The sequence below is a fragment of the Lontra canadensis genome, unplaced genomic scaffold (assembly GCF_010015895.1).
Source record: "Lontra canadensis isolate GAN:19392208 unplaced genomic scaffold, GSC_riverotter_1.0 scaffold79, whole genome shotgun sequence".
Taxonomy (NCBI): domain Eukaryota; kingdom Metazoa; phylum Chordata; class Mammalia; order Carnivora; family Mustelidae; genus Lontra; species Lontra canadensis.
The window spans coordinates 902,287-1,025,505 of record NW_022631073.1 but is presented as its reverse complement, the minus strand read 5'-3'; the positions used below and the strand labels follow the sequence as shown (position 1 = coordinate 1,025,505).

At 61.7% G+C, this 123,219-nt stretch overlaps 2 protein-coding genes, 1 non-coding gene and 2 pseudogenes across 3 annotated transcripts; 4 read left to right on the top strand and 1 right to left on the bottom strand.

Moving 5' to 3' along the window:
- Positions 1-1,886: 1,886 nt before the first annotated feature.
- LRRC27 (leucine rich repeat containing 27) lies at positions 1,887-33,618 on the top strand. The gene is given in 15 exon segments (XM_032882194.1): positions 1,887-1,937; positions 1,940-2,092; positions 4,825-4,955; positions 9,233-9,291; positions 15,072-15,224; positions 16,970-17,321; positions 18,240-18,437; positions 20,785-20,881; positions 26,468-26,586; positions 27,939-27,981; positions 27,983-28,063; positions 28,065-28,213; positions 28,215-28,296; positions 33,303-33,337; positions 33,339-33,618. Coding segments are annotated over 15 exon segments (1,983 nt in total).
- Positions 33,619-39,060: 5,442 nt separating this feature from the next.
- Positions 39,061-62,229, top strand: PWWP2B (PWWP domain containing 2B). The gene is given in 4 exon segments (XM_032882054.1): positions 39,061-39,219; positions 47,932-48,340; positions 48,342-49,539; positions 62,066-62,229. Coding segments are annotated over 3 exon segments (1,719 nt in total). The 5' UTR covers positions 39,061-39,094; the 3' UTR covers positions 49,527-49,539; positions 62,066-62,229.
- Positions 62,230-87,667: 25,438 nt separating this feature from the next.
- On the top strand, positions 87,668-88,843 carry LOC116882001 (annotated as a pseudogene).
- Positions 88,844-96,001: 7,158 nt separating this feature from the next.
- Positions 96,002-96,073, bottom strand: TRNAD-GUC. Its single transcript has one exon. It is a non-coding gene; the product is annotated as a tRNA-Asp (tRNA).
- Positions 96,074-101,926: 5,853 nt separating this feature from the next.
- Positions 101,927-102,861, top strand: LOC116881992 (annotated as a pseudogene).
- The last annotated feature ends 20,358 nt before the right edge of the window (positions 102,862-123,219 follow it).

Genomic DNA, 123,219 nt, shown 5'->3' with positions numbered 1-123,219 from the left:
CCTCCCCCCCCGCGGCTGTTAGCTTCTCCAGCTCCCCGCAGGGTGCACGCGGCTCTCCGACGACCGCTACCGACTTCTGCTGCAGGAGGGCCACCGGCCCAGTCCGTGCTTGCGGGTTCCTACCTGCCTTCACTCCCCGTTGCCCCTGCGGCTTCCTTCCCGGCAGCCGCGGCTCGGGCCCTGGAAGAACGTTGGTCAGAAGCTGTCTGGCGGCCCCTCCTTCCCCGCACCAGCTCCTGAAGGACGTCCTCCCCAGAGGTTCCACCTCTGCCTGGGGTCCACCTTTGGCCACCTGGGCGCTTGGCCAAGGGGCCGGCGCAGAGGGAATCCTGCTTGGCCTGGGCCCGCTGCGTGGCTGTCGTTTCCCCGCTGGTGACTGGAAGCTCTGGCCAAGGAGAGCCCAGAGGGGGCCTGGCGGGCTCCTGGGGAGGACGCTGCCTCGGGCGAGGGGCGGGCCCCCTGCTCTCCGGGGGTGGGTGGGGGTGGACGGGTGTCCGTGGGATGGCAGCGATCCCGGGGCCCCTCCGAGCCCGCAGGCCCGCTGGCCCCCAAGGCCGGGGTCACCCAGAACCTGCTAGCTCGGGCGGCCCGAAAGCGCCCTCCTCGTGCGTGCGCGTCTCCGGACTAAGGCGCACGTGTCCGCTCTGAGGGTCACGCACTGGTTCGCCCAGGCGGCCACAGGCGACGCCAAAGCTGGTGGAGAACGGAGTCCCCGGCCGGCCCAGTGGCCGCGTACGCATGCGCACCACTCGCTGTCCGCGGCTGCGCGCGCACCGCGGGGCTTGGCGCCTGCGGGACTCCGTACGGGCGTCTCCATGGCGACCGCGTGGGCCGGCAGCCGGCATTGTCGGGTTGTTGGGCTGCGGCTCTCCAGGGCCGGCTGTGCCGGGAGCCGCGGGCCGGCGCCGCAGGTGAGGCGGGGGTGCGGGCGGGTGAGGCGGGGGGTCGGGCGGGGGTGCGGGCGGGTGAGGCGGGGGCGGGCGGGGGCGCCGCGGGCCGAAGGAAGGCCGCGCCCCTCGGGGTCCCCGCCGCGTCCCGCTGCCCTGGCGAAGGCGTCTCAGTCCGGAACTTAGGCCCGGGGTCCGAGCCGCCGGGCGCGGGGGGATGGGGACCCTGGCGCGGCCCCCCTCGAGGAGCCGGCTCCGCCCTGCTTCAGCGGCTGCGGTTCCCACGGGGTCTCGGGACCCGCCCCGCCGCGGGGAGGCTGCCGGGGGTCGCCGCACCCTCGCGCCGTCCGCGGCCGCCGGTCCCCGGGGGAGCCCCGCCGGGAAGGTACCGCGCGTGTGCCGCGGTCGCACCTAGGGGCCGGGCCTGGCTGGGGTCCGTCCGGGGTCCGTCCGGAGTTCAGGATTCCATCTGGACAGGCTGTCCCAGCGCCCGGCCTTGTGTCCCCCTGACCCCGTGGCGACCCCGGACCGAGTGGCGGAGCGGCTGCGGCTCCGGGACCCGGGGAGCCTGACTCCGTGCGGAGAGCGCGGCGCCCTCCACGCCCGGGTCGCGGGAGGAGCATCCCGGCTGGCCGAGTGGGAAGCCTTCCGGCTCGTTTGCTCCCCTGAAGTAGCCTTTCTTGTTTTGCGTCAGTGTTTTCCAGGAGCTGGAAGCTCAGTCTCGGGGCTCCGTGGCGCGTGGTAGAGGGAGAAGCATAAGGTTCCACCAGAACCTTCTTGACCTCCCGCTCCCTTCCTTCCTGCAAACTTAAATGTCAGATTTATGCTACAGCTTATTAAGGTGATGGTTTTGTAAGCAAGGGAAACCGTCGTGCATCTGCTCCCCTGTGCCCCCCGGGAGGACGCATCGGGTCCCCTCCATGTTGCTGTGTCTCCCCTCCCCGTCTCCAGGTGCCTGCAGACCGAGGAGCATGAGCAGAGGAGCCGACCCCCCGAGAGATGGAAGGAAGCAGCTCCTGCGAGGTCCCCTGGGGCCGGCTGGTCCGGAGAGCGGCGCTGCTCCAGCTAGGGGCACCCCTGCTCCCCCCTCCAGAGAGGTTCACGAGGGAGCTCAGGGGCTCATCTTTTCTTCCTCGTCGGTTTTAGACTTGAGTCAAAGTGGTCTTCACCACTTAGGAGAGATCTTTAAAATTCCCAGCCTCGAAGTAAGTGGGCGTTTCATAGGGTGTTTGTGCTTCTGCCAAGTGGACGTGAGGGGCTTTTACTTAGAGTCCTCTGCTTAAGAGAGTGTTTCTAGGATGAGGGTTAGAAGAGGGTTGACTCGGGGTCTCATGTGGTGAGCACATCACAAAAGAGAAATTCCGGCACGGGGACCCACCAGTGGAAACACCTCGTGGAGTCACACTGTGATACCTAGCCTCTCTTCTTGGGAAAGTCGTAAGCACCAAAAGCCCGTGGTAGAAAGCACTGCGGAAAGCACCCTTGATCTCCTGTTGAAACCCCCCCCCCACCAAGAGCTCCCATGTGGCATTAAGACAGGTAAACACCATTTCTCACCCCTGCCTTGCAGGCTTCACATGCTGACTTTCCCCTGTGCCTGGTGCCTCGCCAGGCCCCCGCCAGCTGCTAACCTAGCGGGTACCGTCTCATCCTCTAGGGTTTCTAGAATAAGGTTCCATCGGAGCACAGTGTGGACGTGAATGGGGCAGGAGTGCAGGGCTTGGGCTCCTGCTGCCTCGGACTCACGTAATTTCCTTAAACCTGGTTTGTCTTCATCTGGAACACGAGAAGGAGACCATTCTTGTGGGTCATTATGAGAATTAGGCTGTAAGGCTCGTGAAGTGCAGCGCCCACAGGGCCCGTGGTCACATCGCGCCCGTAAGGTGTCAGCTGCCGTTTGGAGCACTTGCACAGAGCTGTCTGCGAGGGTGTCAGGTGCCCCGCTGTCGCGTGTCACATGCCATGCGTTTGCGGTCACAGCCGGCCCTGCCCCGCTCTCTCTTCCCCGAGCACCGACCTCTTGCAGTGAATTAATTCCTGGGTCGTCAGGGCCGCAGTGTCTGAGCACAAACACTCCCGACCGTGAACAAGGGCTCCAGCAGAGGAAATTCTGAAATTCCCTTCCAGAAGAGGAGATTCTGAACTGTTCTTTAGGCTAGATAAAGAAACATCATAACTGTTCATGCCTCTCAGAAAACAGAGATGGTTACTATGGCAACCAATCACGAGGGAGGCGGCCGCTCTGCTCTGTGGGTTCCCGGTCCGTGTGCGGGCGAAGCAGTGCTCTCTGAGGTCACCAGTCACGCGTCCAGAGATGTGCGCACACACGGAGCACAAGGAGGCCGTCTTTGCGGGTCCCACGCAAAGGGTAGGCTTCTGTGGCACTGTCACCTCGCTGGTGGCTGGAACAGCCCTTTGCAAAGAACAGCACCATCTCTTCCTGCCTCTTCTGGCCTTTGGGAGGACGTGTGGGTTCAGAGCTGAGCCCTAGAGCCAGCTCGGCCTGAGAGAGAGCGGGTCTGAGAGGCTTGGAGGCCACACTGCCGCTGAGGCCCGAGCGGGCTCACGTCGAGGGACACACATGCTGTGCGGCGTGACGGCCTGACCGTGTCCCAGAGACTGGCTGTGGCCAGCATGGTGTCTGGCCATGCCTCGGTAGGCTGGAGAGTTCCTACTGCATGTGCTGGTAAAGCCCCTGCCCTACCTGTGAAGACACGCGGTGCTCGGCGTTGGAGGCAGAGCTGGGCTTCGTGATGCTATGGCCGAAGGGGGTGGCTGGTCGCACAGGCTGCACTTAGGGCTCCTCAGTTGTGGTGGCCGCTGCTTCCTGGCCCCCCTCTGTGCCAGTCGCTGCTCACCCAGTGGACCCAGGCAGGTGGGTCATGTGACCCCTGCACAGGGGCAACACCAGAGCGCAGAGAGGTTTGGGAGCCCGCTGAGTCACGCAGCTAGTAAGGTTCCGAATCCAGATTTGAACCCAGAGAGTCTGGCTTCTGGGCCCGCGTTCTCAACAATCGTGCCCCACCGGCTCGGCGGTAGAGGAGTTCGAGATCCTCATGGGACGTGCAGAGCAGTGAGGGGCGCACCACATGCCACAGCGGCACCATTGCTGGGGGCACCTAGGCGCTCCGCCACTGAGCTTCTGGTTCCTGATCTCTGCTCAGGTCTTGACCTGACGGTGGTGGATTCAGGCCCCGCATTGGACTCCACGCTCGGCATGGAGCCTACTTAAAAATTCCCCATCACCATGCCACGCTGCTGCTGCAGACTCTCATGTGTGCCGTTTACACGGCTGCAGTGAGTGCCGCGGGTGCCGACCTGGCCCTGCCCGCCCTCTCACGTCCTGCGTCAGTGGCCGGCTTCTGTGGGGCTGCTGGGGGTAACCGGACACGGCGGCCCTGCAGCCCAGGCAGGCAGCTTTGCGCACGGTTCCTTTAGCTTCCTGTGAATCTTGGCTTGGGTCGAGTCCCTGGGACCGGACTCCGCTCGTGCCATTTGTCCACTGACCACAGTGACCGCGGGCTGCCTGTGACAGGCACTCGGGAAGGGGCAGGGACAGCAGAGCCCAGGAGGCGTCCCGTGTGGGGCCTAGAGAGGAGGAGAGGGACTGAAGCACTTGGAGAGCCGGTCCGGTGTTCAGGGCTATTTGCAGAGAATGAGTGGTGTGCGCAGCGGCAGTGGCTGAGCCGTCAGCCGTGAGGGAGCCACGGGGCCAGCCCGGGAGTCACTCTGCACACCCACCACCTGGGCAGGGGACCCCGGTGCTTTCCTTCTGACTCTCGTCTGCTGTTTATAGTGTCTGAGAGTAAGATCTGGGCTTTCTGTTCACTTGATGTGTGTGAGTGCAAGAGCCTGGGGTTCTTCTGGAAATGCTCTGGGATGCATCATGTTTTAAAATGCAGTTAGGCAAGACGTTCCCGTTTCTTCTCCCCGGAAGCAACTGCATCTTCAAAGAAACGCCCTCCGCGAGCTCCCCACAGATTTCTTCCAGTTGCTGCCGAACCTCACTTGGCTGGACCTCCGCTGCAACAGAATTAAGGCACTTCCTTCTGGGATTGGGTCTCACAAGTAAGTTGTATGTTTGTTTTTCCAGATTTTGAGACCATCGTGTGTTAAAACGTCTGAGTGCCAGCCCTCGTGCTGCTTAGCTCCTGCCCCTGATTGAATTTTGATTTCAATGCAGAAGCATTTAGCGCTGTTTTTAAAGCCGGCTAAGAGATGCCGCGGCTGAATGAACAAACGCACGGAACTGGGTCATAGTGCAGGACGCTTAATAGCACGGAGAATGCTGGAGGCCACTGTGCCTTTGCTGGGCCAGCAGTGAGGTGCTTGCGCCATCTGGTTCCAGCTCTGACTGTCCTCATGCGAAGCTGCCAGAAGGGTCAGGAGCTGGGCTGATGAACTGCACCAGCCTCTCAGCTCCCAAGGCCTGCGGGTACCCACTAGTTTCTGATAAATAACAAGAAATGCTTTCCATTTTGGGGAGCTGGAAACCCCGACGTAAGCAAGGCCTGTCATCCTGCCATGTTCCTGCCGCTCTGATCCTGGGGACTTCCTAGCACCCCCACGCCTGGAACAGACGCCGCGCTTCCCTCATCCTCACGTAGCCCTGGCCAGCAGCCCTGGGTCCCCTCGTCCTGGGTCAGCCGCCTCAGACCCCCAGGAGCGGGGCTCACAGTGCGCTCCGCCTCCTGTCCTGACCTCAGCGCCTCCAGCTCCTGCTTCCCTCCCTGTCTGTGTTTCCTGACCTTGTGAGAACCTTCCAGTAAACACTGTAGATCCTACAGTGATCTCCTTTAATGTGAGTGCCTCCTGGGCAGAGGAGAGCACACGCATAGGCCGTGGGTGTGTGTGCACGGGGCGACGTAGGGGACGGCCAGGCGGCCCATGTGCCGGGACACAGGAGGGAGAGGGGCCACCCTTGCAGGTGGGCTCGCCATGTTGGGTTTCATTCTGACCTGAATGGTGGAGTCACGGAGGATTTGAGTGGAGAAGGTGGGACTCGACTTGGCCTTGAGGTCACTCTCTAAGGAGGGGTGGTGGGCGGCTGGTGCGGAAGCAGTGGCCCGAGTCAGGCTGACTACACAGACCTGCAGGCCACTTGAGAAGCCAGTGGGGTTCGGGATGGCCATAGGTGTTGGAGGAAGACAGGTATGCCGGGGCGACCCCCCTTCCTATGTGAGTGACCGTGTCCGCAGAGAGCCATGCGGCCGCTGCGACTCAGCAGACCGGAAGTCTGTACAAGGCCCTTCGCGGGCCTGAGCTGTAGCTCACTGTTGTTCAGAGTGATTTTTAGGAAGTGAGTATTTTGTCACACGTCACAGTGAGAGAAAATCCCTGTGAATCATTTGTGCCTTCGCCGGCTCTGCAAGGAAGCAGCTGATTTCTGATGCTGAGCTGGGGTCTCTGGCCGGGGGAGTCAGAGCCGGGAGCCGCCTTCCTGGAGCTCCTGGACTAGTCAGGGTCTGCAGATCGCCTGCCGTGAGTTGTGCCACTGGACACACAGAACCATGGCCTTGGCCCCCAGCAGGTGGCTGAGACTTCCCGGGGCCTGCTCCCACCGTGTCCCCTCCACCTGGTGGCCTCGCACGTCCTCCCAGCTTGTGTTCGCAGGTGGACCGGGAAGGCATTGTTCTTCCCAAGGTCCTGATCTTTGGTGCTGAGGGTAATTCAGTGCTTTCTGTCCAGCAGCTGGTGCCTGCACAGCGAGGAGACGGATTGCTACTCAGAGGGCAAATAAGCAAAAATCCGTTCCCTAAGCACTGTTCTTTCCCAGAAAGCAAGCCCGCAGTCCCCCAGCTTCGGAGTTCTTTGATTTTGCCAGTCAAAGCCAGCTGCTTAGTATTGTTTAAGATACAGTTTTGCATGTGATTTATAGCCCGTTATGTCATTAAAATTAGATCAGCTGCCCAAATGCTGAAACATACTCATCAGAAATGTTAATTATGGGCTTATTAAAAGCCTTAAACTTTCCGAAAAGCCTAATTAAAGCAGTGCCAGTGTTAATGCTCTCCCCTCTCGTTGCCTTGGACGTGTGAGCTTGTGTGCAGAGAGCGAGCCAGGCTGTACACGTCGGTATGTGCGCCCCTCGGGCAGGCAGCTCCGGCTCCGTGTGTGAACGTGTGCTCCAGGGGAGGTCGCCGGCATCACGGGGGCGCGGGGGGCACTGCTGATAGTGTACGGGGTCAGCAGCGTGTCAGTTCATTGCTCGAGGTGCACGAGAATATCCACACAGATCATTGCCCGGACACACTTTCTGGGGGATGGTGGGTCCCCATGGCCTCCGCCCACCACTGCCGACCCCCAGGCCTGCAGGCCAGTGCTCAGGGGCGCCCTGACACACAGGACCTGCTGCTGGGGAGCCCAGGGCGCCCGCCCACCTGCCGCCCCTGGTCTGCAGGTCTGTCCGTCCTGTGCAGAGCCAGCACCCGCCCATCCTCCGCCTGCTTTCTGTGTTCCACAGCTAAAAGGGGCTGAACCCAAAACAAGTAGTTGAAGGGACACTGAAATAATGCACCTCTGTGTAATCAAGAAAAGTTCAATGGATAAAGTCTGTTCCTTTAAAACTTCAAATAAGAGGGGAAAGCCAAGAGAGCAAATGGAAAGAAAATTGCCTAATCTTCAAGAAATCTGATTTTCCTTTGGGGTTGCCGATCCAAAAATTAAGCTTAATTTAACTGGAATGCTAGAGCTCTGCATTGTCCGTCTGTAAAATGGCTTTTCCCTTCAAATCCTGTGGACTCTGGTCTGTTGTGATGTTGGAGTTTAGTTTGTTTCACCTTCGAGGTGAAATGAGGCTGAGAAGGCTCCTCCCACTCACGGTGCGGGTTCGTTGATGGGATTTGTACGTGTGACCAGCTGCTCCTCTGTACCCCAACCCTAACAGAAACCGGGGGACGCAGCTTGGACCCCCTCCAGTCACTTGACCCACCTGGTGGCTTCCTGGGGCCGCTGAGGTCAGCAATAGAGGAGAAGGCGGCTAGGGGCTTTTCTCCAGGGGCTCGTGAGGTCTCTTCCACTGGGGCAGGCAGCCGGCCCCACACGGTCGGTGTCCCTGCGCGCCTGGAACACAGACAAGCCACTCTGCGCTGTGGGGCGGCTAGTGTGCTGGCTGGCAGGCCGACCCTGGAGATGGGGTAGTACAGCGGGTTCAACAATCCCCCCAGAGCCCTGGGAGGCCCAGGGTGACGTGCATACAGGGTGGCTAGGGCTGGGGGTCCTGCCCTCTGCCTGGACGCACCCGCCCCCCACCCCGCCCCGGCTGGAGACATGAGCCTCAGGGTATTGTGGTCTTTTTATGTCAGATTTCAGCTGAGGGTCCCTAAAAAGGGAAGGAGAAAAAGAAACTAATCCTTAGTGTATGATGCAGTCTTGAGAATTAAACATGCAAACAGGGCACCTGGGGGCCGGGGGGCTCAGTGGGTTAAGCCTCTGCCTTCAGCTCAGGTCATGGTCTCTGGGCCCTGGGATCGAGCCCCACATTGGGCTCTCTGCTCAGTGGGGAGCCTGCTTCTCCCTCTCTCTCTGCCTCCCTCTCTGCCTGCTTGTGATCTCTGTCTGTCAAATAAATAAATAAATAAGCCTTTAAAAAAAGAATTAAATGTGAAAAACAAAAGCAGCATAGTAGGGTAAAAGGGGCAAGACTGAGTTTAACATGAGGTATTCGTGTTTCCCCATCGCTGAGTAACTTTTCAGTGGGCACCTTGTATCCTGTCTCTCCAGGGTACATTTTGTGCAAGATTTTCTAGGAGATGTTACTAGGTACTAGGGAAGGGATCTGGAGTCAAAGGCCTAGAGAAACGCCCCTCATCCCGCCTTGCTCGGAGACTGCCCTGGGCCCTTCACTGCGAGTGACCCCGCAGGCGGTGTGCAGTGTGGCAGAAGGCTCCCAGGTATTTCGACTGGGAAAAGTGCTCACGGAGCATCTCTGAGGGCTGGGGTCCCTGCAGCACACCTCAGGGAACGCCGAGATTGGCAGTCTGAGCACCGACAATGCCCAGAGATTTCCTGGTCGTCACGGCGTCGGGAGGGAGTCCCCCTGGACTGGTGGGTAGAGAGCAGGATGCTGCCGGACGTCCCACAGGGGCAGGGCAGCCCCCCAGCAGACAGTCGCCTGGCCTGGAGTGTCCGTGTGCTGAGGCGGAGAACCTGGCCCGTTGCTGAGACCAGGAGCCACGTGGGCAGGCAGCCATGGGCCATGCGTGTGGCACGCAGCAAGCGTGTGCGCCTGCAGTGACATTGTCTCCTTAAAGAGGTGGCGAAGGAAGAAATTTGATGGTGTATTTTGGGGATGGTCATTTCATTTTCTGCTTTTTAAATTATATATTTTTTATTTTGTTTTAAAGGCATTTGAAAACTTTGCTTTTGGAAAGAAATCCTATCAAAATGTTGCCTGTGGAGCTGGGTAAGTGTTCAAACAATGAAATAAAAGCTGGCTTTAACCTGCTGCCTTTTCAAGCTCAGGCAGCCTGTAAGTCCCAGGGGGCGAGCTGGCTCCTGCTTTAATCATCCCTTCCCCTTCCGTCCTTCCTGGGCTCTCGGACAGCACAGTGCTCGAGAGCTGTCGTGTTGGAACGTAGATTCACACGGAAGGTACGACACAGAGGGGAGAAGTAATTACTGCGGAGGGCTGCGTAGCCAGAGCACACCTTCAGGAAAGCCGGCTCCAGCGCTGCCCTGCGCAGTGGTGCTCCCCCTCGGTCCCTCCCGCCGGGAGCCCGCGGGTCCTACAGCCTCTCCTTGCTTCCCTGGGCGAGCTTGGCCACTGGCGTCTCCCTGACCGTGCACGTGTAAAGGGCCTCCTCTTGGACTTTCCGTAAGTTGACTCAGACCGGTACGGGGTGCTGGGCATGCGTGGTTCGGGCTCAGCGCCAAGCTGCTGGGGTTTATGCGTGGAGAACGTGTGTAAGTGTGGTGCTTTCATTTTTATTCCTTTTCCCGGCTGAAAATAGTGAGGAGGACGCAGAAGATGATGTTCTCTGGTCTGCGTCTGTCTGTCGCCCATTCTTCTGCTCTCTGCTCCGTTTTGTTGGGTTTGATGTGCTGTTCTTTTCCTAACCAATTGAGTTGGAGGCTTAGATCACTTTTTTTTTTTAAAGATTTTATTTGAGAGGGGGTGGGGAGGGAGCACAGGTGGGAGAAGAGGCAGAGGGAGAGGGAGAAGCAGGCTCCCCGCTGAGCAGGGAGCCCCATGCGGGGCTCGATCCCAGGACCCCGGGATCATGACCTGAGCCGAAGGCAGCCGCTTCACCCACTGAGCCAAATCACCGATTTTAAACCTTTCTGTCCTAATCCATGCAGTCACAGCTGGTGATTTCCCCCCAGCGCTGCCTTAGCTGCCCCCACAAGCCCCCACATTGCGCACCTCCGCTGTCATTCAGCACAAGATATTCTCGGACAGACTGTGACCCATGGGCTCTTCCTGTTTTGCTTCATTTACACACAATGGGAGACTTTCTAATTCTCTTCCTTTGGTTGAATTCTAATTTAATGCCACACACGCTGTGTAATTTTGGCTATGCGAAACTTGTTCAGGTGTGCTTTCCGGCCCAGGCTGCGTTCTGTGTGGCCGGCATCGCCTGGTGCACGAGAGAAGCGTGTGTGTGCTCACGCGGCCACGTGATGCGATGTCCCATCTATTGGGTTAGGTCAAGTTGCTTGATCCCAGCGTTCAGGCTATCTACATCCCTTTGTGTCTGTTTATTTTGTCAGTGCCTGCAGGACCCTGTTGAATCGTGAACTATGATTGTGCATTTGTCTGCCTTTCATTTTAGGTCTGTCCGCTTTTACTTTATATATTTTGATACTATGTTATTGGTTGAATAGAAATCTGGGATGTCTCTATTGTTAGTTTTGTTACTCTGGTGCGTGTAGTGTTACTGTGTTGTGGTTTTCATATGCGGTTCTCTGATGGCCGGTGACATGGAAACTGTCCTATGCTTATTGGCCATTCGGTATGTATTAGTGATGAAGTTTTAGATACAGGTGAGGTTCAGTGGGGTGGAGTCTGGAGCCGATGACCAAGAACAAATTCTTGAGACGTCTTTGGTACAGAATGGTGGTTTATTGAGGCACGGGACCAGGACCGGTGGGCAGGAAGCGCTGCTGCCCTGTGACCCAGAGGACTGGCTGGTTATGTGAGGACAAAGGGGTTCAGAAGGACTGACGTATGGTAAAGAAGACTGTCAGGATGCTGGAGGCCTGGTTATTGTCAAGCCAAGCTAAGTTTTGTTTCATTTTTCTAATGAGGTACCAACATGAAGACAGTTGGAGTCTTCTGGAAGTTAGGTTGTTGTCAGTCACAAGGACACTGGTAAACTGAGGGAGACTCCTGTCCTGCAGGACTGTGGTCTCTACTCCTTAACCATCTGCTCTCAATGTAGGGCAGCCAGCAGTCCCCGAGGAATGTCACAGATGTCACAAGGGGGGGCTGGTGTAGGCCGCCAGCTTCTGTCTTGTCCTTAGCTAGCCTTTCGCTCCCCCATCGTCAGTGTGGGTCCTCCAACCTTCTGCTTACTGTCTGTATGGTGCATGGTTTTCATTCTTTTGCTTCCAGCCTGTCTGTATTTACAATACATTGCTCGTGTTGTAGGATATGGTTGGGTTCACTCTTTTATCCAGTCAATCTCTGCCTTTTTAATTTTCGTGTTTTTTTTTTAAAGATTTGTTTATTTATTAAGAGACAGAGAAAAAGCACGCACGTGTGTATGAGCAAACGGGGAGGGGCAGAGGGAGAGGATGACCAGCAGACTCTCTACTGAGCAGGGAGCCTGCAGCTATGACCACAGCTGAAACGAGAGTCGGCTGCCCAACCAACTGAGCCGCCCCCGTGCCCCTATTTTGCCTTCCTTTTTTTTTAAAAAAGATTTTATTTATTTATTTGACAGAGACAGAGATCACAAGTAGGCAGAGAGGCAGACAGAGAGAGAGGAGGAAGCAGGCTTCCCTGCTGAGCAGAGAGCCCGATGTGGGGCTCGATCCCAGGACCCTGAGATCATGACCTGAGCCGAAGGCAGAGGCTTTAACCCACTGAGCCCCCCAGGTGCCCCCCTATTTTGCCTTAATTCTTAAAGGACATTGTTGATCTAGAAATACGGTTGGATTCTTTTAATTGAGGACTTCAAAGAAGTTGCACTGACTCCAGGCCTCAGAGGTCCTTCATTCTTGGTTCTCCTTTATCAACTGTGATGATTGGTTTTGGTTACTTTCAAGGTTTTCTGTATCTTCGCTTTTCAGCAGTTTGATGATGAGGTACCTAGCTGTGGTTTTCTTTGTATTTAGCCTCCTCGGAGTTTGTTGAATTTATTCAATTTTTAAATTCACGTCTCTTGCCAAATTTGGGAGATATTTTGGTCATTAAGCCTTCAAATATTTTTCTGCTCTTGGTCTCTCTTTTTACCTATTTGTTGGAATTTTTGTTATTGTTCCACAGTTCACTGACCTTTTGTACATTTTAAAGTCCACATTTTTATGCTCTTCAGAGAAGATAACATCTTCAAGTTTATGAGCCTTTCCTGTCATCTCCAACTAGCTGTGAACATTGCCTAGTAATTTTTTTTCAGATACTGTATTGTCAATCTTAGAATTTTCATATTTTATTAGTTACTATTTTCTACTGAGAGTTCGTACTTTTTCATTTGATATGAACATATTTCCCTTTAACAATTACTTGGATTATATCTTGGATATCGTGATAGACACATTGCAGAGAGTCTGGATTCTGTTATATTCCTCTTTAGAGTGTTGGTTTTTTTAAAATAGGTAGTTACATTCCGAGGACTGAGACAGACTGCGAACTCTGTCTGTCTGGCAGAGGGCAGTAGCTGTGGCCGTGCTGTCCTACACGTGGGAAGTTCAGGACTGTGACGACCATGTACACGGAGACAAAAGGCTCCGCTCGGCTGTCCCCTCTCTGGAGTCCAGGCCTTCACTCTTTAGCTGCTGTGGTAGCTCTACAGGCCGTCCTCTGACACTGCAGGTCGATATGACCTTAAGGGTTTCTGTCTGCTGCAGCTGCCCTGTGTGGTGCAGAAAGCTGTACAGATACTACACTCTTTCGTGTCTTTCTCTTCTTGGAGCTGTTGTTCCCCCTCTCGTTTCTGCCTGCTTTTCATTTCTGTCTTGCCCAGTTTCCACAAACAATCTCCTGCAGAGTTGATCTGATTGGAGCTGCTCCAGCACTGCTGGAAGTAGGATCCCCTCAATGTACCACGTGCAGCGTTGCCGAGTGGTTCTCTAGGAGCCACGTGCACGTCCTTGACCGACGAGCGTCTGCAGAAACGAGTGCTCTTCCCATTGCCTCCTCCCTCCTCTGTTCTGTCGTTTTCATAGATTTTGCTTTTGTCTTGCTGTAAATCCGGCAGCTACATCTTCAACTGTCCATATTTATTTATATTTTCTTACATGTTTACCCTTCATTTCTCAAAGTTCCCTGCTTCCACCTGGGATGACCAACTTAGCCTGAAGATCTCTCTTTGCTATTGTCAGTTAGTCCTTTGGTAATGAATTATTCAAGTTTGATTTTCTAAAAAGGCATCTTGATTTTCCCATCATTTTTGAAGAATATTTGACAGAGTATAAGAACCCAGATTTCATTTTAAAGTGTCTTTATTGTCTTCTGGCTTCTAATGGCTGTTGAGAAGTCAGCTGTCAGTCTCACTGCTTTTCTTTTAAAAGGGACGTATCGCTCTGGTCTGGCTGCTGAGAATGCTTCTCTTCCTGTTTAATCTTCAGCAGTTCACCTGTGAGCTGCCTGGGTGTGGCTTTCTTTGTATTTACTTTATCTGGGGCTCCCTAGCTTCTGGAATCTGTTTATTGATGTCTTTAATCAGATTTGGAAAATCCCTGGCAGTCAACATAATTTCTGTCGATCTGGCTTCTTTCTCGTTCTCCTCTCCTCCTAGGCCTCCAATCACATGGATGTCGGGCTTTTGATTCTGTCCCACATGCCTCAGATACACTCTTCTTTTCCCTTCCCCTTTTCTCTTTGTTCCAGTTTGCCCAGATTCTGTCTTCTGCCGTTAAGCTCATTTGTATGGTGCAGTGGTGGTGAGCTGGCCGAGAGATTGTGTGCACGACAGGGGAGTTCTGAAGTTGCGAGTTGACTTTAGTAATTGCTGCAGGCCGGCCCCGGTGAGCCGCTCTTCCCGCAGCAGGACGGTTTTGGTGAATTTGGGTCCCTTGATTACAGGATTTTCCAGCGCTCCGAATATGTTGTTCCCTGTCGTCTGGCCTCCACTCTCTTCAGCTGGAAATTACTTTCGCTGTCCCCTTGTATGTATGTTTCTCTTGCTCTGTTTTCAAGATCGTTTACTTTTCTTTGCATTTCAGTGGTTTTGATGTTTCTAAGTGTGATTGCCTTTGGCTCATCTTACTTGATCGTTGAATCTCCTGGAAGTTACACTGTCTGTCACCCAAGCCTTTGCCCAGTGTCCTCATGTGGTGCTCTGCTCGCCCCCCTCGTCCTCTGGAGCATGCCACGCTCCCACCAGTCAGCACACGCACTGCTGCTCCACTGACCTCCACGCACCCCTGGTTTCACCGTTCTTCTCTCTGATCGTCAGCACGGATGCTTTTTATCTCGAGTTCGCTTGTTTCCTCTGTCATCCGTGTCTGCTGTTGGTCCCTCTGGTGTACTTTTCTTCCTGGGCTCCGTATTTGCAACTCTAGGACTGCTGTTTGGTTCTTTCTTAGAATTTCTGTTTTTGTTGACATTCGAGACTTGTTGAGTCATTAATTATTTAAACGTGGTTTTCTGCATTCCTTTGAACATATTTGTGGCTCCTTCGAAGTTGTCTGCTTCCTCCGATATCCGAACTGACATGAGGACAGTTTCTAGTGACTGCTTGTTTCCTGAGTGTGGGTCACAGGTGCCTTTCCTTTATATCCCCTTGAGGGGCTTTTGTTATTGCGCGCAGGCACTTCACGTGACGCGGTGACTTTGCGCCCCCACTTTGGCCGGTTTTCCTGCGTCCCCTTGTTTGCTCACTCACTCTTGTGGCCTGAGCTTCATCTGTGCGGTCTGCCTTCCCTGCAGCTTTTTTCAGAGTAAATTGCAGACATCTGTCCATCTGCCCCAAATCCTCAATAAGTCTTTATTTTTTTCTTGAATATGCAAACAATTTCCTCTGCCTGTCGATTCCACGGAAGAGAGTATGAAGTTCTGGGCTTTCCTCTTGCGTGCAGGGAATGTGACCTCGCTGAAAGCACTGAACCTGAGACACTGCCCGCTGGAGTTCCCCACTCCGCTCGTGGTGCAGAAGGGACTGCGTGCGATCCTGGCCTATCTGCAGATCTACGCTGCGCAGCACTCTGCCCCCCAAGATTTAACTTCTCAAGGTTTGTGGGACAAGTACTGCAACAGACAGCAATAACACTGAAGTTAGTGCTTTTTAAAGCCAGGACCGGGAGGCTGTCTCGTCCCTAATGATGTCACAAGGAGCACACAGGGGCCTCACGTGTCCTCTGTGGGACTCACACTGTGTTCAGGTGTCTGCGCTGACCTGCCAGAGCAGTGTCTTTTCTTGGTTCTGTGTTCCTAGGTTTGCGTTCTCAGTGCCCATGATAGAGCCTGCTGGGGGATGAGGGAGCCCTGCAGTCACACTTAGATGAGGTAGAGATCGGGGAGAGTTGTAACTGAATGCTTACGAAAAAGTAAGTATTCCAAACGTTTACTCCGGAATATCTAAACATTTACTACTTAAAACATGACGTCTAGAATGAAGAAAGTGCGTACATTTGGAACAGCCACGGTAGTTATATATGTGATCTAGTCACACCATGTAAATAACGAGTCCACCTCGGTAATGTAAGGAACGCCCGAAGCGAGGAGACAGTGCTGTCGTGCTCAAATCATCTTCATCCAAAATCCAAACAAACGGCCCCCGCGTGCCTACTTTTAAAACACTGATTGTATTTGCAAAGTGTCTTGGTTTGAGTCCCCCAGAAGCTGCTCCCGAGTCAGGAGTCAAGGGCCAGTAACTGACTGGGGAGGAGATCCCAGAGGGCAGCGTGGAGGCTGAGGCAGGGGAGATGGGGAGGGGAGGAAGCCAGCATGGCAGAGAGTGGGGCAGATATGGCCTGAACCAGTCCTGCTGGCTGCCACTTGGAGCAGAAGCCCCACTGGGCCTCCACGGTCACACGTAGCCTCTTGGGTGCCGCCCACATTGACCAGGTCAGGACTGGTGATCTACGAGGTGACACTTGCCAAGGGCCACTGCTGAACTCAGGTCCAGGAGTTCCTCCCAGCAGAGCGAGGGAGTAGGGCACATGTGCCGTGGGACCAGCACACGTGGTTGAGTCGAGGGCTTCCCCTGGGGGCGGGCGCCCAGGTCTCCAGCCCAGCAGGAAGTGAGGCCGGCAGGCTCTGGAATGGTGAAGGCCACGGGCATGTGGTGGCACCAGCAGTCAGCTCATGCATCTGTTTTGTCTGCTGCCAACCTGTTACTAGGAATCATGAATCTCCTTGTTTCCCAGAGAGTACACCAGCCTGACCTCTTAATTGCGGATCAGAATCCACTGCCATCACTCAGAAACCCAAAGCCAAGAAGGAGTCTATGTCAGCATGACCTGTGCTGATTCTCTCCGGTGAGGGTGGGGGGAGCTGCCGTGGGAGGCTGGGGTTACTCGTCCGGAGCTGCCCAGAGCTGGTCCGTTCATGAGGGGACCTTTGAGCCTAGTCCTAAAGGCAGGAGTATTCCTGGCGCATTTTCTTACAGGTAATTTATCAAGAGATGAAAGTGTTTAAAGTCACCAAAAGTATTCCAAAGAGAAACAGTAGGCATATGGGCTAAAAATTGGTAAGAAATAAAGATATTAAAAGATCTAGGGTGGTAGGGAAATAAGTCTGTTTATTTGCAAAGATTTATACGGAGTGTGATGGCCACGGGGCAGGGGGAGCTTCCCCGCCCCTCCCAGGCCTTCCCTGCAGAGAGAGCCTACCCCCAACCCCCCCACCCAGACCTTCTCTGTAGATGGAGCCTGCACGCCCCCTTCTCTGCAGAGGGGGCTGGGCACTGGGTCTGTGTGGTTCTGGGGAGCTGGTGTCCAAGTCCAGTCTGCTACAAGAATGTTGGTCCTCTTAGTGATTTCGCCAGTTACAACCATGAGCCGAAGTGAGCTGCCGCAGCCCTCGTTGTATTTGTCTGAGGAGGAAACTGCGCCCGACGAGGACGCCATTCGTTCCCGGGAGGCGTCCTTTTTCCCGCCTGTCGAGAAGCTAGACCCGAGTGAGCTGAGGAGGTCCGCCGACTCCTCGGAAGACTGGCCGGGCGAGGAGGAGATCAAGCGCTTCTGGAAGCTGAGGCAGGAGATCGTCGAGCAGGAGCGAGCGGAACTGCTTGAAAACCAGCTCCTACCGCTGGAGCTGCCCCCAAACCTCAGGGCAGCCCTAAACACGAAGGAGAAAGAGCATTCCAGCCCGAGACACGTGTCGAGGTAAAATTCAGAAGCTGTGGCGTGTGTTTGGATCTTTCCAGAGTTGTAATGTGATTTTGCAGTTAACTTCTCGGATGCCAGGCTTGCCTGGCCCGCATTCACTGTGCAGTGCACGCCAAGCCTGGCTTGGGATCGTGGTTACCCAGAGCGTGGACCCCAGTGAGGATTACACAAGAGAAGACCCCGTGTGTGTGTGTGTGTGTGTGTGTGTGTCCGTGCGCACGCAAGTGTGAACATAAATGTAAAGGGAGTATTTACCCGTGAATGTAGACCACGTGTTCCCGGGGCGGGCGGGGGGGAGCCTCTCCGCCGGGACAGGGATTGGGGGCGGGGGCGGGGGCCGCAGAACCCTCGTGCTTGCTCTGGCTCACGGCGCTGCACAGCTGAGCTCTGTGGACACAAGGACGCGTGTCCAGCGTGTCTGAGGGTCCAGCTTTGTGGACGGGCTGTTTGGACGGGAGAGCGTGCGCGGTCAGGGCCGAGCCGCGCAGAGAAGCAGACAGAAACCTCGCGTTTACTGCGCGGGGGGTGTTCGGGGTTTATCACGCTGTTCTTTCCCCGGTTCTGGGGCTTGAAAACTCTGTGAGGTCTGATTAACGGGTGACCATCTCGGAAGCAGTGGAAGCATGTAAGGTGGGTGCCCGGCTATGACACGGCCTTGACAGTCCCACGCCTGCCGCGTAGAAACCTCTCCCTCCCCGTCCTCCCCCGGTCACGGATCTGCTTCTGAACAAGGCCGGGAGCTCGTCCTGCTGAGTCCCGGCTGCCCGGCCCAAGCGCTCCGGGATTCTGCGGGTGTTTCGGACTCAGAGCCGGCCCGCAGCCCCTGGCGCCCGGCTGTGGGGCCCGGGGAGGGCAGCCGCGTCACGCCATCTGTCCCCCCGGCCCTGCTTGTACACGGTGCATGTTGTGTTCTAGCACGGGCCCTCCGAGGGCGAGTGTGCCTCGCCGGGGCTGGGACTGTAGGAAGAAGCTGCCCTCCGTCAGGAGTGTCCCGCCAGCCCTGGCGCCATCGCTGCAGCGCGCTGGGCTTCCCACCGGGAGGCCCCAGGAGACCAGGACTGCGGCCATCCGTGAGCACCGGGAGAAGCAGGCGGAGACAGGGCAGCGGAGACGGTGAGTGCTTGTCCGCACGGCTGTGGCCCTGCTCCCACAGGGTTCTGGGGCCAGGCCTGCTGGTGGCGACTCCTCTGGAGAAGGGCTGGCTTCTACTCTTCATCTGGCTTGGTCTCGGGCCGCCGTGGACACAGGCCTCGGGCCGTCACTGCCCCGTGTCCTCTCCAGCCCGCCTGCCGTCTTTTTCTCTGGCTGCTTATCTCTCCGCCCCTCTTCCCCTCCTGCCAGTCACCTGGCTCACAGCTCTGTTCTAAGGAAAGGTCCACACTACAGACGCGCGCTCAGAGACAGCCCACTCTTGTCCCGCCTCACGGGCCGTGTCGCTGGCTGCGGCGATCTGGTCTGCCCCGTAGGAGCCCAGCTGGGGCCTGTCCTCACGGCCGCCTCTGTCCTCCAGCTCCACCGACCACCCATCTCCCCTGAGCTCTGGGCCCCGGGAGGCCACCCAGTGTGGACTGTGTCCGTAGGACCCCAGTGCCCCTCTCCTGGCTGGGTTTGGCCAGTGGGGGCCCCAACAGGAGACTGGAGAGGAGGGAGAGAAGGAGGTCAGGGTCTTTCTCCCCCAGCACCTCCCTGTGAGTCTACCTGAGTCCCTCCTCCTGGGGCTTGGGGTGGCTGCAGCCCCTATTCCAGCCCCGGGCTCCTGCTCTGGCCCTGGGGGCCACCCACCGCTGCCCTTGAGAACAGACTTTCCTCAGCCCTTAAAATCATCCCGCATGAGCATATTTTCTCTCAGCACCCTGATGGGGACAGACTTGCTGGCAAACTCAGTGTGTCAGCGGTGCACCTGCCCGGTCCCCACCCCAGAAGGCACCCTGTCCTGGGGATCCAGTCCCTCTATGGCAGGAGGGAGCACTCGGGCGCTCAGAGCTGCAGGGCTCACAGGGCTCCCAGCCCTGGGCTGGGGTGACCCTCAGGGGTGTGTCGGTGCTGCACTGGGAGTCCTTGCCATCCCGGCAGGGTCACGCCTGCCCACAGGTGCCGGGCCGCCACCCAGCCTGAGCTCAGGCCATCCCCCCGAGAACCCTCAAAGAGGCCCTTGGCAGGAGTCCGGGCTCCAGGGCAGGCAGGGCAGGTCTGCAGAGCTGGCACACCCGTGTCTGGGCTCACGACGGAGCCCTCCCAGAGCAAATGCACGGACTTGACCCTGACCGCCAGGGTGCCAGCCCTCCCCTCACTGCTCCCTTTCCATGCTGCAGGTGCGTCCCCCTCCTCCCTCACTGTGCCCCATTTCTTAATGGCATTTTGTGACAGTGGCCGCCCCAGCACCTGCCTGTGTGGCATCTCTGCCCTTCCCAGACCAGCCTGTGGTCCGGACGGTATACGGGACAGTGTGCAGGGCGCTGGCGCTTGGGGAAACGCTGGCCACGGTGGGATGCAGGGGGCAGGGAGTCCGCTTGCCCAACAGCATGGCGGGCTCAGGCGCTGCCCGCAGTGCCGCACTCCTCTGTGGAAAGAAGCTCTTGAATTCAAGGGGCGGGGAACGCTCTCTTCTTGGTTTCCCTGCCATCGGCCTGAGATGATGTTCCGTGGCCTCCTTGGTGGCCGCGGGCAGAGTGCTGTCCTGTGGCTCTGTTCGACTCAGCACGGCCTGCGGGCCACCGTCACACCACCTAAGAACCTCACCTCGGGACCTCGGAAAGGCTGGGTCCCTTCCGTCTTATTTCTCCAAGACGCTCAGATGGAGGCCTCGTGTCCAGGGGCACAGCAAGGGGTGCGGCCGTGGATGTGGAGCAGCGGAGAGCTCGGCTTGGCTGAGGCAGGGGCTCAGGAATCCCTGGGAGGGCACAGCAGCGTGCTTGCAGGAGAGGAAGGCAGGGGACGCCCGAGTGTGCTGTGGGTGAAGCCCGGGACCAGCGAGGACTTACTGGGACCCCGTCCTGTCCCCAGAGCAGCCTCCACAGCCGAGCCAGGGCTTGGCTTTTACGTTCAGTTCAGAAATGTCGCAAACGTCTGCTGCTCAGCCTCACCTCTGTGCTGCGGGCAGTAAGGCAGGGGTGCTGTTGCCGGGAGGGCCCGGTGCGGGGGCAGGGGGGTGACGGTGCGGGGGGCGTCGCCGTGCAGGGGGGCAGGGGGGTGATGGTGCAGGGGCAGGGAGGGGACCATGAAGGCCTTTGACACCGAGCTGGTAGCCAGAACCCGGCCTGTTCTCTGGGAGCAGGGTCCTGATACTGCTGCTGGCAGGGGCTGGGGTTCCTGCTTGTCCCCTTGCACAAAGCCTCAGGACAGGAGCAGACGAGCTCCTCCCATGTGTCTGGGTGGAGGGACAGGAACGGGTTTGGGGCAGAGCTCTGCTGGGGCTGTTTCGGGCTATGCTGCTAAGGTGCCGCGTATCCCCCTGCCCCAGAGACGAGCGAGTGCTGCGGGAGTTGCGGGAGCACGCCCAGACCAGGAGGACGGCGGAGGAGGCGCCGAGCGAGCCCCTGCCTCTGTGGCGGAGTCTGGTACGGGGGGCTGGGGGGGAGGGGTCCTATCCAGCCCTGGGGCATGGTGGTCCCTGCTATGCAGACGGAGCCCGAGGCCAGAGAACAAGCAGACCCCCTGCAGCCCGGCCACCTCCTGCCGGCCCTCTGACCGGACTGTGTCCTTCCCGTGTGAGGAGTCGGGTCTCTGGCCAGTGGAGGGGAGGGGACAAGTACCCCCACCCTAAGGCTGAGGCACACCACAGTGTCCTTTTGGGGGTCCTAGGCTGGGGCAGCCTGGGGGTCAGGGTGGGGGGCTGCACGGCCGTCCCCTCTGTGCCTGCACGCCAGCTCCCAGGTCGTAGGGGGCACACTCCCCTGAGTGCGCGTGTCCCCCCGTGTCTGCCCAGACCCCCACGGGTCTGAACGCAGGCAGCTGGGGCACCCAGCTAGCTCCCTCCCCCGTGAGTCCCCAGGGTGGCTTCAACCCTGTCCTGTAGGAGGCGGCACCTGCTCGCGACTGCCCCATGTCTGTGCTGTCGTCCTCTGGGTGGAGGTCGCTGTGGCGGACGGCAAAGTGTTGTCCACGTAGCCACCCCCGCCCCAGCTCTCACTCCCACACAGACCGCCGTCCATGGGAGGGCCGCCGGGTTTGCTGGGACAGCCTGCCCTGGCCCCGTGTCCGCCCGCCTTGCCCTTCCGGGCACATAGACCAGCTGTGTCGTCGGGTGATTTCTACAACTGGGCGGAGGCATCGTGTCTCACCGAGAATACCACAGAGGGGCCGTCCTTTCTCTCTGGGATGCACTGGGGCTCATGGTGTCCATCCACCTGTTTCCCGTTTGCGGGTCTGCGTCCCCTTAGCGGCTGCCCATTGTTGGGGGACACTGGGCGGTGTGCAGAGGCATCCCCGCGCCCTTCCTCCCACTGTCCTCCAGGCGGGCTCTGGTCTGCCGCAGGCGCCCCAGCTCGCACCTTCCTGCCAGGAATGTCTGTGCTGAGTGACGCCGCCTCGCCTTGCCCGTGGCCTTTGTCAGTTTAAGCAAAGCAATGGTTTGGCCCGCAAGCAGGGTAACGGGAGGACACGCACGTTTCCGAAGCCGGTGTGGTCGGGGTCCTGGATCCTGCCTGCGTAGCCTGGGTCCCAGGTCCTCAGAGTGCCAGGCGGGGCTGGGACTGCGGCCTTTCCCACAGAATCCGCGTGCGCTCCATTACCTGCACTCGTGCGCGGGAGACCTCTCCCGGGAGACAGCAGAGCCTTTGGTTCTCAGACTCGTCCTGGACCCAAACCCGTCGTCTCCGGAAACTGTTAGAGCGACGGCAAAGCCAAAGCAACTTCGAAGGAGGCCACACTTCCCATCCTTCACCTCGTCCCCGCGCTGGGGCGGGCTGCCCTCTGCTCCTGCCCGGCGCACACGCCTGCTGCTGTCGCGGGGTCTTTGGGGTCCGCGTCCTGTCCCCTCCGTCCCATAAACATTCAGAACTTGTGTTTCATCATCTTCAGAACAGACTTGCACAGGCAGACACTCTAAAGAACATCTTCAGAGCTTCGTTTTTACAAAAAGTTGGACACTTGGGAAAGCGGGGGGGTGGCCCTAAGCACCCCAGTTACGGGTTACCCCTACGGCTGCCGGGAAGGACGAGTTGGCCTGGTACCTACCGACTGGCGTTTCTCCGAGTTCCTACCAGTTAAAACAGCCCAGGTGGAGACAGCGGAAACTCACGCTGGTCTGTGAGAGCGTATGCTGTGGCCTGACGAGGACACGTGTGTTCCTTGTCCCCACAAGGCTGTGACACCCCGTGGCACCAGGGCTGCTGGCATGTCTTCTTATTCATAATGAGACCCGGGGAGCACAGCTGAGTCTCTGCACGCGGGGGTCTCAGGGTGGGGCCCTAGTGGCCTGGCCCCGCGACTGGTCACCGGAGTGGGGCTGCGCCTCCACGCCTGTCCCAGGGCCTCGCTCTGTGTGGCGCTTCCGGAAGCTGTTCCTCAGGGCCTCTGGGACGGGCAGTGCGCATGAGCAGGTGTGTCCAAGTTCCACGAGCCACTCTGGCGAGTTCTTCACTCTGTGCGGTGGTGGGAGCCCTGCTTGGCCGGTGGTCAGCCGGCAGCACGGGGGGCAGCCCGGCTTGAGGGACCGAGCCCTGCTCCTGGGGGGCCTGTGCCACCCTCCGGGGCCGGTGTCAGGATGGAGCTGGGCTGTGGGCTGCTGGCTGGAGATGTTACCCCGCGAGCTGGAAGCCAGCCTACGGTGGGCATGGAGGTAAGGGTTCCGGGAGCTGTGGGCACCGAGCCCGGAGAAAGCGCCCAGCCGCTGGCCTCAGCACAGGTCATGCTCTCGTCCGAGCTGACCGCACCTGCCCAAGGGGCCGCCGCCCCGCCGCGTCCTTGCTCGCACGGGAGGCCCTCGCCTTGCCAAGGCTACAACACACTTGACCGCCTTGATGGGAATTTCCAAGCACGTGGGACAGAGGAGGGTGACGCAAGGGCCAGGTGCCTCGTGGGGTTCTGCAGACCCTCTCCCTGTACGCCGCAGCTGAGAGAGACCCACGCGTCCTGTCGTTGCCCCTGCAGACGCTTAGTGTGTGTCCTTCAGGGACCAGGACTCAGCACGACCACAACACAGGACCACTGCCAAGAGCCACTAGGAGATAAATGCTTTCAGACCACCAGCCGGTCCGTGCCCAGTGCTGCCAAGTGCCGCTGGACCAGTCTTAGCTCCTGCCCTGCCCTCCCTGAGCCCCAAGACCGCTGGCTCCGCTCCCAGCCCAGTGCCCGCACCCCATTGTCACCCAGGTCCTGCCTGGAAATAGGACTCTGCACGTGCCCAGCTGTCCCTTCTCAGCCCTGCCCAGCGCTCCCCAGCTCTGCTGGCGGTGGGGGCCCTGCTAGCTGTGGGTTGGGAGCATTCTGGCCTCCCCCTCGCCCTCTCACGCACCCCTTCTTACCCCGACCTTGCCAAGCCCGACTGCTCCTCTGGACTTTACCATTCACTTAGCAGGTGACCTTGAGAAGAGAGAGGCCACCAGAAGGGCCGGTACCGCCCACACTTGCCCTGGTTGTGTCCTCCACCAGCGGAACAGGGACTTCTGCCTGCTGCCCCCTCTGTGGGCCCACGTCTGCTGCTCCTAGCCTCCCAGGCACTTTGCTGTGGCACACAGACCCCTTCCTTCCACCAGCTTCCCCTGAGACCCAAGGCCGGGGTCCAGGCCGGGCAGCATTCTGCAGGGCACCTCACTGCCCAGGCCCTCCCTTGGTGCCCCCAGCTCCTGGAGGGAGACGTGCTCTCTGCCCCCACTAGCCCCTCTCCTGGACTCTCCCCCGACCACCTCGTTGTTGGGCCCAGCGAGAAGCAGCTGTTTTTGTTCTGCTCAGGTTGGGCGTCCCCAAGGTGCCAGCCTGTCCCTCCTCTCAAGGCTGCGGGACACTCGACACCCCATCCTTTCATTCTGGGCGCTCGGGTCCCTGCCCCCTATGGCTGCTGTGAATACGGGGGTGCAGACACCTGTTGGAGTCCCTGCGCTCAGCCCTTGGGGGTGTGTGCCCACAGGGGGCATCACTGGAGCTAACTTCTTGCAGGTTAACTCGTTGGAGATATGACTCCCGTGATGCTCTGCGAGATGGTCACCCCGTGCTGCAGACCTGGGAGCCACGTGGAGATACTGAACACAATCACTGTTGCTTTTTCTAGCCTGGAAACTGAGGAGTGTTTGTACGACCTGGAACGACATGAAGTTTTTGTAAATCAGAAATACAGAAGTTCTGGGACTGACGATGGAAAATTTTAGGTTCATTAAAATGATACTTCTAGATGGACTGAAATACCATAAAGTCAAAAGATAGAGGAGCATATTTGTAACATGCGTTGAGACAAAAGTTATCTATGAAGAGTGACCACAAATAGACTTTTAAATTAAAGAATCTGGTAGAAAAGTGGGCAAGGGGCAGTCCCCAGAAGGGGAAAGCTGATGGTGGCAAGCAGGACGGAGGCTCGGCCGGCTCAGGCATCCGCGCACAGAGACACACGCCTGTGGATTGCACTGTCCTCTACCAGGTGATCGCCTCCCAGTGAGAGCCAGCCCTGCGAGTCCTCCCCAAGACATGGCTATGGCTACATCAGGCTCTGTGCCGTCCTCGTGTGTCGTCGTCCTCCCACCCCACAGAAGGGCTGAGGGCCTGCAGGGAAGGGGACGGACAGGGCACCACCCAGCCACCTTGTTTCCCACCCGGCCCCTAGTCCTTGCTCTCGGCAGAGGGCTGGGGATCTGGAAAGTCTTTTTCCAGGCTTTACAGAGAGTAAAACATGGCTGGGGCTTCTTTCCGAGTAATGTACTTTTATGCTAAACAAAATGAAGTTGTGTGTCAGACTTCGAAAAGCACTTAGTGAATTTACGTTTGTTCTTTTCTTCCTGTTGGAGTAACATTTTGGAAAGTCCTCATTATGTGAAAGTGGGTCAGCTCCGGCTCTCCTCTCACTCTGCCCCCCCGCCCCAGGGGGGTTAAGCATCTTCTAAGGGTCAGGCATGTGACGACCAGACAGACCAGGTGCCCGTAATCCACTTAGAGGTGCCGCGCTCGTGAGACTGCTGCGGGCACGGTCTGGGTAAGCGCTACACTGATCCCACTTAGATGCCTACTGGAGGCGGCCCCAGTAAGGCCAGAGCTCACCCTGCCCTTCTCCACACCCCTGCACTTGCCCTGCCCTTCCCCTGCCCAACTTTCTGACAGCCAAAGGGGCATGCCTCCTCAGAGGCAGGCACACAGACAGAAGCACAAACACGCAGGTGCACACGCAGGTACACGCGCACACACAGATCCCCAGGCACAGGTGTGCACACAGCTGCACTCAGGTGCATGCGCACATGGATCCCTGGGCACAGGTGAGCACACAGGCACAGTCAGGTACGCACAGAGCTACGCAGGCAGGGGTGCGCGCACAGGAGCGCACACGGGTACGTGCACACACAGGTATACACACAGGTGCATGCATGCGGGCGCACACACACACACACACACACACACACACAGGTCTATGCCCCTGTGCTGGGGAGAGATCAGTCTTGCTCTCAGACTTCACCCCCCGGGAGTGGGGGAGTCTTCGAGATCTCTCCCTCCTCTCCACCTGTGTCCCGTGGACGCTGCAGTTCTCACTTGGAATCATCGTGCGCTGTGTCCCAAAAAGCCAACACTGAAGCACTGCTCTTGGGTCTTCAACATTTATTTGTGTGGGTGCATGATGTCATTGATCTAAGAGCCGCGAACTCATGACACGGGCTCTGCAAGGACGCGACTTCCCTTCTGTCCACCTCTCAGCAGTGGGCGAGCGCTTGCACTCACTTGAAACTCAGCAGCCGAGAACAGAGCTGCGTCCGCGGGGGAGACTTGGGGCCTTCATGCACGTGACTGAACTTCGGGCAGGGATTCACTTCCTGGCCCTCCTGGCATCCCCGCGCCTGCCACCTTGCTCTCCCACGGCCCGCGTCTGGCCAACCTGGGGCAGGAGTGGGTGGCGCGTGGCTTCCTCGAGACCGCGGCCAGTGGAGGAAGGATGGGCACGGCCGGGCGCCTGGCTCTGTGTGGACGGCAGTGCTCCCGCAGATTCCTGAAGACGTCTGATGTTTTCCCAGGTGGGCTCAAAGATTCCCTTTGCCGTGGATTTGATAGATAATGAGAAAATGCCAGCAAATGCATCTGGAAAAATGAGGTCAAGCAAAGAGAAGTCGTCAAAAGCAAGTAAAGACAAGAGGTTGGTACCCAGGGTCCAAGTTACGCAGACGCCCCCGCCCCCCCTCCCCGTGCAGTGCTCATGGGCAGCTCCCGAGGGCCCGGCCCCCTGCCTGCTCCGGGGAGTGGGGGCGGTCCCTACGCTCCCCCACAGGGACAGCTGCTGGGGGGCCTGCATCTCTGTCGTCACCTGTGTTCACGCTTCGGCGGCGTGCTCGCTCAGCCCCGATGCCGACCTAGTGTCTGGCCCCCGGGAATGCCCGCTGAGCCCCTCACCCGTCTCCAGCTGCTGCGAGGCGCTGTTGGCATGGTGACCTACCCGAGCCAAATCTGTGTGCGCGTGTGCATTTGGCCAAGGAACCGCTCGCTTCTTGCCTCTGCACACGAGGCACTGAGCTGTGATTCCACCGCTCTGCACCCAGCACCACCCCCCAGGCCCGCTGGGGAGCCACGGGCAGCCGGGGACACTGCTGGGAGACCCTGGGGCTTCCGCACTATCTCCTGGGCCCCTCGTGCTTCTCCAGCTGCTCCCGTCTGTCCTGCACCAGCCCCACTCTGGGCGCCAAAAGCCCAAGTGGAAGTGAGCTGTGGGTGTGGGGGGGCCTGCCAGGGGACCGGCCTGACCGCCTGGCCTGCATGTGCTGTCACCGCCCACCGCTGTGTGTTCCAGGGCGCTGCAGACTAGGTGTGATGCGAGAGGCCTGTGACACGTGAACTGCGAAGGGCTGTCCTTACTGGGGAGTTATGCCTCCTTCGTGCCTAGAACACTTGGGGACAGTCTTGCCGGTCGGCACATGGGATGAACCTCCAGCCATGTGGAATGATTTAGAGGAACACGGACAGCACATGTCCCCTCAGAGCTCATGAGTGTCGCTGTCAGAAGGCCCCCGCCTCCGACCACCCTGTAGTCAGGGTCAGCGGCGTGGACACGTGGGGCAGGGTTGGGGGGCTGCTGGGAGGAGCTTGCCAAGCCAGCACAGACCCTGCTGCAGGGGTGGGGCCGGACCTTCAGGGAGGGACCCGGCCAGGGGGAGCTGGTTGCATTCCCAGCAGACTCAGTGCGGGCTCCACAGCGAGGGTGCACGCCGGGCACCGCCACCCCTCCCACACGCCCTTCCGGAATGCTCTGCCCTCTCAGCGTCCTTGTATTTAAAGACAAGAATACGTGTTATCCAAATCCCCGATGTTGGCAGAGCAAGTGTGTCTAAAATCCTGGTCTAATACGTCCTGTTTAAGGATCTGCTACAACTCTGTGTTTCCTATGAAAACGGAGACCTTCCCCTGCGTGTGGCTTTCTGTCCTGAATGTGTCATTTCTTACCTAGACTTGAAGTTGACAACATAGTGTGTGTTCTCGCCACTTCTAAACACCTAGGCCTGTCCGAGCCGCTGCCTGGAGGGGGAGCAGGTAGCCTCTCGTGGCCTCTCGTGGCCTCTCGTGGCCGCACCGTCACTGCGTCGTCACGCGTCGTGACCGCTCCTGAGCCCCGGGACCACAGTGTGGCCTGGAGGGAAAAGCAACATGTTCTCCCCCGTGTTGGCAGAGGAGTTGCTGAGACTTGACGCGACGTGTAAAGTTCTCTCCCTCACCCTTCGTGTCCCCAGCGCCCTCCAAGAGGAGTGTCCGGAAGAAAACCCAAAACAGCAGACTCAAAGCACACGAGGGCAGAGGATGGTTTCAGGGGATGGAGCCCCTCGAGGAAATCGGGCCGGCCACACGGGATTGGGAGGTTGTGAGTATTTGTCGCCTGTGTGTAAAAGTAAACTCTTCTGGGAAGAATCTGGGAACGTGTCACACCTTTTCAGAGCACGTGTTCTCTCCGAGCATGGGACCGTTTACCGCGTGCCCGGGATCCCGGTTAGAGGACAGGGGAGTGTTTCCGTAGTAACTGAGCCCACAGATGCGTTGTGCCACCACGTGATCAGTGGGGACGATAGGGACGCGCCTGTGGGGTCCTCACTGACGCCTCTTGCCCAGCAGAGCCTGGCAGGGCCGTGAGAGGCTGCATCCAGGCCGCGGCCTCGCCAGTGTTGGTGTGGTGTGGAGGCTGGCCTCTTCTCACGCAGCCGCTGGCCATGTGCATCCGTCCGCAGGTCCTGGTAGGTGCCTGCTGTGTGTGCAGGAGCGGTCGGGGTCATGAGAGTGATGGCAGCTTCCTGCCCTGAACGATGCAGTTACCTACCCAGATGCTCCCTCGCTAGAGTGACCGACTCAGAGAGTCTGTGTGGGCTGACCCAGATGCGTCCATGCCCTTGCTGCACTCTGGCCTGTGAGTCTCACCGCGGATGCAGCGGCTCCGCACCGAAGCTGCCCGCAGAGCCCATCGGAGGGCTCCATTGTCCTCTGTCTCCGTGGGCCTGGGGTGGGACAGGGGAAGAGGGAGAGCAGGCAGAGGGCCTGGGCCATGCCATGGGGATCCCCCATCAGACTCTCCCCTCCTCTCAGAATCTTTTCCTGCCCAGCCCAGAGAACTGTTCCTGCCCTCGGGTCAGCTTTATTCTCTCCAGATCCATTGTCTACAGCTGTAACCTCCTCCTTAAATACCCCGAACCCAACCTACGGCTTCTAAACGTCTGTGTCTCAAGCTTCACATTGTGGAGCGAAAGTCTGTTTGGTGGTAGGAACAGCTCTGTGCTCACAAGCCTGATAACTTAACATGAAATGGACCAGTTCCCGGAAAGACACCACCTGCCAGAGCCCACACAAGAAGGAAGAGATGATCTGAACGGATGGCTAGCCATTAAAGAAATTGAATCAGTAATAATTTTCCACTGGGATCACTGGTGAATTCTATCAAACATTTAAGGAAGAAATTATACCTGCTCTCTATAATCTCTTCCAGAAAATACAGACAGAAGGAAAAAAGTCATAATTCATTCCATGAAGCCAGCATTTCCCTGATAACAGAACAAAGGTGTCACATAAGAGGAGAACTACAGTTCTCTCCTGAATGTTGATGCAAAAATCCTCAAAAAAATTAGCAAATGAAACTTAACAACATATAACAAGAATTAGACACCATGACCAAGTGCAGTTTATCCCAGGTGTGCAAGGGTGATTCAGCGTTTGAAGGTGAATTTATGTAACGTTAAAGAAGAAAAATAACATGATCATGTCAGTGGATGCAGAAAGAAACATTTGACAAAACCAACACCTATCTGTGATAACAGCTTTTAGCAAACTAGGAAACGAGTGGAACTTCCTCGATTTAATAAGGAACGTACAGCTACAGTGAACGTCATCCTTCGTGGTGAGAAACTAGAAACCACCCTTTCCCCTGAAGGTCAGAAACAAGGCAGGGACGTCGCTTCTGAACATCTCTCCCCAGTATCATATGGGAAGTCCTAGCTTTGCAACAAGACAAGAAAGGTAAACGATACACACATTAAGAAGCAAGAGCTAAAACTGTTTTTGTTTTCAAATTACATCATTGTCTATGTAGAAAACCCAAAAGAATTGACAAAAAATTCCTGCAACTGAGAAGTGGTCATGGCAACATTGCGGGGTCCAAGGTTAATCTATAATAACCAATTGTTTACCAGTACATCCGCAACTGAGTGGGATTTAAATTTAAGAACATTTACATTAGCACCTGGTGCTAGATACAAATCTAACAAAATATGTCAGGATCCATCTGAGAAAACAAAACTCTGATGCCAAAATCAAAGAACCAAGTGAGTGGAGAGGAATCCCATGTTCATGGATGGGGAGACCAGAGATTCAAACCGTCCCAATCAAGATCCCAGCAAGCTGTGCTGCGGCTATCGACAACCCGATGCTGACGTGTGGATGGAGAGGACACTCGGGCTCAGAATCACACGGACGCTGAAGGGGAAGCACAAGTTCGGAGACTGGCGTTACCCGGCCTCAAGGCTCCCTGCGAAGTGCGGTAGTCAGGACGGTGTGGCGTTGGTGAAAAAGTAGACAGACGGGCCAGTGCATCAGAGAAACAGACCCAGTGAGTGCAGAGACTGACGTTGGACAGAGGAGCGAAGGCGGCACAGTGGAGAGAAGACGGCGTCTTCAGCAGATGGTGCTGGGACACGTGCGAGATGAGGAGTCGAGAGCCAGACCGCGCACCTTCACGGAAGCTGACCCAAAGTGCATCACAGACCGAAATGTAAGACGTGAAACGGCAACACTGGGAAATACAACAGGAGAAAGGGCAGGTGACCTCGGGTTGGCAGGGAGTTTTTACATAGAACAACACCAAAGGTTTTGCACAAAAAATTGATAACTTGACTTCTTTTAAAATATAAAATGTTTTCTCTATGAAAGATGTTGTGAAAAGAATAAGACAAGCCAGAAACTTGGAGAAAATACTTGCAAAACACACCACCAGATAAAGGGCTGCTACCCAGACTGTAGAAAGAAAACAAACAACAGAGTTCAAGCATCCGGTCTGAGTAGACGCCTCCCCAAAAAAGATGCAGAGGCGTGAAGCACTGGAAAAGATGCCGCTAGTGTACGTGATTAGGGGACTGCATGTTAAAATGAAGAGATAGCACTGGCAGGCATGCGGACGGCTCTAACCCTAGTCACTGACCCGCCAGAGGCCGGTGAGGGTATGAGCTGCAGGAGCTCTCGGTCACCGCTGGTGGGGATGCGGGACGGTGCCAGCACTTGGGACAACAGTTTGGTAATTTGTTACAGAATCAAATGTACTCTTACCTTGAGACTCAGTTGTGCTCCTTGGCAGTTACCTGGAAGAGCTGAAAACTTCGGTCCCCGCTAAAGCTGCTCACGGATGTCTGCAGTGGCTTCACTCTGTCACCAGGAACAGTCGAGACACTCTGTCTACGGGTCCCACGGAGTATCATCTGGTGTTAAAAAGGAATGAGCTACCATGCCATAGAAAGACCTGAGGGAACTGCAAATGCACGTTACCAGGTGAGAGAGCCAAGCTGAGAAGGTGACAGCTGTATGACGTTCTGGAAAAGGCACAACTCTGCAGACGGAGGAGGACCGGCGGTTGCCGGGAGGGAGGAGCAGGGCGCTCAGGGCAGCGGAGCCACTGCGACCGCGCAGTGACGGACACCTGTCACTGTACAACACAAGAGTGAGCCCTGGCGGGCACTGCAGACCCCAGAGGATGACACACCCTGTCAGTTCCTGGATCGTGACCGATGTCCCAGCTGGTGGGCCGTGAAGACGGCTCTGCAGGAATGAAGCCTCTTTTCTGAGCAGTCTGATTTGGAACTGAGACCTGAGATTGCTGGGAGGGAGTAGGGCGCAGGGAAGGGCCGGGAGAGAGGAACAGGAGTGGACTCCTCCCCCTGGGGACGGGGGAGTGCTGTGCTCCAGGTACCAGGCCAGGGGCCCGCAGAGGACGGGGCATTCGCGGGCGGGGTCGCAGACACAGCACTTTCCACGCAGCTTTCCTTGGGAAGCCGCCGCAGGCCGCGTTTCTCCAAACAAGGCAGCAGAGCGGGAAAGAGGAGATGCTCCAGAACAAAAGCCGCTGACCAGGAGAGCGCCCGGGAGCCCCGAGGCGGCCCACCGTGCAGGTCACCAGGCCGGAGTGTGGCGAGGAGCCTGCAGGACATCTCCTGGGCAGGCAGAGGAGGCTGAGCACCCGGCCAAGGGCAGAGGACATTGAGGACCCCGGGACAAGTGTGTCGAAGACAAGGGAAGCCTTTCGAAGGAGCAGTTCTTAACCCACAGAGAACACAGATTTCTACGGGGAAAAAGCTGTCTGCAGTGGACACTTGCTGGCTGGGCAGCAACTACAGTCGCCCAGGGGGCAACCCCAGTGCACCCTCACCGGGGCATGTCATCTCTGGGACGGCGCAGCAAGGGTCATCTTTCCTGGGAGAACCCACACGGCACACACAGCACGTACTCGTGGACCGTGGCTCTGGCCAGTAGTGGGCTCTTCGTGAAGTTTGGGGGAATGAAGAGTTACCCGCGGATTTGGGGCCGTGCAGGGCTGGCGCCCCGAATCCCACGTGCCACAGTGGGCAGGTGGAGAGCTCTCCTAGTCTTTGTGACATTACCTGAATGTTCCCGTCACCTCCCGTTGTGACGGCTCTATACGCAGGGACCTCCGGTGCCTGGGCTGCAGGCGGGGTCCAGGTCACACCCCAGGGAGGCCAAACAGAGGAACACGGGGGAACACGGAGGACAGGCCCCTCCTTGGGGGATGGGACAGGCACAGTGCCGCCAACACAGGTTCCCACTGGCCAGCGTCTCTCAGGGCAGAGGCAGGAAAGACCTGCTCCTTGATGCTGGCCACTCCGTCCCCCCCCAAGGGCCCAGCAGACTGGCGAGGAACGTGGGATCTCCCTCCGCGGTCAGGGACCCCTGGTCCTGTGGCTGTTTCTGTGGGACGAGGGGGCAGTTGCAGCCCTGCCCTCCCGGGTCAGGCGTGAGTCTCGGGAGGGGGATCGTGGGCAGGGACGGGCCGACCCTGGCCGTGCGAGCAGGAGCACCCCTATCCCTCCCTCGCCGGGCGTTTACTCCGACAGCTGCCAGGCAGGGCCCTGATGGGAACCCCGGGAGGAGCAGCTCACGGCTGACAGAAGAGGAGACCGCTGTCCGCCGAGGGACAGAGGGCCTGCTCAGCTGGCCCCACTGCTCAGCAGCCCAGGACGAGTAGGGCCCGCGGGGAAGGCGGGCTCCGGCCCCGGGGCCAGAGTGCTGCTGGCCTGTGCGCTGGTCCGTGCGTCTGGACCGCAGCCCCGCCTTCGCGCAGGCCCCGCAGCCCGCCCGCTCTCACTCCTCCCTTTCTCCCAAAAGGCTAGAGAGCTGCCGGACGACGCGAGGCGCGTGAGCTGGGCCGACTTGGACGCGAAGCCCGGGGCTGGGCGCTCTCGCCGGACACCGGCCACTCCGGCCGCCCGCCTCCCGGCCTTGCGGTACGTGGTGTGACCTGAAGTGGTCTGAGTCCGAGGACACCGACAGACACTGCGGAGCGCGGACGCTTGTGCCGGAACCTTCAGTCCCGAGAAGCTGGTTGAGCCGCCCCAGAGCCCTCCGGGGCCCCTTCCACGTGTGTCCGGGGGGTCCGACGCCACCGGGGCTGCCTCTCACGGCCTCGTCTGCGGCTCTTTGAAGGCCGTGCAGGGTTTAAGCTGGATTAAAGGAGAGAGTCTGGGAAGCGGCCATGCGGTCTTCCCTCCCGGGCCCCTGTCTCTGCCGATCGGGCGGTGGCGTGTTTGCGTGTCAGCCCCTGTTCCCCGCACCCCTGCCACCCCGGTCACCCATGTGACCTTGTGTCCGCTGACTCCTGCGTTTCGGTGGGGGGGGCGGTTGGAAGTCCGAGAGCGCCCTGCCTGCCCCCCACCCCCCGCCCCTGCACTGCTCCTCTCCCATGGACTCCCCTTCCTGCTGGCGCATCTCTGCCCCGCCCTCGCAGCCCTCCTCACCCAGGCCTGGCAGGCCCAGCCTGGCTTCCTCTCTGCAGGGCCGGCTGGTTGGGCGTTAAATAAATTCCAGGCCTTAACCTTGAAAATGTCCTTCATTTGACTTCTCAGCTTCTTGCCCTCTGGGTGGGAGGGAGGTGGTTAGACCAGGCCTTGGGTCCAGTGACCCCCACCAGACCCTGGTGTGCTGTTCCCGTGCCGCTGCCCTTGAGGGGACCAGCACCAGCTGGTCTCTTACCCGGGGACCCCACACAGCCTCCAGAGCTTGCCCCACCCCCAAGCTCCAGGGGAGGCCGGTGGATGGGCCTAGAGGGGAGGGAGCCTGGGGCAGAGGCTGCCTTCGCGGGGACACTCCTCACCCCTCATTCTTAGCCTCCCCTGGCTTAGCCAGCGGTTTCCTTCTCCCTCCTCCTAAGAACGGGCTGTTGGGATGACGTCTGCCCTCGCGGCCAGCAGGCAGAGATGACCGACCATGCCTTGCGACGCTGCAGGAACTTGGGCCGGTACGGGTCACACTAGAGACCCGTCCTAGCTTGGCCCTGCTCCTGGCAGGGGCCTTGTAGACTTGGCCTGGGGCAGGGGAGCCCTTCCTGGCCCCTGACCGACATCCTCGTGCCCCCCCTGCTGCGTGTTCGTGTCTCCCCTTCCCTAGTTCCTGTGCCTGACGGCCTGGACGGTGTGTCCTAGGACCCCTCCTCTGCCCAGCAGCCCTGGGAGCGGCGAGGAAGGAAGAGCTGAAGGAAGGGCCAGGAGGCCCCGGGCAGGGAGCAGAGATTGTGCCGGGAGGTGGGATGATGGGGGCCGTGGCCAGTTGTCCCCACCCCGGGCCTGCTCCCGGAGCAGAGCCACGGCCCGCACACATACCCCGCAGGCCTCGGGGCCGTGGCCCCAGTTCTCCTGCAGGTGGCGCCTCGGGTTAGTTCTGGGGCTCAGCGGGCAGAACAGAGGCTGGGCTCTCCCGGGGCACACACCAAGGAGGGCAACTGCCTGTCCCCAGGGCCGGGGCAGGGCCACCCCACAGGCTGACGTCGGGGGCGTCTGCCCGCCCACCTTGACCAGGCACCTGCATCGTGACGTCCTAGGCTTCCTCAGAGGCCGGGGCCTCGGGAGGGTCATGCCTGGCCCACGGCTGTGGCCCCCTCTCTTCCCACCAGCCACCCATGCTGTCGGGAGCAGGCGCCCTTCGCTATCCCCCACGTGGCCACCCGCCAGCCCAGGAGAAATGCTCCTGCCCCCGCATCCGCGTCTCAGAAGCCCACAGTGTGACAGTCTGGCCAAGACGTGGCCCCAGGCCTCGTGGGCAGAGGTACTTTCAGGTAACCACAGGTGGTCATCAGGGTGGGGGGACGGCTGGCCTGCTGAGAGGAGCAGGACCAGACCTAGGCTCTCTGTGGTGTGCGGGTCAGGGTGGGGCCCCCACGCCGGGTCTAACGGAGGTCGTGCCATGTCAGCAGGGGCTGGCGGTGCTGCTGGACTGGGTCGGGGCGTCCGTGGGGTGCACGGGCCACTGTGGCTCCTGGTGTCTGTCCTCTCGGGTGTCCAGACCGAGGCTGGCTCTTTGCACCATTCCCGCAGGGCAGAACGCCGGGACGGTCTCAGGGCTTGGGGCTGCATGTTTCCCAGTACACAGAAAGGCACGTTATGGGGCTGAGAACAGCTGGCCATGTCCCTGGGGAGCCAGAGGATCATGGGAAGCAGAACTCACTGGGAAAACAGCCCCTACCTCCCAGCATGAGACCGTAACCTCCACTTCTCCCTGATGTGGAACGCTGGAGGTGGAGGCCTGCCATGCCCATCTCCGTGCTCCCGGTGGGGCCCATCCTATCCTCCCCGTGGGGCCCGAATCCCCGTGCTCCCAGCGGGGCCCCATCCTCGTCCTCCCAGTGGGACGGCATCGCTGGTTGCTCTATGGAGTGCAGTGCAGACTTGGGGGTGGGCATGCTGGGACGGGACCTCCAGGGCTGGCCAGAGGTTTTCCGCAGTCACCGCAGGAAGGTTGGGTGTGTGCCCGGGAATGCTGTCCCCTGGACTTGGCTCCAAAGGACCAGCACAGGCCTCTCCCTGCGATACTGCGTACCCCACTGACCTTCTGGGCGTGGGCGAGGGGGTACCTGTCCTGGAGGGGACCTCGGGAGGCCTGGGGGCTGAGAGCAGGAGGCATGATGGAGCCTTCAGCGAGGTGGGCTGTGAGGACACCTCTGAGCTCTGAGAGCTGTAACTCGGAGGTGACTGACAACGAGTTCCGTGGGGAAGAGCAGATGTTCTAGCCGACAGACGCCCCACTTTCTGGTGGGGGGCCTGCCGAGGACCACAGCACAGAACGTGTCTGAGGAGGGTAACGGGTGTCAGGAGAATGAGGCCCCAGGAAGCCTCCTGGGGCCTCAGGCAAGCTGAATTTCTGTGGGCCTCTCACTGCGGGTCATGTGGTGGTCATTGGTGAGAAGACGTGGCAAGGGGGGGCGCCCCGGCCGTCAGGATTCTGCTGGGGCTCTGGGCAGGCCAGGCCAAGGGCTTGGCACTGGGCAGGCCTGGGGGAGGCCCCAGTGCGTGGGGCAGAAAGCAGAGGCTTTAGGAACAAAGTCCAGGGACTGAGGGAGGTGGCCGCAGCCCTGTTTTCCCTTAGCCGGGGGTCACTCTATAGCTCTCCCATGGCCCTGCTAGACAGCTCACAGTGGGCCAGCCGCCCTCAGTCCCTGCTGCCTGGGGCCGGTCTGCCTAGAACCTGCGTCTTTGAAGGGACACTTAGAGGGGAGAGACCTGGGTCAGGAAGGAATCAGCACATGGGGTCGGCACGCAGGCCCACAGAGCTGATTCACCCCCTTCTAAGGATATCTGTCTTCATCAGAGGCTCTGTGGTCGGGAGCAGGTGAGTTGGCTGGGCTGGGAGGGATGGTCTGCAGGGCGCGGGACCCCCAAACTGTCACCCTTTAAATTCCAAATCAAAGTCCTGCCTGCAGAGCCCTTTGTTCTGCCTTGTGCAGAATGGGTTTCTGAAAGTGGCTTCCAACTCCGCTTAGAAAGTACAGAGCACACAGCCCAGGGGGGCGAGGCTGGGAGAAGACTCCTGTGCTCCCTGACTCAGCTGTGCAGCGTGGGTCCGCACGCCCTCCACGCCCTCTCTGGGCCCCTCCCTGCCCCCGCATACACGCACTGTCCCAGCAGGCTCCAGCCCAGACTGCTCCTCCTGCCACTGCCTGGGAGTGACCCCAGAAGAACCCACCTCCCCACAATACGGTGCCCTTCTGTGCAGGCCAGCGCCCGGCACCTCTCCCCAGGCTGCCCCGCGGGGCCCCTTCTCCCCTGGTGGCTGCCTGCTCACCCAGGCATCCCCTCAGGGCACCTCTTCCAGAGGCCTCCCTCCTGTCCACACGGAGCCCCCTGGGCCCACGGGGACATGCTCACACCTGGAATGTCCCCAGCAGTCCTGGAGCTGACTCAAACTCCAACAAGCTGGTCCCCGGTGGCGTCCCCAGGGCCCAGAAGGCATTTGGGGCATGCTTGGCACCTGTGTGGAGCAGGTAGGCAGCCTCTGGCTAGTCCCCCTCCTGGTGCCAGCACGGGTGGCCTGGCATTTCTGCCCCCAAGTCAGCCTTGCCCAGCTCTGGAATGGGGAGGCTGCCCAGGTCTGTGGGTGCAGAGGCTCCCTGTGGGGGCCCCCACAGTGACGGGGATTGGGGGGGGTTGCTGACCCTGAGCGGGTGGTCATGTTGAGATCCCAGAAGCCTCCCCGTGAAGCCTCTCACCCAGCCGTACAGGGAACAGGTGCTCCCTGGACCCTAGGTCTCCCCTAGGGCTCCCTGGGCCTGGATCCTTAGCCCGGTCCAAGCGGGGGCGGTGAGGCGCGGCGAGCTCCCGGCGGCTGCCTGACTCCGCCCGGGCTCCCCTCTGCCTGCTCCCCGCGCCGGGAGGCCGCCGCTGGAGGGCGAGGAGAAGCGGCGCCACCGCCGCCCCGACAGTCCCCCGCGGCGCCAGGGGTGGCGGCCAAGGCGCAGGTCCGAGCGGGGCGGGGCGGTGCGCGGGCTCCGGGAGGGAGGGGGGAGGTGGGGGGCGGGGCCTGGCGGCGTCCGGGTCGTCAGGACAACCCAACCACCCGCCCATCTCCTGCGCCCAGCCAGGCGCCACGAGCCCGGCGCAGGGGACCTGCTGGTCCTGCCGGGTGGGGTTGGGCCCGGGCGGGGTCACCGCAACAGGCCCGCCCTGGGGGCTCTGCCAGTTATGGGGTCCCGAGCCAGGTGCGGGATGCGCAAAGGCTCGGCACGGTCGAGTTCTGCCCGGCTGGAGGCGCGCGGGAGCACAGGGCCGCGGGGAGGGGTCCCGGGTGGGGCCCACGTCCGCTGGGCCCCTGCACCTCCCATTCCCCCAGCCGGCCAGCTTCGCGCGTGGGGAGCCGCGCTCTCGCTCGGGAAAGACGGTCCTTTCCGCTGGGAACGCCCCGTGGGGCCCCTGCCTCTCTGGGTGCGGCGGGGTCGCAGAGAACCCGCTGTTTCCCCAGCGACCCCGGGGCGCGCGACGGAGACCTGCGGACGGATCCCCCTCCCCAACGCCGTCGCGGGTCGCCGTCAGGCGCACAGGCAGCCCTGAGCCAGGCACGCGCCCTCTGGGCACCAGGGGCGGCGCCGAGCACGCGAGGGTCGCCAGGTGCCCCCTCCGCAGGGCGCCCGCCCGTGTCCCCTCGGCGCCAGCGTCTCCTCGGCCCGGCCCGACCGGCTTCCTGCTGGCGTTGCCGGGACTTCCTCCCCGCCGTGCCGGGTGGCCACCCGGCGCCTGACCCGAGGCGGGGGGCGCGGGGCCGCGGGGGGCGGAGGGCCGGGCAGGGCCGGGAGTGGGGGGTGGGGGCTGGCCCCGGAGCGGGGGTCCTGAGCTCCGGCCCGCACGTCCTCTGGGAGGGCGCTCGCGACCGCGGGGCCCCGGGGAGGGCGCAGTCCGGCCCCGTCCCGGGGGTCCGCAGTGCGCTTCCGCGCCGCCTCCGAGGCGCCCGGCTGCGGCCCGCGTCCGCGGGCGGGGGTGCCCCGCGCGCCCCTCCCGCCGCCCCGGCCCGCTCGCGGTGGCCGCCCCGAGCGGAGCTTTGTGACGTCAGGCGGCCGGCGGGCGGCGTCACGCGCGGGCTGACCCGGCGGCGGCGGCGGGGCGGGGGCGGGGGCGCGCGGGCCGGGACGCGGCGGGAGCATGGAGCCGCGGGCCGGCTGCCGGCTGCCGGTGCGGGTGGAGCAGGTCGTCAACGGCGCGCTGCTGGTCACCGTGAGCTGCGGCGGGCGCAGCTTCGCCGGGATCCTGCTGGACTGCACGAAAAAGTGAGCGGGGGCGGGGGCGCGGGCCCCGGGGCGCCCCGAGTCTCCCGGGACGCCGCCGCCCCCGCCCCGCCGGCGGGGCCCAGGGCCCGGACCGGCTCCAGGGCGGGGGCGGCGCGGCGCCGGCGCCCGCTTTCGGTTTCCCGAGCGCGGGGCCCCGGGGCGCGCGAGCGCGGCCGCCACTCGGGGGGCCAAAGTGGCTCTCAAAGTCGCCGCGACTCGCGGGCGGGAGCGGCGTGGGCGCCGAGGGGCCCGGCGCGGGGCGCGTAGCCCGTGTCCCCGCACCGCCGCCGTGTGCCGCCGGCCGCCGAACTCCGCACGTCTGCCATAATTAACGCACTTTTCTTTGTTCAGACGCACTGTTGAATCCGGCTGTTTTCAGAATTGTCATCGGCTGGGGGGCGGCGGGGCAGTGGGCGCAGATGCGCGCGCGACCTGCCCTGCCGGCCCCTCGCGAGCAGGGGTGCCCTGCCCAGTGCCCCGCCCCTCCCCCCCGGGGCTCCTGGGAGGCACTCGGGGCTCTGGGTTGCTGGCGAGCAGTTGTGTCCAGCGGTGCGATTTGAAAACAGTGTTGGGGGGGAGCCCCTGGCTGTGGAGGAGTGAAAACACGCAGGCGGGGTTGCTGGGCAGGGGGCGGCGGCGGGAGCCCTGCTTTCTGAGGCCGGAGGGGGTCCCCCGCAGGCCTGGGGCACGCCACCCCGGTTCGCACCTGTGCGCCCGCTGCAGGGACTCAGCCGCAGGAAGAGTCTCCTGGATACGGTGTCACATGGTAGTGAGCTGTCGCACAGATAAATGATGAGGCATTAATCAGACACTAATGTCTTGGCGCTCCTGCTGGGCCCTATCTCCAGGCTGTGGAGGATAAATGGGTCCCCTTGCAGAGGCCCAACTTTTTCCCTCCGTGGGGCCCAGATTTTGTTGCAGTTGCGCGGCAGTGGCAGGAAGACCATCACTCTTCACCAGTTACCCTGCTGGCATTATCTCTTCGTTAGATGTGCCAGAAGCCATTTGTGCCAAAGTCATGTGATTTAACATATGGCCTCCCTGGGTGACTGTGGCCCCGCTCGGCCCGGGCTGCCACCGAGAGTGCTTGGGGGCCCGAGGGGTGGGAGTGGGGGGCTGCAGCAGAGCCACCTGAAAGCTGCCCAGCCTGTGCCCTGTGATAGCCAAGGTCTGCTGCCCCTGACGGCCACCTCTTCCCCCCTCAGGCAGGACGGCCAGCCTGGGCCTGTTCCCACAACTGGGTCTGTGCGGGACTGTGCCTGGCTGGGCCTTTCCTTCTCCTCGGAGAGGGGCAGCTGTGCCAGAGGACCCCCTCCATTTTCTGGGCTCCCCAACTCAGGAAAGGAAGGCTGTGGGCCCCTCTGACTTGTGGGGGGCACTGTGTGTAGAGGAAGCAGCCTGGCCTCCCTTTCCATCTGCCTCTGGCTGCCATCCCCTGCCCAGGCTGGGGCCAACCTGGCTGGGAGACCAGTGTTCCCCTGGTGGAAGGAAGGCCACCAGGCTGGGATCCCCAGCCTGGGAATGGGCAGCCATAGACTCCTGGGTGTCAGCCCTGCCACGGCCACGCTCAGCCGTACCGGGAGCCACCCAGAGAACCCGAGCCTTGCCGGGTGCCATTCTGCTCCCTGCTGCCTCCCGCTGTGGCCCTGGCACCCCCAGCCCACTGCGGCTCGGTCCCCACACTGCCCCTGGCTGCGCTCGTCTCCCCTTTACTCAGCACCCTGGCTTCCCCCTGGCTTCTGTTCTCGGCCCACAGCGTTAGAGCTCGAGGCTTCTGTTTCCAGCGCGTTCATCCCGCGGGGTCTTTCAGCAGCTGCGGCCTGGCCTGGCTGTGCGGGAAGGTGGGGGCCTCGAGCTACAGGGTCCTCGCCCTCCCAAGGCCAGTTTCTACTCGGTCCCTCCCCCCCCATCTGTGACAGCAGCAGGCCAGTCCCTCGGTGGGGGCCCCATCCCAGGTGTGGGCGCTGCGCAGCTGGGCCAGGCGGCTGGGGGCTGAGGCTGGGAGCCTGAGGGTCCCGGTGCAGTGGGGTTGGGCCGAGCGTGTTCAGGGTGGCCCGGCCGCAGCTGTCGGTGTCCCCACGGTGCGCGGCCAGGCACGTGCCAGTAACTCGTTTATCAGCGGCCTCCAGAGCTGGTGTGCAGACCTGGGGAACAGGGAGCCCCACAGGGCGGTAAATCATTGCCAGCGTCCCCGGCAGGGACGGAGCAGTCCCAAGGGAGGGGCCCTTCGAGCAGGTCCCGTTCTCTCTCCTGGAGCAGGGCCCAGCAAGCAGGGTGACTCATGGGCCTTTGGGACGTGGCTTCCCCTCCCTTGGCACCCTGGGAGGTGGGTTCTCCTCCCCAAGTGTTCACAGAGGAGAGGAGCTCCCAGAGGCCCCTGAGGTGTCGGCAAGTGTGTGGAGCTGTCGTGCCAGGGCCAGCCTCCTCCCACCCGAGGCTCCATCCTGCGGCCAAGCTGCTTTGTGATCTGAAGGAAGACCCCCCACGGACCCTCATGCATCCCCCCTGCCCCCGCGCTCAATGCCTCCCCACCGTGCACCCGCTAAGCACAGCAAGGTCCCTCCAGGCTCCCCACAGGCCATGATTCATTCTGGGGCAGTAAGGGTACAGGTGACCCAGGCCTGCCTGGACCCCACAGGCTCCGACTTCCAGGCGGGGGCAGGGTGGGCATGGGCATCATTCTGTGGGTGGTTTGGGGGAGCACCTCCGGTGGAGTACCCTCCCCAGAGGAGGTGGCCGTGGCCGAGGCAGAGGCCCAGAGTGGTGAGGGAAGGTCGCCAGGACAGCAGGAGTGAGGACGAGCCGCCCATCAGGCCTGGCCAGCCCCGAGGCCCCAGCCTTCATGTGGGGGCCGGTGTTAGTCAGAAGCGCCTAGCTGTGAGTGACCTAGGGCGCTATTAGCATGCAGGGCTCCTGGGCCTCTGTGACCCACACCCCACCCCGCGTGGCTGGGACTCCAGTGTCTGTGGGCAGCCAGTCAGGAGTCCCAGCAGGCCCATCCCTGGGCAGCACAGCACCCTCATTCCATCCTGGGCACACTCTCACTGGTGGCCGGTCCTGGGATGGGTCACTGGACAGATGTAGACGGACATTGGGCATAACTTCCCTGTCCTCAGGGAGCCATGGGGACGGAGAGCAAGGTGCCCGGGATGGTAGAGGGTGGCCCGATCTGCAGCAGGCAGGCAGCCGCCACACAGGGGACCGGGCCAGTATGAAGGTGATGAGGGAGTGTGGACCGGTGGAGCCACCTGAGGGCAGATAAGGGACGAAGGCAGTTGCTGGTGGTGGCTAACCTTTTTGAGTCCAGGACACAGGTCAGGGGGAGGGGGCAGATGTGCTAGCCTGGCCCCCTAGCTTGCCCCAGAGATGCTGGCTCTACCTAGACGAGGGGCCATGCTGGTGTCCAGGCCATGACTTCCCCAGCTAACCCGTTTTCCCCAACTCCCTGAGCAGAGGGGGACCCGGAGGCCCCGCAAGGCTGCCCTTCCTTTCCCACCGAGCCCGCTGCTGCCGTCCGTCAGGGCTGCAAGTGGGAGAGAGACCGTGGTGTATTTTCTAAACCAACATGTGGAACACAGGGAGCCTGGCCTCAGAGTGGGTCTCGCCGTCCGGACTCTGGCCTGCCCGAGGCCGCAGGCTCCTGGCTCCAGCTGCCCCTGCAGGCACCTGGGACGGCCCCCTGGGGTGTTTCTGGTCCTGAAGCCACGTTTCTTCACCCCTTTACTGGGCACCAGGGTAGCCTCTCCCCATGGGAGGATGAGGAAGGGAGGTCCAGGGTAAACGTGGTGCCGTCTGGGGTTAGAGGCGGCTGTCAGGCTCCACAGCCACTTGGGTCCCAAGTCTGCAGAGCAGGGAGGCCGCGGGGGAGGCTGGGAGCTCTGGCGGGCGGCCGGGCCGGCTCCTCCTGGCCACGGGCCAGCTCAGGCCTGGGCTGCTCCGGGGCTTTGCTGAGCTGGTTGCATGGGTGAGACCTCAGCGGGGGCGGGGGAGCTGAGGCAGGCCGCGGGTCTCCTGCCAAGGACTGCGGGCCTGACTGCTTCTCTGCCCCGTGTCCCTGCGAATGGCCATGCTTTAGTCTCAGCCAAGTGCGGGCCCTCCGGGGAAGAACCACTCTGCTTTTGCATCTGACCCCTGTTCGTTAGCGTCTGCTGAGCTCTGGGTGTCTCCAGGCTTTCCTAGGAGCTGAGGCTGTCTGCCCCTCCTCCAGCTCCCAAGGACGCCCTGTTGAGCTTTGTTTCAGGGTCCCCCAGTTTCCTGCACAGAGACCTTGGCCAGCCTGGCCCCCCAGCCCCTGGGGCCCCTCCCCCACACCTCTCTGTCCTTGGGCAGGGAGCCAGTGGGGGCTGGGGGGGCCCTCAGCATGGTGGAGGGCAGGACCATGGGGGGGCCTGGCAGTCTGTCTCTCCGGCCTGCTCCGGCCAAGGCCCTATGGTGTCACCTGTGGGCCGCTGCCAGGCTGACTGGGCCTCCTTCCCCTGGCACCAGCCCATGTCCACACAGCCTGGCCTCACTGAGGAGTTGGGCCCTGCGGGCGAGCCACTGGGTGGTGCCACGCCTGGTGCTCCGGAATCCAGGGGAGGTCACCGCACGGGGCTGGGTGCTGAGACTCCCCCAGGAAGGGTGGCTCGTGCTGTCTGTGTGCCTGGACGTGAGCTCAGATCCCGATGGTCTCAGGGCCCACGGGGTGCCCTGGCTTCCCTCTGACCCCTGTCCGTCCGTAAATAGGGAATGGCCATGCCGTGTGTGTGTGTGTGTGTGTGTGTGTGCGTGCGCGCGCGTGTGTCTGTCTCTGGGCGCTGTGTAGGGTTCCACGGGCAGCGTGGGGGCAGAGCTATTCCTGGGCTGCTGTTTACACACCAGGGCTGTGGGCGTGGCCTGGGCCAGGCCTCTCTGGGAAGGAAGTGTGGCTTTGTGCAGTGCTGGAGTCACGGGGCCTGCCCCTTGGTCCTCAGCAGAGGTGCCGTGTAGCTGACCTCTGGAAGCCCTCCCCTGCCCCCCCAGCACCCTGCCCAAGACAGGAGCCCCCCATAGGCTGAGGGGCCCTGCATACAAGGGCAGGGACTCGCCTGCTCTCCAGTACTCTGTGAAGCCAAACCTGGTACCCAGTTTGACCTGCTAGGGCAGGGAGGGGCCACTGACTGACCTGGCCTGTGCCCAGGGGCCAGGCCTTAGCTCTCTGGCTCAGGTCGGGGCCTGGATCTCTGTCCTAAACATTCAGGGACTCCGTGAGGGGTGTGTGTGTGTGTGTGTGTGTGTGTGTGTGCGCCATAAACGGGGAGCAAAAACCTCCCTGGACCCCAGCTTTGGGACCTTCAGGGATAAGGTGACTTTCCACCCCCTGCCCCCCTGCCCCCACTGCCTCCCTCCTGCCCCAGCCTACCTGTAGGGGGAGAGGACGGCAGAGCCCCAGGGTGGGCTAGCTCCTACAGAGGAGGGTCCTGGGGGGACGATAGGCTGGTTTGGGTGGGGGGTGATGGGACAGGGGCTGCCCAGGGGTTTTGCTCCTGGGGTGCCCTGGACCCCAGCCTGGCAGGAGGGGTCTGCGCCCGCACAGGCTTGGGCTGGGGGCAGGGGAGTCTCACGAGCGGGTCTGGGCTGGTTCTGAGCAGGGTGACAGCAAAGAAGCCTGGGGGTCCGTGCGGACGCAGACGAAGGGACGGGTGTGAGTGAATGTCCCACTCACGGTCTGAGCACCTGCAGAGATGGCGGGAAGTGGGCTTCGGGGGCCCTAGGAACAGCCGTCCAGGTCTGAGCAGTGTGGATCCTGCCGGGCACGTGGACCCCTCCTCATCTGTGGGACCCCCTTGGTCTAGGGACCTGCTGACAGGGTGTCTTCTTGGAGGTCCTGCAGCCTTCCCTGCAGCCCTTCTCTCACGCCCACAGGGTGGAGTTGGGGTGCTCCGTTCTCAGCCTCAGCTGGGGTACCCGCTGAGTGTAGGGCCCAGTGCGCCAGCCGGGCGCTCCCCGCGGGGCCGACACTATCCCGTGAGGGGCTCCTGTGGGGCCTCCTGCACTGAGTCCTCTCAATGTCATCGTCTGGCAGGGCACCGCGGCCGCCCTCCTCTCCCCTTGGAAGCCCTTCCTAGGGGGCCGTGGGTTACACGGAGGGGATCCTGACACCCTAACAGCAAGGGGCAGTGAGCCTGCTGGCCCAGGAGCTCGGGGAGTGAACGCCTGTGTGCGTGTGCGTGTGTGTGTGTGCGCACGCATGTGCCGTGGTGTGAGTGCCGGAGTTCGGCGCTCAGAATTCTTGGCTGCTTTTGGACACCCGGCGGAAGAGCTGGGGCTGTTTGGGTGCGGAGTCCAGCCACCGTTCTGGGGCTGAGGACTCGGGCTGAGGTTTGCGGACACACCTGCCTGTCACCACCGCGGGTGGGGTGGGGGCAGCTTTGGGCAGGGTCTTAGCTCCCACAGCCGGACTCCGGCAGACTCTCCTTCGTGGGCCACACAGCAGCTGTTCCGGGTCCGGGGTCTGTGCGGTGTCTGTCCCAGCCGCCGGGGTGGGGTGGGATGGGGTGCGGTGGGGAATGGGGGTGGCCACCAGGGTGATCCAAACATGAGCAAGGGTAAATCCTGACTTAGAAAACCCGTGGTGGCCGCTGGGCCGTGGGGTCTGCGCACCCAGTGCCAGGTGAGGGCATGACCCTGGGGCCCCCTTTCCCACCTCTGGTCCCGAGAGTCTGAGCCCACCCTGGTGTGGAAACCCTGCCGTGCTGGCTTCCCATGGCAGCTGAGATGAAGGAAGCCGTGTACACACGTGGCCAGCACACGCGGCCAGCACACGTGGAGGGAGGGGACCCTGCTGCGGCCGTGGTCACCTGGGACACAGCATGGACACCAGGTCCCCGTGGGACCACCCGGTCGTCCCAGGCCACAGGCAGGTGGAGAGCCATGTGCCCAGAGGAGGGTGGCAGAGGACGGCGGGAGCTGGGACGTCCCCCTCCCCACATGACCCTGCTGCTTCCCCGCTTCTCCCTCCCTCGTGGCTACAGGTTACAGGTCACCTCTGGCCACACGAAGGGCAGGCTGCCCAGGGCCAGGCGGCCGTGGACCCGTGTTTGCTGGACTCTCTGGTCATGAAGAGAAGACGTGAACCCCTTGCCCCCCCATGAAGACTTAGATTCGGGCATGGTCACAAGTAAATGGGAACCTGATGGGAAAGAGAAAAACTGTGTCTCCGGGCTTTTGCTGTGAGCTTGAATTAAACAACGGGGTGGCATTCACACGCCACGTGCCCCCACATTTGTTAGCGCGCCGACCCCGTGGCTGTGAGGACCGTGGCAAGGCGGGGCCTCCGGGCTTCCAGCCCTGGCGCTTGGGGACCGTGCGGGGGCCGTGATGGCGTGGGCGGTCGGCCCCTCTGAGCTCGTTCTCCGGGAGAGCAGCGGATGGGAAACCACCTGGAGACGGAACCGCGGCAGAGTCCCTCCGTCGTCCCCACCCGGTCAGATCAAGGGCCGAGCGAGGGCCGAAGCCGTGTTCTGAGCCTCGTTTCCCGCGGCCTGACGGAAGTCTGCGTTCCTGCTCCAAAGATAACAGCTTTGGCTGAAGCGGTCTCCCCGACGACATCACATCTGTGGGAAAGTCACACGTGCTCACTCGCTGCCATTGGGCTGTTTTCTCACCATGTGGATGTTTTCCTGCGGCAGCGTGGGTCGCTGGGGAATTAGATGCTGCGACACTCCCAGCACAAGGCCTCCGGGCTGGCCCTCTGCTCTGGGAGGGGCTCTGCTCACTGACTTTCAACAACGACCCTGCCCCCCCAGGTGCCCAGCGGTCTGCACGGGGGACACTGCATGGTCCAGCGCTTCCCGGAGGGCGAGAGCAGGCCTCTCGCCAGGCAGGTCCCAGCTGGGGAGCCCTGGGGCAGCTGCCCTGCCCTTGGCCTTGGCTGTGGGTCTTCATGGGAGGAACGTGGGTCTCCTGCCCTCTCTCATCCCTTTCCCGTGGATCACGTAGTCTTGTCGGTGCTGCTTGGTCTACTCCCCTCGTGGAGCTGGAGGTCCTGCAGGAAGGGCCTGGGGGTGCCAGGCGGGAAGGGTGGTCCTTTGAGGTTGTGCTGGGCAGGGGTGGAGTGGATGCCCCCCCTCACCTGTGGGCAGTGGAGACTGCTGAGACCAACTCAGCATTTAGGAGGGAGCAAGTCCTCTCCTAGACCCGGGGCTCTGACTCCTGTCCTCTCTCCATGGCCACCGTTGCAGCCTCCAACCCCAGACACACACACACACACACACACACACACCCGCCCCACGGCAGCCACCTGGGCCCATAGTGAGCCTGCTTGAGGTATTCCCTCAGGGAGAAAAGAAGTGGGTGCACAAGGCCTGTGACCCGGGGCCCAGTCAGGCCATGTCAGCACCCCGGACTCCCCACACCCTGTTCTCAGCCTTCCAGGGCCTGTGTGCCTGCGCCGAGTCTTGGGAGGCCTCCAGCTGCAAACCCGCAGGAGCCGAGGCGCGGACATCAGTGCCTGACCAACCCGAGAGGTGGCCTCCACGTTGGCCCCCAGACTCCTTAAAAAACAGGCCTTCCCCTAGGATGCCCCACACGGGGACACGTGGGGGTGTTTGCCCCTGTCCAGAGCCTGGAGGCAGCTGCAGGTGCTCGGGGCACTAGCTGGCACCCAGATCCTGCTGGGCCCCTGGGGGTGGGGCCTGGACGCAGCGGTGTCCTCATGGTCCTGACTGTCCCCTTCTGTCTCCCCACTGCCAGGTCCGGCCTCTTTGGCCTGCCCCCATTGGCTCCACTGCCACAGCCTGAAGACCCCCCTGTCAACGGCTGCAACGGCCCAGCCCCCCTGGAGCAGGACGGAGAGGCGATGCAGCTGGGGACGGGCCCTCCGCCAGCACCCTGCGGGGACCAGGACCCCGAGACCACAGGCCCCAAGCCACCCCCGCCTTTCGTGCCACCGTTCCCGCCGTACTTTGAGGGCGCCCCCTTCCCTCCCCCACTCTGGCTGAGAAGCACCTACCGGCAGTGGGTACCGCAGCCGCCGCCCCGGGCCATCAAGAGGACCCGCCGGCGCCTGTCCCGGAACCGTGAGCCCGGCCGGCTGGCCCTGAGCCCCATCCGCCTGCGGCCGCGCCAAGTGCTCTGCGAGAAGTGCAAGAGCACCCTGACCCCCCCCCGAGGCCGGCCCCGGCCCCCCAGCTGCCCCTCAGCCGCGCCGCAGGGCGGGCAGCGGCCCCGGCCCTGACACAGAGCCCCGCAAGCTCGTGGACCCTGACGGTGGAGGGGACAGCGCGGCCACCGCCATGAGGAGGAGCAAGAGAGAGAAGAGGGAGGAGGACAAGGCCCGGGTGCCCCGGAGCCCGGCCATCAAGATCTCCTACAGCACGCCGCAGGGCACGGGCGAGGTGGTGGAGATACCCCCCCGCGTGCACGGGTCCCTGGAGCCCTTCTGCCCCTCCCAGGCCCCACACGGGGGCGGCCAGGACCCCGCTGGGCCCCCCGCCTCCATCCCCAAGCTAAAGCTGACGCGTCCCGGGCCCCCTGGCACTGGCCTGCCGCCCCCCAAGATCCGCTTGAAGCCCCGGCCCCGGGGGTCAGGGGAGCGGGAGCCCGTGTACAGGGCCGAGCTGGTGGAGGCGCTCAATGGCCACGGGCGGGGTCCCCGGGCCAGCTCCCCCGCTCTCCTCGGCCACAGCTCTGCCGGCCGTGGGCCCGTGGACTCTTCTTCCGGAAGCTCTGGCGAGGACGAGGACTTCAAGCCAAGCGCCCAGGCTCAGCGCGGTCGAGAGGGCCTGGCTTTCCTCGCGACCTGCCCCGGGAGGGGGCCAGGGTGCACCGGCGAGTCAGTGTGGAGCAGCGACAGTCTGGACGAGTCCAAATCGTCCAGCTCAGAAGTCACGTTGCCAGACATGTGTGACCTCTCGTCGGGCGACAGCGCATCTGTGCGGTCCTCGTCCAAGGACTCGAGGCAGACGGTCCCACCGCTCACAGTCAGGCTGCACACACAGAGCGTCTCCAAGTGCGTTACCGAGGACGGAAGGACGGTGGCCGTGGGGGACATCGTGTGGGGTAAGATTCACGGTTTCCCCTGGTGGCCAGCGCGTGTGCTTGACCTCAGTCTTAGCCAGAAGGAGGACGGGGAGCCCTCCTGGCAAGAAGCCAAAGTCTCGTGGTTTGGTTCCCCAACGACATCGTTCTTGTCAACTTCAAAACTCTCCCCGTTCTCGGAGTTTTTCAAACTGCGATTTAACCGTAAGAAGAAGGGAATGTACCGGAAGGCCATCACGGAGGCCGCCAACGCCGCGCAGCACGTGGCCCCGGAAATAAGGGAGCTCTTGACCCAGTTTGAGACCTAGGTCGGGCGACCAGGTGAGTGTGCTCCGGGGTGTGCCCTCTGGTGACAGAAGTCCTGCCAGAGGCCGGTGTCACTCAGACTCACGGGGCACAGGAGGAGGGAGGCTTCCAAAGCAGCAGGGTCCGAGCCTGTGCCCAGAGCGGCCTGGTGTGTGTGGTCTCAAAGATCCGCTTGCCCTTGTATCCACCCCCGGAGAAAGGAGCGGGTCGTAGACAGCAGTCTAGACGAAGGGGGTCGGGGGGGGGGGTAGGGGGGCTTCCTCGCCGGCCCTCACTCTGAGAGGACGCACTAGAGCCGTGGCCCCTCTCCCTCCTGGTCCCAGCTGGGTCCTGACTCAGAACGAAGGAAGGTCCTGAGCTGCGGGTCTGAGGACGCCACTCCCGTAGGGGCCCCAGCCCCCGACCCCGCCGGCCAGCCGGTGTGGGCGCTGCTCTGTGGGCGGGCACCTGGTTCCCGGGCTGGGGCGGCTGGGCGCTCTGGGCTCCCCAAGGAAGCTCCGGGCTCTGCCCCTGGGCCGGGGTCGTGCCCTCCGACCCTCTCCAGGAGAACTTTGTAGGATCTTTGGCCACAGGCCTTAGGAGAGTCCTTGGGGCTGTCACCAGGCCAGGCAGCCTGTCTGTGGTCACCACATGGGGCTGTCAGGACGCGGCCGCGGGGCAGAGGCGGCCTGCCCTGAGTGTCCCTGGGGCCCCGAGATGGGGAAGTGCCAGGCCACCCGCTCTGGGGCCTGTGCTGGGGGGGATGTCCCGCAGGCCCCTGGCCCTGGTGGGCACCTCCCAGTGCCCACTCCCCTCCATGGCCTCGTCATGGCAGGAGGTAGGTCCTGTGTAGGTGGCCTGGGCTGGACCAGAGGGTGTGTGGTGGGGTTCCCCCGTGGAGGTCAGGCCACTGCCTCTTGCTGACTCCATGTCCTCTAACGCCCACAGAAACAGAGGGGGGCAGGGGTGGGGCTGTGCCCAGAGCAGGGGTCCTCCACCACAGCTGGGCCTCTGCCTTGATTCCTGTGACCTTCAGCTGACCTTGCCCAGTTTGGTCCACCTGCCCCTCTCCTCCGTCTTGCTTTGCAGTCCCCAGCTCGAACCCTCAGGCCTCGGCGGGACTGGCGGATGTGTGGCTGGGAGGCCTTTGTGGGGCACCTGGTGTGACCCCTCGCTGCTGCGCCACATGGACTGGGGGGCCCGGGATTGAGGAAGCAACGACGATGAGAAGGGCACCTCGGCGGGATCGTGGCCGCCGCTCTGAAAGCTTTGTTCCCACCCCTCCCCCAACCCGCTTCCTGTGTCGGGGCAGTCACCGCCCTGAATGACTCTCCCGGGTCCAGACGCAAACCTGCCCTCTCCGGACCAGGCACAGCCCCTGGGAGCTCTGCGTCCTCATGCTGGGACATGGGCATGGCAGCCACCTGTTTGCATGGTGCCAGCGAGGGTCTAAAGTCGGGCACACTGTGCGGGGGGCACCTCACGTGGGGGGACGGGTCCAGAGAAAGGTCAGATGCGTCTTCCTTCTCCAGGCACGGCCTGGGGGCTGGGGACCCTCTGTGGGGTCCTGCCCGTCTGTGTGCCCTCTGCCATGCCTGACCAGCCTCACTGCCCACCAGACCCGTCCCGCTTTTGCCTTGGTCTGGGCTCAGTGTGGAGCCTGGGCACCTCTCCCGCTTGCCCCTTTCCTGGGAGCTGTGGGTCCCAGTCGGCGAGGTGAGCAGTCAGTCCCCAAGACTGACCTTCAGGTCCCTGGTCACAGTCGGCGCTTCCTAGGGACACGGAGCACCCCCCAGGGTCCCAGTGTGGCCTGGAGGACAGGGAGCCCCCACCCACTCCTGGAGAATGTAGCCCGGTGTGTTCAGGGCTGGCTGTGTTTACCGGGAAGCAGAGGGAAGCATCCGGCCAGACAGGTTTCACGGCTGCAGGGCTGTGCCCACAGACTGGCCTCTCCTCCATTCCCTCCCGGCTTGCCCCCTGCCTCCCTCCCTCCCTGTCTCCCTCCTCCTCTGGCTCTCTCTGTCTCTCCCTCTCTCTGTCTCTGTCTCTGTGCGCATCTGTCTCTTTCTCCAGCCGCGGCGGCTGCTCCCAGGCTTCCCCAGCAGGGCATGGAGCTCTGGGAGCGTAGGACGCGGAATCTTTTTAGCTCCAAAGCACAAAGTGGTTTTGCCTGATTGGCTTTTTACTTGCGTGTTTTGGGGGTGGAAGACTGTTCTGAGGGCCACGCCAGGGTGTTTAATCCACTGGCATTGGTGATTGGGGTCTCACCAAACCTGGTGACAGGTTTGCTTTCAAGGGTCCGTGACACTGTCTGGGGCCAGGCCCTCCGGCCTGCTCCTTGAAAGGGAAGCTGGGACCTGCCTTCGGTGGGGACTGGGGCCTTCCCCGGGCCAGGTCAGGCCTGCGGGGTCCAGTGCGGGAGGCTGCCCCGCAGACCTTGTGTGCGATGCTGAGGGGCATTTCATGGTCGCTGGCCCCTGGTCTCCCCCCTGGGAGGAGGGCTACGTGGGCCTGGAGCTTCAGGGAGACAGGCTGGGGAAGCTTGGACTTCAGGTCGCGTCCAGCCCAACTGGCGTTGCAAGCAGCAGAGGACATGCGCCCAGAGCTCCTCGGAGGTGGGGGTATCTGCAGTGTCCTCCAACGTCCATCGGGGGAGTCCCAGCGGACCCCGTGGGCCTAGGGCCCTCCCAGGGACATCGTGCCCAGCACCATGTCCCGAGAGATTCCTCTGTCCCACCTTACAGGGGGGCCGGAGGCTCAGCTGACTGGGGTGTCCACAAGGACTTTCTGGAGACGTGCCAAGCTGGCCCAGGACTTGGTGGCCAGGGCACTGGTGAGAGGCCAGCCGGGAGCCTAGCTGGGCTCTGGTGACAGGGCACAGTGACTCTCAGCAGGGACTGCCCCCGAGCACCGGTCCACCCTGGGGGGACATAGACCTTCTCCCGAGGAAGGCCCTGACCTCTGGGGACAGACACAGGGCTGTCCGGCACTGGCCTGGCTGGTCACTGGCTCTTCTCACCCCAGCAGCCTGGCATCTCTGAGCCTCGTTTCCCTTGTCTGGGAAGGGACAGGTCGGGTGCTGAGTGAGGGGGACCTGTTGGTGGCGGCCTTTGGAGGCCACTGTCCTTTCTGGCTCAGTGGGGGCTATTTGCACAGAGGATCCTCCCGTGTCCTGCACAGGGAGGGAAGGTGGGAGGGTCCCAGGCTACATTTCTGGGGTGGGGACGGGCTCCTGCTCTGGGGCTGGAGGGGGCGGGACCCCTCCCCCAACTTGGACCTTGAGGGGCTCGGCTGGTCAGAGGCCTGGTCTGAGGACCTCGTCCTATAGGCGGGGCAGAGACAGCGAAGAGCGTGGGGCCAGCCCCCCAAGCTGAAAGGTGATGGCGGCAACTCCTGAGGGTGGCGGCCCGCCCCCTGCGGGCTGAGAGCTCCACTAGATGGGGGACAGAAGGGGCACAGCACCGCTGCGGGCCTCACCCTGTGAATCACAGCCCCCAAATTTGTGCATAATCACACACAGGAACGTGCTGAGAAGGGACGAGGGCCCCCCAGCGAGCATCTGGCGAGGAAGCTGACCTGGACTGGGGATCCGGGAAGGCTTCCTGGAAGAGGTGACATATGGCTGAGCGCGAACGGTGAGCTAATCATGAGCTAATAGGCTGTGGGTGAGTGTCTTAGACAGAAGGAGGGCGCGTGGCCAAGGCCTGTGGCCAGAGGAAGCCCGCACGTTCCAGCGTGGGAATGGGGGAGGCAGATGGGTGTGGAGATGCTGAGGCCCCAACGGCGACCTTGTCCTAAGACCAAAGGGCACCATGGGGCAGGTTAGGCAGAGGGGTGAATGGCCTTATTTGGCTGAAAAGACCGTAGGTGGAGTCAGGAGGTGAGGGACAGCCGGAGAACAGAAGCTGAGGCCAGGATGGGGACCCGGTGGCCGGCAAGGGACCCAGTAAGGAGCCGGGGCCTGAGGCCCAGAACAGCTGAGCCGGCAGTGCTAGGTGTCAGCTCCAGGAATGGAGGGACCACTGCGGACCAGGGGGTCCCCGCTGGCTGGTGTCTGAGCACCTGAGTCCTGGCTGGGAGGACACTCCAGACCCAGGGCTCAGAGGGGTATGGGGCTGGGGTCAGGGATCCAAGGAAAGCTCTAGGCCCCACAGAAGGGCCACTAGAACAAGGGAGGCTGTGGAGAGAGGCCGAGAGAGGTGGCCAAGATGTGAGTCCCAGGGGTCCCAGAGATGGGGACTGGGCAGAAAGGCACGTGGGCCAAGGACTCGAGAGGGCAGTGGGTGCACATGGCCAGGAGGGGGCCTTGTGCAGGGAAGGATGAGCAGTGGTGGATCCGTTCCTGCGGTCACCGGGTGCGCACCCCGAGGGGCTCAGTGTCCTGGGATCGCCGAAGGCCCCGTCTGTGCAGCGCTTAGAGCCTGGGGCCATTCCAGGGCAGAGCAAGGTGGCAGACAGCTGTTGGCGGGGCTCTGCCGTGGCCTGGGACGGAGCTGTGGCACCTGCCCGGGGTGGGGTCAGGATGGCACCTTGGGCCCTCCTGGCCTCTTGGGCTAGGGTTTTGGGGGGCGGGTCCTTTTTGGGGACATGGCTGTCCCTTTCGCGGTAATGGCGGGCCACTCCGGGACTAGACCTCGTGCCTCACTGAGCGTCACTGAGCGTCCTTGGGCTCAGCCTCTCCCCTGTGTTAGCCGCCTGTGGCTGCTGTCTCAAATGGCCACGCGGTAGCTGCTGGAAAGAACAGGAGTTTATCCTCACGGTTCTGGGGGCCTGACCCCAAACAAGGTGGCAGCGGAGCTGTGCTCCCTCCGGAGGCTGCAGGGGAGGACCCGTCTAGCTCCCGGGGACTCCCAAGTCCCCGGGCTTGTGACCGCATCACCCCAGCTACTGCTTCTGTGGTCACATGGCATCTCCTCCTCCTCAATGTCCTGCGGGGACCCCAGGATGACCACGCAGGTGATGCAGCATGGCCGCATCACAGCGTCCTGGCGCATCACACCTGCAGCACGTTTCCGGCAAAGGGATGGTCCCCCGGTCCCAGGGGCTGGGGCACTGTTCACCCACGGCGTCCTCCTGTCTAGTCAGCAGATGGGTTAGAGACCCGGCTGTCCACCCTGCACAGGCCCGCCTGCCTCCTCTGCGACGGGCCAGCCAGCCTCAGGGAGGGGTCCGCGGGCGGTGGGCTGGAGCCCGCTGGGGGTGTGCAGTGATGGAGGGACATGTTGCAGAGGGATGTGCTGCCCTGCCGGGAGGCCTTGGGCCACTGTGCGCTTTCCGCTCCAGGTGCTCATTTCTCCCCGGACCCGGAGCCCCCGCCAGGAGAGCCGGCCTGAGCCCCGCTGGTGGAGCTGCCTGCCTGCCGGGGCTGGGGCCGAGGTGTCCCACGTTCCTGTGGGTTCTCCCTTTTGAAACGGGGTCCTTGAGCGGCCCCAAACTGGCTTTTCTCTTTCCCAACCCTAAAGGAAAAGGTACTTTCGCTTCTGAAGCTGGTTGCTCCGCTGACTCCCGGCGCTGCTTTCAGGAAACCTCGGTGAAGGTTGTAATTATTTCGTTCCCAAAGGAAACAAAGGCCTGTAATTCCGAGACTGCTATGGGAGCTCAGGCCCTGTCCCACCTCCCGGCCACCAGTGCCTCCCTGCCGCCTCCTCCGGGCAGGGCCCTGAGTGCCTGGGAGGGCTGGGAGGGCCGGGCAACCCGGCGGGGTACAGGTTAGCGAGGCGGGAGCGATGGCAGCGCGGTGCCCGGAAACTCACGGGGCGCTTGGCAGTGGCTCCTCCAGGTGCCGGGGTGGCCAGGCGTGGGGTGGGGCCGAGGGACTTCTCTGGGCGGAGGGGGCAGGGGGTGCCCAGGCAGATGCTGCCCCTCCCGTGGTGAGGTGCCCAGTCTGGCAGAAGAGCCCGTTTTGCCCTGGCTTTCGTCGCTTCCATGCCCCCCACCTCCATATCCTTGTCCCAGCCCCACCCCGCTCTGCGGCACCCGGCACCCCCGGGTCCAGACCTGAACCCAGAGCCCCAGGGCACTCGGGGAAGGACCCACACTGCACCCCTGCGGAGGGATCCTGCAGGCGGCCCCCTCCTTCCCACCGCGGCCCTGTCCGTTCCTCAGCCAGCCTGTGGGGACACTCTGGCCGCCCGGTAACTTACGCGCCGTCCTGCAGGACGGAGGCAGGACCAGTGTCCGAGCCGTGCCCAGCGCTCGCCAGAGGGACCCGTGAGCAAAGTCGTGGGCGTGGGCGTGTCACGCAAGCTCGTGACTCCCTCCCATCCGCGCAAGCACTACCGTGTTCAGTGTTGGCGCTGTCGCATCCGGGGCAGGCAGCTCCGCGGCTCCCGTGCCGTCTCTGCAGGGGCCGCGCTCTGTGCCCGACGGGATTCCAGCTCGCGGTGGGCATTTCCCGCCTGGACCTGGGGTCGGGTCTCCCCTGGGGGGCCCCAAGCTTCCCCGCTGTTTCCGGGCCACGTGTAGGCTTTGCGGGCAGCAGACCTGGGGATCTCCTGAGAACAGAGATCGTGACTGTGACTGACTCTTCTCATTCAGAACTTTTACTTCTGTAACATTTACATTTGCGTCTCTGCCTCTTACGCTGGAAATCTTGATTCTTTGTGAAACTCACGTAATCAAGTTGACCTCTGAACAACATGGGTTTGACCCGCGCGGGCCCACTTGTACACAGGTTTTTTCAAGAAATACACGCCAGTACCGTGAATGTGTATAAAAGTAAAATTTTCTCTCCCTTCCGGTTTTCTTAGTAACATTTCCTTTCGTCCAGCTGACTTGTTGTGAGGATACAGCGTGGGGCGCGCACAACGCACAGCACACGTGCCCCGTGCCCGCGGCTGCTCTGGTCCATGGCGGGCTGTTGGTGGTTGCGTTTGGGGCCGTCAAAGTTATACGTGGAATTTTGAGCGTGGGGAGGGCCACACCCTCATCCCCATTCGAGGGTCAACTGTGTGGACGTGTGTGTCATGTTGAGTATTAAGTGAGCGTACGCTGTATGACGCTGTATGACGCGTAGGATGCCAGCCACCTCCGTGCAACATGTCACACGTCATCATGTCAGAACAGCACTACTGCTTGTGTCACCCGTGGGCGATTAGTGGGGACACGGCAGGCTTTCCTGTGGGTCTTCTTGTCTCTGGGGTCTGGACCCTCACGGGCTGAGGGCTCTGTCCGATGCCTCTTCCAAAGTCATCAGACAGATGCTCTCTCTGCTTGTTGGGACCTCAGAACGGTCAGGGCCATTGATTGATGTCAAGGTACTTTTCCCTTCTATATTCCTGTCTTCTTACATTTTAGTGTGTGTTCCGTAATTCTGTGCACATTTCTGAGGGTCCCACATCAAGTCGATGTGACCAGGCCCATTTGGAGCACCCACCGGGGCTGCGTGTTGGGGCAGGGCTGGCTGGTGCTCCCACGTCTGCAACATAAGCATAAACTCATAAACTGAGGCGGGAACGGTCTCCAAGGCCCCCGCGCCTCGATTTCTCTCTGACCCGTACAGAGAAGATACTAGTGGCCGCGTGCGCAGACCCTGTCCTTGTCCCGGCAGAGCCCCCTGGCACTCCGTACCTCTCATCAGCACCGTTCGGGGCTCTGGGCTGTCCACGCTTTCCTGAGACAAGGCAGGCTGTGAGTTGGGGTGGGAGCAGGTCACCCGGCAGGAAGGTGCCTGCAGGCTTCGGGGACCTGAGACTCCGACCTGACCCAGTGTTGGGGCTGCAGGCTCCAGGGCAGGGAGGCCCCTGAGAACCCAGTCTTTCTTTCCCTGGGTCCTGGCTCATGGTCCCGGGTCGCAAAGCTGTAGTACCCGCCTCACTCCACACTTGCTGGCCGTCGCCTGTCCCTCAAGGTCATGGCTGTGTGTCCTCTCCTTGGGAAGGCTCTCCCGGAGCTCCCCATGCACAGCTGTGCCTGACAAGCCCCACTCGGCACGCTCACCCCACACCCTGTTCTGCGTGGGGCCTCCCCATCGGGTAAGTAAATTCCTGTGAGTTCCGACCCTGGCAGCAGGGCTCCATGGCCCTGGGGGATGGGGCCGTGGCACCACAGATGGGGACACTGGCTCACTCCTGGGCCGCACCCTGTACTGTACACCCCACATGCCAGGGCTGCTGGGTGGCCCCCCTGGGCCTTGGAGACGAGAGCCAGTTGCCTGACGTGTCCACGCACCCTCAGCACGGGGACCCAGGGAGATGTTCTGAGCTATGGCTGGAGGGGGGAGGCAAGCTGGGAAGAGGGTCTGGGGCAGGGAGGCAGGCTGGCCTCTCCCTGTGGCATCTCCGGACTGAGAACCTTGAGCTGGAGGCTCCCAGGTGCCTGCGCCTCTGGACCCAGGCAAGGTTTGGGCTGCGCACCAACCTTCTGGGTGTCCTGGGGAGACTTGACCTTCAACAATGACCGTCCAGCCCCCTATTCCAGAGCACCTGGCACTTCCGAAGCAGGCACTCCTGCGAATCGTCCACTTCCGCTGGGCGAGACTGGCCCTGAGTCTGAAGGCCTCCTGTTGCGGTCTCTGAATTTCCGAGAGGAGACGGGGCTGCACCCCACTTCTTGGCCGGGGGACCCCCCTGCCTGGGCCAGGGTCTGTGATACGGCATGGGTGTATGTGGCTACAAGAACCATGGGGACCCAGCAGGGGATGTAGGGCCTGGTCCTGTAGAGCGGGGTGCTCGGGCCATGGCCAAGGTCTCAGCAGAGTTGAGGGTGTGGCCGTGCTTGGCCAAGAACCAAACTGGAGGGACAGGGCCAAGTGGCAGAGCTCCTGTGTGTGGCTCGTGGAAGGCCACGTGCTGGGGGGCTCTTGGGGCTGGACATGTGGTCACAGATCCAAGATGTATGGTAGACACTTACGAGGGACAGCGTCACATGTGCTGGGGCCGTCTCTGGCTCCTGGAGACCCTGCGCACACTCCGTAAGGATGGCGGACATGGTCGATGCCCGGCCTGCTGCCGTGGGCCTTTGTCTTGCTCTGTCTGCGGTGCCTGGGGGTTCACGCTCCTGGTGTGGCCGCGGCTTCCACACCACTGTGGGCAGAAGGCTGTGGTCGGGGATGCAGGCTGCCTGCAATCTGGTCTTCAGCGTGGAGAGCAGCAGGTCTGGCCATTGTCCTGGGGCCTGGGCGCTGGCTGGCTGGCACCACGCTTCCTGCCCTGTGCCCCCATGGGACAGCCCTCCTGGTTATTCCCGTCTGCTTGGCGAGCCCCACCTGAGGACCCAGCCAGGCGGACAGAGTGGTCTGCACCGACCTTAACCGTGGGGCCCGTGGCGGTAGCCTCAGGGCCCTGTGGGGGATGCAGCTTCTGTGCGGTCCACTGGGGCCATGAGGGGCAGATGGGGGGAGAGGGATCAGAGCACTTGCGTGGTGAATGCAGGAGCCGAGCCCTGCCCAGAGACCCCAGGGCAGCCTGTCCTCCCCAGAGCAGGTGGGGCGGCCTGCTGGCCAATAGGGCGTCCCTGCTCAGGAAGTCCCAGGAAAAACAAGCTCTTCTTGGTGCCGTTGCCGGCTGCCCGCTGGGGCCTGTGTAGTGACCTCACCTTTCCCGTTGTTTCCGAGTTGGGCGGGGTAGGAGGGACAGCGGGGGCTGGGGTGCTCTGGGACGGGGTCCGGGCTAGTGGGTGCGGGAGGAAAAAAGAGAGTTGGCCAAGGTTCTACTTATGCTGGGGGCGGTGACGGGGGCTCCTGGCTGGCCAGTGACAGCAGAGTGGGGGACTGCCCGGCCGTCTCCAGATTTCCAGGAACACCTGCTCTTCTCCTGGAGGCCCCGCCAGGCAGGAGGGCTTCCAGGAGCCGCTGGCCGCCCCCGGCACACCCCCAGCGACAAGCAGCCCCCTTGGGTCACTGGAATCCCGTGTTTCTCTTGCCGGGTGACGGGGTGCCCTGGCTGCCTCCCCTCGGGTCGACTGCGTTTTTCTAGTGAGGACGGCGGCTGATGGACGTGCAGGACATCTCCAGAGCTCGGTCGTGGAAAGGGGCGTGGGCAGTTTTAATGACCTCTGGGGGCTGAGTGGCATGACGCCTGCTTGCCTTTGGTGGGAGACCCTGAAACACTCAGTGGAAAGGGGTGGTCGTGGAGTTCTGGTGGCGCTGGCCCCTCGCCCCCCGGGAGCTCCCCCGGGGTTGGGCCATGACCTCCCCCGATGCCTCTCCTCATCCGTCCTCACAGCTTCTCCTCTGACCTCCACTCCCCAGGGTTGTGGATGGATGGAGGAGCTGGGGCTGCCCGACCCCAGCTGGACCCCTCCTGGAGCGGGAACAGCCTGGGGGGTTCCAGCTGCTCCCCGGCAGGGAGAGGTAAAGTGTTGGTGGGAGCAGGAATGGCCACGATCTGGAGAGTGTTGCTCAGGAAGGGACTGCTGCTCCAGTCGCCGGAGATTGCCGTCCTCAAAGTGTCGGGCCAGAGTGGGGGGCGGCTCGGGGAGGTGGGAGAGGCCATCCAGCACCCCCGTCTAGTCCACGCACGGTGACCGTCACTCTCACGCAGCTTCCCCGAGGCTGCCCCCAGTGGACCCTACCCAGTGACAGAGGGTCATTCTTCTGGGGGTCACTTCCTCGGGGACCAGTCAGGGCCTCTGCCTGGACAGGGAAGGGACTACACGCCAGGGCAGGGCAGAAAGCTCTGCTCGCTGAGGGTATGTTGCTCAGGCCTTGTCCCTCACAGGCCCGGGGACTGTAGAGCTAGTCTGGACGCAGCCAGCTTTCCCTGCAGGGCGTGTGGTCAGGCCTGGCCTTGGTGGGGGGCTGTTTCCAGCAGAGGCACCTGTCATCTGGGGGCCCCTCACTGCTTGTGCTCAGCCTGTGGTCCAGCGACGCTGGGGGGTGGCACGATGACAGAGGCCTCGGCCTCATGGGGCCCCCTTCTCAGGTCTCCTAGAGATGGGGCTGCCTGCCTCAGGGACACCTCAGTGATCCCAGATGTCTGTCTTCAAGGACAGTGGGAGGGACTCTGTTTGGAGCTGCCCAGTCTGTGGTGCTTTGTTCTGGCTGCCCTGGGGTGCTTGGGTTTGAGCCTGGCCTCAAAGCTAGCTGGGTGACCTCGGGCAGCTCTGGAGCCCCTCTGAGCCTCAGCCCCTTGTCTGAAAGGTGGGGGATGGAGGTGACCGTGTTCCCCGGGGTTATTGTCAAAATGGTAATAACCCAGGGAAGCCTCCCCCTGCCCCCCCCAGATGAGCGGGGACATGGTCATCACTGTCCTTGCACTGCCTGTCTCCTCTCTGTGCCCACTGCCCCTCCTTCCCCTGGGGCCTGCTGGTCCCGCCCCCTGAAACCCTGGGGCTGGGAGCACGGCCTGGTTTGCTGCAGCCAAGGGGGCCTTGTTTGCTCCTTGGAATCTTGGCCGTTGTGGATGGGGAAGGAGGAGGAGGAGGTCGGCCGCTTCCGCTCACAGGTGGGGTAGTTGCTCCCAGCTCTCTGCCCCCGGGGTCTTTCCTGGGCCCCCAGGAACCTGAAGGTGGGTCCAGGCCAGGATGGGCAGTGCTCCCCCGCCTCGGTGCAGCAGGGGGCACCGTCCTCTGTGTCCACCCTGTCCCACAGCCAGCGGCCTTGCGTGGGGACGTCTGGGGAGGTCAGAGCCTTGTCCCTTCCACCCGGCCTCATCCTTAGGGCTGCTTTGGGCTCCAGCTCCTCCCAGTCACTCCTGGCTCCTACCCCCTGTCTCCCTCCAGGCCAGGCCCCCGGGCAGATGTGGCGGGCACAGGGCTGGCCAGGGGACCTGACCCCTGCTGCCCTGGGCCAGCGTGGGGGAGCCCAGCACCGCGGCAGAACAGGGGGAAGGCACGAGGGTTTCTCCGTGCAGCTCTGTCTCCGGGGTCTGGCCCGCGAAAACGGACGAAAGCTCTGGCTCTGCTTGCGCGTGAGCGGAAGGCCCGCGCAGAAGCTCCTGTCCTTGGAGTTTTGTTGGTGTCGGTGTTCCGTGCTCGCAGGCTGGAAAGTCCCCTAGTGACAGACGGTGTGTGATGAGAGAATTCGTCTCCGCAGTCCGAAATGACGCACTTTCCTGCCATTTCTTATCCTGTGATGTTTCGATCGCGGCACCGTCTGCCCCCAACCCTAGAGAGCTCCCCCAAACCGGGAGGGCATGTCTCTCCAGCGACATCAGTCGCATACCCTGATGGTAGGACGCTGGGGTCCTTCAAAGCTGTGAGCCCCAGGGCTGTGTGCACAGCCACTGGCTTCCCCAGCCTCCCAGGCCGTGAGCAGCAGGAAGGAGCTGGAACAGGGGCCCCCTGTACCACGGGGAGCCCCACGGTCTGGGCTTTCGATTAGTCAATGATCCTGTCCCTTTTTCTGGGAAGTTCAGGGCCCCTGGGAGGGGGGATGGACTCAGATGGGGTGCAGGGCTAGGGGGCCCGGCCAGGAGGCACAGCGGGCACCCGGGCACTCCTGGGGTGGTGAGGGCCACTGGGAGCTGCGGGTCCTTGGGGATCCCTGGCGAGGCACAGAGCCTGAGAAATACGGCTCACATGGCCCGCGGTGGGTGCTGTGACCTGGTGCTGCGACCCTCAGGGGCCTGTCCCCCAGCACTTGACCCCAAGATGACCTCTCTCCTTTTCTGCTTCCCTCAAGGTCATGGACGATGAGAACACAGCTGGGCTGTTCTGGAACCTCCGACTTTGGGGTGCCCTCCACGTCCCCCATTCCATCGGAGGGACCCGCGTGCCTTCTGGCCAGCTGCGTGCAGAAACATGCCCGGCCTAGGGGGTCCGCCTGCCTGCGGTTCCCCAGAGAGAAGCAGGTGCGTCCCATGTGGAGGACGGCACCCCCGGGGCACGGGCTCCTCTGTGGATGTATTTGCTCCCCTCGTCAGACTCCGGGTGTTCTGGGCTGTGAAGTTCTGGGAGCCCAGCGACAGCCCCACTGCTGCCACCTCGCCTACAGAGTGGGGAGCGGCACCCCAGTGTCAGGCCTCGGGGCCAGGCCCAGCGCAGGGTCTCTGTGCCCTTGAGAACCAGGCAGCCTGCCTCCCCTACGTCCCTCCCAAAGCTGGGGTCCTGCCCGGCGCCCAGCCCCTGCCCTCGGGGGCCGCCGTGCCCCCCACCCCTGCCCGCGCTGTGGGCCTGGGGCGGCTGCCGCTCGGGGACCGCTCAGATGCCCACAGGAAAGCGACCTGGCCCCGCGTGTGTACAAACAGGCTCCCCTCTCCTTTCTGTCACTTTAAAGACCAAAAAGAGAAACAGAAAATGGCTTCTGCCCTTTGTTGAAACGTGAGCGAGAATAAAGGAAGGTCTGCGCAGAGGCTGTGCCCGGCCCTCCCGCGGGCATCCCGGGGGTCGGGGAGGATGCCTGCGGAGGGACATGGCAGCTTTGAGGAGCAGGTGGCCCCGGGTGGGAGTGGGGTGCACCCCCTTCCCTGCCTGCTCCCTGCGGCTCCCCTGGGTGGGGCAGCCTCGATCTCCGTCCCTCCAGGGATGCCTGCCGTCTCCTGGCCTCCTGGCCGGCTTATTCCAGCCGAGGGGCGCCCCAGGGAGGACTGACAGCTTGGCCTGTCCCTGGCTTTACCGGAGCACACGGAGGGCCCCGCTGCCCCAGCATCCAGCTCGAGGCCAGGCTGGGACGTGTGCCGGCGGGGGCGTCTTTCCTCCTGGCTCCTGTGGTTCTGGCCTTTACTCTTCCAAGTTGGGGGAGGGCAGAGCCGTGAGCCCCCAGAACGAGGCTCCCGGAAGGAGCTGTTCTGTCCAGACCCCTCCTGCCCTTCACCCCAGGCCCCCGCTGGGGAAGCCTCCCGTGGGTCCCACAGGCTGTGGCGGGGGTGCTTCGGGGACGGAGAGTCAGTACCACCTTCCCCTTGCCCTCCCCTCCCAAGAAGCCCCCTCCCTGCCCTCGCTCCACTGGTCCAGCCGAACCCGGACCCTCTGTGCTCACAGCTGCCCGAAGGTCTTCCCCGCCGGCTGAGCCCAGACCTTGGGTGCCCAGGGCTGCCGTGCCCACTGGGAGGTGACGGCTGGGTTGGGGGCCGGGGGCACCGCCAAGGCAGGGAGAGGGCGTTCTTGAAAACCTAGGCACGGCTCCTTGGAGAAACACGTGTCTCAACTGGAGTACTGGGGACTCAGGGTCCCTGAGCCAGAGGCCCTCACACAGCCCAGGACTGGGCATTTTCCGCACCCCCGCCTGGCCCGGCTCCCGGCCCAGTGCCTGCAGGTCAATGCGGCACAGCCAGCCCCCCCGGGCCACCAGCATGTGGGGGTTTGCCCCCGGGCACCCTGGCCCAGAACCCCAGAGCCCAGAGAGGGCTCCTGCAGGACACAGGCCAGCGGTCCCAAGACCCCTGTCCCCAGCCCCTGTCCCCTTCCCGGCGGGGACCCTACAGGCTGCAGCCTGGCCCTGGACAGCCCTCAATCTGCCCTGTGCCCCACCCACGGCCAATGTCACTCAGTCCCACCCGTGGCCTGGGGTCTCCAGCGGCCTGCTGGCTCAGTGCCAGCCCTGCGTGGCCCCCCCCAGGCGGCCCCGCTGAAGCGGTGGATGAGAGCCAGCCTCACTCCCCCTCCCCAACCCTCCCCAGCCGGGAGCATTGGGGTGGGGGGGCACTGGCCGCTGGGCGTGCAGGGGTGGACAGCAGTTCTAATTAAAAGGGAAGGCAGCTTTTTTTTTTTTTTTTCAGTATTTGAAGCTGTTTCTCTAAGCAGCAAATTAATCACGGTTTCTTGTCCATTCGATTTCATGGCAGCCCACAGCAGGCCTGTCTGTATGATAGCTGTTCTTCCCGGGGACTGGGGGGCAAGGGCCTACCCCCGGCGCCGGTCCCCTGAGCTGGGGAGGGGGCTGGTCCCTGGCGACACCCGGGTGCCCTGCTCCCCAACCCGTCCCACACCTGGCTGGGGCCCAGCACAACGGCAGCAGGAAGCAGGTGGGCGTCCCAGGGGAGGGGGAGCTGTCTGGGGACAGGCGCTGGGGGCTTTCTAGGAAAGGTTCAGGGGAGGAGGAAGGCTCCCGCCAGCTTGTAGGAGGGAGCTGGGGGAGTCCTCTCCGCAGCGGGACCCCGCCCAGGAGCATGCCTGGGCCAGAGGGGCTGGCCTGCTCAGTGCGATGAGGTCCGGGGTGTAGATGGGCTGTGAGGCTGGGGGCATCAAGGGAGGCCAGAGGGAGCCTTCCCGGGACCCTTCCACTCTGGGTCCTGGCTTCTCGCGCGTCCCGCCTGTGGGAGCTGGTCTGCTCTGAGAACAGGGCCGGCTGGGCCTCCCCTAGCCTGTCCTCCCCGACCCCTACGGACGGAGTCCGTCTCCTTAGCCTTCACGTGGACTGTTTGAGGGTACGGGGCGAGTGTGGTCCCAGGAGCAGCTGGACCCAGCCTGGAAGCTCCTGGGCCAGATGCCCGGGGCCGGGGGAAGCCTCCCCGTGGCCCCGCAGCCCCCAGCCCCACAGGCCCCTCAGATACCGGGAGGAGGAACAGCCAGCGCTGCTCCCCCACAAGTCACCAGCACCCTCACTTCCCACAGGGCTGGTTGTCATCCCTGGCCCCTTGGCCAGCTGCCATTGCTTCTGGTAGGGGCAGGCTGGCCTGGGGAGGACAGGAGGGCAGCAGACGGGCATTCTGTCACGTGCCCTGTCCCAGCCTCAGCCCTGCTCTTCCAAGGCAGGGGTCCCCGTGCCCCACTCTGGGCTGCAGCTGAGGGTCAGGAACAGGCCCACTCTGCTCTCCGGGGCCACCGTCTTGCCACCTGTTTGAGGGCCTCCAGCCAGGGGACCGCTTCTGCCCATTCCCTGGCTGCCGGCGGCCTAGTCCCCAGTGCCCCCCTCGGCCTGGATGTGTTGCAGTCACCAGCACCACCAAGCCCACATGGGCTCTCGGGGCCCGGGCCTGGGGTCTCCATAGCATGGGCACTTACGGGTTGAACCCGTGTTGAGGAGAAGGACGGTGGGGCCCTCAGCTCACAGCTCGTGGCCGCATGGCTCCCACCTGACACCGTGGGGGGACGGCTGGACTTTCGGTGTCTCTCCAGACCAGCCCATCTGGGCAGAGGGACGCCGAATCTGAGGAGGGGCGGGAGGCGGGTCTCGGGGCCAGAGGGGCTTCTTTCGTGACAGACGGGGCCCGTGGATGGAGGAGGGAGACCCGAACTTGCCAAGCAGCCCCCGAAACCAGCCTCCTGTGCGGGTCCTCTGCGATGACGCCCCCTCTCTGGTCCCCATGGCAACCTGGGGTGCTGCCCCGTTGTTCAGTTGGTGAGCCAAGGCCCGGAGGGCGTGACTCGCTCAGGGCACTGCCGATGGGACTTGGCACCGAGGCTAAGGCTCATCCCGGAGGCCGACCCCTCCACCCAGCCCTCGGACCCCACAGGCTCTGTGACCTGGCCACATGGGGCCGTGTGAGGCTGCACAGGGGTTGGGCCCTGGGGCAGCCCGGGCTCCACGATGGGCACAGGGTGCTGTGCCACAGACGCGGTGGGAAGGTGGGGCCCTGGGCCTCGGGACAGCCGGCTTCTCCCCTGTAGATCGCAGGATCCACCCTGTGCGTCCTGCTCGGACGCTCTTGGGGGCCGTGGGGGTGAGGGGGGAGAGCAAACACACATCACGTCCTCACCATGACTGGGGGTCTTTGCCATGCAAGGGACCTGCCAGTGACCACAGTGCCCACATCTTCTAGCTGGAGAGATGGAGGCCCCTGGGCCATCACGCTGGTTCTCACCCCCTGTCCGCTGACAGAAGGACCCCGAAACCCTGCACACTCTGGGTCCTGCAGACGTGCCCACCTCCCCCGCCGCCCCTCCCCCATCCTGCAGGACGCTCCTTCAGGCACCAGCTGGGTCCCCCCACAGGTGCCTGTTCCTCTGATGGGTCCTTCCTGTCACTGGTCTCCCTGGTTGAGCTCGCTGTGTTTCCGGGCCTGTCTGTGTCCCCACCGCCATCTCGCAGTGGACGTCAAACCTTCAGGGTCCTGGCATGTGATGTTGGCGGGGACATGGAGGGCGGGCCCAGCCGGACATGTACTCCCTGGCCTGGGGTCTTATTACGGGGGCTTGGCTTCTGCAGGAAGGCTGTGTTCTCGGGGCCATGAACCGGGGCCCCAGAGCTCTGTCCAGATGAGTCACAGCGGGAGCAAGCCTCTGCTGGCCGACGGCACTCCCCACGGACACCGTCACTCTGGGCTGAGTTCTAGAGGAATCCTTGCTTTCTGATTCACATATTGTGCCTCTTTTTCCTTGAAATATTTAATGTGTTACATTCCAACTTTAAACACATCAGCTCCGAAGCAGGCTAATCGCTTAGCTTGTTAAACTGAATTTGCCTCCGAGATTTAAAATGGAAAAAGAAATCCTGCCGGAGCTATACATCCAAACCGCGGATGGCCTTCCGCAGGAGGGTGACTCTCTTTCCCCAGGGCTCCGTGCTGGGTCGGTACTTGCCGGGAGTGGCAATGCTCGCCCGCCGGTGCAATCTCGCCCGCCGGCGCGGTGTCCAGGCCACGCGCAGATGGGAAACGGCGCTGCAGAAACGCACACACCTTGTCTCTTTTCAGAAACGAGCTTCCTGGTTTGATTACTCCGAGTGCTGAGTATGAGTACGAACGCTGAGATGAAACCACATGTACATTCAGGAGGAAAGCATTAACCAAGAATTTCAGATCTGCAAAGCTGGGACTGGAAGGTTCTGGGCATGTCTTGGGGGACTGTGGCCGGACGCCGGGGGCCTACGTGCCCACGTCAACACAGACTGCGCCTTCTCTGCCATCGCTGTTTCCGGGGTCTGCTGTACCATGGCTGTCCCGTGGCTGTCCCGTGACTGTCCCGCCATGGGGCCCAGGCCTGTAGTGGCCCTGGGATGTTCCGCCCCACTCTCCAGAGAGGAGGCAAGGAGCTGGAGAGGGCTTGGCAGTCCCCAGGTCCTGCAGTGCCTGGGGCGGGGGGAGGCTTTGGCAGCCTGGAGACAATTGTTTTCATAATTAGTAAATTTTTAAAAAATTAATGAACTTTCTATTTGAGAGTAGTTTTGGGTTTACAGAAAAGTTGGGCAAACAGTAGAGCTTCCCCCTCCCAGGACACGGGCTTCCCTGTTTTTCACGCCTTTCATGAACGTGCTGCTTGGCTGTAGTCGACGACCCAGCGCTGAGACCTTATCGTGACGTTCACGCTAGGCTCACTGCGTGAACCCTTCCGATCCGTGGGTTTGGACAAATGCCTGTGACCTACATGCACGGTGACGGTGTCCCATGGAATCGTCTCACTGCTGCAAATCCCCTGCTCCTCCATTCGTTAATGTTTTAAACGAATAACCAAGAGCCGTTATTGTGAAACAATCACCCAAACGCTAGAAGCAGACCGTGCCGCGGTACCGTGCGTGCTCTGCGTGCGAGAGGCGCCACGGTTTTGAGCATGGACGTGCGAAGGGGACAGCGTGCACGGCCACACAGATGCGTCTGCGCTTTTGGCGAGGGACAAAATCCCCAGACCGCGGACGTTCCCAGTGGAAGGAAAAGTTAAATTTCACTTGGAGGTTAGTGCAAATAAAGGTGTCATTTTCTTCGGTCCAAGTTCACAGACCCCCTGAATTGAGGACCCCTGATTTAGAAAAAGACGCATGTGAAGTCAGAAGAACACATGCCAACAGGAAGAGAAAATGGGTTTTCGAAACTCTGCACCATCCCAAGCGGCCAAGTGGGCTCAGCCCTGCGGCTCTGAGTGGCCTCCAGACCTCACGTGGGCAAGACGGGCTCTCGGGGGAGCTGACCCGGCGTCGCAGGCATGTGATGGACGTCTGTCCTCAGAACAAGCGCAGAGGCCGCACTTCAGCGACGTCTTCCCAGGGCTGTGGGAGCTCCCTGAGCGCCGGGGGGAGCCACACGCATGCCTATGGAGGCCCCGCGGGTGAGCCCGAGACCTTTGTGCACCTGCCCCGGGCCCGTCCCCGTGTGACTCCTTCTGCGCCCGTGTGCTGAGACGCCCGGAGCGAACGATGCTGTGCAAACCAGAGTGCGGGGCCTGGGACGAGCCCTGCTGAGCAGGTGGGGCCTGGCCTGGGCCTGGCTCCCATCACGTTTGCCCCAGGGCTTGGGACATGTGTGCTGCCCTGAGGGATGCTCAGTCCCGGAGGAGGGGAGCACCTCACTCTGGGGGCTGCGGGGAGAGCGGCCTTGAGTGTCCACTTGTGCCCCAGGGGCTCAGCCTCTGGCCATCCCTGTCCCTTCCGTGCTGCCTGCACCCCCGCATGGGGCCTGGTTCTGATCCAAGGGGCGAGCCGGGCAGCGTGTGCCAACACCTCCCGGCGGGAAGGACGTCGGTCTGAGGAGCCTGCCCCAGCTCGCAGCCAAGCACCCGCCTGCCCGGGTGTCCACGCCTGGGCCCCTGGGGCCCACAGAGAGCCCCAGAGGGAGGCCGTGGCACACTCGGTCCTACCTGTGCGCTGGCAGGCGTCGAAGTGGGCCTGGCCTTTGGCAGAGGGGCCTGTCCGTGTCGGGGCACTCCTGGGCCCGGGACCGGGCAGATCTTCACCGGCAGGCACGACAGCACGGGGCGGGCACCCGCCTCACCGGGAGCCCACCTCTCCCTAGAGTCGAGCTCTGGAACGATTTGGCAAAGCTGCTTGAGCCAGGCAGCCGACTTCCGACCCGCCGGGTGACTTCCCTGCCATGTCTGCCTCATGGCCTGTGTCGAGCGCGAGGACCACAGCAGAGCAGAGGCGGACGCATGGTCTGCTCCGGAAGCTGATTCCTGGGGGCATGAAGAACTCTGGTTTACAGCATCTGCCAGGTTCCCTGGTGTAAACACTCCCAGCGCGGGCGGGTCCGAGTGGCCTGTCATCACTGGGCACTTGTGCATTCAGCTCCGCTCATTGAGCCACTGGGAATGGCGCCCGCTCCCTGCGTGTGACCTCATGTGGTGACACTCACCATCTCCAGTCCCCCAGGCTGGCCCGTCTCACAGGTGGGGAAGCAACGGCTCAGAGCCGACCCCTGCGATTCCACTGTAGCCCCAGGATTTGAATTCAGGTCTCCCTGGCTCCACAGCCTTGTCTCCCTGAGCCGGCAGCCTGGACGGCGTGGTCCATGGTGGTGCCTGCACGGGTGGGGAGGGGTGGGGGGGGGGAGGTGGGCTGGGGGCAGTGCCTCGGAAACACGAGCTGCAGACAGGCTCTGTGCTCTGTGCAGGTCTCTGCTGGGACGCGCTGGATGGCGACCTGGCACTGCCAGGTCGGGGAGTGGTTACAGCTGCCCTAGAGTCCGGGTCGATTCCGGCTCCGGATCTTGGGTGGCAGCCGCTGCCCTCTGCTGCGCACAGCCCCCAGCCTCAGTGCGTGGAATGAGTCGTGGGTCGGCCGAGCTGGGCTGCGTCTGCAGGGATCTCCAGCTGTGAGCCCACAAAGCCTCACCCCGAAAGCCCAGGGCCTGTGGGACAGCAGAACTGTCCCTCCTGCCCTGTCTGGCCTCTACGAGCATGTGGACACAGTCTCGGCTGTGGTCTTTCCTCTGGCCCCAGCAGAGGTGCAGGCCCACGGGATGCCTGGGTAATGAGGCTCCCATCCAGACCCCCCTTTCCTAGAGGTGTCCCTGACCACAGCCCAGTTTGGCTGTCCTTGTCCCTTCTCCAGGGGGAGCAGGACTTCGTGGTCTGCTTTCTTCCTGCTCCCCTGCTTCTCTAGGAAATGGCTTTGTCTCCAGAAGAGCTGGCATCTGAGAACAGGCGTCCCGCCCGGGGACACTGCTGATGGGGGCTGCGGCCACATGGCTGGACAAGGCAGGACCGGGCTCTGGGCCATCAGAGCCCGGGGTTCATGGGGACTCCGGGCAGTCTCTCAGGGCCTGGTCCCAGGCTACCGGGCTCCCTCTGCCCATGTGTCATCTCTTCTGCCTCCAGCCTGTGCCCACCTGCAGCCTGCGGCCCTGGTGGGCTTCAGGGGGCTTATCTGGCTCACGCGGGGGGGCCCCTGAGACTCTGCGACCATCATGGGGACATGGTTTCCTAGGAAACCATAGCCGGCTGCCAGGCCTGCCTGCTGCTGGAGGGTGGTGCAGCCGCAGATGCCACGAGGGTAGGTGTGCGTGAGAGAGTGGGGGTGTGGGTCGGCGAGGGCGTCTGCGTAGGCAGTGTCTGTGGCTGTGGGTCTTGGTGGTGACAGACCCCCTGGGTCTGTCTGGGGGTCAGGGGCTGTGCGACTGTGTCTCTTCACGCCTGGAGACTCAGGACAGGCGGCCGGGCCTGTGGAGCACTAAGGTCGACCTGGGAAGGTCCTCGCGGCTCCCTGTCCGCCCTGGGCCTTCAGCCCGCTCCCACTGGCAAACGACAGCAGGCTTAGCCTATGTGGTCACTGGGGCTGAGCCCCGGCCGGGCCTGTGGGCGGTGTGATCCCTGTGGGCAGGGCAGGGGTCCTCCCGTTCCTGGGTGGTCCTCAAAGCCAGCAGCCCCAGCTTCCTTTCGGCTCCTCCCAGCCCCTGCTCAGCCTCTCCCTCCCCCACTCCCTTTCCCCAGGGAAGCCAGGTGCCCCCCCCAGTTCGAGTCCCTGTGGGGTACCACACCCTGGCCCACGGGCTCTGAGGAGTGGCTTTGGGGCATGTGGGGGGGTCACGGGGTGGGCGTGCAGGTCATAGGCCCCCCTTGGGACATACATGAGGCCACACCCCTCAGGCCCTCCTTTGCCCCCAGCAGCCCCCCATCTGCACGTCGCTGATGGGGCCACACGAGGTACACGGGTCGCTCCTCCGGGTGCCAGGAGAAAAAGGCCAAGCCCTGGGAGGAGTCTGTTCTGCGTCTGTGTGTGGGCCCCGGGGGCCTGGGGGAGGCGCCAGCCCGCTGCGCAGGTTGGACTGTGGCAGGCCGTCTGGGGCTCCGTGGCGACAGGCCTGGAGGTCCCTGGCAGGAAGCTCAGGTTCCCGCCTCACCAGGAACCCAGGGGAGTCCCTGCCCCATCCTGGGCCCTGCCTGCGGGCACCACGTTAAGGACTGGGCCAGAGACCAGACGCGAGCTGAGCGCTCCCTAAAGCAGCTTCAGCGTCTCACTCTGTGGCTGGGGCCTCGGCTCCGGTCCATGCCCGGCACCGGAAGAAGCCACCCCATCCCGCAGGCCCGTGGCTGGGTGCGGAGCAGGGAGGCCTGGTCGGGAGGGAGCTCTGGCCAGCAGAGCCCCCCAGAGCGCCTGGACCCACCCAAGGGCCGGGTGGGAGCCGTCTCCCGGGGCCAGGGCTGGGGGTGCTCCAAACGGCCCACTGTGTTGAAAGCACAGAGACCTCGTGATCAGCAGCAGATGTGGTCACAGCCTGTGCCCTGGCCCCCAGGAAGGAGGAGTCCGGGGACAGGGAGGGATAAGAGGGGAGGAGGCCTGGGGGGGAGATAGTGCTTCTGTTTGGGGTGGGGTCCCTGCGTGACCCCCACCACTGCTCTGCTCCCCACGACCCTCGTGGGCCGGCCTCCCGCTGCGGACCCCGACCTGGAAGAGACTCCTGAGTCGATATACAGATTCTCCGCTGTGCTCAGCGCTGTGCGCGTGCGGGATGAACACGTGGGTCACGCGAACATTGCCAACAAGCACGTTTGCTTCCCCTGGGAGCTCACGCTGCATAAAGACAAGCAGGGTGTCAGCGACCCTGGCACAGGGCTGCCGCCCCCCACCCCCTCTCCCCTGCCCGTGCCTAAGGCTGCCCCCCAGGAAATCCCTTTCTGCTGGAAACCTGTCTGCAGGCCTGGAGGCCCTCGGGCTCCGGTCACCAGACTTCGCGGCCACCGGGCCTGGGGGAGGAGACAGGGAGGAGCCCTTCTTCCGTCAGTCACCCAGTGGAATTCCGTGTGGGCTCTGCCAGTTCCGGAAGCAGCAGCAGAACCGTGGTCCTTGTTCAGATTAATTCAGATTAATTTAGGGACCTTGGGCAGCAGGCTGGGCACAATGGAGCCACAGGCCAGGATGGCCCAGGGCTGGGTGCCTGCGGGTGCCTGGGGGGCGGGGTGGGGGCTCAGCCTGTGGCCTGTGTCTGGCAGGAGGGGGCAGGGCTGCCGCCAGAGACCAGGGGCCCCAGTCCTTCTCGGCTGGTACATGGAACCCCGTCAGGTGTGGTCCAGGCGGGGCACCGTGGCCCTCTAGGCCCGCTGGAGCCTGGGCTGCCGCGATGGGGAGACTCACCCCTGGGCTCGACGGGGCTACGGGGCCTGGCTCTTTGGTCAGCCCAGCTGTCACGTGAGGGGGTTTTAGGCAAGACTGAACGTGACCATCGGCAGCCTGAATGAGGCAGAGCGCCCAGCCCAGGAGAAGCTGCCCCGACTCTGCTTCATGCACACACCTCACCCCTCCCTGCCCCTCCCTCCTGTCCACGCGTCACCCCTCCCCGCCCCTCCTTGGCACACACGCGTCACCCCTCCGACACCAGCTGTGTGAGCTTCTCCCTGACCAGAGCAGCTCTCTGCGCCACAGCGGGTGTCCTAGATTCCGGCCGGCCCAACACTCCTCTGGAGCTGGGGCAGACGCCCAGGTTAGGGGCTTGGTCCCCGGAGGTGGCCCCTCTCCAGATGCCAGCTGCTGGTGCCCCCAGTCCTCCACCGCTTCCGTCCCGCCCACGGCGAATCGGAGGTTCCCTGGATCACCCCCAGCCCCCGATTTACTCCTTTGCTCCAAGAGCTCAGAGAACACAAGGAAGCTCCCACGTTCGGGGACCTCTTTCTTTTACAAAAAAGGAGCTTCTGTCCAGGTGGGGCTGCGCTGTGCTGCCCCGACTGTACGGGTGTGCCTGCCTTCCCGGAAGCCCTCAGAGCTGCCTCCATTGCAGAGTTCTACAGCGAGCACGACTGAGCATTCACTCGGTCTCCAGTCCTCTCTCCTTCCCAGAGGATGGCCAGGCTGTAGGGATGAAGATTCCAGGGGCGCCTGGGTGGCTCAGTGGGTTAAGCCTCTGCTTTCGGCTCAGGTCATGATCCCGGGGTCCTGGGATCGAGCCCCGCGTCGGGCTCTCTGGTCAGTGGGGAGCCTGCTTCCCTTCCTCTCTCTCTCTCTCTCTGCCTCTCTGCCTACTTGTGATCTCTGTCTGTCAAATAAATTAAAAATAAAATAATAAAAATAAAAGGATGAAGATTCCAAGCTTCTAACCACAGCGTGGTCTTTCTGGTGACCGGCCCTCATCCGGGAACCCACCCAGAGTCACCTCATTAGAACAAAAGACACTCCTGTCAGCAGGAAATTCCGAGGGACTTAGAACCTCTGTGTCAGGAATGGGGACAGAGGCCAATCTATAATTTTCCTATGATTGAATGCCCTCCATTACGTGGTGGGCCTTATCCAATCAGTTGAAGACACCAAGTCAGGAGGACTGAAGTCCCCGAGGAGGAGGGGATCTGCCCCACCGAGGCTTTGGGCTCAGCTCTTTCCCGGGTGCGCAGCCTGTGGCCGGCCCCAGATTCAGGGCTGTCCGGCCCCAAGAACCACAGGAGCCCGTCCTTACAGCATCTCTCCTTCCCTCCCTCCTTCCCTGTCTCCGCCTCTCTCTCTCCCCTTGTCCTTGACATTGACAGGGAAATCAGGATGTGGGGAAAGCCCCTCGTTCACACGAGCCCCAGCTGAGCGCTGGGAAGCCAGAGCCGCTCCTGCCCTTCAAGGGGTCCCTGGGGTTCGGGTCCCATGGGACACCCCAGAGAAGGAGAGAAACTGCTGACGACTTCCCGTGCGTCCCACTCACCACGAATCCGGGACACGGGTCCAGGGCCCACCGAGCCCCGAGAAGAGCAGCAGGAACATGACCCCCGATCAGCCCCATGCGCTCCCCTTTCAGACACTCATGCTCAGGATGACGTGGGCTTTGGGGCTGGGAACTGTGGGCTTCTGGTTGCCCTGGGCTCGGTCTCAACCCCAGCCTCACCGCGGCAGGACGGCACCTCGGCCATGCCCAGAGCTCGCTCAGCAGCAGCCTCCTCCTCGAGCCGAGCACAGCCTGTGTGCACGCGCCGACCAACCAGCCGTGGTTCCTCAAACACAGGCCTGGAGCCCGTCGGGACCACCGGCTCCGCCCGTCGTGCGTGTTTCGGTTCTGTCCTGCTTGGATTACAAATGTGATAGCTGCTTATCATACGTGATTAGGAAAATGGAGAAAAATACATACAGAAGAAACTTAGAATCACCCGTGATCACACCCAGCAGAGACAGTTGCAGTCAGGTCGGGTGACCCCCCTGGGAGGGTCGCGCACACACACAGACACGGCGAGCACTGGTGCAATCGCTCTGTACACGACGCCGTTTCCGACACACTTTCTCATGCATCAAAATGTGTCCAAAAATGGGCGCCTGGGGGTGCTCAGTGGGTTAAGCCTCTGCCTTCGGCTCGGGTCATGATCCCGGGGCCCTGGGATCGAGCCCTGCATCGGGCTCTCTGCTCAGCGGGGAGCCTGCTTCCTCTCTCTCCGCCTGCCTCTCTGCCTGCTTGTGATCCTGTCTGTCAAATAAATAAATAAAATCTTTAAAAAAAAAGATGTGTCCCAAACTGAAAGGATTCTGATGGCTGCCCAACGCCCCAGGGCCGGGCTCGGAAGGAATTCGCTGATCCTGACTTTGGGACACGCTATTGGTTGCCATGGTTTTGTGTTTATGAACAAGCTTTGATGAGCTTGTCTGTCCTTGTCGGAAGAGGTCAGGCTCCTGGGAGAGGATCCCAGGGGAGAGCTTCCTTGATCCAACTATGAGGGCCCTTTCAAGGCTGTGGGTGCAAAGGGCCAAGGGCCTTAGGGTGGCTCAGGGCCTGGCCCTGCTCACGCTCAACATCCAGTCTCCTGAAATCTGCCGTGCGGACCGTCTGCTCGGAGCCGTGGGAACCCAGCGAGCGGGACCAGACGGCACGTGGCAGGCCCGGCAGGATGTGGCCCGTGGTGGCCACGGCTGGCATCGCTAGGCACCCAACTGGAAGCGGAGACCTGCCGGCAGCCAGGCGCTCTGGAGGGCCCGGGATGACCTTTCATGCACCTTCTAGCACGTCCATCCATTTTTTCACAGTTGTGGAGGGTGCCCTGTTTTTAACTCCCTTAAAAAAATAGCTTCATTGAGCTGTAAGTCACGTGCCGTACAATGCCGCCATTTGAAGTGTGCTCATCGGGGGTTGCTCGTGGGGACCCACAGCCGTCGGCACAGCCCGCTCGGAAAGAGGCCGTCCCCTCTGCGCCCAGCGCTTGCCCCAGGCCCCTTGCCCCTGCCTCACCCTCCCGCACGCCTGGCGGCTGGCCTTGGTTTCCGTCACCAGCCATCTACCTGTTCTGGACTTGCCACATGAGTGGGATCGACCACCCATGGCTTTGCCGTCTCTCGAGGTCCCTCTGTGGCGCGGCGCGGCGTGGCGCGGTGTGTGTGCACTCCACGTCCCTCTTGGTGGCTGAGTGGTGTTGTGCCGTGGGGCTGAGCCACGTTCCATGTGTCCGCCCGTCCCCCAGCACACGTGCAGCGTGCGCCCCCCTTCTGGCTGCTGTGGCCACTGCTGCTGGGAACGTGCGTGCCCGCGTGCCCGTGTGGAAGCTTCCCTTTCTCTCGGGCTCGCATCTAGGAGCAGAGCTGCCGGGTCACAGGGACTCTCACTTAAGCTCGTGAGGCTGTGTGTCCCGGCTGCTCTCAGGCCGCGTCCCCACCCACCCAGAGCGAGGGTCCCCTTCCCTGCCTCCTCCCGCCCTCACAGTGACCCGTCCCTTCCGCCCCACATTGTGGGTGGGTATGAAGGGAGCCTGTGAGCTGTGGGTGCAGGTCACCATCCATGGGAAGATGCCCCGTCGATAAATCAAGGCGGGCACAGGCGGCACGTGCCCAAAGAAGGCGCCCGAAAACGCGAGCTGCCGTTGGAAACACTCGTGTGAGCGAAGTAGAACACCGCGGAGCTCGGGGCGCCCGGCGGTGCGGGCGGTGGAGCGTCTGACTCCTGGTTCCGGCTCGAGTCATGATCTCAGCGTCGCAGGATCGAGCCCCACGTCTGCGGGAGATGCTCCCTCTCCCTCTGTCCTTCCCTCTGCTCACACGCACACGGGCTCACGCTCTCGCTCTCCCTCAAGTAAGTAAACAAGTCTTAAGTCAAGTAAAAGATTGTGGATCCCCTAAAATTGGGGCAGAAACAGAATTTAAAATGAAGCCGGTGAAATCCCCCAACCTCCGACCCGCGTCCTGCTCTCCCCTCGGCCCGTGGGCGCAGGTGTGTGTCCCAGCTGCGGCAGGCGTGCATTTTTAAGCAGAGCGAGTTCTGAGCAAACCACTGCACTGTAACCAGACATGTAACCGGCCCCCAAAGGCTGCCCGGCCAGGTCCTTCCCAAGTGTCTCCCTTCCCCAAAGCAGGAGGTGGAGGAGGAGAGAGATGGAGGGAAAGGCCGGGAACCGGGCATCTTGTGGAGACAAAGGGAAACACCCACAGGGCTGATGACGGGGCTCCAGAGGAAGGGCGGTCACCGTGGGCCTCCTCTCCACTTTGTTCAGCTGGACACGCCCATAAGGCCGTGTTTACCAAGCAGGGGTAGGGACCAGACCCGGGCTGAAGAACGGAAAGGGAGCGCGCTCCGGTTGTGCAGGCCCAGCGGGCGGGGTGGGCTGTTCTGATCAACCCCAGCTCCTCCCGGCCAGCCCGTGCCCCCACGGCACCCCCCCAAGGTCACCAGAGCTGGCTACAGGTCCAGGGGGCAGGGAGGAGGGGGACCTAGATCCCATGGGAGACCCAGGCAGGGCACGGCGCCATCCCAGTCTGTGGTCCGTCCTGCCATGTGTTCCCTCACAACTGAGCCTTTTTAATACCAAAGTAATTTAAGTATCAGCAGCCAATTAGCTCTTCAACGAGGCTTTCGTTTCTAAATGAATATTTATGAGCTGTTGCTGAGCAAGTGTGGGACCCAGGGACCCTGGGAGTTCCTGAGCTTGAGCGATGACAGGCTGGGGACCCCTCCCAGGGCTCCTGAAGGGCCTGGGCCAGTCTGGGCTCCCATCCCAGCCCCAAGCCCCACCACCTCTCCAGACCACGCTGGGTTTCTGTCTGTGTTTGACCTGAGACGATGTCGCCTCCGAGAGCAGGGGCGTTGTCCGAGGGCCTGGCACACAAGCGCCCACCCTGGGAGCCTGTAGGATGTTTGACCTCCGTGGGCCACAGCCAGGCAGGAGGGGGACAGCCCTGCTGGCCACAGCGCTGAGCGCCTTGAGGACATCCGTCTTGTTGGTGCCCCAAGGACCCTGTAGATATGCACCGTGGGAAGAAGCAGCCATAACCCGCTCTCTCCCCACCCCGGGGTTCTGCCCAGGCTCACAGAGGCCCCCAGGGACTCGGCCGCCCACCCCCCCATCCAGGTCACGCTGGTCCTGCTCCCTTTGGCCCCTTGGTCAGCTCGGCCCTCTCCAAGCCGGGGAGCATTTCTTTCCTGCGAGTGAGGAGGGCACAGCAGAGGAGCCCCAGCTCTGCCTGCCCCCTCTGCCCCACAGCATCGGGGCGCTGGGACCCCCACAGCTGTGTCCACTGGCAAGAAGTTCAGCCTGAGCCATAAGGCCCAGTGACTCCCAGCCCCTCCTGCCTCACCCTCCGCAGCCCCCACTCCCTCCCCCCACCCACCCCCACCAGGGAGCCACTTTCAGACGGAGGGAAAGGCCTAGTCCCTATGGCCAAGGCGGCAGAGGAGTCAGGCCAGAGTGAGGAGGTGGGCCCCAGGCTCAACTCTCTGCCTTCTGGTCCTGCCTCCTCCCAGGCAGAGCCTGGCTGAGTCAGGGGTGGGGTGGGGAGAGTGGGGAGGGGTGGGGGCAAATGCTGAGGGAGCCTCAGGTGCAGAGCATTCCAGAAGTGCGGAAGTCTGGGGAGGGCGTAGACAACAGAGACGCCTCTGGGCTCCAAGCTGACTCATCACGGAGGGAGGAAGTGCAGGGGAGCCTGGCGGGGGGACAGGGAGGGCGCAAGGGCCTCCCCGCGCCTCCAGCAGGACCCTCCCCCGCTGCTTCCCAGGGGGCCTGGGCTCCAGCTGCACCTCAGGCTCAGCAGCAGGGACGGCCCTGGGCCAGGGGAGGGTCCCTCGGGCGGGGCGGGGCGGAGAGTCCTGTGGGAGCCTCAGGGGGACTGTGGGGTCCCTTGAGGGGGGGACCTCCTGAGAGAACTTCCAGCCTCGGGAAGGGGCCTGCGGGTTTGCCAGCTGGGCCCCAGGGCCTGTCCCTCCTCGGCTGGGCTGAGGGCGCCTCAGGGCAGCCCAGGGGGCCCAGACGGGGGTCCAGGAACAGCTGGTGGAGGCGGGTGGTGCTAAGGGAGCCTGGCGGTGCCCCCCGCCCCGTGGTCCCAGGGAGGAGACTGGTCTGGCCCTGGGCTTTGGCGCCTTGGGCAGGGCCCGGATGGGACTCCCAGGGCAGGAGAGGCATGCTCAGGAGGCCGAGGGCGGGAGGGGAGTGCAAGGAGTGTGAGCGTGAGAAAGAGTGGGGGTCTCGCTGGTGCCCCCTCCTCCCTCTCTGCCTCAACCAACCTACCCGCTCCCCCCCACCACCCTGCCCCCGCCTTTCTCCCATTGGTCGCTTGGCCCAACGCACATGGCTCACTTGGGTCCCCCCTCGCTCTTGTCCAGGTCCAGACGCCCAGGGGAAGGGCCTTCTCTTTTCCCTGGCAGCCCACCCTACCCCCAGCCCGAGGTGCTGCTCCCCCGGGGTCCTGGGGCCGCTGGAAAAGCTAGTTCTGTGGGGCTGCCTGCCCCGAGCTGGCCTGTGCGGACAGGTGGGTCACGGGCTCTCCAGGGCCCTCTGCGCTCAGCACAGGCCACCGTGAGCCTGGAGGAGGCTGGGCCCACCTCAGGGAGGGAGAAGAGGCCCCCTGCACCCCCACTGACTCCCAAGGGACCAAGGGCCCTGGGCCCCACAGCCTTCCTGGCAGGACGGGCTTCCAAGGACTCCGCAGAACCTGGAGGAAGGAAGGGCAGGGGAGGGGAAGCCTGGGGTCCTGGGGGTCCGTGGGGAGGCCGGAGAGCCCCCTCATGTTTGGGAGAGAGCTAATGGCCCCAGCCCAGCAGAGACAGGAAATTCCTAATCGGGGGTCTCCAACCACAGGAGAGAGAGCCCCCCAGCCCTGCAGAACTGGGTCTGCCCCCTCCCCCACCACATCACCCTCCTCCCCGGGGACCCAGCCCCTCCCTGCTCTGCCCCAGCACCCAAGCTCTTCAGGGAACTTAGGCTTCGTCTTGCACTTCCTGTTTTTTCAATCATTTTAATGATAAGATTTCAAAAACCTGTTCATTACAGAAAAGGTAAAAATACAAAAAGAAGTTTCCTTTTGGGGAAGAAATGGGTAAGAGATCACGGGGTGGACAGAAGGGGTAACGGCCGTGGAGCCCACCTAACGTGCGCTCTCGCAAGGCAGGGGTGTGGTCCAGGCTGGGGCGCTGCCCTTGCCGCCCTGGAGGACCCAGGACCGTCTCCCCAGGGCCCCGTGGACTCACGGTGAGGACTGAGGACGGGTAGGGGTCAGCCAGGCGCAGCTGCGGGGGTGGTGCCGGGAGGACGTGGCCTGAGCCGTGGGGGGGGAGGGGGACGGAGTGGGCGTCTCCTTCCCAGTGTGGACCACCCGCCCCGCCGCCCCGACATGCAGCCGCCCTTCAGTTCAGGAAACATTCACACTGTTTTTCTGCATCCGCGTGTGATTTCCAGCGCCTCCCAACGAGCACTAGTGTTCTGAGGGGTCCTGACCAGCCAGCGGGCCAGACGCTACTGAGGGCGGACGGGCTGGCCTTCCCGGGGGCCAGAGGGCGCTGGGACAGGCGGTCCGGGAGGGAGGCGAGTCCTGTCCTCATGGACATCTACCTTGGGACCTGGGAGGCTGACAATGTGGGCAGGAGACGCACCCCCCCCCCACCAGGGACCTGGCATGCCACAGCCTGATGGTGTCTATGAGGCACAGAATAGACCCAGGCCCTCGGGGCCAGCCCCCAGCGTGGGGGTCCCTCTGACCCGCAGAAAGCCAGGGCAGCCACCCCTGCCGCCGTCAGCTGAGCGGGGCGGGACAGGGCGTCATTCTGCAGAGAAGAGGGAGCACCTGCCGGAGGACAGCCTGCTGCGGGCCGGCACACCAGCCCAGCTCCAGCCAGGCACGAGTGCGGGCACAGGGCCACCAGCGTGCCCACAGTGGAGGGCGCGGGCGGCTTCAGGAGTCGGACGGAGGCAGCCCGAGTGCACGGGCCTCCACCCTGAGCCTGGCTCCTCAGCTCCTGCTGGGGCCACGATATCTCCTCGGGTGCAGCGAGGATGACGAGAACGTACGTGCAGACCCCAGAAATGGTGCCCCCAAGTTTCCTGGGAATGCACCTGTCTCAGGGCCTGGAGGTGCCCCCCAGTCCTGGAGGCTGACTCACAGGCAGATTCCCCCCTCTCAGGTGCCTTCTGCAGTCCCTCCCAGCAGAGCTGCTGGTGGGACCTCCTGGGGCTTCCCACCCACGTGGGCCTCGCTGGGACATTGTAGGGGCTGTCCTTCCAGTTTACGCCCTCCAGATCCGTGACTGGGTTTCTCAGAGGCCGCTGCCGTGGAAGCCACTAGAACACACATTAGCCCACGACATGCAGCAAGTATGCAAACAGACGTGTGTGCGTGTGAGCCCGTGCATGCGTGTGCATGTGCCCGCCGGAGAGCCAGCACACCTATGTGCGCACGTGTGTGCCAGAGAGTGCACGCGTGTGCTGGAGAGGACCGTGCGTGTGCATGTCAGAGAAGATACGCACGCGTGTGTGCTGGAGAGTGTGTGCAAGTGCGTGCACACGCCTGTGTGTGTGTGTGTGTGTGTGTGTGTGAATGCCTGGAAGGTTCTCGTCACCCTCCTTCTGGAAGCTGTGAGGACGGCCGAGCCCACCGCCCAGCCCCACCGCCTGGCCGAGGCAGGACTGCATGGGTCCGGGAGGCCCTGTGCTTCGGAGGGAGAAGAGGGAGCTCCATGGAGACCTGCGTCTGGGCCGGGGGCTCTGTGAGGGTCACACAGGGCTCGTCCCAAAACAGCGTGGCCCTCCTTCACCAGACAAGGGGACGCTGGCCAAGCGCCAACCCCTGGGACTGACCTGCAGACCTGGGTGACTGTCCCTGGCCTGCCTTGTCGGGCAGCCCCGAAGGGTGGGGAGCTCACAGGCCTTCGAAAGGAGCCGCCTCCGCGAGACCATCTGGGGGGCAACCAGGGCCCGGCAGAGGGAAGGACGTGTCGCTCGGGGCACAGCGGAGCAGGCAGGCCCCGGCCGGGAGCTCATGGTGGGCAGGCTCAAGGAGAGGCTTTGGGGGGGTCCACCTTGGTTGAGGAGGGGACTGTGGTGTCGTCGTTGGTGGGGCGGATGGAGAGCTGCAGCCTTGGGCAGAAAACCGTGAGCCCGATGGGACAGCCGTGGGGAAGATGACCCTGAGGCCCCCTGTACCTGGGGGACGCCCCAGAGTGGCCGCCTGGTCCCTGGAAGCAGGTGGAGCTGTCATCATAGCCAGCGGCCAGCAGGGCTCCAGCCCCTGAAGGAGGCCCCTGGGATGAGCCAGCCCAGCCCTGGGGCCCCCTGCTGCCCGCTGAGCACCCTGCAACCTGGCCCCGAAGCCTGTGGGGGGTCGCGGCTGGGGGGGGGGCGGTCGGGGCGGGGGTGGGCACAGCCTCGCAGGTCACCGGCGCCCTCTTCTGGCCACTTTGCCGAAGACACAGACCCTGCCAGCACGCGGTGACCGGCGCTCAGGTGTCCAGCTGCCCAGGCGTCCTGAGAGGAAGGCTCCGGCTGGAGTGCTGGGTTTCGAACCACTCCGGGCTTTGGTTTCCACTTCAGAACCCCAGGACCATGCGATCCCCTCCTAGGGTGTGCGGGGGGTCCGGATGCGGAGTCCGGCACATGTCCCTGGGGCGCTCCGGGGACACTCCAGCCCCCGTGGAGAGCCGCCTCCCCAGGCCCACGGAGGGCAGGGCTCAGACCTTGGCGGGAAGCGCCTTCGCGGGGCCGTGGTGCCACCTGCTGACACTTCCAGGCATTGCGTCCCGAGTGGCCACAGCACCCTGCCGGGTCCCAGGGGCGGTGCAACACTCCCAGACGCGGCTCACAACAGTCCAGAGGCTCCCCGAGACCAGACACAATCCGTTCTTCCCTAAGTGAGGGCTTTAAAAACACATTTACCTGCACAGACGTTTGCCGGGGAGGACAGGAAGTACGTGGAAGGAGGCTGGCCTCTGGCTGGGCTTCTAGGAGCGCAGCCCCCTCGGGGGCCTGGGTGGAGGTCCCAGGACGGATGCCGGCCACTCTGTGCTGGGCGCCCTCTCAGGAAGCCCCTGAAGCAGGGCCCAAGGCCTCCGGCAACGGCTCACACAGGTGGTGGCCCCAGCCTCCCCCCGCCCGGCCCCACTTCCCCAGCAGGACACAGTCTGAGTCACCCGCTAGTCCCGGCCCTACCTGCAGTCACCACCCTTCCGGAGAGTGAGAACTGCATCCGTCCGTGCAGCAGCTGCAGCCTCGGAAGGAGCAAGGCCTGGGGCATCTTCCCTCGGAGACGCTGCTTCCCGAGGCTGCAGACGGGAGACGGCTGCACCAGCGCAGCCCAGCACGGGGAGGGATGGGGCAGCGCGGAAGCTGGGATGGAGTGAGGACAGAGTCCTCCGCACTCGGTTTCCCTGTGAGGGGACAGGTCATCTCCAAAGCAACCACGAAGCTTGCAGCCGTGTTCTCCCAGCGCTGGCGGACGTGTGCACACACCCTGCCCGGAGCGCCACTTCTGCTCAGACGTGAGCCTGCATCAGACCAGCGGCCTGGGGTCTGGAATCCTCCCGTGCAGCTCGGAGTCTGGTCCCGGGACTTCCAGACCTGCTGTCCTGGGGTCTGCAGATCGCAGAGCCTTTCCCTGAGCCCAGAGCCTTGTGCGAGAGTCCCCTCGGTGGGTCCGTGCCCGCCAGCACTCAGGGCCTTGTCCTCGGGGAAGCCTGCCCTAGCCTGCTAGCTTTCCATGTCGGACAAAGCCGCAGCAGGGCAGCCGACCAGTCCCAGACGGCGAGGACGCCGGTGGGCTTCCTGGCTGTGCTTTTGTGCTTCAGACAGATTCCCTGGGTGGCGTCCGCACACCGCCGTGGAGCTGCCCCTCTCCGGGAGGGCCGCCGCCTGCCTGCGCTCGGCTGACTGAGAGCCAGGGGCAGCGGGGAGGGGCGTAGCCCTTCAGCGTCCACCAGGAGGTCCTGCCACAGACCGAAATGCCGTCTTATCAGATGTGGTCGCTCTGGGGCCTGGACTGGAGACTGGAGAGTCACGACGGCCAGGGTCCCAGAGCGAGGCGCACTCAGGCATCCGGTGTGCGGTGGGACCCCGCGTCGGCAGTTACAGCGCTATGGGGGTCTCAGAGATGCCCTGCGGGCCCCTCTATTATTAAAACTTCAACTCACAAAGACCGACTCCAGCCACCCAAACCCGAGTCCAGGGGGCCCCGCACCCATGCGGAGCCGTCAAGGTGGCCTTGTGCTGGGTGGACGGACAGGAATGTGGCACCGATCCTGCCCTTCCCTGGGAACGGCGCGCCGGTGCTGGCTGGTGCTGGTGCGGGGCTGCAGGTGGGGACGAAGAAGCGGCAAAAACATTCTCCCGAGAGACGCTGCCTCTGCCCTCGCTGCGGAGAGACTGTCCCTGGGGAAGGTCCGCCTGTGACACTCACAATGACTTCCCAGCTGGGTGAGGGGCGCCCTGGGGACAGCGGGTGGTGAGCCCAAACAGGTGTACCAGACCGTTGCCCGTCCCCACGTTCCCGGGGCCGCTCCAGGGGCTCATCAAGTGCAGGTCTGGCCAGGAGGCAGCCCCATCCCGCCGGACCCACAACAGTGCCCACCACTGCCAGCAGAGGGCACCCTGCACGCATGTGTTGGGGCCCTGCATGCCCAGGACCCACCCAGTACCCGGCTCTACTGTGACCCCACCCGTTTCACAAGGCCTGGAGACTGCCCCAGACACCACAGCACAAACATTGCCCCAGAGAAACCCTCCAGCTACAAACCTGCAGAGCCACCGCAGAAGACTTCAAAGTTTAAAGAACAAAATGAGTGTCCCCCTCCACCCCCCAAATAGAGACACCAGACACCCCTCATCCTCCGGGGAGTTCTTCCCAGGTGGTCCCCCCAAAAGGCAGCTGCTGTTTCCCCACATTTCTCACCTTCTTTACCTGTACCCCGATTTTACTAGGGCCCTTGTGAGCACCCGAACACTGCCAAACTCTCCCCAAGAATCCTGCGGTGACACCTTGCTGGGCATGTGTGTGAGCTGCCATGTCCCCATCAGCAGCAGCAGCAGCATCTCCATCACCTTCATCATCTCCATCATCGTCATCTCTATCATCTCCATCACCATCACCATCATCTCCATCTTCATCATCTCTCCATCATCTCCATCATCATCTCCATCATCATTCCATCATCATCATCTCTATCATCTCCATCTTCATCATCTCCATCATCATCTCCATCACTGTCTCCATCTTCACCATCCTCTCCACCATCTTCATCTCTATCTTTGCCATTGTTGTCCCTCTTCATGGAGTCTGAAACCCAAGCTGTGCCTCGGTAGGCAGCGAGAGTTTTTAGGAAGCACAGTGGGCTTCTCCTCCCTGATTTGGAAATAACTGGGTTCCTAGCTCTGAGCCCAGGAGGTTTTGACTGCTATGGGGCACCCCAGGAAGTGGTGCAGTGACCTTTGACCCCAGCCAGGGTCCCCATGTGACTGTGACCACAGACAGTCCCCTCCTGTAAGGCCGTCGGGCCTCTGAGGTTCTCCCAGGCTGACCATCCATATCTCTGACCAGTATGAGGACAGGAAGTCCAGGAGCCATGGCCGGAGCTCCCAGGGTCAGGGCTGTTGGGGGCTGCACCATGGCTCCCGTGGGCATCTCACTTGGCGGTCCTTGTGGCTGGAATTAGAACCACATAGGGACTTTCTGTCTGTACAAGCCCCGGACTGAGTGTGGACATGCAGTGGCCACAGGTGCTTTTGTGTGTCATCTCATGTGTGTACACGTGCATGCAGGCTCTTCTCTCAAGCAGGACTCTGGCCTCCCAGAGGGAGGGTTTATGAATTTCTTGTGGCCACTGTAACAAATGACCACAGATTTTTGGCTTAAAAACATATAAATTTACCATCTCACAGCTCTGAAGTTCAGAAGCCTGAAATAGGCCAAGTGCGGGTGTGGGCGGGGGGTTTCTCTGGGGAAGGATGGGTGCCCTTGCCCCTCCCAGGGTCCCGAGGTGCCTGCGCTCCTTGGCTCGTGGCCCCTCCCTCCATCTTCAAGCCAGTAGGGGCTTCCCTCTGCCGTTGGGACTCTCCTGCCCCCCGCCGCCCTGCAAGGACCCTCGAGATGACACGGAGTCTGCTCACCACGGACGCCTTCCCTGTCCCAACACAGGCCATTTATCAGCCTTTATCCCACTGTAACCTGAGTCCCCATGGCCGGGCAGGGCGACACACTCACAGATCCTGGGGGCTGGACATGGACATCTGGGGGCTTTTATGTCCGCACCGTGCAGGGCCTCCTCCTGGGCAGCCGGGCCACGTGCCCCGAGTGGAGGCAGGTGCCCCGTGCAGCACTCAGCCCCCAATGGGGGCAGCTGGGCGGCTGGGAACAGGCTTGGGGCCAAACCTTCTTGTCAGGCGGGAAGAGCATTCTCCGAGGTCTGTGATGGCCTGACTTAGCCCCAGCTCCTCTCTCACGGCCCGCAGCGGAGCTGGGTCCCTCTCCTGTAGGTCCCTCTCCTTGCCAGGCCCCCTCCCCCAGAGTGGAGGACTTCCTGGAGGAATGAGGGCTGCACAGAATGGACAAGGGACAGGGCACCCCAGCACGAGAGGCCCGGCTTGGTGGTTTGGGCCCTGGTTCAGACTGTTCAGATGTCCCGTGAGGGACAGTGAGGAAGGGCTCCTGTTTGCTTTGTGGTTCAGGAAAACCGTAACAGTTAAGCTCAGCCCAGCGATGGGTCATCCACGATGCTGGCCATGTCTGCCTGGCAGCCTCAGGGAGAACGGGACGCAGGGTGACAGCCACCTATGAGCCTGTCCTGGGCCCGACCCGGCCTTGCTGGGGAGGGGAGCAGGCACCGCCATTCCCCTCCCATCTCCCCCATCCCCCTTGAACCTGGGGGGCAGCCTCAGGTCAGGTGGCCACCAGTTGACTGTCACACTGTCTGGGCGGGCTCCCCTTTCCCCAGGGTCAGAGAAGGACCCTCCTGTCTTCCTCTTCAGCCTGAACCTGACCGGAGTTAGGGTTAGGGTTAGGGCTGGACCCAAGGGGTCAGGGGGCGTGGGGGCACACCCAGGAAATGGCCTCTGCCCTCTCCAGCCAGCCCTGCCTGTCCCTCTCCCGTTCTGAGCCCCTGTGTGTCTCCTCCACCGCAGCCCCTGCCCTACAGCTCAGGCCTCACCTCCTCGCTGAAGCATCTCCCTGTTGCTCCCATCAGGGCCCCAGGCCTCTCTCCCCGCCTGCTCTGGGGTCCCTCTGCTCCATGTCCCAGCACCCCCTTTGCTACTCACATGGGGATGCGCGGCTGAGGGAATGAATGAAGGAGTGAATGGGCATCATGTGCGGGGGGGGGGGCTCCCCGGCCTGGCCAATGGGCACTTGGGGCCCAGAGACCATGTCACCCTGCAGGGGACAGGTTTGGGGAAGGGCTGTCTGCACACAGGAACATCTCCAGGCTGGTGGCTTTGGCCTGGAGCCTTCTTAGAAGTGTTGTCTCTTGCCGTTGAAGGGAGGCTGTGTGTGTCCCGGCCTCCTGGGCGGGGGTCCGGGCAGCAGAGACCAGGAGCCCTCCCAGGAATGTCACCTGGATGCACTGGTCTGCACGGCCTAGAGCAGGGGCACCCGTGGGTTCCCTGGGACAGGGTGCGCCCCGGGAGGCCCAGCCTGCCTGCCCCATCACCAGGCCCCTGCTGCCGTCCGCCGCCGGCCCTTGTGGGCTCCTCCTCCTCCTGCTGCGGGTAAATCGGGTTACGGCTGCTGGAGGGAGGAGGAGCTCCTAAAACCAGGCCAGACGGCAGGGCATCCCCGGGGGGAGTGGACTCATTAGTCGTTTCTAAATTAGACCGAGGGATGGGAGCACTTGGCGGGGTCCTGGGAACCCACGGAGTCCCACTCCAGCCCACACAGGGAGGCCACTGCCACCTTGGAAATTGATGGTGGCCGTGTGGGGACAGAGCCGATGGGGGAGGGGGAGGCAGAGGAAGACAGGGCTGCGGAGATGCGGGCCGGGCGGGAGAGGCTGCCCTGGGCCCGGCTCCCCAGTGATACAGCCGAGTGCCCTGACAAGACCCTCAGGCCAGCGGCGAAGCTGACGGAAGCCCACAGATGCGCCCCGCGCCCCTTCCAAGCACGGTGGCCATCGGGACCTACGGCAGAGCCCAGACCTTCATCTGGGAACTCGCTCGCCGGAAGGAAGCCAGCAGGAAGCCGACTGTGTCTGCGACCTCTCCAGGCCCCTCTGGGAACAGTGGCTCAGGAAGCCACGGCCGATGGGCGGTCCCTGCTCCCATCGCGGAAACGGGGCAAGATGGCATCCCCTGCGTCCTCGCAGCCGGCCAGAGCAAGGACTCGCACTGCGGAGGACCCCGAGGCCCCTTCACCGCCTCCTGCTCCCCCGGCAGACCTTGGCAGGTTCTGGAAATGTCTGGGAGAGGAGAGCCTGACTGGGCTCCTGGGCATAAGGCTGAGCCTGGTGGACATGCCCTGGCTGGGACCAGGGGGGACAGCACCCCCGGCCTCCATTCCATGGCTTGGGGCTGTTCCAGGCCTGCTCTTAAAGAGTGAGGGGCAGGTGGGGGCAGACAGAGCGGCAGCCAGACCGGTCCAGGGGGAGGATGGTCGCCTGAGAACGGCCTCCTCAGTCTGCTGGGCACGAAGCCTGGCGTCCGGGCCCAGCTCTCCGTTCACAGACTCGGCAGAGGCCTTGCCCCTTGGGCCTTGGTGTCCTTGCTTATAAACAGGCCCCAAGAAGGACCCTTTCGGCCCTGCACACCACGAGGTTGATGTGTCCACCCACAATGCCCAGGGAGCAGCATGAGAGCACGGGCAGACATCCATGCTCGGGCCACCTTCCCCGTGCCCCCAACAAGACCACCTTCCCACCCCCCTCACCTGTCGGCTCTGGGCCTCTCTCCTCTGATGGACTCTGTGCTCCCTGAGGGGGGTGGTCCTCGGCCCCCAGCACAGCCCAGACAGGAGGCCAGTGGTCAGAGCGAAGCTGGGGAGAGGCCGGCGGTCAGGAAGCAGGCTGCGGGCCTGGCAGGAAGAGGGCTGTCTCCTCGAGAAGCAAGTGGGGGCGCGAGGCTGGGGCCGAGGAGAGGGGATGGGGTCCCAGCAGAGGGTCGCCAGCCCCCCCACTGCCATCTCACACTGTCTCTCCGGGCACTTGTAGGGTGTCCAGACTGCAGATGGGGGACAGAGGTCAAGAGGGCCGGGTCCCATGCCAAGGTCACCCTGCTTTCAACAGCAGGCTGAACTCTGAGGGCCCCCAGTCCCCTGTAGCCAGAGCACCCTGTCTTCCCCTTCTCCCAGCAGGCTTTGCAACACACACCTGGTGGGCGGTCAGCGCTCGGCTGGGCGCCTGTGCCCCCGGCAGGCTAAGCAGGAACCCTGCCCACTCGTCCTGGAAGGGCCACAGGCTCTGCCTTCTGCCAGAGCCTCATGTTTTCTGGCTTGCTGTATCCAAGCCTGGCCCTGGCCCCAGCCTCCCGAGGGGCCAAGCCCAAGGGGAGGCCTTCTTCTCCAGGAACCCTCCGAGCGCTCTGCTGTGCTGTGGGTGTGAGGGCCCGGCCAGTCCAGTGCACTGGGCGGCGTGCCGTGCTGGGCTGGGATGACGGGAAACAGGCCCCGAGGGGGGTTCCTGTCCTTCTGGTCCAGCTGGCTCCTGGGTGTCAGGCCTGTGGACCTCGCTGCTGCAGACAAGCCCTCTCCTGTCCTGGGGCCTGCAGTTTATGGGGACGCCTCCCCGCCCCCCAGAGCTGGAGGAACAGGTGGGCCGGGGTTGTGGCTGGTGGTGGGCACGGGGTCCCCTGCTCCTTCCTGGGCCTCCTGGGGGGCAAGATGGCAGCTCCTCCTTCCCTGAGAGCAGTGCCGTGGCCTGAAGGTAGGAGAGGCAGGGCCGGGCCTGGCTCCCAACAAGCCCATCTGGTTTTCTTCTCTGGCTGGGCTCCAGGGAGCCAGGCCTGTCCCAACCCAACCCGGAAGCTTCCTTCCAGGACACCCCAGGGGCCGGGCTAGGCCCCACCCACCGGCCCTGCGGGAGGAGGAGCTGCGCGCCAAGGGGGAACACTGGGCCCGCTCCTGACCCCTGACACGGAGCCAGGCCGTCGCAGGAGCGGGCGGCCATGGCCCCTGCAGACAGGCCAACACGAGTCCCCCACAGAGGGGGCAGGTCGGAGGTCACGGTCTGCGCTGGGTTCCCCGGCTGCCAGGCTCTGCCCGACGTGGAGCTGCCTGCTTCGGCTCGTGGGCCCGACGTGGACCCTGGCCGGCTTCTGCCTGGGGCCTGGGTCTGGAGGTCCCCCCGGGCTCTGAGCAGGGCTGCCACCGAGACCCTTGGAGGCCCCAGCGCCCAAGAATTCGGGTGCCCCCCACCCACCAGCGTGGCGTAATTCAGAATGAAAACAGCGCTAAACTGGGAAGTACGGGGAAGGAGGTCAAGGTTCTGCTTTCTCCCATAGAGACTCCTTGGATGCCGGTTTGGAAATAACAAATACCAAATCCTCTCTAAATATGTCACTGGAGGCCTGGCCCAGCTGTGGGCAACCCCCAGCGCCCGCCCTTCACTGACTCCTGGCCGCCTGCCGCCTTAATCCGCCGGGAGAAAGGGCGCTGCTGAGAGCTCGGCCGCATGTGCTTCTCTCCGGGAAGCCCGAGACCGCTCCAGGCCCAGTGGCTTCAGGACGCAGCGTCCTCCCAGACTGGAGAGGCAGCCGCGGAAGGTCCCGCCCTATCCTGGCTCGACACTGCGAGGAAGACGCTTTCCTTGAGTGTCCTGCTTGGGCTCAGCCACCCCCCACCCCGAGCCAGACCTGGGCCACCCCCCCACCCACCCTGCCCCAGGAGGGCGAGGGCCAGGCCCCCCAGGAAAGAGGCCAACCTCCCCGGCAAGCAGGAGCAGTACTCGGTTGCGGTCAGCCTCAAGGTCGCACATCCCCCCAGCAGCCCGTCCTGGAGGTGGACGGCAGTCTGCACTGTGCACTCCCCATGCGGGGCCGGTCCCTGGTCCTCCGAGCAGCGTGCAAAGCCCACCTACGGGGTGGGGGCAGGGCCCCGGGCAGTGCCAGGCCTCTTCCGACCAGCCCCTCCTGTTGCATCGGGCGTGCCCGGAGAGGTCAGCCCTGCCTGAGGACACAGGGCCACGGGAAAAACCCAGCCTAGGGAGGCAATGAAAGGCCCTCCCCACCCGGCCACCAGTGGCTGAAGTCCTGTGGTGTCTACCGCTGAGCTGGGGGCTACCTACAGGCATGGACAGTGCAGGGCACCCAGCAGGTGACACCCTGAGTGACAACTGAAGAGGGAGGCCTGGAGATCCAGACCATGGGCAGTCACCACAGTGCCCAGCTCTGGCCACATGCTAATGAAGGAACCATCTGGAAGAAGGAGGGCCGGCCCGGAGGGCAGGAGGGGGTTTGAACCAGACGGTGGTCCACAGGAGGCTTCCAGTGAGGGGGCCCAGCCTGCCGCCTGACCCCATCAGCGCCCTGCCAGCCGGAGTTCAGAGGAGCATGTTGGCAACTGTGAAGGGAGAGACCGAGGCTGGGGTCTCTCAGACCTGCTCCTGTCACCGTGGCCCAGATTCTGCTTCTGGAAATACACTCCCAATTAAATCAGAAAGCCCAGAGAGAAAACGGGGGGTTACACAACACCTCGTTACCAGCGGCTCCCAGGGGCCCAGCGGCCACGCCTGCCCCTGTCACCACCCACTGCACGCCTGGCCCTGGCTTCCCAGGTGACGATGGCCTCCCTGCTGGCTGGAAGGCACAAGGCAGGGCAGGGAGGCCATGGGGCGCCCATGGCCCAGCACTCTCCGTCCTGGGAGGGTGACCTGGGGTAGCCTACGGGCGTCTTGTCTTTAGATGGGGGCATCGCCCCCTCCCAGGGCTGGTGAAGCGATGGCAGGCACAGGTGACTTGCCAGCGGCCCGCTCGGGTTTCCTGGTGGCTCATGCTGAGGGGGCGAGGAGCCAGAGGGGCGGCAGCCACACCAGCTCCATCCCGGCCCCGGGGCGGGGGTGCTCCCTGGGCCTGCTGATCCCCAAGCTGTCCCGTGGCTCCCTCCGACGGCTGGGAAGGGCCGGGTGCACCGGGGGCGGGCAGCCCGGACACAGGCTGAGCTGAGGGCTGGCCGCAGGCTCTGGGCAACAGGACCCTGCTGGACCTGGAGGTGTTTATGGCCCCTTGGCTGGGAGGAGCCCCACCAGGGCCAGCTCTGTGGCTTCAGCGCTGGGCGTCGGCCACACAAACATGCCGTGGGCTCCCCTGGGTTTGCCTTCCCTTCACAGCGGGTGCGGCAAGTGTCAGGGCTGTAGAAGCCCGTCACGCTGCAGACAGCCAGGGCCCCCCTCCCATCTGAGGCCAGAGGGAACCCTGGGGACGCTGTAGCTGCACCCATGCCCCCGGCACCCTGATGCTCACAGCAGGCAGGGTCTCTGTAGCCGTAGATGCGGGTGGAGAGGGGGCCGGGGGCAGGCAGGGCTGCGGTGGGAGAGGCGGGCATGAGCAGGGGCAAGGCAGGCAGGTGTTTCCACGGCGAGGGCGGGGCACCTGTGGGTCTGGGGGTGGCGTGAGCCGTGCTTGCCCGGTTCTCTTCAGCCCTCCTTCCCGTCGGGGCGGGGGGCAGGGAGGTGGAGGGGGAGCTGCGACACTTTGTCCCCGGGGGGGGGGGGGAACCGCTTATTTGTTTAGGAAAATATGTTAACGGCCCCTTCAGGTCTGAAGGGAAAATCCCAGGGCAGAGGCTGAGCCCCGAATCTGAACCAGTGGCTGTGGGGGGGGGTCCCCTTGCAGGAAGAGCTCTGCGCCGGCCTCATGGGGCCTGTGGGGCAGATGGGCCCGGAGCCTGGACAAGGCGGTTTGGTGCGGGGTGAATCCTACCTGGTTTTCGTCTAATTTCTCCGGTGCCCGGAGGCTCTAGGCTGTTCACTCTAGACATTGGATTTATTCTATTGAAACCGGTGGGTCTTCGTCTTGCCCGTGTTCCGCTTGGTGTTGGTTTCGGACTCTCCTTCTGTGGAAGATGTTCGCCTGGTGCGTCCCTCGGCTCCACGAAGACCGCCACACGTGGGAGCGTGGGCCGCGCACCCGCGTCAGCCGTATCGTCCTCTGATGACTCTTCCTGGGGTTTATGCTTAGAAAGTTCTTCTCAGATTCAGAACTGGCACAATACTTACATACCTTTTATTTACAACATGATTTTTTCCTCCTTTTTTTCATACTTCTCCAATCCATCTGGAATTAATTTATATGGATGCTTGGCCAGGGATAGAACTTGATTTTCTTCTCCAAATAATTGACCGATTTTCCCAGCTGTGCTGGCTGGATACTAGGGACACTTAACCGCCACCGTGTTCCTGGTCTGGTCCTGGCGGGGTCAGGGCAAACCCGGGAGGCCCGCGGCTGTGGCCTGTGGGAGTCTGGGCCGAGGGACCCCACGGGGCGCTGTCTGCCGAGAGGCCGCTGCAGGCCGCACCCCAGTCAGAGACACAGCCCGCCCGCAGCAGCTGGCCGGAGAGGGCAGGAGAGAGCGTCCAGCCCCACTCTGCTCCCACCTCTCTCACCTCCTGCCCCTCCTCCCTCTGCCAAACCTCACACAGTGGTGGGGCGCTCAGGGCAGGCGGGTGACCAGAGGCTGTACCCAGTGCGACAAGATGCTGTCAAACTAACAACTTAAAGCAACGGGACCCGAAGTTGGTAGAACCCCATCCCCACATTCTGAGCCAATCCTTCACCGCACGATCGTGGATGAGCGGGAGGGCTGTGGAGGTGGGCCTGCCTTTTCCCCGAGCCCCTGAGGAGAGGACGCCAGGACGGATCTGCTGCAGGGCCTCAGGGCATAACCACAGGACGCGGAAAGCCAGGCAAGTGGGCCCCCGTGTCCAGGCAGGAGGTCGCGGGTCACAGCGGGCCCACGCTTCTGCAGCAAGCCGAGACAGCCAGAGAAAGCACAAAACTCAAGGCACTGAAGGCAGGGGTGTGCCCCAGAGGCATTTCCCCACCAGGGTTCTGGCCGAGCATGTTTGGGCCCAGATGAGAGGCCACTGCTGAGAAGAGAGAAACCCGGGAAACACAGAGTCTTGCTTGGAGTAAAGGCCAGACTGGACCCTGGAGGGCCTCAGACACACCACGGGGTTGCGGAGTTCGGTGGCCACAGGGGAGGCTGGGAGCCAGACTGAGCAGTTCTGAGAGACACAGGGAAATCCCTGGCCGCCCCTCCCTCAGGCAGGGAGCTCTGCAAGCATGCCACAGCCTCTCAAAGCGTTCTCTGGTGGGAGCCAGGAATCAGGAGGCTGGAAAGTCGGCCGGAAAGACAGTCAGGCCCCTCATGGCCTCAGACCAGAGGCACGTAGCCCTGCCTGGGACGGGGTCTCCCTCATGCTGTGAGTCAGTCCAGCTAGCTTCAGCCCTGACCACCAAACGCCTACAAGGTAGGACCAGTGGAAGATAGTCTTATCCGGACCTCACTGGTTTTTTTACCCACAATGTGAAGCCTATAATGGACACTTACCAAAGATGAAAGAGGCAAGAAAGTATGACCCGTAATTAAGGGGAGAACTAGGCAATGGAATTAGACCCAAAGATGATCTGGACATCAGAGTTAGCAGGCAAGGACTTTAAATTACGTTATAGAAAACTGAGGAAAAGATGGAAAATTTTACCAGAGAATTGAAATCTTTTTGTTTTTTTTCAAAACTATAATTTAAATTATAAGGGGTGCCCAGGTGGCTCAGTCGGTTTCAGTTGAGTGTCCCAATTCTTGATCTCAGCTCGGGTCTTGATCTCAGAGTCGTAAGTTCAAGCCCCACATTGGGCTCCACGTTGGGTGTGAAGCCTACTTCAAAAATTATAAAAAGATCACATGGATACTTTATAACCATATATCCAGTGTCTGAAATTAAAAACTCAATCAATGCCCTTAGCAGCAGGACACAGGACTGAGGAACCAGACAACAGATTAATGGAAAATACCCAAACTGAAGCACTGAGAGTAAAGGCAGATAGGGAAAGAAGAAAAAAAAAACATAGAGAAACATGTAAGACATATGGAGCATGCTCAAAAATTCTAATAATTAGAGTTCCAGAGAGAGAGGAGAGAAATGGGGCGGAAGCAGCGTGCAAAAAGATAGTGACGGGGACTTCCTAGGACAGAGGAAGAACGTCAGCCCACAGATTCAAGAAGCTTTGCAAACCTTAGGCAGAAAAATCAAGCTAATGAACAATAAGGCAATTACTAACTCTGGGAAAATATAAAGTTACATAACAAAGGAAATATAATCAAATTACATTTCATGGCTCAGATCCGAATGACATTTACCTAATCTAATAACACATACACTAATTTTGATTTAATAAAAATTGTGATATAGCCCATAAAAAATGGAGGTGGGGGGAGAAATCCATGGGTCTGTTTAATGGTGGAGGCAATGTAAGAGAGTTCTAAAACTTCCAAACTAGGAAGCCAATAGATAATATCTAAAATTGAAAAAAAATCAAGCAATGATAGGAGAAATGTGTTATTTAGAATTTTATGAGATATGAAGAAACTTTTTTAAAAGAACTGAAAGTGCTGTCCTCTGGGGAGCCAAAAATTTCTAGAAGAGGAATGAAGGGACTAGATCATTATGTTATAAACCTTCACAAAAAATTCTGACTTTTAAAATTAAGCATGTACTACTTGGATTAAAATTAAGGTGAATGGATATTAAGTATTATCAAATGCCTTCTGTGGTATTCATTAATAAATTATCATATTTTTCATTAACCTGTAAATACAATAAAACTATTGATATGGCTTAGATTTTATAATTTTAACTGATCATTGTCTTCAAGAGATAAATCCCACGCACTCAATGTATTGTTCATTTGAGATAGTGACTGCATTCAACTTGCTATAATTGTTTTTGGAATTCTTAGCTCTGTGTTTGTAATTGAAACTGTACCATAATTTTTCTTTTTTTCTTTTCTTTTCCTTATTTTATTTTTTTTAGAGACTGAGGTGAAGGGAAGGGGCAGAGAGAGTGGGAGAGAGAGAATCTTAAGCAAGAGCCCGATGTGGGGCTTGATCTCATGACCCCGAGATCATGATTTGAGGTAAAATCAAGAGTCAGACACTTAACAAACTGAGGTACCCAGGCACTCCACCATCGTTTTTCTTTTAATGTTGTCTTTGCCAAATTTCAGTATCAGGGTTAAACTAGATTCATAAAATTAATTTGGAAGATTTTCTTTCTTTCTTTCTTTAAAGATTTTATTTATTTATTTGACAGAGAGATCACAAGCAGGCAGAGAGGCAGGTGGGGCGGGGAGGGGGGGGAAGCAGGCTCCCCGCGGAGCAGAGAGCCCGATGCGGGGCTCGATCCCAGGACCCTGAGACCATGACCTGAGAGGAAGGCAGAGGCTTTAACCCACCGAGCCACCCAGGCGCCCCAGAACAACAAGTGCGCTCCCCGTTGGGGAATCGAACCCTGGTTTCCTGCGTGACAGGCAGGGATACTCACCACTATACTAACGAGGACCTTTTTTTTCTTAAGTTGGCTCCACGCCCCACATGGGGCTTGAACTCATGATCCTGAGATCAAGAGTCACACACTCCGTCCACTGAGCCAGCCAGGCACCCCTGAGAAAATATTCGTATACAGATATATGTTTTTTTCCACATATCTATTTTTTTCATTTATATATATATATTTATATCAATTTTCATCAGTTTTCATCTTGTATGACATTGAGAGTACCTGCTGTTTAGCATTTTGAAATACCCGCCTATAGGCTGTGTTGCTCTGCCACCACCACTTATGGGAGAAATTCTTCTCCTGCAGACTCTCACACTCGTTCCATGCCTGTTCACCTGATAAACTTTTTCAGATTTCCTTGTAAGGCAATTTTGGAAAAGCCCATTTTCTTAGAAAATCAACCCTTTCTTTCAGAGGTCCAGATTCGTTTTAATGCTGTATATTTTTCACTTATAATTTTTATGTTATGTGGGTTTTTTTGTAAGAATTGTCTTTGACACACGATTCTGCTTTATCACAAAACACAATTATTTGGATTCATTCAACATATAATTGGTTTTAAAACTCACTACAATTTTTTTTAATTTAAATTTAAATCCATCATCACTGTGTCCTCGGTCGGGCACCCGCTCCGGGGCGCGCGCCGGGAAGCAGGGACGCACGTTCTCCGCCACCTCTAAAGCAGATTCCCCTCCTCCAGTTTACTCCCAGTTTCTCTGGGATCTGTCCTTTGTTTCCTTTCTATCAGAATCTCTTTATTCCAACCTGACAGTGAGGCGGCCACTCGCCGGCGAAAATCTTGTCTTGCTCTACTCAGACCTCTTTTCTCTTGCTTCTCCCGCGTGTTGATTCTTGATTCTGAATGAGAACTCAGGGCAGACCCTTTGACGTTCGCATTCTCTGTCAGAAAACCTTTAGTAAAGTATGTCTTCTGTCTTCATCTTGATTGTTACATTCTATATTTTCCTTAATTTTATTAATTTTTTTTCGATTTTATGTATTTGTGTGAGGGAGAGAGATCGAGGGAGCATAAGCAGGGGGAGCGGGAGAGGAGAAGCCTGCTCCCTGCTCGGCGGGGCTCGACCCGGACCCCAGGACCCTGACCTGCGCCGCAGGCGGACGCTCAGCAGACTGGGCCGCCTGGAGCCCATCCGCTCTTCCTCAGGGTGAAGGACTTTTACAGGCCCGAGTGGCCTTTGTTCAGGGTGTGTGTGCGTTTGTGTGTTTATGTGCTCCCGCACGGAAGGGCCATGTATGTGTGTGGACACTTGTGTGTTTGTGGATGTGTGTGTACGCGCACCGGTGTGTTTCCCGTGCATCGTCCTGGGCGGTCAGAGGCCTCGCAGACCTGGGGGGTGTGGACATCTGTGAGAGGAAGCTTCCCGCTTCCCTCATGCCCATTTGCTTTCTGACGAAGCCAAGGGGGGTTGAGGCACCCAGGCCCGGCCGCCCCTGATGTGTGCTGCCCTCGTCCCCCTTGATGACCCAATACTGCTCTCTCCTTCCAGAGAGCCATTAAGAGCCACCGCTCTGGGACGACCTGGCCCTTGCTGCTCCGGTTACCACCCCAGGGTCACGTCTGTCTCCAGCTGGGCTGTGTTCCGGGAACCCAAGCCCCGGAGGGATCGCGTGGGGTTCCTCGGGGGTACCCCTCAGGTCTGCCTGGGCTGTCCGCAGGCCGAGGGTCTGACCTTCCTGGGGGGGCGTGTGTCTGGCATCTGCTCGGAGCTCTATAGCTCTTGGGGTGCTCCCGCCAGCGATCGATGAGCCATTCGAGCTCAGGCGAGCTGCTCCTGAGTCTCGAGCGAGGCCCTGTGGCATTTTGGCAGCTCGGAATTCATCAGCAGCAACCTTTGCGTCCGTCAGCCACCTGGCTTGCCTGTGCGTCCCAAATGCCAGGGCCCTAACACTCGTCAGAGCAGCCTGTAGGCTCAGGGATGGCTGCCTGAGACTCCCATCCCCCAGGCAGGCCCCACTGCCCACTCCTGTCCAGCTCGGAGCACACAGTGGGCCCACTGCCAACAAGGAGCCTGGGCACCGTTGTGCAGGCAGCCAGGCCTCCCCAGAGCTTCTGTTCCTTGTCCTTCTGCCCGCCAGACCCCCCTTCCGAGGCCTGGGCCCTCCCCATCCCGTCTGACTTCTGCCAGGAAGTCTGACCCCACCTCAGCCCTCCACCGGCCTCCTGATTACACATGTGCCTGATTATGCAGTCCCCGTGCCCCTTGCCCTAGCTCACCCCTCGGGGGTCATGGGCCTCAGGCCTCACCTGTCCCAGAAAGCCTTTCCCAGGAAGCCCAGGGCCCCCACTGCTCACCTGCTCCCCAGCACGGGGCCAGTCAATGGAGCTGCTGGGAGCTGATGGACACCAGCCTGGGCTCCTGTGCTCTGTGACCATCTGCTGCTGTGGACTGCTCCCTCAGAGGTGGCCTGGGACAACCCTGCCCCTTCCAGGGCCCTGGTCCTCTGAGGGGTCGGGAGAAAGACCACCAGCCTGGGAAGGGGTCAGAGCCACCCGCTGCCCGGAGAGTCTCCTGACCACAGCCGCCACAGGGTGTGTGGGGTGTGTGGGGCCCTGTGCACGCCTGGTTGCTGAGCAGCGGTGGGAGGATGGCCATGTGGCCCAGGGCCACGTCCCAGGCAGGCTTGTTCACTAATGCCCTGGGCCCCGGGGGCTGCGGCCCACAGGACTGTGGCTCAGAAGTGGCCTGGCCGGAGAGCACGGAAGGCCAGCCTGGTGACTCCAGGGTCCATGGCTGTGTTTAGGCCTGCGGGTGCCAGGGCAAGAAGACGCCTCTCCTGGTGCGGTCAGCAGGGTCTGGGGGCACCCCTGCTTCACGCTGCCTTAGCAAGTAGTAGGAGCACCCACGCGGGGTTCTCCCCAGCCTCCAGGTCTTCTGCGAATGGGGGACAAGGGGCCGTGGAACTATACTGTGGAGGTGGGGACAAGCAGAGGCCGAGCAAGGGAAAGGCAAAGGAGCCCGGCTGAGAAGGCAGGTCCTCTTCCCATGTCCCCAGTTGGCCTCACGGGAGGCCAGGGAGGCGCTGAGAACAGGCTCCCGGACGGAGAAGGCTTCTGCAGGCCTCGCCAGGAGGGTCTAGGAGAGCTGCCGTGGAGCCCCCTGACTCTGATCCCTGACTTTGCCTCTGGGTCCGGAACATCCCCTGGGGGGCTCAGAAGGGGTGGGGTGCCTTAGGCTGACCCCTGCGTGGTCCCAGAGGCCCCCAGCCACCTCTGGCCTCCTGGGCCTTGTGGCCCTATCCCGTGGTCACTGAGGAGGCCCAGAGGAGGGGGAGAGCCCTGGGGGACACTCCCATGACACTCTCCACTCCCTGGGACCTGGGGCCCACAGGGGGACAGTCCCTTCTCAGCTGGACAGAGGGGTGTTGCTGAAGAGGCCAGGGCACCGTGAGGAAAACCTCAGGTATGGGGTGTGGCCCTCCCGCCGTAGACCCCAAGCACCGGCTTCTTCGCTGAAACCCCATACACCCTCCTGGAACTGTGTGCCCAGCCTCAGACCCACAGGCCTATGCTGAGGGGACCCTGAGTCCACAGGGTGTCTGGAGGGAGCAGCAAAGCACTGTGAAGGCCCAGGGAGGTCCCACGGGGGGCGGCTGGTGGGTCAGCACAAATCCAGGCTGTGTGGTCCAAAGCCCGCTGGCACCACCTCTGGGCCCATTGCCACAAAGTGCCATAGGCTGGGGCCCTGCACACCAACCCAGCTGGCTCCCAGCCCCGGAGGCAGAGGCCTGAATCCAGGTGTGGCAGGGCCACGGGTCCTCCCAGGCTCCCACAGCTCCTGGGGCTCCCTTCTGTTCCAGGTCAGGTCACGCTCTGTGGTTCCAGGGGGAGGGGCATTTGGGCTGACGAGCCTGACCCGGACATGGATCCCAGGGTCTGGGAAGGAGGTCCGAGAGCCCTGCCATTTCTGGAGGGGCCTCCTGATCTGGGCCCTGAATGCCAACGAGCAGAGGGCAGCTCCCTGTGCCATCCCCATCCTGGGGAGATTCCCACCGGGAACCTGCTGTCCCGTCGTGCTGCCCGCCCAGCCTGAGTGGTTCTCATACAGCCTTGGGCTCCTCAGTCCACAGGCTTGTCGTCAGGCCATGTCCAGTCCTCACCACGTGCCAGCTCCTGCTCGTGGGCCCCCAGGACGGAGCTGCCGCCCCTCGTGAGACACGAGAGTTGGGGCCCACGTGGACACATGGAGGCCTCAGCTGGCGCGGCTTTCCCAGCATGTGGACACGCTGACAGTGGCCGCTGGCCCATGGACGCTGGTCACAACCGTGGGGACAGGAGAGTGCATCCTTGCCCTCCTTCATTCATCCCCTCACTCACTCACTCATGAATGAATGAATGAATGAACAAGGGCAGACAGCCCGTTTCCTGGACGTACCCCCACAGAGCTGTGTTTCTTCTGTCCGTGACCCTGAGACAGAAAGCTCCACGCTCCGTCCCCCGACACGTCTGACTTGCATTCTGAACCCTTCGCCGGCCAGTGAGGAAGGCAGGTGTGACCCTGGCGGCTGTATTGGAGCCCACACGTGTCCTTTCCTGAGCCACACCGTGACCCCCTCTGGAGGCCACGTGTCCACCTGGGTCCCAAGACTGGGGCGGGGCCTCGTGCTTCTGCGCTGCTGCGAGGCCCATGGACAAAGAGGGGCTCTTCAGGGCAGATCCGATCCCAGGCCTCCTCCAACACACAAAACCCGGCAGAGCCACATGGTCTCTGGGGTCACAGAGTATCTTCTCGTGCTCCTCAGAGACACTGGAGAGCCACAAGCTATAGCGTCACATGTCTGAGAAAGTCCTCCTGCAAGAAGTCCTCCTGCCCCTGGAACCCACCAGCAAGCCCAGAAGATTCTGGAAGCCCCATTTGGAGCACAGCAAGGAATTGTTCCAGATGCTTCCTTCAGGAAACTGCTTTGTCTACAAGGCAGGGGTGTGGGGCCAGAGACAGGCCCAGCCTCTGTGGTGGGTGGCCAAGAACCCGGACATGGCAGGAAGACACGGGTGCATCTGACCTGCACCCTGTGGGACAACGCCTGAGAGTCCCACCACTTGACTCCAGCAGACGCCATGAGTGGCAGCCTGGCCCCCACACACCTCCAAGGGTCCCCCCAAGGCCCCTGAGGGCAAGGACTGTGGCTTGTGAGGCACAGACTCCCAGGGCCTGGCCGGGGTCAGGAGGGCAGCATGTGGCCTCAACAGAAGAAAAGAAGGAAAGTTAATGAGGCAAGTGTCCCACTTAAAGAAAGCGAGAGCCTGAAACCAATGAAAATAAGAGAAGACACAGATTTGAGCAGAAATTTAAACACTGCAATTTCTGGATGAAAATATCTGATACTTATTTTTGTGATCTTGTCATAAGAGAGGATTTAAGTATAAAAAGATTGACCAAAAAAGAAAACTTACATTCATTAAAACCACCGTGTGGAAATGCAGGCCGCTCCCCGGGGACACGTTTGCTTGTGATCGAGTCGACAGGATACCGGTGACGGTGGGCGACTAGACGATTCGGTTAGGGCATTTATACACGAATATCGCCACAATGAGTTTAATCCGTATCCGTCACCGCACAGAGTCACAAACCTTTCTCCTTGTCAAATACACAGGATGGTGTTCTTAGCGATAAAGATGTTTGTAACGGACACGAATTCCAAAGGACCACCACCCGCTGTTTTATGAGTATGTGATTTCTGGAAGTGTAAGAAAACCCAAACAGCCCAAGAGAAGGGGGGCAGACCCGGTGAACAGTTAAGACGCACAGCGGGTCGCGGTGAGCGGGGACCGCAGGGGGACGCCCCTCCTTCATCTTGCGGGACACGTGAATTAGAGACCCGATCAGCTGGACAGAATGAGCAAGTCTGACAAGAACCCGTGGGACTCCGTGTTCTGCGAAGACGTCTTTGGTGCCGTGGCTGCGCGAGGACGCGGTCACGGCCTGTCTGGGAAACCACGTGGGCTTTCTGACAAAGCGGAAATTCCCAGAGCCCGGCAAGCCGGGCCCGAGACTCACGGCGCTCTCCCCGGACCATGCCCCACCACCCTGGCCAACAACATTCCACGAGAGTGTCAGGCAGAGCGCGCGTGCAGGTGCGTGAGCGACATGGGGCTCCCCCTGTAAACAGGCTTCTTCCTGAAGGAAAGACACAAAGCTCGTGGTGACACCCGGTCTGGCCTCACAGGGCCCCTCCAGGCTCCGGATGTGGGGTGCGTACCCCATCGTGGACTCCTGCTGTCCTCCTGTGAGGGTCCTGGGCGAGGAGGGTGGGGGTGGAAAACCAGGAGCCTCGGGACCCTATGTCTGTTTGGCCTGTGTCCCCTGGGGGTGGGACGGGCCTCCCTGCACTCAGATCACCTGTGTCAGCTTGGCTGAGCGGGAGGCCTGGGTTCTCTCTGGGCCCTCCCCTCCACCCTCGGGCTCCTGGGCCTCGAACATCGACCTCCAAGGATGGGCAGAAGCCACAGCCCTGGATGTCCCCCCAAGAGCTGGGCCACACCCTAATCTACCCAGCCCATGCCCTCCCTGGCTCCATGCCCCTCTCCCCCACCCCGTTCTGTCTGACTGCCTGTTTGCAGAGCCCTTGTCAGTGGGGAGCAGGGGAGCAGGGTCCAGACTGTCCGAGGGGTCCCTGTCAGCGTCTGTGGACGCTCCTCTCCGCCTGCCCCCTGCTCACCAGGCCCCTGTAGCCTTTGGGATCCTTGGAGGCCCACCCCACCCAGGTCCATGCTGGCTTGAGCCTGTCGGGTCCGCTCCCCGGGCACTACCCTTCAGACACAGGTCTGTGACCCACCTGGCCGTTCCGGGACCCTCACTGGGAGGGCAGAAGGCCCCTGGCAGAGCAGCCATCCTCTGGCCGAGGGAGAAGCCAGCCCTGCGGCCCTCCGGGAGAGGCAGAGGGGAAGGGGCCGAGCCAGTCCTCCCAGCTGGCTTCCAGGCCCTGGGGGAGGGGCTGGTCAGCGGGAACTCCGCAGCGCAGGGTGAACTGTGGGGCTCTCCCACTCCGTCTCCCTTGGCAGGCAGGCAGGAGCCATCCCAGAAGGGTGCAGTCAGGACCTGGGTGCAGGGGGAGCCCCAGGACAGGGCCCCGGAGGGGCCCTGGGGGCCTCTTTCCCCAGGGATGCACGATATCCTGCCGGGAGCGCTGGCCTGGCCTCAGGCCTGCTGAGTGATGTCCAGCACCCTACGTCCCTCCCCAGGGCTCTTTTCTGCTGGTCCTGGCTTGAGGGACGCTGGACCCCTCACTTCCTTCCAGGGAAAGTCGTTACGGCTTCCTTTTCTATAACTCACCAGACGGCACGTCCTGCCCCATCTTTCCCTTGGCCCTTGCCTTCTCCAACCCCGGCCCCACGGTACCCCCACCAGCATGCCGCCCGGGGGGCCTTGGTTCCAGGGTGCTGTGCGGAGTCCCGGATGAGGGTGGGAGGGCAGCCCACAGGTCTGCTAGGTCCTCGCCCTCAGCTTAGAAGTCCATCCCAGGTCCACCACGAGGCCCCCAGACCTCAAGTCTTTCCTGGAAGCAGACGGATGTCCGTCCTCTTTCCAGTCGGGCCACCCCCACGGTTCTCCCCTTTGAAGGTAGGTCAGCTTGGCTGAAGATCCTGGCTGTGATACTCACCCGCTGGGGGCCCTTAGGCCGCTTCTTAACCTCTCTGAGCCCCAGGCTCTTATGCTGATGAGATGCAGGGAGCCAGACCCTCCCACTGATTGGAGACCTCCCTCCGCATTCCTGCACGCTCCTGGGGCCCCTGGGTCCGGAGCTGCGGGACACCGCTGGCCACAGGCCCCTCTGCCCAGGTAGGGCCTCCCCAAGGGCCTCGTGTGCACCCCGTGCCCCCTGCCTTCTCCCTGTGGGGAGCCTCGTAAAGATCACAGCCTCCTCCCCAGGACAGAGCTATGGGGGGCTGCCCACTCCTGGAGGTGCCCCGGCGAGCAGTGGCTAGGAGCCCCTGCTGCTGTCCGGGGTCCCTCTTGGGGAGCACCACAGGCTGGAACTGTCCAGGGCCACCTGGAGATTAGCCCACCAGAAAGTTCTACGAACCCGGTCACTGCGTGCACACGTATGTGTCCTGCCCGGTCACACACACACACACACACAGTTGCACGTAGATGTGCAAATTCACCCTCCCCCAGGGCCCGAGTCTGCGTTTCACGCAGGTGACGGGCTTTGCTCGGGCACAGACACAGCCACGGGGACACACATGGCCACGGGGACACACAGTCATAACACACAAGCCACAAGGACAAACAGTCTCTTCCAGAAATTCCGGTTTCACAGATGGGAACCGGGACCCAAGACGGGCTTTAGAGGGGAGGAAACAGCCCCTGCGGAGCAGAATTGACAGCCTCTGCCTCGGCCGGAGGAGAAGGCGGGCGCGGGCGGGCAAGGCCTGGACGGAGCCCCCGCCGCCCGAGAGCACCGCGGAGCAGAGCGCCACGCGCGGGGACCCGGCCGTCCCCCCAAACCCGTGCTCTCTGCCTGCTCAGACCCTCCACCCGAGTCTGGGGGTCGTGCCGGCAGGAAGCCGGTGGCCCCACGACGAGGGATGTGGGCGGGCGCCCCATGGCTAGGGTGGGGCTTGGCGGGCCACAGGGGCCCCGCCACAGGGGGTGGCCTGGAGGCGGACAGTGTCCTGCCCGGCACTGACCGAAGGGAAGTTAATCTGACTTCCTCCCGCGGCTTGCGTGCTCTCGGAGGACTCTGGCTGTGCGTGGGGGCCTGTGGCCGGGGCGAGTCCACCTGTCGCTCCGCCTGCTGACCCCCGCGTGTGTTTGGGACGTTTCCAGCGATCTCAGGAAGGGCAGCACATACCTCTCTCAACAGCGTCAAGACAAGTCAGAGGTGCTACAAGTTAAGAGAAAGTGTGGGCCGGCAAGCACCTCTCCGATGTCCCACGTCCAAAACGGGGTGCGTCTCCTGTGACCCGGTTTCCTCTTCCAGAAGCTGCCAGCTGGGCCCGGGTCTGGCCTGGGCTGAGCCTCGGTCCTCTTAGGCCGGTCCTGGATCTGCCACGGGCTGAGTCTGGGTCTCCTCTGGGAGATGGGGTCCCTTCTGGTCTCTGCTCGAAGCTACGGCCACGTGTCGGGCCTGCTGGGTTCCTCCCTCCATGGCCGGCGGTCGCCCCCAGCTCCCCAGGCCCTGTCCCCGCGGTCCCACGCCCTCTCCCTCGCTTGTTCTCGTCTTTCAGTCTGAGTCACTGTAGAGGGATCACGTTTAAGTCAAAGTCCCTAGGAATGAGGTTTGGGACGTTTCTTTTGTCCCAGGACCAGTCTTTCCAGCCTTGGCCAGACCACATCCATTTTGGCAGTTAACGTCCTGAGTGGCCCCGACCCCTGCTCAGAGCACATCCCCCCCTTGGGAGTGGCCCATTCCTTTGGGCCATGATTTCCTCAAAACCGGGAGCTGGTGACAGCGGGGGACAGAGCATCTTCCTGTGTGTTCTCTGAAGATTTTTAACTGAAACCAGCAAATCATGGACAAGAAAGAAGAACAGATTTAATGAACACTTTGAGTTTGATTCTCTGAGAACCTTCCTACACTTAACTGTGCCTCTCCCGCCACTCAGGAGGCCGAGCCCGTCTGCTGGGAGGTGGCGGGACCTGTCAGCGAGACCTGATGTGGGGACCTCCTCCCCTGGGTGACCCCTTCCAGCTTTTCCTCTGGGGGAGCAGAGCTGAGCGTGGGAGGCCGGCGGGAAGGACGGCGGAGTGCGGGCTGGGGCGGGGCTGCTGGGCGTGGGCTTCAGAGCTTGGGAGAGCCACCAACAGTGGGGACTGTTTGCTAAGAGAAACCTGCTGCCCCCTCCCCGAGGGGGACGGGGATGCAGCGCTGCCCACTCTAGGAACGGGGTCACAGGTGCGACTGGGCAGCCAGCGTGTCCCCGTGAAGGCGAGGTCCTGCAGAGAGTCAAGGCTCTGCAGGGCCCACACACCCGTGACCCGCGTTCCCTGCTGCCCTGAAGTGTGAACTTGAACAGGGAAGCAGGTCTTTCCTCACATCCCTAAGGTGAACTTATTCTTGGAACTCAAAGTTAGACTCACTGAGCGAAAGTCACCCAGATGTAGGGGCCGCCCACGCTCCGGGGGCAGAGAGAACGTGGAACCGCACATCGGGAGCTCCAGTGCTGCGAAACGCCCTGCACGGGGTGCACAGACACGGAAGGTGGCCGCGTGGCCGCTCAGGCCGGGCGGCGGGGATACGGGGCGAGGGTCTGGGAGCGGGCCTCTCCTGCAGGCAACGGAAACACTCCGCAGTCACCTGTGCGCACGGCTGCACGTCTCCGCGGGCACCCCCGGGCCGCTGCACGGTCCCTCCGCACGGGACGTGTTCGCACGTGAACGCTGGCCCGGGAAAGCTGGGGAAACGAGAACGCCCCGGCGGAGGGAGCATGTTCCCCGAAGACGGCTCCACAGGCAGGTGTGGGTGGGGGCACGCCCCACGTGGGACCCGTCTCCCAACCGTCCCCTGCACCCCCGCCGCCATGGGTCCCTGCGGCCGCCTGCCTGTGCCCTGGGAGACCGGTCCCAACGGGGGGCGCGCCCCCACCCAGCGCGGGACTCCGGGGCGGCGCCTGTGTCAGATGCGAGCGGCCGTGGAAATTTCCCACGGTATGTAGGCCAAGATGAGTCAATGACAAAGGAAATCTCTTTTTAGATTTGTCTCTGGTGATGGTGACTTGTAAGGTCGGTTATCGAGGATCTGCCCCGATCACGTTTTCATGAGTCTCTCCTCCAGAGGAGATCGGTTCCCAGTGTCCGCACGCGGCCAGCAGCAGACTCGGGGGCCTTCCTCCCTCCTCCATTTAAAGAAGAGGCGTCACGAACCACTCTGAGGCCTCCACGTCTCCTGCCAGGAAAGCGTCGCACACCTCACTCCCAGCCGTGGGGGAGTGTCCAGAAGGTAGCTTCTCTGACACGGGGTGCTGGACAGTCAGCGGCCTCGCAGAGGGGCACAGGACCGACACCCGGGACGGAGGGCACAGGGGTTCCGAGACCCCGGGACCCACAGCAGGGGCTCCCACTGCCCTCCTCACCAATCCCCGGAGCGTCCTTGCCATGACCTTCGAGGTGGGCTGCCGTTCCTCCACCTCTGATCCCTGGCCGGGGCCCACCCCGGGGTCCTGGGGGCTCTGGCGGGCCCCACATACCTTCCCCTGGGGAAGGCCCAGACAAAGGCCCAGTTGAGGTGACAGAAGACACGTCCCACGTGTCGGCTGGCCAAGCACCAGGAGCAGCTCGGGCCAAAGGTGTCTGCGGGTGCAGGGAGGGGAGCGCCCCAGCCTTGTGCCCGGGGGAGTGGGAACCACGGCACAAGGTTCAAAGGCGGCCCCTTCAACCAGCTGGTGTTTTGGGGGACAGCTGTTGCCCAGAGTCCCTGGCGGGCCCCCAACCCAGCAACCTGCCAGTGCAGGCTACAGGCCCAGGCCTGGCTGAGACCCTGGAAGCCCAGAGCTCCCCACGGGCCCACGGAGGCCCTGAGGACCCCCGTGGTACGTCAGTGCTCCTCTGCCTGGGGCTGTCCCCTCCCTCAGACCAGGAGGCCCCAGAAGCCATCCTGCAGACCCCAGTTCCGCCTCCCAAGGGGGCTTCCAGGGGCGGGGCTCTTCCCCTCCCTGCTGGCAGGTGGCCGAGGGAGCACAGTCCGTGCCCCTTCTGGGAGCACTGCCAGCCTTCAGAAGCAGCGGGAACTTGTTCTCTGAATCTCTGATAAGAGTAACGAGTGGTCCGATTTTCCCAGGGCTTGGCCCCCCAAATCCTAAAGGTAGCCATTGTGTTCAAGGTGGTTAGTGTAGATGGAACAGAGCGTCCTATAGGGCAGCTCATGTACCTCGAGAGAATCCCACAGAGGCCCCAGGTTCAGTCCCTGCCACTCACCTAACACACCACCTTGTTTCCTCACAAAACCCTGGTGGCGCATGAGGTCCCATGGGGGCCTTGAGAAGGATGCGTGAGTTGAGAGAGCCCAGGCCGGACGAGAACAGCGGCCACGGAGAAATGCGGGCAGTGGTGACATGTGTCCCCGGAGATGACCGTGGCTGCCCTCCCAACGTGAGCTTGGCCCCTGCGACACTCGTGCCCTGCGTGGATGGGGGGTGTCATCCCCAGCCTTGAGCTCTTACGTGGAGGGAGTGGCCCAGAGAAAACCCCCAGACCCGGTGCCCCCACCAGACCGAGGAGGGGCCAGCGTCCGTGAACAGCGGCTGGGGAGAGACGGGGGCACTTGGTGCTTTGACAGAGCGGAGTCCTGGGTTCTATCCAGGCACCTTCTGGAGGGATCCTGGCTTATGGCTTCCCCCTGCCCCCAGGGCCTGGGAAGGACAGCGGTTCAGGAGGACATGAGGGACAGAGCCTCTGCGTGAGCCTCAGCCTGCCCTCAGGCGAGACCCGGGCCTCAGCACTTGAGATCCCGCTCACCAGAGCTGCGGCCCCTTCCCGGCACAGACACAGACGTGGCTGCAAGTGAGTGACAGGGACCCGTCCTTCCCAAGATCGAGGTTGCTCATCTCTGGCCCGAGTGTCCCGACCGTAAGTAGGTGGCTCACATTTCAATTTGGCGAGAAGATTAAAACGCGTCCCTGAGGGGCCATCAGACGCTGGGCAGGGGAGCACGGGCTCCTGCGCAAACTCTCAGGAAGAAGCCACGGAGCGCGTCACGCTGGCCGAGCGCCGTGGCTCCCTGAGGCTTGGCTGACCCGGGCTTCAGGTTCCTGTCTTCGGGGCAGGGGCTCAGGGAGGCTCCCAGGGAGGCCAGTGGAGGCCAGATGGGCTGTCGCAGGCCATGACAGGGCCATGTGAGTGGCCTGAGTCTGTGCCCCACCGAGGGTGGGCCGAGGCTTGCGTGTCTGCCTGCCAGATGGCCTGCTCCAGGCACCTGCCTGAGGGATGCCCCCCAGATCCCCGGGGACCACGCACATCGACAGCAGCCTGCCCTTCCTGGAGACATGGCGGGGCCCCGGGACTGTTGGGGCTCAGACACACTCCCAGCGCAGCACCCCCAGGACGGCTGGGCACGGAGGCTGCTGGAGCTCTGGTCCCAGGGGATCTCAGTGTGTGCGCCACTCCCTGAGGACCCTTGGGGAGCGGAGGGGTCCAAACTGGGATTTGAAGTGACATAAGGGAGGTAGGGAGCCCCTCAGCTTCCCCCGCCCCTGATATCCGCCAGCTGCCGCCTCCGGAGCCCTGGTTTCCTTGACTGTAGAATGGGAGGGCGCGAGGCTCCCGGAGCAGGCGCGTGTGAAAGCAGTTCGCAGGAAAACACGCGAGAGCCGGTCGGTCAGCAGGCGTGCAAAACAAGGCCGCGGCTACACTGTGGACAGAGGACCTCCGGACAGATGGGGCCCTTCCAGGGGACAGGAAGTGGCCATGTTCTGGACGGAGCAATGGAAAAAAGTCATTTTTCACTGCAGTGTCATGTGTGCAACAAAACCCTCTTGAAAGCGCTTCTCGTGTTTCTCCTCCAAGGCTGCAGAAGCGAGACGAGCCGCGCCGGGTTGTGGGGGCGTCCCCAGGGGCGCTGAGCGCGTTTCCCAGAAAGAAGGCAAGCTGCTGCTCCTCGCAGGGACATCGGGCTCAGCCCCCAGTTGCTCCACGGCAGAGACCACCCCGGGCAGCTATCTTGCCTGCTGGGGCTGGTGCGCTTCTCAGGGCCCCGAGCCCATAGAATGATCAGGCCACCCCCAGAGCCCTGGTCAGGGCACACAGGGAGTGCTCAGGGGCCTCCAGCCAGGGTTTGCCATGGTCCGGGATCTGGGGAGTCCAGCACTTCCACCGGGGACGGGGCCATCTCATAGGGATAGGATGGCTGGATTTTCAGGACATCAGGATAGGGCTGAGTGTACGTGGATGCTGCTATGACTGAAGCCTGTGCCAGTCCAGACTCTTAATTATACAAGACAGAAAACAACCAAATTAACTTCAAGGGCATTTATTCATTCACATGGCTTAAGATTCAGGTATGGCTTGATCAAGCATCCCAGGCTGGTTTCTGAGCGTGTACGCCTGTTCTGGCACCGCTTTCTTCTTGGTCGCAGGATGGCTGCAACAGCTCCAGACCGTTCCCACAGGGACAAACCTGAGGGAGGAATGACCATATTTGTTTGGAATTCCTAACAGAGTTCTCATTATTCTTCATTGGCTGTCATGGGGGCACTTGCCCACCTCTGACCAGGAAGAGATGATGCTTTGACGATTGCCACGCCTGGATCACGTGCCCAGCTCAGTGTGGGTGGAAAAGGGGAGAGCAGCAGAATACCGGGCTGGCTAAGCCCAAACAACCACGCAGACCCCCCCATCCCCGCCTCTCCCAGGACGGCCCCTCACAGCAGCACTTTGACTACCCAACCCTGCTTTCAGGGCACAGCTGGCAGACCAGAATCTGGGCTCTGAGACATGGATGGGGACTGGGGTTTGTTAGGAGCAGAGCTCCACAGGAACAGCCGTGACCCCCGCGGCCAGACGACCCCGTGCTCCTCCCCTGAGTGTGAGCCGCCCGGAGCCGCCTGGTGAGTCCCTGCTCCAGCCCAAGCCACCCACACAACCCGACGGCCGGCACGCGGACCTCAGCCTGGGCTCCAGCATTTCCCGGGGTAACTACCGCGCCATTCCGTAGTATTCTCATCACAGTTTCTTCAGGCTGTTGGGGTGGATTTGGGATTTGATCAAATGCCCTGTGGCTTTTGTGGAGAGGATGAGATTTCTCTTCGTGGACCTTTGCCCCGGACCGAGCTTACCTGTTACTTGCTCTTGGGCTCCTGGAGCAAACCGTACCTGCACACCGGAGGGAGCGCCTTCCTCGTCGCTGTGATTCTGATGTGCTGGTGTTCCAGCTTCGACTCTGCATCTGGGTGGCTGATACGTGTTTTGGAATCAGTTTCAGTTTCTTGATTGAAGTTATGCTGGTCTCATATATTGAGCTAGGAAGCCCCTCGTCTTTACCGGAAAGGTCTGTAGCGTGGATATTGCTTGTTCTTTACATGTTGGAAGGGATTCCCCAGGCAACCTTTGTTTACAAGTGATTGTTAAATAACGATTTTCAAAAATCTTCTATAGTTATTTAAAAAAAACTGCCTGTGCAGTTTTTCTCAAGTTTGTTTTAAAATTTTTTTTAATTTAAATCCAATTAATTAACATACAGTGCACTATTGGCTTCAGGGGTAGTTTTCATTCACCGGTCTTATATCACACCCTGTGCTGGTCACATCACGTGCCCTCCTTGGTGCCCGTCCCCCAGTCACCCCACCCCCAGCCCTTTCCCTCCAGCAGCTCAGTTTGCTCCCTGGAGTTAAGAGTCTCTTATGGTTTGTCTCCCTCTTTGATTTCTTTTTATTTTATTTTTCCCTCCCTTCCCCTATGATCCTCTGTCTTGTTTCTTAAATTCCACGTATGAGTGAGATCATATAATTGTCTTTTTCTGATTGACTTATTTCTCTCAGCATAACACCCTCTAGTTCCATCCACATCCTTATAAATGGCAGGATTTTGGTTTTGTTGGTGCTTGAGTAATATTCTATTATATATAAATACCACATCTTCTTTGTCCAGTCATCTGTTGATGGACATCTGGGCTCTTCCCATAGTTTGGCTACTGTGGACGTTGCTGCTGTAAACATTCGGGTGCACGTGCCCCTTTGGGTCACTACATTTGTATCCTTAGGGTAAATACCCAGTAGTGTGATTGCTGGGTCATATGGTAGCTCTATTTTCAACTTTTTGAGGACCCTCCACACTGTTTTCCAGAGTGGTTGCACCAGCTTGCATCCCCACCAACAGTGTAGGAGGGTTCCCCTTTCTCCACATCCTTGCCAGCAGCTGTCATTTTGTGACTTGTTAATTTTAGCCATTCTGACTGGTGTGAGGTGGGATCTCATTGTGGTTTTGATTTGTATTTCCCTGATGCCGAGTGATGTGGAGCACTTTCTCATGTGTCTGTTGGCCATCTGGATGTCTTCTTTGCAGAAATGTCTGTTCGTGTCCTCTGCTCATTTCCTGATTGGATTATTTGTTCTTTGGTGTTGAGTTTGCTAAGTTCTTTATAGATTTTGGACACTAGCCCTTTATCTGATATGTCGTTTGCAAATATCTTCTCCCATTTTGTCAGTTGTCCTTTGATTTTGTTGACTGTTTCCTTTGCTGTGCAAAAGCTTTTGATCTTGATGAAGTCCCTATAGTTCTTTTTTGCCCTTGCTTCCCTTGCCTTTGGCGATGTTCCTAGGAAGATGTTGCTGCGGCTGAGGTCGAAGAGGTTGCGGCCTGTGTTCTCCTCAAGGATTTTGATGGATTCCTTTCTCACATTGAGGACTTTCATCCACTTTGAGTCTATTTTCGTGTGTGGTGTAAGGAAATGGTCCAGTTTCATTCTTCTGCATGTGGCCGTCCAATTTTCCCAACACCATTTGTTGAAGAGACAGTCTTTTTCCATTGGACATTCCTTCCTGCTTTGTCGAAGATTAGTTGACCATAGAGTTGAGGGTCTATTTCTGGGCTCTCTGTTCTGTTCCATTGATCTGTGTGTCTGTTTATGTGCCAGTACCATGCTGTCTTGATGATGACAGCTTTGTAATAGAGCTTGAAGTCTGGGATTGTGATGCCACCAACTTTGGCTTTCTTTTTCAGTGTTCCTCTGGCTATTCGAGGTCTTTTCTGGCTCCATATAAGTTTTAGGATTATTTGTTCCAGCTCTGTGAAAACAGTTGATGGTATTTTGATAGGGATTGCCTCGAATGTGTAGCTTGCTCAGGGCAGCACAGACGTTTTCACAATATTTGTTCTTCCAATCCAGGAACATGGAACGTTTTTCCATTTCCTTGAGTCTTCCTCGATTTCTCTCATGAGTGTGTTATTTTCTCAAGTTTCTTGAGGCCATTTTCTTAACTTATATTTTATAAAATTATTTTATTGGGATTTTCATATTTTAACCGCATGTCTTATTATATGATTTTGCTTATTTGTATTTTTGTTCTGTTTCTGGATTCCGTTTGTCATGGATCTCTTTTTGTTGCCATTTTGTCTGTGGACCAGGAATTGAATATATTGATCAGTTCTGACTGTTTTTCTAACTTTTTAGTTTTTGCTTATAAGATACTCAGTTCCTCCCCCCAGTTAGTTCTTCAATTAATGTAGTTGAAACCCCCCAGATCTTCATTCTTACTCCAAGGACATCGAAGACCCTTGGTTTACCTCTGAGTAGAGCAGTTGACCCGTCCCAGAAGTGTAATAGGTCGTATTTGCAATTCCAAGAGGCCCCAAACACTCGGTGAGTGGGGCTCTGCTCTTTGAGGGGTTTGCTTTCATTCCTAGTGGCCGGGGGGTCTCTGTGCTAACCAGGAAGGCTGGCCCAGCCCAGCAAGAGGAGGGGCTGTCCCGTGTCCCACCTGCGAGCTCTGCCGTTGGCCCCCATCAAGGAAGCGAGGGGCTGGTGCAGGTGCCCCGTACAGCCTGACCTTCTCACTCCTTTCCAGTGTCTTCTTCGAGGTTAACCAGTGTGGTCTCTACAGAAGCACTTTCTTGGGGTCCTGAGGTCTCGTGAGGTCTCGTATATGAACACATGAGGAAGATCTAGCACACACCTGCCAACAGGTGTGTTCTCTCAACAACACATGGCACTTTGTAAAACAATTATTTTAGCCGTTCCCCGAAGTTTTGAATTCCCTTCCCGTGCCGAAAGCAGGCAGAAGTACGCGGTGTCTCTCAGCACAGACACCCACCCTTCTGCAGACGTGGCTAGGGGATCCCGAGGGTCTGCGCACAGACTCCCACAGCTGGTCCACCGGATCCGGGGCGCGCAGCGGGGGGGTTGCTGCCGCTGCTCACTTCTGGTGCTCTCTACCCCGTGTGCACCCCTCGGCAGCTCCCCGCTCACGTCCTGTGGAAGCCCCGCTCCTCCTCCAGCTCAGACTCCCGCGCTGCCTCAGTTTCCTTCCTGCCCAAAGACTTGTTCTTCCTGATGTTATTGGACGGGACGCCATTTCACTTCCTTTCCGCAGGACTAGCTTATGGGCTTCGTGATGTGTGTGCTCTGTGTGTGTGTGTGTGATGTGCAGTGTACGTTGCGATGTGTGTGTGCAGATACACGTGTGTGCACACAGGGTTCCATTCCATGTTGCCAATGGCAGGACTGGGGACTGGTTTTCCTCCTTCCCTGGGGGGAGCTGCACCCCCGCCCACAAGGGCTGCTGCACGGAGACCCCCGGGGGGCCCATGACTAGGGGTTCCTCTGTCCTCCAGCCACCTTTGTCCCGGGCCCTGCGTCCACGGCTCCCGCTCTCCTGACCCTCAGTCCCCATGGGGAGCCCTCCAGGCAGGCTCCCGCTCACCGAGGGGAGGTCCGCTGCCCTCCGCCAGCCCGCGGGGATTCAGAACGGCGGGGGCCTCGAGGTGCTCTTGGGAAACAGCACAGCTGCCTCAGAAAGTGGCCCCCACGCCAAGAGGGCCCCTCAGGTTTCTGGTGGGCATAGGCTGGGGTTTCTGAAAAGGAGGTTGAGGGGTCTGGCACGTGGGCAGCTGAAAACAGGGGACATCTGTCGATGTCCACCAGCCAGCAGAACTCCCTGCCCAGGCTGCCCAGGTGTGGTGGGTGTCCGTGTTTCTGTCTCAGGGGTGTCTTAGTGGGAAGTTTAAGAAGCAGTCCATGACAAGGGCCGGCAGCAAGATATTTTAAATGAAATCCTTTTTCTAAGGTATTTTGAAGTTAATGAAAAGACAGCATAATACTTTCATTCCAGAAAACGGCTTTTCATTTCTCCTTACTTCCCTGGATGACAAACCTAGGAATAGGAAGAAGAGGCAGGACCGGTCGGGCATAACCACTGTCATCACCCACCTTGGGAAGCCGTGTTCTCCCCAAACAGAGGAGCGTCCTGACGCTCCAAGCAGAGGAAACAAACGAGAGCCGGTCTGAAGGCTGCGAGGCCGGGTGACCCCGGGCAGAGCCACTCCCCTGAATCACCGCCTTCTGGGGAACAGATGATGACGGGCAGCCCACAGCCGGACGGCACCGGGACACCTGGTGGTGCTTGGAAGACCAGGCAGAAGGGACCGGGGCGCAAGCCCGTCCCCCGGGGCGTGGGAAGCCGGTGTTCCCGGCCGCCGCCCTTCCCGGCTGTCTGCACCTATGTTCGCCCACGTGAGGGCCAGCCCGAAGCCATGGGACCTGCCAGGAGAGGGGGGCAGGGCTCTAAGACCTGCCCTTTCCGGCTGGGATCCCCATCAAGTCCGTGCACAGCCCCCAGCTCCAGGTGCTGGCACCGCTCCTGCTGGGTGGGAAGGGGCCGGCAGCCAGCGGGGACATCTGTCAGGGAGCCTGCATGAGACCAGAGGCGCTGCAGAATCTCGTGTACTTCCAAGGGAGAAAAGCTGCCTCAGGCACATGTTTACATGCATGTGAACACACAAGCACGCGCTCGCGTACGCATGTGCACGTGTGGGCTGTGCTCATACACACAGCAACTCATGAGCACGTGTGTACCTATGTGTACACGAGTGTGCACTCACAGCAGCACATGAGCAAACACGTACACACACATACACACGCGGACATGCACTCACACGCACACCACAACACACGGACACACTGTACACATGTGCATGCATGGGTGCCACCCAGTGTGACGCGTGAACACCCACACACGCATGTACAACCTGGCAGGCACACACAGCGGCACATGGGCACACACGTACACACACATACACACACGCACACGTGTAGGCGGGCACACACAGTGACACAGGAACACGTGTGTACACGGTACATGCGCGGGTGGGCACTCACGCGCGCACAGCGACACACGAGGGTGCTCACATGCGTGTACGTGGCTCTCTTGCTCACCCCACTGCCCTCCCCACATCCTGCACGCACTTCCTCAGGGAGTGGACAGGATCACTGTCCGCTCCCAGTGGCAGGGCTGTGCTTGCAGCTGGGCAAGGGATTCACCATCCCGGCTCCACTCAGCCTGGCTGACCTGCTCCAGAAACCCTTTTAGTAACAAGTGGCCTGGCCGGCCCCCCGATGAACCCGGGCTACTGGGGGCAGCACCGGCCTGGGATACACCCGGTGGTACAATCAAGTGCTCAGTGCCTGGGTGAGACCCCCAAGAGCTGGGGACCAGGGCCACACTGGAGCAGGGGGTGTCCGAGAGGGGAAGGGGGCCGTGGTCCCAGAGCGCTTAGGGACACCAAGAGCGGGGAGGGATCCAGGCCCAGCCCCTTGGGCCTCATGGCTCCCCTGGAGGTGAAGGTCAGTCGCATTCTTTGCCAACACTGGGATTCTGACATCAGATTTTCCGCTCGGCTTGGGGGGAGGAGCCACAGCCGGGAGGGAGCAGCGGGTGGGGGGAGGGGGTGCCGGAGGGCCTGAGGCTCCCAGGAGGCCAGAGGCGGGAGGGCTCCTGGGCCAGCCTGGCCTGCTTCTGGGCCCCTGCTGCCCACGCCTGCCTGTTGGGCTGCCTGCAGCATCCTGGCCGCGGGCCACCCAGCAACTTTCTCATCCCGGCTTGAGGTCTTGCTGAGTCACATGGGGGCTGGGTTAGGGACTCTAAAAATAGCTGACCGCTGGGGCCAGGCTGGGAGTTATTATTAGGCTGGGACAGAGCCCCTCCTGGGGGGAGCTCAGAGCCCCTGGAAAAGCAAGGGACATAGCCAGGAAGGCAGGGCTGCCTGACCCCCCAACCCTGGACCCTCAAGCCCTTCCTGGGCCCAGGGCTTGGATCCCCCCCTCCTGCCTTCCTCCCACCTGATACTCCTCTCCTGGGCACCCCACGGAGGTCCCCCTGGCAGCTCAGGGCCCTCCACAGAGGCCAGAGTGCTCCCTGAAGAGCCCGTGGGTGTGGGGTTCCAGTGAAAACGTGGTCCGGGATTTCCGGACAAGTGGGGCCTCTGAAGCCCGGGGTCCTGTGGGATGTCTAGCCCACACCTGGGGGGAGCCAGTCTGCAAAGTGCCCAGAGGTCATCCTGGTTTCCCGAGGAAAGAAGTCATAGCCCCAGAGCCTGTGTGACCTTGAGCCACCTCGTGGTCCAGGGGTCCCTGAATGCCCAGCTTATCATCTGTTTCCATGGGAAAAGCCACAGTCAGGCCAGCACCTCTCCGGGTTACCTTGAACCGTTCAGGTAATGTCATGGCCCTCGGGACGGCCGTTCCGCTGATGAAGATGCAAGTGGCCGTAGATGCTGCTCTGGGGGAGCCAGACCCCAGCAAAGGAGCCAAGCCTCCCATTAACCCCTGTGCCCCCGCACAGGACACTGACACCAGGATGCGCACACAGGGTTCTCCACCCACTCCCATCCTGCTCCCCCCGGCCCAGGGCTTCTGGCTCAGCCAGCACGGTCTCCAGCCTCGGCCTCAGACCCCAGCGTCCTCCAAGGCCAGAGAGCACTTGGAGGAGAGCCTTCCCCCAGCCCGGACGCCAGCCTCACTGCGGAGCCCCAGTGCCCTTCCCACTTCTGTGGGGTCACTTCCAATGTTAAAGCTGCACCCACATGGCATCGGGGAGAGAAAGCCCTGGGGCCCTGGATCGAGCTAACTCAGGACTCAGAGAAAGTGAGCCGGACGTCCTGGGTCACCCGGGGCAGAGCCACCCACGCCCTCTCTGCACAGAAACAGAGTGGAACACGGGAGGCGGGGGGCCCAGCCCAGGCTCCTCAGGAAGCCCCTAGGGAAACAGGAACTTCCCCAAGGACCCCTGCGCTGGAATGACCCTGGGCTGGGGCGGGAGGCAGTGACCCACCAAACACTAAAGAGGACGGCGCCCCAGCCAGAGAGCCAAAGTGGCCCTCAGGCAATGAATATTCCATGAGACCCAGAGAGGCGCAAGTTCTGGGGCGCACAGACCGTGTTGTCGTGATGCTCCCCACCCCAGGACCGTGATCGCCTGATGACTGCACAGCTAAGGCTGGGATCTGGCCTCTTAGGGTTTCCAGAGGCGAGAATGAGGCCAGCCAGGCCTGGGGGGTTCATGTGCTCACCCCTGACCCCACCTCTCCAGATGACCCTCCCGGGGCTGAAAGGCCGCTAGCCAGGCTCAACCTGTCTGCCTCAGGGGACGCAGAGCCCTCATGAGGCCTCCGAGCCCCTATCCCGTGCCCCTGCTTCCTGGGGCTGGGCTCGTGGGGAAGAATGAGGCGCTATGTGGTCGACAGTGACCGCTGTCCAGGGGCCCCGCAGCGCGCAGGGCAGGGTGCTGCAGGAAGAAGGGTGCCGACAGGCCGCGGGCCCGGGAGGCTGTGGGCTGGAATGCCTGGCTCCCACGGGCGCCGTGCTGCGGACCTGAGCCGCCAGGACACCAGTCGCTCCCCGGTGACCACAGGCCCACCTGAAGCATCCCACGCACAGGTGTCTCATGCCCGCCAGCCCCGTGCAGATGTCTCCTCCACCGGCCCTCTACGTATGTCACTAAGAGGGCTGACTTTCCCAAGAAGCCAAGGAAAAGGCAGGAATTCTGTACCACCCTCCCAGGTGTCCCGCTCCATGCCTAAGTCCTGGGTCCCTCGCTGCCCTGGCTGGAATCTGGCCTGCAGCGGAGGCCCAGGGAATGGACACGGCCCCTTCACTGGGGCCCGTGGACTTGGTCCATGGGGAAGGTGACCCCGAGAGGGAGGCCAGCCCACGTGAGTGGCCCGGCACAGGATCGAGTAAAGCCGGCCTCCCAGGTGATGGACGGCCTCCTCGTGCCAGAGCCCAGGTCGGGACGTTGCCTGCCTAGGCCCACGCTGCAGGGGACCCAGGGGTGCACCGGTGAGCTGGCCAAGCCCCTGGCCCAGAGGGAGCGAGGAGGGCTGGGCGTGTAAGTGGGGCAGGGGGTGTCAGACCTCCTTGCCTACACCGTCCTACTGAGAAAATAAAACTCCGTATTTATCTTTTTGCTCAAAGTAAAAGCCGACCTTTAAGAGGCAACATCTGATTTGAGGTAATGAGAGACAAAGGGGCATTTACGCAGCCCAGGCTGGGTCTCACCTCCACATGCCCCAGGCCGGTGACAGCCTTGGAGGGGAGGTGGCGGGGCTAGCGCCCAGGGCCGTGCACGTGCCCTCTGCACCATGGCACGATCAGCAACACCCACGCACCAGCCGGCCCCTGCCCTGTGCTGACTGGGGGTACGGGCCTCTCTACCCTGCTGGCCAGACCTGGGGCCAGCTGAGCACGGGTGCCATGGGCCTCCAGGGAAGACAGACAGTGGGTGGCTGGGCTGCCCTGGCATCGGGCTTCCCCCAGAACTGTGGGGAGGGGGTCTTTGCCCAGCGGCCTGGGGAGCAGGAAGGACACAGACAAGATAATGCCACTCACTGGGGGTCGCAGGCTGAGCTTCCTGCCGGTGCTTGAATATCTCTAGAAACCCCACTTCGGGAGCAGAGCCTGCGCTCCTCTCCCCCTTCTCCCTCATCCCTTTCCTTCCTCCTCCCGCATCCGCCCCCTTCCCAAGCCTGGGAACCTCCCTTCCCTCCTATCCTTAGAGGGAACCAGCCGTCTGCTGGTGGTAGGTGCTGGGACTCCCCAGGAGATGGACCAGCGGGCTGCCCACCGACCAGTGAGTGCCGTGTGTGTCTCCCCAGGACAGGGCCCAAGTCCAGGAGCAGACAGCGTCCAGGCCCCTGTGGGCACTCTGGGTCGGGGTGGGACAAAGGGCTGCTTGGGCAAAGAGCCTGCTCCCCAGGAAAGTCGAAGAGCCAATATGTGGGTGACCCGCCTTCGGGGCCTGGACGCACTCTGTGCCGGCGCTGGGGATGGGCGGGCGAGCAGCAGCCGGTGAGCCCTCCAGAGGGGCCCCGGCTCCTTGTCACTGGAACTGGAAGGAACCTCCATCGTTACTGCGGCCCTGTTGTCAGGGTGGTATTTCGGGGGTCCCGGCTCAGTCTCTGGGCAGAGCCCCCAGCCCAGGGCTGCTGGTTGGCTTGGCCTTTTGGGCAGGGGCTGCTGAGAGCTGGGGTGTGCTCAGCCCCGGGACATTGGTTCCCCGTCTGCTCCTGAATCTGGTCGGAGGTGTCTGGGTGCCTTGGGTGACAGAGGCATGCGGGAGGGTCTCCCAGACGGAGAAGACCTGTGGCCTGGGCCCTGGAGGCAGTCGTGGGGGAAGCCGGGGGCCCACTGCAGGGCTGACTGTGGGCTGGCTGTGGGAGGGGCGGGGTGGGGCGGGGCGGGCGGGGCGTCCTCTGCTCCTCCTCCAGGCCTACGGTGGGGGCCTGCTCGCCAAGCCCGCCTCGGCCTTTGCCCAGCACCGCAGCCCCGATGAATCACCGAAACTCGGCATTTACACGGCCCTCCAGACCGCGAGACCGGGCTGCCTGCCCAAGGCCAGGACGTGCCATGCCCAGAGCTGGGATCTGGCTGGCGGAGGATCCTGTGGCTGGGCCCGGGCTCTCCGTTCCATCACTCCAGGAAATGGAAATGTTCCTAAAATTTTCACTTTACAGCTGCTTTTACTTTTTAAGTTCGTGCTTAAAATAGCCTGGAGCGGGGCCTCTCCGGTTTGCCTTTGCCGAGGTTAGAGACGCTTGGCTGGGGCACCGGAGCCCGGCGGGAGGCCGGCGGGAGGACAGGCTCAGCCGGAAAGCGCTTCTCCTCTTTCTGTAACTTTGGGCTGCAATGCTCGCGGTCTGAAAGTCAGGTGACTGACTGGCTCGATCATGAAGTTGCGCTGCTGTTCACGGTCTGGAGGGCTGTGTGTGAGCCGGGCCCGTTCCCCTCACCACCCGCACACCAGTTAACCCAGACTGGGGGCTGAACCCACAGACCCCAGGGTCCCGGCCAGGAACTGGCTATGGGCCTTCCCGGCTTGCTGTTGCCCCACACAGCCCCCAGGGCCCACCCTCCCACTGGGCTTCCCTCCACCAATGGGGAGACTGAGGCTGGGAAATACGGTGGTTTGCCCAAGGTCATTCCGGAGCTGAGGGTGACGTCCGGAGCCCCGTGCTCCCCTCATCAGGCCCGGACTGCCACGCTTGTGAACCGCCTCTCTGGCGGGCTGCCACGTCTCCAAGTCACGCCCAAAAGGGGAGAGCCAGGCTGCCCCCAGGGTCCTCTGTGTCCCCTGCCACCCCCAGGGCCCACTTTTCTTGAGGGCGGTGTCCGGGCCGGCGTGGCCTTCCTGTCTGCCGAAACGTGGAAAAGACTGTGTGTGGGCCTTGGGGTGGTGCCCCTCAGGCTGCTCGAATCTGACCAGGATGGGAAGGTGCAGGCAACAGGGGGGCTGCCTCCCCGGGCCTGCAGTGAGCACGAGGCCCTGACCATGCTGGTCACTGCAGTGCCTGGACGGCACCAGGGAGGCCCCTGGGCTATGGGGAAGCGGTGACACCCAGAGCCAGTTTAGAGCAGGTGGGCTCAGTCCGAGCGCACTCTCGCCGTCTAAGGGCAGGGGCGGGACGGGGGGCACCCACGAGGGTCTGTGCACACCTGCCCAGAGGCTCTCATGACACCAACCGCTCGTGGCTGAGAGTCTCACCAGGGGGGCTGGGTGTCTGCAGGCCGGTGAATCACAAGGCTCCGGGGTCCCGGCCTGACCTCCCTCCCTCCTTGTCCTCCTCCTGCCCTGGGGCCCACCCCCGGAGGATGAGGGCTGGAGGCAAGAGTCCGTGGTCTGTGCCAGAACACGCCTCAGCCCCTCCCCCAGTCCACTTCCCCTTCCTCCCCTCTCCACTCTGCGGCTCTGGGGCTGACCACAGCCAGGCCCTTACCAGCTCATCTGCGGAGCCTGGTCTCCCGGAGCCCCAGGCACAGCCAGAGACCCGCCCCTAGAGCCCATCCTACACTGTCTGCTCTGGCCCAGGCCGCCCACCCTAGCTCTTGCAAACACAGCTGGCTGCGGGACCCTGCAGCCCCAGGACCCCACAGGGGGGCTGAGCCTGGGCCTGCCAGGAAAGAGAGAAAGGCCAGCGCAGGAGCTCAGGACAGCCCCTCCTGTGACTCAGTGGAGCCCAGGCTGATGGGACTCCAAGAACCAGGATGTCGGAGCATCATCAGGGAGCCCCGCGGAGAGGGCAGTGCCAGGCAAACCCGGATCACAGCAGGAGGGGGCGGCCCCCGGTTAGCAGGGGCAAGACCCCGGCAGAAGCAGCCTGGCCTGGGAGCGGGTTTCCACCAGGAGGGCTGGAAAGCGGAGGGAAGGTTCTGTGCTCCTGCCTGGGCCAGGGCAGGGTTAGGGCTGGGGGCTTCTGCGAGGAGCCGAGCAAGGCTCTGCCGATGCCAGGCCATCCCATACCCCACGTCCTGAGCGCTCTCCTAGGTCAATTCTAGGGCAATGTCCCAACTGTCTTTGGTCTGCAGAGGATGAAATTGGTTCAGAGGAAGTTTGTCATTGTTGTGGGCCGAGAGAAGGAGCCGCTCCGCTGATTCTACAAGAAAAGCCACCACGTGGGGGCTGCTGACCCCAGTGACCCCTGGGGGAAGGGAGGGCCTCCCCAGCAAGGGTGCAGCCTGGCCACCTGCCCCCCACCCCCCGCAGAGCCAGATGAGCCCAGGGCCCACCTCACCCTGTGCAGGTGTGCAGTGGGCCTGGGGAAGCTGAACGGGAGTCCCTGCCTGCCCAGTCTTAGGAAAACAACTTGAGGATCTCGGGGGTGGGAATGCTGCTGGTTCCCACCCCGGTCCCCGCTTTCCCCTCTGCTCTGGCCCAGAGGCTGAGCCCAGGCTTGCCTACGGACGTCCGTTTGGGTCCAGGCAGAGAGGTCCAGGGAGAGGATGGCTGGGGCGTGTCTTCCCATCCTTCTTGCCCTGGGCTGGGTGGCCATGGCCCGTACAGCTGTCCCCGCGCTCTGGCCATGCTACATGTCGGGGAGGAGCCCAGGGGACTCTGAAGGACGGAGCACAGACGGGCAAGCACCCAGGTCCGTATTCCCCTGGCTCCCCAGGTGAGCAGGAGAGTAGAGCCCCGTGTGTCTGTGGTCCTGCGACGCCCCCTTCCCCGGAAGCCCCTGGGCGGGACGTGCCCTCTCCGAGAAAGCAGGGAACTGTCGTGGGACCCGCTGTGTGCGCTTGGTGACTTGGGGGAAGAACCTGGCAAAGAGGGTCTTGCTGCAGTGACAGCGGTTTCCTTGGCCTGGGACCACGCTCCTCTCTGAACTGTGTGTGCTTCTGCAGGGTCCGTCTCTGCACGCGGTGGAGACCCCACAACGGCCCAACCCAGCCCTGCCATTGGCTTCCCCAGTCGTCCCCGGGCCGTGTCTCT